At 44.2% G+C, this 144,179-nt stretch overlaps 1 pseudogene; it reads left to right on the top strand.

Annotated features, from left to right (window-relative positions):
• The first annotated feature begins 70,383 nt into the window (after positions 1–70,383).
• On the top strand, positions 70,384–134,238 carry LOC144143256 (uncharacterized; annotated as a pseudogene).
• The last annotated feature ends 9,941 nt before the right edge of the window (positions 134,239–144,179 follow it).

Below are 144,179 nucleotides of genomic sequence, written 5' to 3'. Positions count from 1 at the left end.
AAAACATCCAATTCGTCACCAAGAATGTTGTACAGGCTTTCAGTTCGTGGATAGGCGAGTGACGACTACTAGTTTCACCAGTATGGAATGGATAGCGCGATCGCGTGCACTTCTTGGGAATTCGGAGCATAAGCTGGGACAGAAGTTCTGGGCAGGAAATGACTCCGTGTAGTAGCTTGTGCAGAAAAAGAAGATCAGCTCGATCACGCCTAGAACTCAAGGGAATAAGCTTAGGAAGCTGATGTTGACTACAGGACAAAACAGAACCGCGTCCTAGCCGGTGTTTTTATATTGACAGGATTTTTTCTTACACTCGTTCAAGATACTGGTGGTTGGACTGGCAGGTTCCATTCCAAACGACAGATGAGTATTCTAATTGGGGGAGGCATACTCAAGAGTAAAGCTTTAAAAAGGGAACAGGAGAAGTGAAATCTCTTGTAAACCTGCACACCGCAGCCAGAGAGCGTAGGGCCCGCCCGACCACCTGTCGTATATGGGGAGTGAAACTGAGGGAGCTGTCGAACAGCACTCCAAGGTCTCTAACCTCGAAAACCTTTGACAGACGAGCATTATTAAGCGTGTAAGAGAATTAGAAAAGATGTGGTTTCCGGCTGTAGGTGATAACTTTGGTTTTATTAGAGAAAAGGAATAATCCCTGCTCAGCACACCAGAGCGCGAAATATGAGATGTCATGTTGAAGGGCGAGGCAATTCTCTGGGCAATTAATTATGTTGTAAACCTTAATATCATCAGCATACAAAAGAAAAAAACGAGCTCTTAATAGAGGTAGATACGTCATTAATGAAGAGAGAGAACAGAAGAGGGCCCAACACGGACCCCTGAGGTACGCCGCTGGTAGGAATGTAGTCGACAGATCTTTGGCCATTTACCCTGACATAACAACGTCTGTTAAGAAGATAGCTGCCTAGTAAGGCAACTAGTGGAGCATTGACGCCACAGAGCAACAGTTTTTTGAGCAAAAGTGGATGAGTAACAAGATCAAAAGCCTTGCTTAGATCACAGTAGACTGCGTCAATCTGGCGTCGGTCTGTGACTGCTTTTGGTGCATGCGTCATAAAGCAGGTGAGGTTAGTTGTCGTTGACCGCCCAGTTATAAAACCATGCTGCTCGGGTAACAATGCATTTTTTACGGACGAAGACAAAACTGTGTGTAACGAGGACTCAAAAAGTTTGGACGCGGCACAGAGGTTTGAAACCGGCCGGTAGTTCGTTGGATCTGCGCGGTTGCCTGACTCAAAGATAGGATAAATTCTAGAAATTTTCTATGTAGCTGGAAATGTGTTAGTAGTTAAGCAGTTATTAAATATAAATGTTAGAACAGGAACTAGAATATTTTAAAAGCTTTAAGTATGGCCGCAGGGATGGCATCTGGGCCAGACGACAAAGAAGGTTTCATGTGCTTGAGGCTTTCAAATACAAGCTTCTCATCAAGAACAACTGAACTTGCTCCACGCACGCTGTTGAATAACCGAGATGTCTCACTGTCTCTGGGAGGTGCGAAAGTGCTACCAAAGTGACGCGCGAAGGAATTGGCTACATCAGTTACCTCAGCCCCGGAAGAATCCACTAAACGGATGCGATCATCTGCGTTACTTGAGTGGGAACGAATGAACTGCGAGAATTTTGAAGGGTCACGTGTTGCACTAATCTCCATGGACTCAAGGTAGGAAAAATAGTCTTTTTTATAAAGCTTTTTTGCACGTTGAACAGTGAATTCAAAACTCTTCCTTCCACTTATCGAGGCCAGAGTCACGTGCCTTTCTATGTGCGCGATCCTTCAGCTTAAGGGCAGCTGGGAGTACATTGGACAACCAAAAAGGAAATTTCTGCGAGTTTTTGCTCTTTGGGATAAACCGGTCCATACCATTCTTTACAATTTCAGTGAAGCGCTCGACTTGCGCGTGAACATCAGAGTGGATAAAGACAGTGGACCAATCGGCAGAGGAAAGATATTGGTATAAACCTACATAGTCACCCCGCCTAAAGCAATAACGGCGAGGGGTAGAGTATGAGGATTGAGCTATGTCACGCTGTACGGATAAAGATGCGGAAATGAGAAGTGGAGGGTGAAATTTATCAGGACGGACAACACCAATGTCCGAATGAAAAACTTGCGCATTTGATATGTCCGTGAAACAGAGGTCTAAAATGCTACCACTGCAGTTCTTGGTACGATTTAACTGGTGCAAGGAAGTAAATGCTGAGAAATCAAGAATCATGCTGCACTTTTGTTCATTGCTATATTTGTAGTGAGAAAAGGTATGGTTATCCCATTCAACACCTGGTGTGTTGAAGTCGCCCAAGACAAGCAGCTTGTGATTGCTGTTAAGTGTAGACGCTTGCTCGATAGAAGAAAGGATACTAATGAACACCGAGGGGTTGGTATCAGGGGGAACATAGAACGCCCCAATAAGGAGCTTCTTGCCTTCGAGGAGGCGCACATCAAGCCAGACACATTCCCCCTGTGTTTCATGCTGCGGACGTCGAACGCATTTCAGAGATTTCTCTACCGCTACAAGAACACCTCCACCTTTTTTCTTAGAACCTGCCGAATTTCTGTCAGCACGATAAACTTGATAATTAGGGGGAAAATATTGAGCGGAGGAAATGTCGTTTTGAAAGCAAAGTTTCCGTGATAACAATGATTGGGTATGTAGAGGATAGAACATTCGCGAAAAACTCAGAAGATTTATAACGAAGCCCGCGGGCATTTTGACACAATATTTCGAAGCTAGCGTTACATTTTGTCATCGAGAGGAATGGAGTTGGTGTTGGGGGAAAGAATAATAATAATAATAATAATAATAATCAATCAATCAATCAATCAATCAATGTTTATTATAGTGCCAGGAACAGCGGAGGCCTTCGCGCTGGAGCACTCAGAGGGGAAAATGCAGCACTTTCGTACATAAACAATTTGCTAATAAACACTGTGAGCAAACAAAAAAACCCTACAAAAACGGCAAAGAGGATTAGAAATAAAATCGTGCAATGCAACCGACCTTACACAATCAATTTGCGCTGGCGCACAGAATAGGTACAAGACAGCAGTGAAATGCATCAACAGCTGGCAAATGAACAGTGAGTGAGTAAAAGATAAGAAGAAACTACAACTTCAAAGAAGAATAAAAATACCATAGTGTAATTTTAGCCAACATTACACAATCAATAGAAACTGTAATGTCTGGTCAATTGCAAGAAGACATCTTACAATAAGCGTAACTATACGGAAGGGTGAGTGAAAAGAACGTTTTTACAAGATTCGGGAAGCGTACAGTTTCAGTTTCAAATGGACGCATGAAGGGAATATGGCAACTTCAATGATAAAAACGGCAGAAAAAGAAAAATTCTACGATAATTACAATCGCCGTATCAGCACAATACACGAATAACCAGGAACAAGAACAAGCACGGTGAAGTCAATGCACACGTCAGGACGATAAGTGAAGAAAAAGAGCACTGCCAAGATGAACCTAGTTTGTCAGACCTGACAACCCGGCCAAAAACTCTCGAAGAGGACGCTGAAAGATATCGAGCTTCTTGGAGTGAACATTATGCAGATGCTGCATCCTTTGAAGAGCAGAACATGTGCTGAGAGCTCCAGCCGCTTTAAAAGGGTGGGCGAGCCTTTTAGCTTTTTGTGGAACGCGAAAACTGATTGATTCAAGTAGTTCCGGGCATAAAAAATTACCATGAAGCAGTCTATGCATGAAAAGAACGTCTGAGTTGGTCCGCCGGGAACTTTGAGAAACAGTTATAGGGATAAGCTCCGAAGAAGAACGATGCCTAAATATTAATGAAAATTTGGTTTGTACATGCGCTATACGTTGACAGTTGGAACTACAGGTTCCATTCCAAACGACAGAAGCATATTCTAGTTGCGGAATACAAAGCGTTCTGAATAGTTTTAGGAATGAACAATAATAGTAATATTCAATCAATTAATCAATCAATCAATCAATCAACCAATCAATCAATCAATTTATTTTCAGTGCCCGGGAACGACGGTGATGTCTTCGTGCTGGTAATAATCAATCAATCAATCAATCAATCAATCAATCAATCAATCAATCAATCAATCAATCAACCTTTATTTTCGCCGCCCAGGAAGAACCCTAGGGTCTTGGTACTGGTACACCATTAAAAACATACATAAAAACAAACTAAAATCAAGACAACACAACACACAAAACTGTGTGCATGAAAGAAACAATAAAGTAAAGATAGTTACAGTAATCTCAGAAAGCAAAACAGCAAAAAATAAGAAAAGAAAAGGAACAGGAGACCTAGCGTTGCAAGCCATGACACTCGGACAGCGAAATGTTCAAGGCACGTGAGAAACAGGAAATACTCACTGAAAATGACAGATAAGTTATACGCATAATAATAATAATAATAATATTAATAATCAATCAATCAATCAACCTTTATTATAGTGCCCAGGAACAGCCGAAGCCTTGGTACTGGCGCACTGAGAAAAAAAAGAAAAAATGCCGTATTGAAATACATCAGCGGCTGACACATATAAAACCAGAAAAAAATGTGGGTGCATGAAAAACAATAAACTGGAATAACATAGAGAAAAAATTAAAAGTGGTATCCAAACTACGTTATACGAAGTTATGGTACATTGACAAACACTGTGTACAATGACCATTGCAATCGGCTGAAGCATCAATTACACAAAAACGTATGAAACCAAGTACAGGAAATGTTTGAAACTATTCACATAAACTGATAAGTTATAGAAACATTTGTTTCTATAACATTTGGTTCTCCCGGGCCACTTAAATATATGTATGAAGAGTTGACTACAGAAGTGTAGCTTTGTACATACAACGATTACGCCCGCAGCACTAACAACATATATGAACAAATGAGAACAGACTCTGTGAAAACAACATACACATGCGGAAAATAACTGAAGAACACGAGAACTGTCGAAATGAAGTTAGTGTGCCACGGCTAACAGCCCGGACAAAAACCCCCCAAGGGGACGGCAAAAAATATCAAGTTCCCCTTAGTTAAGGTTATATAGGCGTTGCAGTCTATCAAGATGAGATCATCGGCTAAGTTGAGCAGCTGTGTGGAAAGGGTGCTTAAGCCTTGTTGCTTTTTTCGGAACACGAAACCCGATGGTTGCAGGCAGTTCCGGGAATAAAATTGTACCATGAAGCAGTTTATATAAGAAAACAAGATCTGAACGGGTTCGCCGGCAACTTAAAGAGACAGTTATCGGGAGAGGCTCAGAGGGAAAACGATGCATAAATATGGACAAAAATGTGGTCTGTATACGCTCCACACGTTGATAATTAGATGTGCAGGTTCCATTCCAAAAGACAGAGGCATACTCAAGTTGAGGAATACAAAGTGCCATAAAAAGTTTTAGGAACGAATGAGGAGACTGGAAGTCTCTTGAAAACCTACATACAGCACCAAGCGAGCGGAGCGCCCACCGAGTCAGTTGAGTAACATGAGGCAAGAAAGTTAAGGCGCTGTCGAAGAGCAGTCCGAGGTCTTTGATCTCGTCGACTCTAGACAGAAAACCGTCATCAATACTGTAGCGAAAGAAAATGGGTTCGTTTTTCGGGTATAAGACATGACCTTTGTTTTCGCCGGGTTAAGATTTAGTTTGTTATCTGAGCACCAGTTAGCAAAAGACAATATATCTTGCTGCAGGGCATCACAGTCTTCGATGGACTTTATACGTCTGAAAATTTTGATGTCGTCAGCATAGAGAAGAAAAGAAGACTTTCTAATTGCGACTGACACATCATTCACAAAAATGGAGAACAAGAGAGGGCCCAACACGGAGCCTTGGGGCACACCGCATGTTGATCTAAACATAGAGAACGTCTGCCCATTAACACTAACGAAACTGAACCGATGGCTTAGATAGCTACCCAGCAACGCCACGAGTGGTGTATCAATGCCCGACTGAAAAAGCTTATCAACTAACAACGCGTGGCAGACAACAAATGCTTTGCTCAGGTCACAGTAGACGACGTCCTACTGGCCTCGCTCAGAAAGTGCATCGGAGGCCTGCTCCATGAAGCAGGCGAGATTAGTCATTGTCGACCTTCCTGACATAAAACCATGCGGTTTACTTGTGAGAAACTGCTGTACAGAACTTGACAATACCTTGTGCAGCGCTGTCTCATAATGCTTGGAGGCAGCACAAAGTAGAGAAACTGCTCAATAGTTTTTTGCATCAGATTTGGTGCCCGATTCGAAGATGGGGCGCACTCGAGAAATTTTCCACTTACGAGGAAATGTGTTTGTGTTTAGACAGTGATTGAATACCGCAGTTAAAACAGGAACAAAAATGCTGCTGAATGTATTTAAAATAGCGGGAGGTATTCCGTCAGGGCCACACGACAGCGACGGTTTCATGCGCCTTAGACTCTGGAGCACCAACTGCTCGTCCATTTGTACTAAGCTAGGACCCTGTACAATATTTGACATTAGGTATAATAATAATATTAATAGTAATCAATCAATCAATCAATCAATCAACCTTTATTTTCGGTGCCCAGGAACAACCCTAGGGTCTTGGTGCTGGTACACCATACAAAACGAAAAAAAACATACTAAAATAAGTCGAGACAACACACAAAACAACCTGTATGACATAAACAATATAGTAAAGATAGTTACAGAAATCTTAGAAAGCAAAAAAAAGAGATAAAACAAGAACAGAAAGTCAATAAGGAAAAGACAGGCTTGGCGTTGCAAGCCATGACACTCGGCCAGCGAAACGTGCAATAGAGCAATCAATCAATCAATCAATCAATCAATCAATCAATCAATCAATCAATCAATCAATCAATCAATCAATCAATCAATCAATCAATCAATCAATCAATCAATCAATCAATCAATCAATCAATCAATCAATCAACCTTTATTTTTGGTGCCCAGGAACAACCCTAGGGTCTTGGTTCTGGTACACCATATACAAGCATTCATAAAAACAAACTAAAATCAAGACAACCCAACACACAAAACCACATATATGAAATAAACAATAAGATAAAAATAGTTACAGAGATCCCAGAAAGCAAAACAGCAAAAAAAGGAAGCCTAGTGTTAGAAGCCATGACACCCGGCCAGCAAAAACGTTGAAGTCACGTAAAAAATTGAAAATACACAAGCAATTACTCAATGAACATGACGGAGATAGATTATACCCATAAAACAAAGGTTTTGTAACAAAATGTTAGGAAGTTTCAAAATGGAAAAACGAAGTTCAGCGTTACAAGCACTGACACCTAAACCGACAGAAATTCAAGCAACACAAAATCAAGAAAAGTGAAAAACAAACAAGCAAGATGATGATTTGCATAAAATAAATACGGAACAGAAATACGGCACCTAAATGACATAAAGGCACTTATGCTACAACAGTTTTCAATTCATTAGAGAACAAAGACAAAGAGCTCTGGAATATATCAAGACGATCGGAATATTCATTATATGCACATTGTATTCTGCAGATGAACGAGCGTTGTCTACTTAAAGCATCTGTTCCGAAAGTTCGAAATCTTCGGAAAAGTTGGTTCGGCAAGTTGACATTGATAAGTGCAACCAAGTCATCACACAAAATATCACCATGAATAAGCTTATAAAGTAATAATCAATCAATCAATCAATCAATCAATCAATCAATCAATCAATCAATCAATCAATCATGTTTATTTACGTGCCCAGGAACAGCCAGAGGCCTGAGTGCTGGCGCACTCAGGCCTCTGGCCTTATTATGAGGCCTCAGGCCCTATAATAATAATAACAATCAATCAATCAATCAATCAATCAATCATTCATTTGACGCGCCCAGGAACAACCGAGACGTCTTGATGCTGGCGCACAAAAAAAACGAAACAAAAAACTAAGAATAACACAATAGAACAAGATGACTGTTCAGAAGAAAACTAGAAGATACACAATGAGTACAGAAATATTTGGACGACAGGACAAAAGTAGATTAACACAGTATTAGAAAAAGCTAATGATAATGACGAAAAGTCCGATAATATACATACATACATACATACATACATACATACATACATACATACATACATACATACATACATACATACATACATACATACATACATACATACATACATGCATACATACATACATGCAACAATGCGCCAGATAAACTAAAAGAGAAGGATAGAACAAATTGCACATGTGATGATATCTTATAACGGTACAAACCTTGGAGGAAAACGATAACTGCGACCCATCAAAAACCTTGAGGTCAAGGAAATAAAAATTATAAAGACTTTGTATCCTGTTTAGGGTTGAGTGGTGAGAGAGGCGGGTAGTTACAAGAAACGGCCTGCTCTCTTTTGTTTGCTTCCGCGGGATCCGAAAATTAATACTATTGAGCAGTATAGGACAGGATATAGTACCGTGAACGAGCTTGAATTGAAAGAAGAGATCACCGCGATTTCGCCGGCAGCGAAGTGAAGGCAGTGACAATAGTTCAATGGTGTTAGAACACAAGCCAGAGTCATTATTAGCGAAGCGATGGTGTTAAACGCTTAGAAACTTTTTCTGGACATGCTCGATTACGTTACTAAAGGAATTAGAGATGACATTCCAGATCACAGATGCATTCTCAAGTTGAGGAAAACATATTGCGGTGTACAATATGCGGAGTGGCATAGGAGAATTGAATTCTCTCGATATTCTACAAATACAGCCGAGAGATGGAAGACCCCGCATAGCAACACGCTTAGTATGAGCTGAAAAATGCAAGGTACTATCAAAGAGAACGCCAAGATCATTTGTCTCACAAACCCTACATAGAGGCACAGAATTCAGAGAGTATAAAAAAAATACGCTAATTGATTTGCAAGTGAAACTCATGACTTTGGTTTTTGAAATATTGAGAGAAAGGTTATTGTTTTTACACCATTCTGGAGAAGAACACAAATCAGACTGCAACAAGCGACAGTCGTTAAATGAAAGAATTTCCCTAAATATCTTTGTAACATCTGCATACAAAAGGAAAGAAGAATTGCGAATGGCAGAAGAAACGTTGTTAACATACATTAAAAATAGGAGTGGGCCTAATACCGAACCCTGAGGTACACCACTGGTCACTTTGTAAAAGGAGGACGTTTGGCCATTGACGGCAACATAACATGATCTGTCACGAAGGTTGCTATGCAATAGATTCACAACAGCGGTGTCAACATCAAAATGACCAAGTTCAACCATAAGCATTGAGTGACTGACTACATCGAACGCTTTGCTGAGGTCACAGTAAATGGTGTCGACCTGTCCTCTCTGGAATCCAGGTGTAGATATTTGCGTCGTGAAACTGGCAAAATTAGTGACGGTTGAGCAGCCAGGGACATAACCATGTTGATTATTATTGAATGAGTTTTTCACATTAAAGGCAGTATGTGGTGAAGGGCCAGCTCAAAAATCTTTGACATGGCACAGAGAAGAGAAATGGGTCGATAATTCGAGACATCAGTTTTAGCGCCAGACTTAAATACTTTAAAAAACACGAGCGATTTTCCACATGCTAGGAAATGTGGAAGTAATCAGACAGTTATTAAATATGCTAGTCAGTACTGGGACAAATATACTGCTATAAGCTTTTAGTATAGCTGAGGGGATACCATCTGGACCACATCATAAGGATGGTTTCAGGCGCTTAATGCATTCGCTGATGAGATTTTCATCTAGCGACAGAGCATTGGGTGTGTTAAATTCCAAATGTTGTTCGATAGTAGTGCTAGAGTCAGAGGCTTTATAAACGGAAGAGAACTGCGTGGCAAAACAGTCAGCGATGGCTTGTAGTTCTGTTCTATGGAGTCCAGTAGTAATAAAGGCTCTTCACTTTTGTTAGACCGTTTGCGTGCATACTTCCAGAACTCAGCCGGCCTGTCAGAGGCGCTTTTTTCTATGTGTGCAATATATGAACTGTGATCCCGTTTATATAGGCGTTTACAGAGAGTTCGAAAACACGGGAAATCTTCCTTGCGCTCCAGAGATGGAGTGCTTTTAAGCTTTCTGTGTGCGCGATCTTTATGCTTTAGAGCACTTATAGGTTCAGACGAGAACCAGGGGGGATATTTCTGGAGTTTAGGAGTATATTGTGGAATATGTTTGCGCATACTGCTTAAGATAAGTTCCGTGAGCTGATCTACCTGGTCATTAACATTGGTTTTTTCAGTTTCCATAGACAAGTCAATGGATTATAAGTCACGGTGTAAGCCGACGTAGTCACCTCTTTTGAAAGCAAATCTGGGCGATTTGTTGATGTTATTTTGAAAGCTCTGTTTTTCCCCTGATAGAGAGAGTGTTAGTTTAAGTGGTGGGTGAAATTTATCGGGACAACAAGAAAAACGTCAGAGTGTGACACTTCAATAGGCTGATTGTTCGGAATACGCAGATAAAATATGTAACTGCAAGGATTGGCAATAGAATTATGTTGTTGAAGGGAATTGAAAGCAAGACAATCTAATAGTAGGGCGCACATATTCTCTATGTATTGATGGTAATGAGAATATTTAGGTGTTCTTCAGTGGATACCTTGGGTATTAAAATCACCAATAACAACAATCCTATGCTTCCTATGTGAAGCTTTGACATTTTCAAGGGGTCATTAAAATATATTGGTGTAATGCTAGGCGGCACATAGAAGGACCCAATCAACAAAATGACGCAGCGATCAAGGCTAATTCGACCCATATTGATTCAGGAACAGTTTCAATGTCACTTTGGCGAACAGATCTCAGAGAATTATCTACAGACATAAGTGTGCCACCACCTTTTTGTTTGGTTGCACTGAAGTCACGATCACTGCGGAAGGTTTTGTAACTTGATGGAAAATAGTCTGATGAGGGAATCTCATTGCACAGCCAAGTTTCGGTAACCACAATGACAGGAAACGAAGACGAAATAACATTAGCGAAAAATTCAGTTGGCTTAGTTCGTAGACCACGAGCGTTTCGGTAAAAGATGTTCAAATTACACACCTTCACTGTCAAATACAGACTCTGAAGGATAGAGCATATCATCATGTAGAATCCAAAGGAATGACTTGAAAATGCAGCCACGCGGCCACATTAAGGGGTCGTTCAGACGCTTCATGTTTTCTTCGTCAACCATGACGTAGAATGACGAGTACGACAAATATTTTTTTCAGCCGCAGGCAGGAAAGGGGACAAATATTTTGAGATTCGATGTACTTGTTGAGGTCAGTAGTGGCAGTGTCAGGGCTCAACTTTGAAACAAATAGTGCCCTTTGAAGCTGCGGCCGCTCAACCACCGACAATGCACATGACTCCATGGCTCCAAGGAATGTTTATTACAGTGCCCAGGAGCAGCGGAAGACTTCGGGCTGGAGCACTCAGTGGAAAAAATGCAGCACTGTTGTACATCAACAATTTGCTAATAAACACTCAGTGAGGAAAAAAAAGAAGAAAGAAAGACCTACAAAAAACGGCAAAGAAAATTAGAAATAAAACCGTGCAATCCAACCGACTTTACACAATCAAGTCGTTCTGGCGCACAGACAGGGTATAAGACAGCAATGAAATGCATCAACGGCTGGCAACAGAACAGTGAGTGAGCCAAAAAATAAGAAGAAACTACAACTTCAAACAAGAATAAAAATACCATGGTGCAATTTTAGGCAATATTACACAATCAATACAAACTGTAATGTCTGGTCAATTGCAAGAAGACATCTTACAATAAGCGCAACTATATGGAAGGGTGAGTGAAAAGAAGAAAGTTTTTACAAGATTCCAGAAGCGTACATTTTCAGTTTTCAATGTACGCATGAAGTGAATATGGCAACTTTTAAGGATAAAAACGGCAGAAAAAGAAAAATTCTACGATAATTACAGTCGCAGTCTCAGCACAATACACGAATAACCAGGAACAAGAACAAGCTTGGTGAAGTCAATACACACGTCAGGACGATAAGTGAAGAAAAAGAGCACTGTCAAGATGAACCTAGTGTGTCAGAGCTGACAACCGGCCAAAGACTCCCGAAGAGGACGCTGAAAAATATCGAGCTTCTCGGAGTGAACATTATGCAGATGCTGCATCCTTTGAAGAGGAGAACGTGTGCTGAGAGCTCCAGCTGATTTAAAAGGGTGGGCGAGCCTTGTAGCTTTTTGTGGAACGCGAAAACTGATTGATTCAAGTAGTTCCGGGCATAAAATATTACCATGAAGCAATTTGTACATGAAAAAAAGTTCTGAGTGGGTCCGCCGGGAACTTAGAGAAACAGTTATAGGGATAGGCTCCGAAGGAAAACGATGCCTAAATATTGATGAAAATTTGGTTTGTACACGCTCTATACGTTGACAGTTAGAACTACAGGTTCCATTCCAAACGACGGAAGGATATTCTAGTTGCGGAATACAAAGCGTTCTGAATAGTTTTAGGAATGAAGAACGAAACCGGAATTCTCGAGAAAACCTGCATACAGCCCCAAGAGAGCGTAGCGCCCGCCTAGTAAGTTGAGTGACATGAGGTGAGAAAGTTAAGGCACTGTCGAAAAGCACGCCGAGGTCTCTGATCTCTTCAACTCTAGACAAGTAACCGCCGTTAATACTGTAGCAAAATAATGTGCGGTTCGGTTTCTTGCTATAAGACATGACCTTTGTTTTAGTAGAGTTAAGATTTAATCTATTGTCTGAGCACCACTTGGAAAATGAGGATATATCTTGCTCCAGGTAAATGCAGTCAATAATTGGACTCAATCCGGCTGAATATTTTAATTTCGTCAGCGTAAAGAAGGAAAGAAGACATCTTAATTGCGGCCGACACATCATTTACAAAAATGGAGAACAAGAGAGGCCCCAACACGGAGCCTTGAGGCACACCGTTTGTTTATCTGTACAGAGCAGACGTCTGCCCGTTCATGCTAACGAAACTGAACCGGTTATCTAGATAACTACCAACAATGCCACGAGTGGTGTATCAATTCCTAACTGTAAAAGCTTTTTAAGTAACAGCGTGTGGCAGACTACGTCAAATGCTTTGCTCAGATCACAGTAGACAACGTCGAGATGGCCCCTCTCATAAATGGCGGCCGAGGCCTGCTCCATGAAGCAGGAGAGATTATATGTTGTCGACCTTTCTGATATAAATCCGTGCTGTTTACTTAAAAGAAGATTCTGTACAGAACTTCTTGGAAGTTCCTGGAAGTGCCAGGAACCGCCTTCATGCCGATAAGGTGTTTACCACTCCCAAGGGGAAAGTGCATTGGGCACATTATGACACCTTGTTTGTTGAAGACGAAAAAACCCAGCTTATTTGAAGGTGTGCCCTAAACTAAGGTATGCCCATGTCAACCCTGCGAACACTTTGAAAATGAGAGTAAAGTTGGCTACACAGGTGTTCAGCCACAGTGTTGCTAAGGGTTTAGAGTTTTACTCAAGTAGGGCTGTCCCGGGCCTACATGACGTCACAGCGACAGTGGACTTCGCTCGGCGCATGAACAGTCTGTTCGATGCACTGAACAGGCAGGTGCCAATGGGAGGTCTTAAGCGTGGGTGCAAAGACTTGAGTGTCCTGGAATCGTCATTTAAGTAGCTCGATGAGTGGGAGCAAATAGGTGTTGATGTCAAAATACCTACACCAGTTTTCTGGCACCATCGACAGCTGACGGCTTTTGCGTAACGATCATGTATGCTCTTGGTCTTTCCTTGAAAGAATTTTCGTCATCATTCGGAGAGCCGGAGGCCAAAATGGGCACGCCACGATACCGGCCTTTTTACAGCCCTACAATATGCTCAGTCTGTACAGTCTGCTTAAACCACCAAGTTTCGGCAACTGTCAAACTGAGCTTGGGCAAGAGGCTACATGCTTAACACTGACAGAGCTCAATTCAGCCTTCAAAGATGCGTCTCCAGGGGAAAGCAAGCTGCAAGAACTTAGGAAGAGACTTGATGAGTATGTTTGTGAGGAGCTAAAGTGGGAAGCTGTTTATGACCACTCATATGCCTTGGGTGAAGTTGTGGACTGAATAGTTTAATACGTTACAGGGTTTGTGAGCTGGAAGTTCCTCAACAGCACAACGTGCAAAACGTGCAAACTTGGCCTTGCGAGAACTGTTGCTCACTCGCAGATGCCTGAAGCAGCCCTCGTAAACTACAAGACCCTTGGAAAGATCATTCATCCCAAAACTAACATATTTGTCTTTGCGCAGCAGAAGTAGAGCTTCAGAAAAATTGTACTCAAGGGAATGCTTACGAGCTCACAATTGGTGATATATTTGATAAAAACTGGCTCTCATTTCCTTGCATCACCCACAGAGACGAAGTGATTGCTAAAATCCTGCATAATTAAGTGGGCCTACGGATGAGGCAGTATTGTAAGCAGAGAAAAGAAAAGGAAAACAAGACACACAAGCTCAGAAAACTGTCAAGACTTGTGACTGCACAAGCGTCCTAAACAGAGTTTGCTGTTTGATGGGCACAAGCGTCCTAAACAGAGTTTGCTGTTGGATGGTGTGTGATTTCCTCAATATTTCTTGTGGGGAACATTTTTTTGTAAAATAGTGCAAACAACACGTATATGTTCTAACAACCTTATTAGGCATGAAATAATGCAAAAAACATGTTGCAAAAAGTAACAACGCAAAACTAAAGTAGACATCTGATTCATGTGTACCCGAGTTCAGCGAAATTCAAATTGCCTTCGTATGCCATAGTAACCGTGACCGTAGTGGATAGCACTGGTGCACCGAAACATTTCTTTGTCCATACTGCTGTTTAAATCGCTCGCAGAAGTGGCTGCGTCTTCGCGAAGAAGTGTTGAAGCTACAGTCGCTGTCGCGTCCCAAATAGTGTGCATGCGCTTCGGCCTTGAAGTTCGCCTACTAACCCGAGACGTCCCTAAGAACATCCGTTGTTTGGAAACGGTATTTTCGTTTGAAGCGACAATAAATTAATGCCACTGAAATCCGAGCGCGCGCTCTATACGGCGCAGTACGGCGCACGTTTCCATGCCGTGGCTACCTAAAACCCGCAGTACATAGCCCCCGTTCGAGCAGCGCCACCTACGAGCGCATACGTCCGCGCCGAACCACGTTTCGCAGCGCTCGCCCACCGCGTTGAGTCAGCTCTCCTTCCTATACCGTGGCTTGAACCTATTTGAAGTATAGGTGGACGGGTTTCATACTGTTTTCGAATAATATTTCTTGTGATTTGTCATTATTAATTGTTATTCCTTTGCTTGCAGCCGAGTAATTAAATATTTTTATTACTCTGTTTTTCTTCTGCTTATTTTCTTGGTTTAAACTGAACGATGATTACTATATCATCTGCGAAAGCTTGGATGTGGGTTTCATATGGGAGGTTTTTACCTACTAAGTCAGCTATGGTGATATTCTAGTAAAGTGGGCTAGTTGGTGAGCCTTCTGGCGAGCCCACGTTTAATGGCTTAATAACCTTAATGTGGTCAGATTCGAAGACAATCTTCCTCCTTGTAAGTAGACTATGTGTTAGTTTGAATAAATTACTGTAGCATTTGTATTCTTTTAGTTTTTTGTTACTATACCTGGGTTAATAGAGGTGAATGCAATCTTAATTTCCAAAGACACGATTAAGGTGTTGGTTTTGTCTAGTTTTGCTCTTGTAGCCCTGTTTTTTAACTCTTGTAAAGTGTCTATTGTTGGTGTATTATGAGTAAAGCCATACTAATATCTGTAAAAAAGTTATTTTTATAGAGGTGGTGATATAGTCGGTCCTTAACTTCTCCACAACTTTACCTAGGATGGAGTAATTAGCTATTGGGCGAAATTTACTTTCCTGGCATGTCTCGTGTGGTCTTTTTTTGGTGATAAGTATTGCCTTTTATCCCTTCCATCTTTTTGGAAAATAACCTTTCATACAGCAGGCGTAAATAAATTCAAAAAGAACTGTTTGTGTTTTCTGAAGACTGCTTAGATAACAGTGGTTTTAAGCTTGTCCGGTCCTGGTGTTATATCTTTACTAAGGTTATACACAGCTAATCTTACTTCTAATTCGGTAAATGGGGTGCCGCTAATTCCAGAATGTTCTCCGTCCCCTGGACATTCCGATTGACTTTACTACTATTCTTATCCCCTGATCGTTTCACCGTCTTGTGCTCCTGGACTTGTGGTGTTTGTTCAGGGTATAGTTTCCCTAGTAAGTATTCTATTGTCTGTTGGAGAATTTTTGTTATCTCATCATCTTTTACTATGCTCCTAAAGGTTACTTTAGTGTATAAACTGATTTCGTGCGATTTTGTATGCAAAGTTGAAAGGGTTTTTTGTTAATTTTGACGTTAGTGTTTTTTAACTATTCTTTTTTGCTAGCTCTATCACTTTGTTATAGCATTCGTGCTCTTTGTAGTACTCCTTCTTATACTTCTCTCTCATGTCTCCTCTAGCTTTTTGGTATCTTCTCCGATATGCCCTTACTCTTTTGCGTTCTATCTCTGACTCCATGTTCCACCACTGGTTAGGTTTTTGTTTGGGTGCTTTTTTTCTATTTACTGTACTTCGCTCTAAGTATGTCAACCTTATTATAAAATGTATTAGTTACGTTTTCTATTTCATCAGCCGTTCCAATCCTACTTTGTACTTTTTCGAACCACACGTCGTTTGCTATTTCATATATCACTCTAGCTTCATCTTTTAACGTTATGTCATGACTTCTACTTTGAAATTTCCGTATATAGTTTTTATATATCTGTGGTCGCTATTACTCAAAGACTTTATAACCTTCCACTCCTTAATATCTCTCGCTAAAACTGCGTAACTATTGATATATATATCCACCCTCTTGTCCTACTTGCCTTAAATGTGGGGGGCGAATCTTTCTTATTTAGTATTGTTAAAGTATTAGTGACGATAAGCTTTAAAAGTCTTTCCCCTCTTTCATCAGTTATCTGGCTGCCCAGATTTGATTTTCCGCGTTAAAGTCTCCACCTATTAATAACTCTACCGACCTGCGTCTCTGTACTATTTCTTCTGTTTTTGAAAGTTCTCTATTGATGTATCCGTTTGGTGGGCAGTAACAATTTATTATTAGTATTTCTCTTCTCCCCTTTGTTTTTTTAGCTGCCACTAAGTTTTGAGCAATAAAACCTGGGAGCACTGAGAGGTTTTTGTGGATTATAATGGAAGATTTAGGGTCTTTGCTTGCTGCGATTATGATATGTTTAACAGGAAATCATTTTATTTTATTTTTGAGGGTATAACGTTCTAGTAATAAAGAAATATCTAATTGTTCACCTTGTTGAAAATTATTGACGAATTGATTTGCTTTGTATGCTCTAGCTAAGTTAACCTGGAGTATGTTGAGTTCCATTTGTGAGTTAGGTACTACGTTTTCAGTTTTCAGTGACGACACAACTATTTATTCCCGTTATAACGCTTATCACATTTCAGTAATTGCTCATGTCAGCAGACCAGAAAGGTAGAGAGCATTGGAAAGATTTACAATAGATAAAAGTGGTGGATAACAAAGTCCAGGTCAGCATAACGATGCCGAATTTGGAAGTTTGTATTAGGACAAATATTTGATCGCGTTTGGATATTGCGCTTCGAATCTTTATGTGAGGATAGGAAAAGATGAACGGAAATTTGAATGGGCGGGCAGGCGTTTCTTATGATTTTGGTGCGATTGAGATGACCTTTTCTTTTCTCATGGTTCAGTGATAACTATCGTCTACAAGATACGGTCTTCTTTTATTGGGCAATAGTGATATCGTAGTGGAATAGTTTTTCTTCCAGATAAGAACTTTCTTGTCACGCCGTTTGGAAGTGGCGTTCTTCTTGCGAGCAAGTTGCAGCAATGCATTAGGTTTGAAACATGTAGCACTGCAAAACTGTTCACCAACGCTGTAGGGCGCATCTTTATATTTAACGCCCTTAGGTAACACCCTTTTCTTCGTTTTGTAGTTTCTGAATTCAACAGTTATGGGTAGTTTTTTACTATCTTTAGGCTTTCTGGTGCGGTGCGCTTTTCTGTTCAGTGAGTCTCAAGAGTTACTTCGAAATGCAGGCTACATACGTCGTTGATACGTTTTTCACGGTCGTTCCACTTTCTGAAGTCGCTTTTAAAGACGCCAAAAAAGATTGGGCTTTTGCGGTGGGACCTATCTTCAGCATCGTTTACGCTAACATTGATGTTACATAACGCTTGTCCTGATTTTGGTAAACATGGTAACAAGGCACTGAGGTCTTTGCAGCGGGTCACAAAAACGATTGCTTGTTTTTTTGTAAGGAGGAGTTTGTATGTGCTCACCTGTGCGAGCAAGACGAAGCTTAACAGAAGGTGCATCGTGTCAAAGGCACCGCCGCCGAGTCCACAGAGGGCTGCACGTGGTGCTCTCGGTTTTATATCGAGGTTCACGGTCATTGTTGATGGGGGTGACACTTTCTTATTGCAGAGGAGAAAATAGACACGATGAGGGTTGCTCCATCTAGTAGCGCGCTGATCAACACACTTGTGCCAACCGGGAATCTGCTCCAGGAAGGAGTACTTGCTTCTACGAGGATCGGTCCGGGGGAAAATAGGCATGCAGTGGCTTACCCTTGCGTAAGGACGTCGAAGCGGGTGAAACGATGCATTGCGTCAGAGGCGCAGCGGGCATGGTAACATAACCAAGTTTTCTGGGATCTATCTGTTAAGCTCGATGAAATTGCGGTACCTAGCACTGCCTTTGTGCACCATTTCTAGTTCTCAAACGGTAAATATTTATATTTCTATAGTTAAAATCATGCTTCAGAAACTTTTAATATGGAGTGTACTGCAGCTAGTGGGCTCGACATTATAGCATGCCAAACGGCAGAAGCACCATAAACCCCGCATTCTTCAGTGTCACATTCGTAATTTCATCTGAACGGATTTTCTGAGCATTTTTCGGAATTGTCATCTCAAATGTCGCGAAAAACCATATATTCAATCTCGTCTCTGACAGCATCTTGCGTTTGTATGCTCAAACCCTGACCCGGTCTAGTGCTGGGTTTTCTAACTCTGTGTTCCCTGGCAAAGAGGCCATCGATGAAACGACCGCTGCCAACATTAAAGTACATCCGCGCAAAAAATTGCACACGCATTGTAGTGAAGAAGCAGACAACATATTGACGTACTTAAACAGTCTAGGCACGATACGCAACTGAATCGCAGATTATATTCACTGCAGCTGCCTTTTGCGGATTTGTCATACCCACACCCCTGCAACACCCTCACACATTCCCACAGGATGAACAAGGCCTCTCTGCAACATATGCGGAAAAATACCAATCCATGTAATACATCTTGTTTCAAAGTAAGGTACTCACCTCAACAGAGAGCAAAAACTTCCCGCAACGCTACAGACAAGTTCCACTCGACCCATCATGTTTTTTATATCAGATTTTCTCACTATTCATATATTTAACTAATTCAAGGATATTACATTTATGCAGACCATTTCGTACCACGCATTATCTTTTCCTGGCTATATTCACCGGAGTTTTTATTTCTTGTAGAGCGTTTGCTTTCTACTTCAATTGCCACAATTAAGTATAACTTTATTCCACTATTTCTTGCTATATGTAATTTTTTTGGCGCTGCATGACTTAGTTGGCCTTGGCTCATGAAACAGAATTGTCATCATCATTATCATTAAAACATTTATCGTTCTAAATGGTTGCAGTTCTTATTTAAGAGATATCCCGCAGAAAAATTGAAATATCCTTTTTTCTGTGTACCGTCGTATCTGGTAATTTATTGAGGGTTTCCTTTGTGACACTACGTGCGTATGTTACATTCTGCCTGCAATATACACTGTGCAGAAATCTCTGTCAGCAGATCCCTGAGCTGATGTCGAGGTGCACCCCACCACAGAACATATCCTCGATATTGTGACTGCCACGCAAAGTCGCAGCTCAGGTTCTGGAATGTGTGAATCTTCGAACAAAAACTATCTTTAAATAATTCCTCGAAGGGCAGTATGTGATATCGCGAACTATTTTCAAACTTTTTTTGAGTTGGAGAATTTACCCATGGCATTAGAAATATGGCCAAGAAGACCCTAATAGACATGTAAATCAGACGTTTGTAAGGTAGTGCTTCACGCAGGATGCCGTCACTGCGGTAATGGCACCCTACGTCTTGCTTATTTGCGTCTTGCGACTTTCCTGAAACATGGTGCGCAAGGTTTTATTAGAGATGCCTTTTTGTATATCGTAGCAGTATATCACTTTTGTGTATGTAGTGGATGTAGGTGCGTCTACCAAGCTTGAAATTTTTCTTTTTAGTTTTGAAGAGCATTTTATTTATATTCAATCAACAAAAAACAAAAATTTTTATCCTTTCTCGGTAGTAAAACATTTTGTCTGCTACTGGCCAGATTATTGTTCAAGTCATATTCGATAACGCGGGTTTTAATTTACCGTTTAAAGCCGGGGTATTTTTCGACACCGTCTTAAGCAGTCATTTTTTCCAAGGAGACACGTGACGCATTTTTATAAGAGGAAAAGCTTTATATATTGTTACATTTTTCTTGAAGGTGCCGACCATTTTTAGAATGGGGTCAATCTTTACTAAGAGCAACTGAGCATACCATATCTCCACGTTCGCTCTACTGCACAAGTTTTTATCTTGTCATTGTATTTAAATAACTGTGTACGGTATGTTGCTACTCTCTGAAGTCTTGCATTTTAAAATTTCAAATTTAGTAGGTAGAATAAAAATGCAATAAAATATAAGCATTGTAAGTATATGGTTGAATTGTAAGCTTTCCTAAGCGGGTAGAATTTGAACACGGAAGATTCGAGCCCCTAGAGCAGCGACAAAGTTATCGTGTTGGATTTTAATTTTCGATTGTGCACAAAAAGTGCGCTGCTCCCTTCTTCCTTTCTTCATTTTTTGTAAGATATGGATTGTTTGAATGCTGTGTGAATAGGCCAACCTAAAGCGCTTTTGTTGGTAGGAATTGTTTGGAGATCTCCCAAACGCAAAACAATTCTGACGTCAAGAAAGAAGTTCATTGTACTTGTTTTTTGTAGGACAAGCTGTAGCTAAGGTGATAAAAAACAAATGCATATTGTCTTTCTAGAGTGTACCTTGATAAAAAATGAGAAGCAGCATAAACACAATAAAGTAAAGTTACGTGTAATGCATTTTTCAGTACTTTACATCTTTTTCTTCTGTAGCTTCCTGTTGGTGGTAATTATAATGGCCTCACACGTACAGCTTCAAGCGAAATCAAGGCATTACATAAAAATTGCAAGGTTCTGGATATCTGTAACAAAACACATAAATATATGTCAGCAAAACGACGCATTAAAAAAATACCACCTTATAAACACAGTCTCAATTATTTGATAACATCAGATGGCGAACGAAGTAGCCATGAGCAAAATTCATAGATATTAGAAAATTCTATAGAGTGGGTTAAGTGGATCATTTTACATGTTTAGCTTCGTAGGTTGTTGAACAAATTGGGAATTTTATAAGAGCCCACTGTCTGTTAAAAGGACAGGGAAGTCCACTCGTCGAACGTATTTTGTTGTTGGCATTGCATCGGCTGGCTAAAAAAAACGTCTCATCGTTAGCCTTGTCTGTAAAGCATGATTTAAGACAAAAACTAACGCATACACAGCGTAGCAAAAATGAAGCTGGTCGAAACAATTCATGGTTTTTACAAAGTAAAACTAGAAAAAAACGCCCAATTTTAAGGTTTCAGAAAAGGAGCTGCTGAAATTTCGCTGGGCTTTCGCCCTTAATACACGTAGGCAGACTAATGTTCCTCGACGGAATGTTATGCAGGAACGCGTACTGAGGGATTTCATAACCTTATGTAGGGCAGCAAATATTTTGTTGGCCGACCGTTGTCATTACCCGCTTTATGGGTGTCTTCTTTTGGAATAAACATATCTTCGCGTGTGTGGCTCCATTTTTTACACCTAAATTTTTTGTTTGTGTCTTTTCAAACCTTCGAAAAAGTGCAGCAGCTTTTTTCTTTCGAGCACACTCACCAGAGTAAAATACCTTTTACTGAATGCAGAAACTGCTTTTCACACAAAAACCATTGAAAGAGAAAGCTCATACTAACGCCGGTGAGATTTCTACAAAAACTGGGCAAGACGCCGTGCCTTTACAAACTCCAACCGATCTTCCTTACCTCTTGCCTCGGGAAGGTCAGGGAGCACGTTGTTTTAGAGAGGCTGCAAATATATTTTGAAAGAAGTGAACGACTTGCTCTTGCGATGTTCGGGTTTCGTCGGCACCTTTCAACATAAAGTGCTACTGCAACTGAAAACCGACATCTTCGAATCGGGCAGTAAGACCACGCCCAAAGCCATCATTACGTTAGACCTCAACGGGTCTTCTACAACGTGGCTCATGCCACCATCATAAGAAACCTCATTCTCCTCTACTTCGGCGGTGAAATATACGGATACGTTCGCGACTTCCTTACAGACCGAGAAGCCGTCATCAAGGTGGGCGATCTGCGATCCGACCCCCTGACATGCGAAAGTAAGGGTACGGCACAATGCGCTGTCCTGTCCTTATACTTTTCAATATAGCGCTGATAAACCTGCCAAAAAAGTTGGGCAAACTCCCACACATCAAGCGCGGCATTTACGCCACAATATCACTATCTGCGTAAGAGGAGCCTAGCAGGAATTAGGCAGTACCGCCTTCAACGGGATGCAGGTGTGGTTAATTCCTACGCCAAAACGGCAAATCTCACCGGTGCGTCTAAGAAATCAGAGCTTGTAATGGTGGAAAAACGCCGCTGAGATAAAACCATGGACATATTTATTCCATTAGGCCCTACCCCAGCCATAAAAAGTCTCGGCATGCTAATTGGGCAGATTTCAAAAGCACCCAACTAAAAATTTGACACCTCCAACGCCCGAACTGGCAGGATGCTTTTGCCGCGTAACGAGCTAAATTCATGGCATCAAGAAACAGGAGATGCTGCGTCTGGTCCAAAACGTCGTAATTTCGAGAAAAACGTGCGTCGTTCTCTAGGCCACCCTCCTGGACACAGAACGCCGGACGTTTGACCGTATCGCGACTTCGCTGCTGCTGGCTGCCCTGGGTAAGTAGAATCTTTGATGTTCTAAGAGCCCTTTGCTCCTGCCGCTTAATCCTGCCTGGTGGCCCATGGTCACCACAGATTGTCATCGCCCCCGTCATCGACCAAAAGGACGTCATTCACCCTTTCTCCCCCCCCCCTCTGACGTCGCACCGAATTCAGCGCCACCCAACCCTTTTAAAAGAAATCCCGGGACCTCTTCCTGGGATTCCCCAGGTAAACACCGATGATGATGCTGCCATCCTCATCATCGGAACAATCTGAGCGGACAATCCCCTCCAGCGGTGTACCCCAGTTCCGTCGGGATCAGAAACACTAATCACAGAAGAAACGCTGCTGCTGTTGCCATGTGGCTTGCCTGCTCTTCAACAAACAGGTATATAGATGACAGCGATGATTGTGCTCGCGCTTTCACTTTGCGCCCCTTGCTTCTCTTTCGCGCTACAATTACCACCACCACGAAGGACGAGACCATTGCAAACCAATTACACATCACGACAGATGGGTCGTAGTATGGCTTGAGGCGATGCACGCGTATCGTTTCGTGGCCACGGCAGCGCAGGTCAAACGACGGTATGATCGGCTCAACAACATAAAAACGCAAAAGGTTTGCTCCAGTACTCGGTGTTGTCCAGGATATTTGACACGGAACTTGCTGGAAAGCGAAGCTGTAGTGGCTGGTACCCACAGCCATATCAGAGACCTGGGGCCAAAAGTGATTTGCGGCTTGTCACCATCACGCTGTTTTTTTAGATGCGAAGACGCTTATGGTCGAGTCTGTTCCCTCTGCCATTGTGTGGGCGCCATTGTGCGGCATCCACACCCACACAGCACATGCCTTGCCAGGCACCGCTGATGATGATTGCAGCAGGATGCCCTAGGGATCGGCAAACCAAAGCATCCATCTCGAGAAGGTGGAGGAGGTAAACTTTATTCAGTCAAGCTCTGTTACGGGGACGTGGTGGCCGCTGGCTTTAGCCTGGCGGCGACAATGGCAGCCCGATTCGTCAGGGAGGCTTGAACCTCCGCATCAGAGCTGCCCAGCGCCCTCTCCCAGTGCTCGTCGCAGGTGATGGACGGAAAAGGATCATTGGGACACGCCCACATGGTGTGGGATAAGGTGGCGGGAATGTCGCATGATGGGCAGTTCGGGGAGGGAAATAAGGACGGATGAATGCGATGGAGCAGCGCGCGACAGGGGAGGCTGCCTGTCTGCAGAAGGCGCCACGTGCGTTCTTGCACGTTGTCGAGACTGACGTGAGCGGGGGGATATACACGGCGGGCAAGGCGGAAATGTGTCGCTATGTCGTGATAGCTGAGTAGGCTATCTCTAGTCGATCTGGCACCGTGCGAGGGGACGAGGCTGGGGCCGGATCGGAAAGTGAACCCTCGAGCAGCAGAATGGGCCGCCTCATTACCTCCTAGCCCGGCGTGAGCAGGGGTCAAGATCAGTTCTACTGAGGTGGAGGGGGGATTTTTGAGAGGGATACGAGCCCCTTGGCAGAATTTTGAATGGCCGTTTTCGAATCGGAGATCACAATTGTGGAAGTCGGTCGGTGCATTAAGGCAAGCGGTATTGCCGCCTCCTCGGCAGTTGCAGGATTGATGGTGCGGACAGAAATTGAGTCAACTTGCGGGGCATTAGGGCGGTCAATGGTTGCTACCGCATACGCATCATAGTGGCGGTAGTCAGCCGCGTCCACATAAAGAATGTCCGGTCGGACGGGGAGTCGCTTATTGAGCGTGCGCACCCTTTGCTCCCGCCGCCCCGTGTGGTGTTGGGTGCATATTGAAGCGGGAGTGGGCGAACCAGCATATTAGAATGGATATTCGGGGGAATTTGAAGCTTGCTGTCGGTGATTAGCGGAGCTCGTAAGCCGCGTTTTCCCAGAATGTGCCGTCCAGTAGAGGTGCCTGATAGCCGCTGCAGCTGACCTATGCGATGGGCCTCCACCAGCTCCTCCGCAAGGTTGTGAATTCCCAAGCTCTCAAGTCGGGCAGTGGAAGTGTACAAGGGGACTTGTAATGCATCCTTGTATGCTTTCCAGACAATTAATTTTCTTCATTTCAGTGAGAGTGACCTGAAGGAAAGGCAGTGAGTATGTGATGCGGCTTACGACAAAAGCCTGCACCAGTCGCACTCTGTCTTCCTCCTTAAGCCCTCTGTTCCTGGCGGTTATGCGTCTAATGAGGCCGATTGTTTGATTCACGTGCGAAGAGAGTTGTGAAGTGTACTGAGTGTTACCCCCGTTGCGCTGGATTAGAGGACCGAGTATACGTATGCTGTTTACCTCCGGGACAGTGATGTCACCAATTTTAATTTGTATATCCGGGACGGACTTGGAGCTGCTTTTTGCCGGTAAAAGAAGGAGTTGCCGGTAAAAGAACTTTACCCATGCACGACGTAAGTGATATCGGCCTGAGGTGATCCATGCTGAGAGGTTTTCCTGGTTTGGGGATGAGAGAGATTTTTGCGTGCTTCCACAACTGGAGTAGGGTACCTGATGCCCAAAAATGACTAAAAAACTTAGTGAGAGTCGAGATTGAAGGATCGTCCAAGTTACGTAACATTTTGTTAGTAATTCCATCTGGTCCCCGGGCTGACCCTGGGCGGATGTGGAGTAGAGCAGCTCTTACTTCTGCCTCCGTGATATCAGCTTCAAGTTCAGGGTTGGCCGTTCCTTGGTAGAGAGGTATATCCGGTTTCTCCCCCTTGGGTATGTACAAAGACTTGGCCGCGTCGATGAGCTGTTGGTTCGTGCCCGGAAAATTGTGACCTCGAGATAGCGTCGCTTTCAACCACCGTCGTCATTTTCCGTATTGGAACATTGAGTAGTATGCGAGGCATTCTTCCTCTCCTCTCCTACGCTTCCCTCCTCTCCGGCATTCTTCCTCTCCACTCCGGGATTGCGCAAATAATTGACACACCTGCGGCTCCGTTGGCGATAATGCCAAGCCACTTAGGGTTACCGACGTGACGGTAGCCGCTGCATACTCCGTTGGGGGCACCACTGTAGCTCCGTGGTATAAATGACGCGCGCGCGCGCTCCACTCCCTTCATTATCTTCCCACAACGCCGCGATCGGTCTGAAAATAATGGGAACATGATTAGACGCCATGGCTGCTTTGCATATTATGCAGCGTTTCCCTGTGGGAAGATGGCGAAGTTATTTTTGGGTGGAATTGGCCTTTTACGTTAAAGAGACCAGCAAGCTGACAACATTTGTAAGGCCGGGTGTAGACCTGAGAAACGGTTGTCTGCTCGGAATCGTTTCGTACGTTTTTTCGTAACCCCCCCCTTATGTAACGCCCCTCCTGGGACCTTTTGATAATAATATGAAATGAAATGAAGTGAAATGAGGATGTTGTCAGAAGTCAAGATGCTTAACGACATAAAAGAGGATGCACGGCGAGAAGCCTATGGTAGTCTGCGTCGCAATATTGTATGCGTAAGGCACAAAGGGGAGAATAGTGTCCAAATCGGAGTTGTCTTTAGACGCGCCCTTGCAGCGCGTTTCACTCAGGGTGTGGTAAGATCTCTCCATCAAACCATTATTCTGGAACTGGTAGGTCATAGTGCGGCGGAGGGTGAAGTACGTGCTTTGACGAAAGCCTCGACCACTTCTCACAAAAAAAAAACATGCCGCCTGTCTTTTAAAAATTAGCGAAAGGCTCCGCGATGCAGCATGCAATGATGCAGAATGAAAGCAGCAACTTCGGGCGCACTATGCAGCCGGTAGCGCAGCGGTATCTACGTATTGATTAATGCTATCAATAGTGACTATACCCCAACGGTTTCTGCATCAAAGGGTTCTGGCGTTGCGGGACAACCATAGAGTTAGGTGGTTCAGATCTGTGCGTGAATTAAATAGCCATAATCGCGGCTGGGTCTTGGGATAAAGGTGAACGCGACTGATCATCGACGTCGATGTGCGTCCGGCCTGGTCGGTATATGACTGGAATGTCATATTCCTCAAAGCGAAGCGACCAGCGGGCAACGCGACCGGATTGATTCCTTACAGTCGAGATCGAGCAAAGGGCTCCATTATCTTGACTACATTGAAGGCGTGACAGTGATGGTCATGTCGGAACTTTTAAATCCCTCACGTTACGGTAAAACTCCCTTTCTCTCTAAGAGAGCTATTAAATTCTTCCTTGCAAAAGAGTGCGGTGCGTGTATTGAACGACCTACTCGTCCAAAGATGTCTTCCTATGCGCAATGACTGCTGTCAAAGGTAGACAGGTGGCATGGGCATTTGATATAAGTGGTCGCCGAATGATCGAAATGGCGCAAAATAGTAGGTGACATAAGCAAGCAACGTAGCAGCAGAAAGGGTTCATCACATGCTGGAGACCTAATATACAAGCCGTGACGTCCAACGAGCATCTTTGTTAGACGCGCAATTACGGATGCAATGTTGGGTACAAAACTTTGGAAGTACGAACGCAGCCTCCGAAATTGCGAAGGCCTTTCAAAGTAGTCGATTTCTGGAAGTTAGCATCAGCTTGCAGTTCACAAATGTCAGGAAGAATTTCTTGAGTGGGGCGTGGTAATTTTTCAAGTCCTTCATGTAACCCTTGTTATGAATTACGATAGTTTTCGCGTTCTTCGAAGTTTCCATCACACTTGCGGTCATTAGGCATTGCGTATGCAGGTTTGTCAGTTTTTCAAGTATAATTCTTTCCCCATTCTTAAGAGGTCTCCTGTGATCAGAACCTCAACAGGTGCTTTGCCCCCTTTCATTTCTTGAAAAGCCTGCTTTACTTCTTCGGTCGTTACTGGTGGGATGTCTATCTCCTCTGATTTACTTTCTCCTTCAGCTATATTCTTAATGTCTCAGCTACTATACACATCCCTATAGAACTCGTCGGCTACTGTGACTTTTTTCCCTATTTGTGATTACATTGCCTTGCTTATCTTACGCAATTTGAACTTGCTAATCTATACGCAAACTCAAGGAACAACAAACACAAAGCATGCCTCTGGTCAGCACCACAGGGGATACACTCGAAGACTAGGCTGACACACTCGCACAGCGTTTCCAACACGTTCCCAGGTCATCACACTACACAAACACTTTCATAAAACACAAGCAATCGGCCGACCGAAAAGAAGACTATACTAGATGAGCTGAGGGCTGCTCTGACCACTTGTAAACCCCCAGTTATAGGCCCAGACAACATCACTTATACAATGATACAACACCTACGTGCAGACACTTGAAACACTTTTACATCTATATATTACAATATGGCTTTAGGGTCACATTCCGCACTCTTGGGTTGAGCCCGTAGTGGTGGCTTTCTTGAAGGAGGGAAAGAACCCGTCGTCCATTGAAATTACGGTCCTATATGAATGACGAGCGGCCTGTGCAGGCTCTTCGAGATAATCAATCGAGGCTCGTGTACTTCCTTGAATACAACGGTCTTCTCGAGAGCTGCCAGGCAGGGTTCAGGGTTGGGCGATCGACGAACGATCAACTGGTAGTGCTTGACTCGTACATCAAGGATGCCTCCGTGCATAAGCAGTAATATTTAACGGTATTTTGTGACCTCGACAAGGCCCACGACACCGCTTGGCGTTATGAGATCATTAGTGGCCTCAAGTCATTCGGTGTTTCGGGTAACACGTTTAATACCCTTGTTAGTTACTTGTCAGGGAGAATGTTTTGAGTAAGAGTTGGTTGTGCAGTCTCAAATGTTAACAAGCAAAAAAATTGCGTACGGCAATGTGGCTTGTTGAACTGCACTGTCTTCGTAGTTAAGATGAACTCAAGATCTTGGAAAGGCACTGCCGCCTAGAATCTCTTACTCCATGTATGTAGACGACATGCAGATATCTTTTAAATGATGCATAAGTTCAATGTGTGGAAGTCAAATCAAGCTTGGTGTCAAGAAACTTGCCGGCTGGGCAGACAGGAATGGTTTTAAAATAAACCCTGCAAAAAGCTTCTGCGTTGTGTTCTTCAGGATGCGCGGGGTCCATCCGGACCCAGACATTACTCTTAATGGCTCGTCACTTCCTGCGAACAGGAAGCAGAAGTTTTTAAAGGTTGTGTTTTACCACAAACACATTCATTCCACACATCAAGGAGCTTAGGCATAAATATCTGAAAACAATGAATCTGCTTAGGGTTCCCACCCACCAATCGTATGTGGCTGACAAAGAACTCCTGCTGCGCTTTAATACTGCGTTGGTTGGGTCTCGTTTTGGCAATGGCAATGGGGTGTACGGGTAGGCGAATAAAACAGCTTTGAAAATGCTTGACCCATCGCTAGACTTGGGGCTAGGTCTGGCGTCGGGTGGTTTCTAACCCGGTCCAAAGTTTGTATGTCGAGTGTAACAAATGGCTTATGAGAACCAACGGACGGATCTAGAATTGCCTAATGCTTTTCAAATTTATTCTCTGAACAACCATCCTTTTTATCCGGTCTTTATCAATACATCCACATCTCTGCTCTTTGTAAAGCTCCCATCCGTTCTCCTGCACTTTTTGCTTAAAATGAGAGAGCGAGCGTCGGATCGAGGGCTTCGTTTTGAGATGTGTACCGATCCTCCTTTTACGACATTTTACCACTTTTGAAAGTTCCTCTTGTGTCCTGCGACCTTTCTTTTTATGAAACTTTAGAAAACTCAGGTACCGCGAGCTGCGATCTTGCAGGGCTTCCTGTCTTTGCAGTTTATATACCCGTGTCCTGAATTTCACAGTGATGATTTTAAACCCTCCACTATGGTCTCCTGCACTGGTCGTGGTGCAAACTTAAATTTAGCCACAACCATAAGCATGTACACAACAATTTTTTCAGCAGAAGCGTATAGAAGTTTACTGATTGTATCACACATCCTTGAAAATTAAACTTCCAGTTCTATCATCTATACAAATTTCTTGACTGTTCGCGCACTATCATCGCACAAGCCCTACAAAAACGACATAGTTATTCGTGTATTCAACACAATCATGTCTGTTTATGCGCAAAAGCATGAGCTGCTGCTCTGCTGGGTCCTACGACACGCTGTAATGACTGGGATCGCGTTGGCAAACGAGAGGGCCACGGCGCCGGCACTCAGGAACACTTAGTACAGCATGTTGTTGGGCTAGTTGGTGCAGCATCAAGAAAGTAGAAAAAAAAACTGCGCGTAAAAGACAGGACCGTGACAAGTAGACAGGACAAGCTTGTCACTTGTCAAGACAGGACAAGCCTGTCTACTTGTCACGGTCCTGTCTTTTACGCTCAGTTTTTCTTTATTCTTTCATGGCTCAGGAACACTGTAGACATAACAACCGTACCGTATACAGACCTAAAGCGATACATTAGACAGCATGTGCGTACGACATGGCAAACACACTGGAGTAAACCGGCGGATAACACGTTACAAACCACGCTTGGGACCATACAACGCTGACACTTTCAACACACACATGGAAGTCTCCTTGGCGAGGCTACGAATAGGCCACACCCATGCAACGCACTCTATCACCTGACAGGATCTTCAAGACCACAGTGCAGCATATGCCGAGAGGCCCTATCCCTAGCTCACATACTCTTTGATTGCACAGCACTTCACACAACGCGACGCAAAACTTCTCACAACTATACAGGCTACACGTCCCACTACACCCACCGTTTTTCTTGTCTGAGGATCACACGCTTTCTCTCAAGTGTGTTTTTATATATTTATAAATGAAAATTTTAAATTTATTTCTTACCACGCATGATCCCTCCCGGGCCCTCTACACCAGCCATGCGCATTGTTGTTTTTTTATTTTACTTGTGTTTTTTCTGACTTATCTTAGTGATTGCGGTTTCACCTCTCATATATACCCATTGCTTTGGCGCTCTTCACCCCAGTTGGCCTTTCACCATTACATCCAACCATCATCATCAACGCCAGCAAATTATGTATAAGTAGCGTCGGACACATGGAGTATCCGTCTTTACCATGGTCGAAATGGCGTGTGAATACAAGGTACCAGCAACATATTGTAGACATGAAAAATTTTTGTTGAAAGTATTTCAGTTACGTCAGATGTGGAATAGTTGTGCTGCTGGGAAACAAACCGTACGATCTTGTAGTGGTTTACTGAGTTGGACGATCAAGCGGTTCAACCCCCTTCATGACCCACACAAAACAGCAAGCGTTATTTTCGCTTTCAAGCCTTGGAATCTGTCAACAAAATTATACACCAAAATGGCGAGTCACTCTTGCAAGCAATAATTGTGAACCAGTTTTTCATTGCCAGGTAGGTGATCATCTGCTTTTTGCCACAAAGCCGATTTGCGCTCAAGCTTCGGCATGATCGTGAAAGGCGGGGCTAGAAGGAGACAGTACTTGAAAAAGCACAGTACATTGCCGCCCGCATATTCATAGTCAACATTTGTCTTAGAATGGACCTATTTGCAACCTCTTTCCTTTCAGAAAAATCTAGATGTTTTTGCGTATTTTTACACAACCTATGCATGTAGCTTAGCAGCTTTTCTCTTGTTATTCTTTTAAGGCAACGTCTGCATTTTACCAAAGTACTTACCAATGAAAATTGTGGTGAACGTCATGTTTTTCGTTGACAAACAGGCAACCCTCAAGCTATCTATAACGTGAACTCTTTAACGTGAACTGCCTTTCGAACAAGTTGGAATGAATCTGCTTGGCTCCTTCCCATCATCTTCGCAACGTAACAAATGGATTATCGTGGCTACTTATTGCCTTACAAGGTATGCGGAAACAAAGGCTGTCTCAACGGGCACCGCAGAAGAAGTAAACAAATTTTTTGTTGAAAACACAGTGCTTCGACACGGTGCTAATGCTTGCGTTATCACGGACAGAGACACAGCATTTACAGCCAAACTGGTGAGCACCATCATGATGCTGAGTGGCACATCACACAGACGAACGACCGCCTGCCACCCTCAAGTCAATAGGCTTAAGGAGCACACGAATGAAATAATTCCCAACATGTCAAGCATGTACATCGATGCCGAACACAATACCTGGGACGTCATCCTACCTTACGTCACGTTCGCCTATAACACGGCACAACAGGAAACGACGCGGACGACCCCTTTCAGGCTTCTTGATGGTCAAGAGGTTTCTACCATGCTGGACGCCATGCTACATCACAGTTCAAAGGACGACACAGCAAGTGCGCTCGACTTCACCTAGCGCGCCGAAGAAGCACGGCAGCTTGCGCTTCAGAGGATACGGCAACAACAGCACTTTGTCGCTGCGCGTGGAGTTTGTACAAGACACGTGGAGTTTGTACAAGGCGACAAAGTCTGGATGTGGACGCCGGTTAGTCGACGAGGCCTATCGGAAAAGCTTCCCCAATTTTTCGGCTCCTATACAGTGCAAAGGACGTTAAGTGACATGACGTATGAAGTGGTTCCGTCCTGCCTTTCTTCTCCAGCACGCCGCCGGCACCAACGTGAAGTAGTTCACATGGTACGCATGAAGCCGTACTTCTCCCGATGACGACTTTCGTGACATCAGCACTACTTGATGCCGCCGTCTACGCTGCATGTCATACGGTGGCTATAAGCGTCGGGACGATTCTCTTTTAGGAGGGCGACAAATGTCACGTGCACAAAAACTCTAACGAGAACGACGACGAAGAGAACGCTTCCATCCCCTTCAGCGCGTGCCGACAAACTCTCGACGGCGATGAGGAGGAGGACAGTGAAGTGGTGCGCGAAAGCTTGCCTCATTCACCCACGCAGAACTTGCTGGACTCCACTTGGCCGCGGAACTACTTCTCATCAGAGCACCCAGGCTCGGGGGGCCATCATCCTGACTGACTCATGGTCTGCCCTACTCCGTCTGCGTGCCGCCGACCAGCAAGGCAGCTCTAGTGTTCGCTGCTCTAGTGTGCGCTTCGCTGAGTGGTCGCTGCCGGCCACGCTTCATGCGGTGGAAGCGCAGGGGTGTCCACTGCGACTTCACTGGCTGCCATCGCACGTGAACATCACCGAGGATGACGTTGCCACACCTTGGCCAAATGTGCTGCTCGCCAGGCAGGGGTCCCAGCATCCCAGGATGGGTATGATTTGACCGTACAAGGACTATTCTGGCACGAGTGGTGGAGGCCATTCATCCAGATGCCCGAGTAGTAAGTGGCCAGGCCCCACGGGTCTCGCCGGGACGCATTATCAGAGATACCCTGTTGCTCCTGCTTCACCTGCAGCTCAATTGCTTCAACGTGGGAGCACGCTTGCTACACCAAAGACGCCGAGCGTCTCCCACCTGTACCGACTGCCCAGAGCCCAAGACGCTAGAGCACGTACTGTGCTCTTGCTGCCACCACGACACCGCGAGGGCAAAACTCCGAGCCGCACTCCAGCGACTTGGGGCCCCAAGCCACACGCTAGAAGACTTGCTGTTCCTGACGGGACCGGGCGCCATTCGACGGGAGGTCTTCCAGCACCTACTCAACTTCATGTTTACAACAGGACTAGCGCTGCGTTTGTAGCCATCGTGTCATAGACAACACGAACGCGATATAGAATATCCCCCACTCTCCTACCGCCCTTTTGTTCCCCCTTCTCTCTTCCTTTCCTTTGAAGGCCCAGTTCCCTTCCCTGGACTAGGTTGTATGAGGGTGAACTCCCCGTTGAGTTCAACAGTATTCCCAGGACTTTTCAAATCCCTCCTTTGTTAATAAATCACAACCTACGTTGAACGAGGTGGGCGAGCTAGAATGGCAGTCCTGCGCGTGGTGTTCGAGAGCAAATAACTGCTTCGCTGAGTTACTAGGGGGCACAAGTTCGCCTTAATAAATTACCTTCACCCAACCGAACTCTTCTGTCCATGTTCTTGTTATCTGGCTGTATAGTTCACAAAAAATACGAAAGGACCATAACACGGTGATTTCTTTAGGTGCACATTAGGGTGCGCCCGATTGCTTAGAGGAGTGCAATGTATTTAAAAAAATAGCGAAAAGTTTTCTGAATATTATTCTTTAGCAAAAAGCCGCACCCCTTCCCAACAATTGAACAAATGTATATTCAAGGGTGGGGTGATGGGCCGCGCCCGAGATCCCGAGAGTGCGAACTTATGTGTTTAGTAATCCTGACATTGAGCTAAAGGGAAAACAAAACAGAAAGCTTCGAAGGATAGCCTTCAGGGCCTTGGTCAAACTCCTGCCTATGGTCACCCTGTCGGCCTAGGACGCCGGGAAACCCGCATCTTTTCTTTCTGCCAGGGTAACCACAGTTGATATAGTAATATTTGTTCTCTGCTATTTTTATGCGCTGCATGAAACACATGAACTTGAAAAATCCTTATCAGTTAGTAAACATAAACCCCAACCTAAATTCATTTTTTTCATGCGGCAGCCATTGGTTCTCCGAAATCTGATAACTATCCTCCATTCTTGGTTTTGAATCCTTTGAAAACAAATTCCTTTTGCCTCAACATCTGTGTTCCTCATTCATAGGCTGCTGGAAAGAAAAATGTGTTACTTATGAAATGTGAAATGAAAGAGAACAAGGGAAATTCTTGTCGAAGTGTATATCAACAGCGAGGCATAAAGCCCCACCATCAGATGAGCTCCCCTTGGGACGACAGGCAACCCAGTTCTGTTTGGCAGCAAGGACTTCTTTATATAACCCTAAAATGTTTATTACCTTCAACGTTGTTTAGACAAGAAAATCTCGCTAAGAAAATCGTTGTTTAGGCAAGGAAATATTGTCACGGAACAGTTGGAAGAAGACGATGAGAGCAGCTACGGCTATGTGCCGTTTGGGCTGAACTTTAGAAGAGGACGAAGGGCTTACAGCTACCGGTCTCTGTACTCTCTCGCTAGCATTGCTCAGCATTGTAATTCTCGTCAATACACTGCATTTGCGTGGTTCTGCCTGGTAACATCTTGGTAAGGTGCGGGGTATCGATCCCCGTACCTCTCGCAAGAAAATCTCGCCGATCGATGTTTTCATTTCGGGCGTGGTCACCACCGTAGCTTCGCCTCGATACGCTCGTAAACGACTCGTCCCGCTACTTGTTGGAGGCACAATGCAACTAGTACTAGCACGGCTTTAAAATCCGTCGCGGGATTTCTCGCTCTATCGCTTGTTGCGACACCTGCTGACTTTTTGACGTTGCAAGAAGAATAGACATTGGCAAAATTCAAGAATTCAAAAGACTTGAACCAATAACGTAATTCAACTTCCTAATTTTGTATCATACGCCAGACCACATAATTTTACCTGTGGCCACCGAACTATTTCGAAACTTATTTGCAAACGCTCACTGTGCGCTTCCAACCACTGCACTTTGAGCTTTATCCCAAAGCCAGTGGTCATTCTGGGCAATCCTATAGTGTACCTGCTTTATTGACAGTGTCCATAGCTCTTTGGGCAGCAAACCACGCCACCATGCCAGAAAATTGCTGGGTCTCTCGTCATAACCACGCAGAAACCATGGACGAGTCTTTCAGCATACGTATGCACATATTTAGCCGAGTCAAGAATAAGAGAGTTGGGGACGCCATCTTCGCTGCTTTTCCAGTCTTCGGGACACCACAGCAGCCGCCTGTCACACAACACAATTTAAACATTGTTGATCGCAGGTTTATTGCCATTGACGTTGTGTACGGCGCACTTGAACATGAAGTTTGCGTTACGCCACCGATGGAAAGTTGATTGGGGGGTTCGCCGCGCGCCGCTCACAGTGCCTTTAGGCTGCCGCCTCTGGCATTGTGGCTGCGGATGGCCGAGCACTAACGACAGCTTTCTAATGACAGCCTGCGCCGCTTAAAGTCACTTCTTGGCAGCATATCAAGCTCTCCCTTGGAGTTATGCGCATGTTTTGTGACCTGAGCAGCATTGAAGGACACTAGAATACCGTATTTAGCCGATTTTAACGCGCACTTTTGTTTTCCGGTAGAATAGCCCGAAAAGTCGCATGCGCGTTAGAATCGGACACGAAACCGAAACTGCCGAAACAGCGGAAATTTCGTCCCACCTATCGCCTTCGCCATCTCAAGACGGCGCTAAACCTTTTAAAGGCAGAGCATTTCAGTAACTCACGATGTCACCCGCGTTGACGTCCGTAGTTCGCATCGCTCCCCCTACACTATACAAAAAAAATAATTCTTACTGGCGCCAGGTTTCGAACCCACGACTCTGCGGGCGCAACGCAAGGTTCATAGTGCTCTACCCACTGCACCACAAAGCCGACCCAGAATTTAAGGTTACGAACACTCCTTATATCCTTTACTCATTCTACCGTCGGCCACAGGTGCGCCCTCTCCCTCGCGTCCTCCTCGCCTTCTCTCCGCTTGCAATGCCCTCTCTCGCCGCGTTCGATTCGGGCGCACAACAGGTGGGGACGTGCGCAACACCCTCTATCGCCGCGTTGGGTTCGCGCTGAGCAATAGCGGTTCGCGCGCAAGAACCGGTGGGGGCGCTCGCATCGCACTCTCTCGCCGCGGTCGGTTCGCGCTTAAACCACATATGTCGTTCGCGCGGGCTCCGGTCGCTAACATCTGTGGCGTGATCGTGACGTCAACATCACGCGTTCGTGTGGTGGCGCGATTTCGACGCTATAACACTCTCTAGCGAGGGGCATTGGATTGGCTTGGATTGGCTTGGCTTGGCTTGGCTTGGCATGGATTGGATTGGATTGGTTTGGATTTGGATTGGATTAAAGTGGATTGTGTTGGATTGTGTTGCGTCATAGCCGCTCCACGTTGCGTCATAGTTGCGGCAGGAGGTTCACGGCACGTTTCACCATCGACTTCATCGACAATGTCTACGCTGGAAGACAACAATTACAACAACCAATACGTAATCCATACGACTTGCAGGCGCGCCCCCCGCGGAAATGCTCTGCATTTGATCGTGCCCCTTGCGAGGGGGATGTTTTAGCAACAATTTTTCGGACGCAGGAAGCATAGGCGCTTAGGGTTGTCTATCGGCATTCTCACAAATCGTCAGATCATTCCACTTGCGCGCTTGATAATAGCAATGGCAACAGCGGCTCTCACGTGTTCAAAACGAGCGGTCGGCTGAAGCGTGCCCCTCTGGAGAAGCTCGCGGGATGGGCGTGCGAGGCGTGGGCCATGATCCCATCGACCATGGTTGAACATTCGTTCAGAAATGTGGCATCGCGAATGCGCTTGACAGCACCGAGGACGAGAAGTTGTGGTCAGCGGAGAGCGAAGAGGAATGAGATTACTTTGGGAAATAAATCGCCTGTTTTTGCCGCATTCGTTTGCCTGGGTCAAAACGTTCCGTGCGCGTTACAATCGGAAGTGCAAGTTCTTTTTTTTTTTTGCCAGGAAAATCGGGGGCGCGTTAGAATCGGGTAGGTACGACAACAGTGGGCTGCTGGAGTATCCTTCTTCGCCTTAGCAAACAACCACTTTGAAAAATGTGTTTTAGCCAGGAACCGCCAAATAAGCAGGCCAACTTCTTGTCACAAACTTGAGCGTACGACGTCTAAATGTACCGTATAAATTTTCATTTTATTGTACAGCGCCTAATTATTCTTACACTCGTCCGATTCATTCAGTTCGGTTCTATTCGCCCCGAGACAAGGCTGGAACTTTCGCGAACGAAGAGGCGGTAATACGATCACCCGCCGGCTCGCCGGCAAGAAAACAACAAAAATAAAACCTCCGCCGCTCCGGTTTCGTCGAAGCTTCCAGTACTTTCGAGGAGGTGCGCGTGGCCTTGCCAGTTCTAAAGAGCATCGATGATTCTAGAAGGGAGAAGAGTGAAGTTATTCGCTGACGGCGGCGGGCGCGTTGTGTGCTGTGCTCTCTCTCTCCGCGCCAGCACGGTTATAAAAAGAGAAGCCGCGCCTAAGCAAACCAGCTACGTTTGGACGTCGTGATTGACAACGGCACCTGCCAGTTTGTACATCACACCATCGGCGACCCGCGCCCTGGAGGACTCCAACGTACTCCCGGGCCTCGAATCGCCGTGATCGTCTCGGACGGCCTGGCCTACAGCGAAGCCACGCTTCCCAGGTAGCCGAATCGCCTCCGACAGCGGTGCATCGTCCGGCCCGGTCGGTGAATATGCTGGGACTCTGTCTCTCATATGCATCGAACTGTTTGTTTTTTTTTCTTTTAGTTAACTGCTCCGATTCGTACTATTCATTTGTTAACGCTCCTGTTTGTATCATTTTGTCGAATTGGACTGTTTCTTGTATTTGAATTCCATCTAAGTTGCCCGTAATTATCGATCCGTTACCTCGTGCTTGTGTTTGTAACTTGCCTGTCTAAATATAAGTCTTTGTGTTGTTTTTTCGTTCAAGGCTCTTGCTCATTCTTGCCGCTCCGGTCGGCGAAAGCCGCACATCAGACGACCACCCCCTTTGTCACCTGTGTCCTGAAGATTCGTTGGGGTTTGTTGGCTCTCTTGAGTCGACTCCCCATATCTTCTGACAGTGCACCCTAATTTAAGGAAACGGGTGACACTTCTGCACGGCCCAAATGACGGGGCTGAATTTCTTTTCGTGTTTAATATACGCCGCTTTCCTAGACCTTCGCTGGCAGCTCAAGTAGAAAAGTGGTCGTCTTTTGCTCCTGCAGAGCAGAGCTCCCATGACACGATCGCTTGCATCACACTGAATAAAGAAACAATTTTAAAAGTTTAGTGCAACTGGAGCAGGCTTCTTGTTCAATGCTCATTTCATAATTCAATATGCGTCGTCTTTCTTGTAGCCCGATTTACTCTTAAAAACTCCGTTTTTCGAGGAGCATCAGGTGAACGAGTAGCAAATGCGGAGAAATGTTTGGCAAAAAGCTGGCAATAGCCAGCCAAACCGGTAAATGCCCTTATTACTGACTTGGCGGTAGGCCGGCAATGGTGCACTATTGATGCTGCTTTATTATCCGACGGTCTGCGTCGCTGAGAGCCCCCCCACCCCAACACCACAGGTTTGGGTTGCGTGACTTGGCCACATTGTAGATGACACTTCAATGTTTTCATTGCATTGTCCCTGCCTTTAACCGTTTCAGCCCGATTTTATGATTTCCATCTTAACATTCTTGTGGTTTTTTTTTTCAATATTGGATCCTATAGGATCAAAAACGAAAAATGTAGCTTGTGAAGCAAGTAATTAGAGATATACACGCAAGACATATTAATAGCGTACAAGGCAATTAAAATTTAACTACACATCAAAAAACAATTTTTGTTGATTTTGCCAATTTTACAGAAGGCACAGCCACAAAAAATAAATAAGGCTCGTAGTGCAAGAATTTTCCTTTACGCAGCCGTGTAATCAATCTAGAACTTCGGCCTTTTTTTTCACCCGTGCGTGAATTTGGCCTTCGCGGCACTGCCTCCCTCTTCTTAGCCTTCAGGTATAGCAAAGAGTGAGAAATGGCCTTATCTATCGATAAAGACATCCTTAAAGAACTATTTCCAAAAAAACTAGTATTTTTGGTTTGTTCTCAAATTACAGGAAGTGTTGTGGTTTATACACAAATAGAGGACGCCAGGGCCGAAATGGGTAAACCTGCTAACTGCGACACGTAAGTGCTCGATGTGATCGTTCAAAATGTTAGAAAACAGGGCGACATCATGGAGGTAAGGATCCGGGTTCCAAGGCAGGTCTAGGAGAAGTGATCTGAGACGAAGAAATTGCAGAGGCCGTAATGACATTGCGACGAACGCATATTCATTCTAGAAAAACATGATACTGACTAGAACTGGAACGTTTATGTGAAGATATCTTCTTGGTCACTGGTTCTTCCTCGCTTCTTCTCTCTGGTTTTCTTCATCTTCCCATTCGCGAGATTGAATTGTAGCATCCCTCCATAGAGTACAAAAATAGTTGCTAAAACATCCCCTCGCGAGGGGCACGATCAAATGCAGAGCATCTCTGCGGGGGGCGCGCCTGCAAGTCGTATGGATTACGTATTGGTTGCTGTTGTAATTGTTTTCTTCCAGCGTAGACATTGTCGCTGAAGTCGATGGTGAAACGTGAAACATGCCGTGAACCCCCTGCCGCGGCTATGACGCAACATGGAGCGGTTATGACGCAACGTGGCGCGGCTATGACGCAACACACACCAACACAATCCACTTTATTCCAATCCAAATCCAAACCAATCCAATTCATGCCAAGCCAAGCCAAGCCAATCCTTGCCAATCCAATGCCCCTCGCGAGAGAGTGTTATAGCGCCGAAATAGCGCCACCACACGAACGCCTGATGTAGACGTCACGATCACGCCACAGACGTTAGCGACCGGAGCGCGCGCAAACGACATATGTGGTTTAAGCGCGAACCGACCGCGGCGAGAGAGCACGATGCGAGAGCCCCCACCGGTTCTTGCGCGCGAACCGCTGTTGCTCAGCGCGAACCCAACGCGGCGATAGAGGGTGTTGCGCACGTCCCCACCTGTTGTGCGCCCGAACCGAACGCCGAGAGAGAGGGCGTTGCGAGCGGAGAGAAGGCGAGGTGGACGCGGGGGAGAGGGCGCACCTGTGGCGGACGGTTGAATGAGTCAAGGATATAAGGAGTGTTCGTAAACTTCCATTCTGTGTCAGCTTTGTGGTGCAGTGGGTTGAGTACTATGAACCTTGCGCTCCGCCCGCAGAGTCGTGGGTTCAAAACCTGGCGCCGGTAAGTATTATTTTTTATATAGTGTAGGGGGAGCGATGCGGACTACGGACGTCAACGCGGGTGACATCGTGAGTTACTGAAATGCTCTGCATTTAAAAGCTGAACCAGTCTCCTGTCTCCTGATTAACTGCCAGTCAGGTGTCTTCAGCAAACATGCCCTGACGAGGCCGTCTCTCCCTTTAAATATCTTCTCCACATTGCACAGCTTCCCTTGGGCTCGGTGTGGCTTGTCCCTTAATAAAGCTTTGTCCTATTCCTTAATCCTTGTGTTTGTTGACGACTTCAAGCTTACGCTTTTTAATTCTAGGTATTCCTGCTGCCATCTTTCCCGCCACGCTGCTGTTCTTTCCCGGGAGGTCTTCCATAAAGCTCCTAGGCATAGTTTGGTGGCGGTGGGGTCTTGACAAAGTCTCGGTCTACTGCCTATGACGTCGCCCGGGAGAATTGGCAGCGGTTCCTTTGAGTCGTCGTATTTATATTTCAGCGGACCATTGTTTAGTACCCCTTCAGCTTAACAACAATTGTCCAGAATTGGTCTTCTGTCATAAGCCGTCTTTTAATGGTCCTTCTGACGGCTGACTTAAAACTTCTTATCAGTCTTTCATAAACTCCGCCCCATCACGGTGCTAACTCGGCTTTGTTCTTCCACTTGATCTGAAGATTTGTTGTCAATAGACGCACTTTATCATTCTCTATCCTGAGTATTTTGTATTTTTTTCGGACCATTTCAATGATCTGGCGTTATCCCTGTATATGGTCTTGCAGATGCCCCTTGTCAGAACAAATCTTCTAAAAGCGTATAGAGAGCACTCGGAGTATGTGCTCTTGATGAGCTCAAGATGTACCGCTCCCGTCAGAACGCACGTGAATATGAAAATGTACATCTTTTGCTCAGTGCGTCCTCCTTCCTCTCCAGCGTAGAGAGGTCCAGCGATATCGACTGCTATGATTTGAAAAGAATTTTATTGGGTGATTCTCTTTGCTGGCAATGGCGCCATTTTCTGAGTCATCGGTTCAGTGTTGAATTTCGTGCATGTAAAGCATCTCCTAATAAATATTCGGCCGAAGTATCCGCCTTGAAGTACCCACAACTTTGTTCGTAATCTGGTCAGCCTTACGCAGACGGCGCTGTGAATTGTATCATGATGTACATGTCGTACCAAAAGCTCAGAAAGCTTGCTCTTTTTCTTCAAAACAATTGGGTGGTTCTTGTCGAAACTCATGTCGCTTCGCTCCAGCCGTCCTTTCACTCTGATTACAGCTTTAATGTACGGCAAAATTCCGAGGCCATGTAATTGTGATCCGCCATTCTTTTCCGTCACAATGTTTCTTAGTGTCTCCCGAGGACGCGTGAGTTCTTTTTGCTCTTGCCTGATTTGAAACAATTCCGCTTTTTTGAGTTCTTCTGCTGTTCTAGGACCTGATGTTTAATCCCTTCGTAGTTTTTCAGCATAACGTAGCACCAATGCGGCAGTCATTATTGCCTTAGTATAAGATCCGAACCTGCTCACGACAATAGGTTTTTCTTGATTATCGCACGGCGTAAGCATAAATTTCTCCATGTTAGATACCTACTTTTGTTACACATTGTTTATCTGGGCTTCATCAGTCTCTCCAGTTTTTTTCTCCTTGATCCTGAATTCTGGATCCTGGTCATGGCACTATTGAGTCGAAGGAATCGTAGGTACCGTCGTGGCGTTGCGACGAACACATAAATATTTTTGAAAAGCATGATGATGACTAAACCTAGAAAGTGCACGGGAACACTGTTTCTTTTTCACTTCTTCCTCGCTTCTTTTCCCTGGTATTCTACATGATGCATTCCTTGGAAAAACGCTACGGTGCGTTAATTATATCGGAAGCTGAATATGACGACAAGACACGTTTTGAACGGAAAACAAGGGCCGAGTATCCAATAGGAAAATCAGGAAGGCGTACTTTGAAATAGCTGAGCGGGAGGTTTAGCGTGTAATGCTAACTGGCCATTTTAAACATTCGCCCCCCTGTAATCGGGGTGCATATTCAGATAGATCTTCTCCCAGGTTATCTCGCTGACGTGCCGGTTATCGACGCACAGGCTGGGACCCGGGCTGGGTAGTACGACTAGTATTAGAGGCGAAGTGCCACCGCTGTTACCCAGACCTACGATCCCAATGTCGTACTTACGCGTATTCTAGTCCGCGATAATTTTTAATCTATGTGAAACAGCGGTGCGGCTTGCTACTAATAGGCAGTTCAAGTGGCATCACAATGTCGTGCAGAATTGTCGTAGTTTAACCTGGGCGAGCACAAAAAAAATTTCAAAATCAAAAATTATCGCCCCGAAATCTTCCATTAGCGCTTTGCCCAGAGGTGGCTCTAACCTCACTTGCTCCATCACGAGATCCGAATAGTTTTCCTTTAAGTCCGCAGTTGTTAGGATATCTGCTCATTTTCCGTCCTAAGCATTCAAAGCCATGTTCTGCTTATTGGTGCCTAGTTTCACGCTGTCTAGCAAGGCTTTTTTCGAGCTATCTTGCTGCTGTTCTGCCATAAAGGTTGTCTCGGTGCACCTTGATTCATTTACCCTAGCTGTCGTAGACTTCAGACAAGGCAGTTTGCCTCTCCTGGCAGCGCCCGCTCGGCTTCTCGGCCATTGGAGATGACGCAACCAACTTCGGCTGCTGACAGCTCGACTAAACTACCGCGAGAGTTGTCTGTTAGCGACGTGGCAGGCTTGCGGCTCGGGCTCCGTTTCTGGTCAGCGTTTTGCGTCTCGATAAAAGAGGCAGCCTAAAGATTTTGCGAGAGCTTCTGCACTAGCCATCTTGTGTGCGCAATGCATGCGAAAGATGGGGAGAACCAACTTTTTCTCTTCTTTCGGGAGCTGCCCTGAGTTATGAAAGAAGAGATAAAAAAAGTTGCCTGGGTGTTAAGCTTACCAAAAGCTCCTTCATTAGGCACCATAGCTACCCGGGAGCAAACACTCGGTTCTAGGTGCATTATTCTATGGAGTCGTTCGGAGAAAGTACTGGCGGTTTGGCTACGTTCACTAGTATTGTATAATCTCAGACTTCTTTGCACTTGCCATTCACGTTTAACGTTTATCTCTATTATCTCACGTTTATAATTCACGTTTATCTCCAGCATTTCAACCTCAAGCAAACACATAATGTTGTTGTTTTCCTGAATCACAAAAAAGTGATGTTCTAATAAACGTTTACCGCGATGTGCTCCTGCTTTTCCTAGTCGTAGCAGATTTGCAGCTTCCGGGACTCAAATGCGTGTGTTTCATTTGCTTGACGGTTGGCAATACTCTTCGTTTTTTTCGAACCTCTTCCGTAACCAGAGATTCTCCAGTAGCCTTTTCAATAACAGCGACACTCTGGCTATTTTCCTTCTTAAATTGTTCCAAAAACGACCTAAATGCTTCTAATTTTCAACGTGCACCACCTTAAAACTCAACCTTCGGCGGGTGTACTACTCTTAAGCTAACTCAGCTGTCTTGTAGTGCCTTTATTGCGCCATCCTGCAGCCAAAGCATGTCGTCACCTTCAAGCTGGAAGTGTATTTGATCCAATGCTACGCCCATAAGCATTTTGTATTGGTCGTCATACACTTTTTACACCTTAAGCCGCTCAATTATGTAAGCCGTGTAACATAATCAAAAATGTGTGCCCGTTTGCACTGCCCTTTTGTCGGAAAACGCTTCGTGACCACCTATGTTTTTTTAAGGGCCTCTGTGGCATCGCCATAGCTGTCAAATGCTTTTTTGCGAAATGCACGTTATCACATAAATGCATCAGCAGGACCCAAACCTAACATAATTTGAGCCCAAAACAACCGTTCAAAGTCATATCGCTCACTAACATGCTCAGAACTTACGAGACACTCCGCCATGCACTTGTGAATAAGAAACAGTGTCAGTTCATCCCAAATTCCCGGACTGTACACCTGAATCGCGTAGCGTAGCTGTTCGCCTGAACCACTACGCTAGACGTCAGCGAGTACTGCGGCAGCCGCATCTGTAAACTTCAACAAGAGCCGTTCCTGCTTTCGTGCTTCCTAGCGGTAACGGCCTTCTGTTTTCGGCATTCTAGTACCACCTGCGCTCTTGTTTGCAGCCCAGGCCTGATTGGTTTCCTTAGCTGTTGCGTTCTCCTCGTGATTTCAAGAATCGCATACATTCGTAACGCCAGCATACGACGAAACCTACCTCCTTAGAAATTTTGATGCGCTTCTTCGCTTATTCTACTCCATCATTTACATTAACCTTGCTGCTTGCCAACGTAAGAATTTTCCGATAGCTCCTATAATATGGAGCTACTAGTCAGGTACGGAGAATAATTCCCTACCGTGCTTTGTATACACCGCCAGCAGACGTTCTGGTTAAAAAAACACTATAGGTTTGAAAAAGTCAAAGCTCTCAACAGTGCGTCATATAATTATCAAAACTACGAAAGATTGCGCTAAAAACGTATGGTAAACTGAAGGATAACACGCACTCGCAGCCCGAGGTACGTGATGGAGGTCGATCAGGGAGCTGCCATGCACTGCTGCGAAAGTTCCCTCCTCAGGAAGCCAGGCGCGCTGCGCAAAGCAATACCATGAAGCTGCCGCTGCAACGGAGAGTAAAAAAGCCTATTATACGCCATGCACAATAGTAACAAGGGCAGTACATGGGTCGCACAAAGGCGAACTGGGATTCAGTCTCTCCTGAATGACTCAGTTTAATGGCAATGCCGACGTCACCGCCGCGCTTTTTTTTCATGGGGCGCCCGTTTGAGCGGCGAGCAGGTCATAGCCACCCTATTATTAGACTCCGCCGAGTGTTGTTTTAGTTCGATGAATGGACGCGAAGGGGTTTGGTCACAAGTTCCGTTGCTGGCAGAAAGGTGAAAGCGACTTGGCTGCGCTTCCTGGTACGTCAGTTATTGCACACTTTCCGCCGGTCATGTGACTGCGAGCCAAAGTCCAACCCACCCGATTCAGTGAGTCGTTCGCCCAGGTGCTCTGGCATAACAGAAGATACTCTTTACAACACTCCTACACCTATCCAACAACAGGTGACTTACGGGGCACAGTCCAATGTCTCGGAGAAAGGCCATTGTAGTGACATTCCTTGAGAATTAGAGGGACGCACCTCCCTGAACGTTTTCATCCCATTGCCCTCACAAGCTCTCTGGGCCAGCTGTTCGAAAATAATATTATTAGGAGACGAGTGCTTTGTGGAGTACATTGGAAGTATTTTGAGCTGCCAGATAGACTCAAGGTTCGTCCCATTCACTAACAATCTTAACAAAACTTGTTTGTCTGGGAGTTTCATGCTTATTGGAAAGAATAAAAGAGGCACTAAACAGACGAAGATGCATGTACGTGGTGGGTGTTTCTGCTTCGTCTTCGCCTCTTTAGCACCCTATTTATTCTTTCCAATCAACATTTCTAATCAACTCCTTGCGCTTGAGTCGTTCAGCAAGGATAACTTCGCTTGTTTATCCTTTACCATATAGTTGTTTGTACCACGAAAAGGCTTACGACACAAGGTGGCGTAACGGGCATCCTGAAAGAGCCTAAATCATTCGGTCATTCAGACAAAAGTTTAGTGCACCTTCTCAAAATGTATGTTTGAAAAAGCTTCTAGGGTGAGGGGGGACTCTGCAGTCTCGAAAATGTTTTTTACAGAATAGACCTTAGCAAAGAGCGGTTGTCGGGTTCAGCTTGTGTATTGTTAAGATGAATACAGTTTCGAAGGCATTGAAACCGACCATTTTTTGTTCAGTGTATGTGAATACCCTACAAGTAATTATGAATTCATGTAACTTTACGATATGTGAACGCCAGGCTTAGCTTGGTACAAACAAACGTCATCGCTTGGCAAAAAAAGTGGCTACATTTTGGCCTGCAAACCGCATTAGCGCAGTATTTTCAGATTACCGCGACAACTGAGCAGACCCTAACATTACACTCAGAGGCGTCTCGGTTATAATTATAATAGACCCTTAGTTCTTATGAGTGGTGTCGGATGAAAATAATATTATTTCCACACATAAACACCAAAAACCCACACGCCTTGAAACAATAAACATTTATGAGGTCCTGCTGCAACAATTGTATGGTGCAAATGAAGAACATCTGCGTATCCTTACTGCGTTGGTACATTGTCGGTTAAATTACCGCAAATTTGATTATTGGTGGGCCGCCAGAGCCCTAATGGTCCTTGATTCAGTGTTACGTTTGGGTCTTCTCCTTACATTTTGACCTCTCCATAAAACCCTGGTCAAGTCCCTGCAGAATAAGTGTAGCAAGTGGTGTTTGGCACATCCACTCATTCACATATATTTGCTATATGCTTTAATTTGATACATAATGGTCAATTTGATACATAATGGTTAATTTGATGGTTTAATTTGATGGTTAATGGTTTAATTGGATACATAATGGTTAATTTGATACATAATGGTTAACTTGATAAAAAATGGTCATTCCAAACAAGTCGCTTACGATACATGCCCAGCCAAGAACTTTTACTTCCCCCTTTTTGCCCTGCCCTTTTCACTTAAAGCAATAGCCAAAGCTTCGGGCCGAACCATCAACATTTTGCCCGGTTATATAGTCGCAGGTACAATTTATTTATTTATGTATGTATTTATGTATTAATTTATTTATTTATTTATGTTTTTTATTTATTTATTTATTTTATATTATTATTTATTTATTTATTTTAGTACCCCAACTCTGTGGGCAAGAGGCATTACTTGACGGTTGAGCTCAAAGGAAAAATCAGTGGTAAAACCCACGCGAGATATCAGCACACAACTTGACAAACCGTTGTGTTCAAGAACTGCAAGGGAGGATGGGTCACAAGGAAAAAAAATAAAAAGCGGAAGAAATATTACGAAGTGTAAAACACACACACACACAAGGAAAAAAAATCGTTGGTATTAATCACGTGAGATATTTACGAATTTTACCAGCAATTGATTTGAAAAGGGGGAGCGCTCTTTTTTCAAATGAAAATAAAAAAAACGTTTTAAACTCTAACAGAAGAATCAAAGCAATTTTAAAGACATGCAGATGATCGAAAATTTACGAGAGGCTATCGCGACGAAAGGGTTGACCAAATATTGCGTGCAAACTAAGCTAGGTCAAGAAATTTGTATTTTTGGCAGCGATTGATGCACTACACCGAAACTCTAATCTACACCAGTTCCTGGGGAAGATCGTTCCAATATTTCGCTGTGCAAATAAAAACACAGTTTCCAAATGTATTTTGAAGTTACGTTGCGCTTGCTGTGAACACAAAGACTTGCGCGGGAAAAAATCGCAGACTTTCAAGAGAACACGTTTTTTCTACGTTTCTACGTTTTTATACGGGCAAGTGTTTGTGTTCACAACAAGCGCAACGTACCTTCAAAATCATGTTACACCAACTAGCCCCACATCAAGCTTTACTGAATTTCAAAAGTAGCTGTCTTGTTCCGGAAATACGATACTTGAAATGTCTTTTTTTGTTATGCTGGAAAAACTTGCGGCACTTATGACGTGTTTTGGGGTGACAGTGTGTAATAACTTTTATAAAAGAGTGCTAATCAGGTGCGCTTTTGGCGGTGACCTGAATAGGGAAGAGAAGGAGGATGCTTTCGCTCAGTTACGCTCGCAAAAGATGAATAATCTGAAAATGCAAACCTGAACACTCGATTTTGCGCAGCTTCCAATGCCAGAACAAAATTTAGATAGGGTTCCTAGATTGCGGCTGCATATTCTAATTTCTAGCGTACCAGTGTTCAGTAGGCTAGTAATGTTAGTTATGGAGGTGCATGTTTTAAATAAGGTTCGAAAATACCGAAAGCTTTGGTTACTGCAGAAACAACGAAGTTAGCATGAGCGAACCAAGTCACTTCATTTGCTGATGTACACCTAGGTATTTGAACGAGTTGGTAGGTTGAAATACGAAATCATGCATGGAGTAACTGTGATTAAGTTTGGCCACTAGCTACACGATGTTCTAACAATGAAAAGGTGAACTTGCAGGATTATTTCTCGTCTCAGCTATTAATTTCACTATATATGACATATTCGCCTGCAGAAAGCTTGATTTTAATATTTACTCAGGAACAGTGGCTTGTGATACTCAAGTGTGCACTTGGGCTGCATTCGAAGCAGTGTTGGTTACGACTACATACTGTTCTCTATTGGTAAGGAAGCTTTATTTGCAGGGTAATATAACACAGTCAAGGTTCAGGTGTTTCAATTTATGCATTACACGACTATAAGATACTTTTTCGAATGCCCTTTCAAAATCAAGGAATGTTGCGTAGGTTTGAAAGTTGCCTTCATGGTTGGTGTGCAAATTGTGAAAGAATTTAGTAGGAGTGTTTCACACGACAACCCTTTCCCGAAGCCGTGCTGTGACCCATTTATGAAGTTGTTTTCCAGTTGGTCTATCACAATATTGCAAAGGGCATGTTCGATAATATTTGAGGGAATGCTGTAGTGATGTTTTACGATAAGTACACGGCGATGATATGTTAACATTTTAGGAGACTGGGACAATTTTTGTTAGTTTTCATTCCGGGGACATATGGCCAGAAGACAGTACTTGAGAGAACAGAGTTATAAATATTTTGCTTTTCTTATCTGTTGTGTTTTTAAATGTTCTTGGCCGGATGTTATCGGGCCCCACAGCTGAAGAATTCTTGACGTTTTTTATTACGCAGGTAATTCCGCTGGTGTCTATTTTTGTCGGGGACATGTTAAGAAATACAGTACTATCTTATAGGAAGGTAGTGGTGCGCTCTTTCGTAAACACGGATCAGAATGCATCATTAAAAAGTTTGCACAATCCCAATCACCTAGCGTTTCGTCTGAGCTAGCGGATACAATTATTTAAGAAGTGACTAAATTGTGGTTAGCCAGAACGGCTTCCATTTAGCAGGTTAGGTAAGCTGACGGGACAAATTGATATTTGGCCGTGCTAATGGCTTTTTTTAGTCCTATTATAACTATGTGGTAAGCTTCCCAAGCTGAATCGGTTATTCTTCTTTGCTTTAAAAATGCAATTTTTGTTGCATACTATTCTTTATTGTAGTAGTGACCCAAAAGATCGATGGTTTTTCTTAATTGTGATTTTTGGTATAAAATGTTCAGTCAGGTTATTTTGAACGAAAAAAAGGTGGGCGCCAGTTCTCTTGTACAGGTCGGTCACCGGATGCTTATATAAAGATTGGTAGAACTCATCCAGGTCTGTGTTGATAGTTTCCCAGGTGGCACAGAAAGTGTGTCCCAAGACCGGCCCGTCTATCGCCCCTTTCTGGCATATCCGGCCAGCATCCATGATCTGAAAGCCACTGATCATACGTTTACAGCCAACATTCGGGAATCAGCGCTTCGGCATTTCTCCGGCTGTCTGTGTACAGACACAGAACAGCACGTACCCGGCTGCATGATATTCAGTTCACTTTCGGCGGCCGATGTTCAGAAAAAGAACGGCCGAAGTACGGGATTTGGACATTTGTTTTTTTTTTGGGGGGGGGGGGGGGGAGTAGCGGTGTTCAGCGGAAGCAGGCCAAGCGACCGGCCGCAAAATATTCCTATTCTTGTGGCAGTTGGTGTTCGAAAAGACACCGGCCAGATCGCGGCTGATGCAACTTCGCGTTTTCAATGGTGAACCGCGCGTCCGGCTGCAGAATATTTGTTTCATTGGGCAACTGGTGTTATGAAGGAGACCAGCCGACGTACGGCCCCAGAATGTACGTTTATAATTTAGTCAGCGATCCTCGGCCTAATTAGTGAAAGTGAACGGGCAGCGGAATATTTGGCAACCAGTGTTTAGGAGGAGACCATCCGCCTAAAGGTCTATGGTTATACGTCATTCTTTCGGTAAGCATAGTACAACCTAATAATGGCATTTGTCTTGGCGCGGAGCTCATGCCCTATTGGTTGGGAGGAGACCGGGTGCTTTAGGACCGGTTTTTCCTGTGTAAAAGAAAAGACGTAACGGAGCCGAACGACGCAGACATGTTTAATCCGCTCGCTGTTTCTACATTTTTCTGAATCAACTTCGTTTGTCGAATAGTAATGATTGGTTATAGGGGAACGGGCAACGTGCAAGAACTCGCTGGACATTACCGGGTAACCTTTTATGCCATCCGAAAGCCATATATTGCCACAAGAAGACTTTGCCACACGAACGGGTGAGCTAAGCCTCGCCAGTCATAGCCGCTACCCCGCCTTGCCGGCTGCTCCGTCGACGCATCAGCTCGAGGCCATTCGCCCCCCAAGAAAAGAAGAACAATGGAGACATCAACCCGGGAGAGATGTCACACCCGAGATATCAATGATTCAATAAAAATAAATGGCCCTAAATGACGTCAAGCAAGCGGCCTCAACGACAGAGATCAATCGGTGCCATCTCAAGGAACCCCTACCAAAGAAAGGCGAAGGCGCGCAAAAGCGCATGTTTTCGGCTATTCTTGTGACAATATTACTGCGAAAAACAATGTTGCACTATTTTCTTGGTGATAGACGTCGAAGAGGCTAAGCTCGTGCATTTGTAGGTTTATCTTCGTGCTGTGCACTATGTTATTTCATCAAATTTTATGGCTGGGTAATAAAAAAAAAGTTTCATTTTAAATTTGCGATAACAACAGAGCCTAGTCAATGACGCAGCTTGGATGTTAATTTAGTGGTGGTGTTTGAAGGTGAGCTCAGGTAGACTTGGGATATGACTCATATGGTTAAACATATTTGCCAGCATCGTAGTAAACATGGATTTCACCAGTTTTTTTGCTCAACGCAGATTGTTGAGTTTACGCACGATTTGGCTCTAGTAATAAATACGCCTAAAGTAGTTGCCTGTTTTCTTGGACTGCAAAAAAGCATTTAACTGTTTTTATATGAGCTTCTTCATAATACATTGCGGCTATATAGTGAATAATTCGGTAATTTTATGGATAACCAAGTATCTCTCTCCAAGACAGCAAGTGTTGTTCGTCCGGAAAGGATCCCATGAGCTCAGGAATTCCCTAAGGCTTATTTGCGGGCCCTCTTTTGTTTCTGTTATACATAATTGCTATTGCTATTGAGCTGGAATGTTTGTTCAAAATGGTCCCGAATGACTGTGTCGTTAACAGAAATGCAGCGAATGAACGTGATTCCGAATACCTGCAGCATAGTTTCAATTTATCAACATTCTGGTGTGCTGATTCAAAAAAGTCGTTGATTGTTATAAAGTGTGGTAACGTCACCTTTCAAGAAAACCTTCACTCCAATTGATTACGTGTACAGTAAATTACGCTGCTTTAAGAACGGCCGGTGAATATAAATAACTGGGAGTTCATTACTAGAGGTTACAGGTTAAAAAGGTGCGTTCTCAACCCAGAAGGTACGGCTGCTCGTGTTTTTTGCTTTCTGAGAGAAATTTCAGCAAACCTTTATTTTACTTAAAAGAACAACCGTATTTCCCTCATGTGCGCTTAGTGTTTGAGTAGGCATGTGTTGGCTGTGATCCCTACACCAAAGAGCTGGTTGGTATGCACCAAAACGTACGGAATAGGGAAGTGCGATTCGTATTGGGTAATTTGCACTGTCAACTTAGCATGAGGGCAAGTAAAACTTTTAAATGGTAAGACGTGAAAAATCACAGGCAAAACCTCAGGTTGAAATTTTTACGTATTATCTATCATACGAAAACTTTAATCGAAGGGGACAAGTATATACAAAGGCCATTCTATATATCCCAAAGTGGGACCGCAGTCTTAAAGCAAATTTTTTCTTGCCTTTAATGATTACGCCTTGCACCGTTCATTGTATCTTAGATCAATAGGAGAGTGTAATTATGTTTCATGTGTGATTTTATCTCCTGTTTATAATGACAACTTTCACAGCGCTTTGTAGAATTAGTCGGTTTTTTGGTCTCAAATTTTATGCTTAGTTTTATGTATCTCCCTGCAGTAATGCATGCAACGGCAAAGCCGGTATAAAATAAATAAATAAATAAGTAAATAAAAATAAACTTGCGGTGCCGCAAGTTTGCCCTCCACGGGTTGAGAGACTTCACGAGTGAAATATTTATTGTTTTATTCATTTCAGTATGCAAGGTTTCCTATATTCACACTCCCATTGCTATGTTATTGATGTTAAACAAATACCAAACTCCAGTCTTGTGCCTTCCCTTGCCCGAACAAAAAGGAATAAAAGTGCAGCTACCAGAAGCAGGGCGTCATATCCAACGCGTCTGGAATTTTTTTAAGGTAGTACGACATTAGGACAAAATTAGGTTCTCTTGGATTAATTAGTGGTATGCGCGTAACTTATGAACTCATCAAGGATAGTTTGAAAGTGAAAGTACTTGTTTGATCTCACCCAGAACCGGCACTGTGATAGATAAACAGAAAAGTTCATCGGGTAGAAACTTTCTGTGCAAAAAAAAAATTGTCAAAAACTAGACATAATGTTTGTGCGAAAGAAATTATTTCGAATGCTCATGAGTGTTTTCTGGAGTACTAAAACGCTTCCAAACGGCATTCTCGCGGGTTTTTATACATCAAAACGTTTCAAGCAATTGTTGTAAAAATAGTTGATTTAGTCACAGCATGCACATTCAGGAAGAACGTCCTAAGAAAAATCGGCTAAAAGCGACACCTCGATCTTTGTGAAATACAACCTGCTAATCTATGCACCTTCCGCACTCCCCCCTCCTTCCCCATTTATCACAGGGATGCACCTCCACAGAAGATATCAGTCTTGGACAATACAACTAATGCAACTCTGTCAAGAAATGAACAGTATCAGCATCCTGCAGCAAAAGCGGCACAGCAATTAAACAAATGACCGTTTGTGAGCACTGTTAAGTTAATGAATTTTGCTGTAACTGACGCGTATAATTAAGCAAGGCTGGGCTGAAGGCTGGACGGCTGGTGGTGGCGTGCGGGCTCACGTTGATGTGGGCGCAGTGAGCCCCGAATGTTGGGTTTGTGCTGCTGCACAGCGCGACTCAGTCGCCTGGTTGCGCTGCATGCACTGGTAGCCCACCTGCCTCAGTCCAGTTAACGTACTGTGGCTGAACTCCATTGCCCGTAGCATGGCCAAACTTCCGGCTGCTTTAGTCCGGACGGAGTCCGACAACCGTCTGTCAGCTGTCCTCCATTGGCCTTGGTTGGCTTCAGAATGGCTGGAGCGCTTCGTCTGGAATATGGCCATATGAACGTAAGCCAGTTGACTGGCTGAGGAATTCTGGCCATTGCATATTCATGGGAGTGCGCCCGTATACGGCCAAAACGTCCACCTTCGGATACGGGCCGAACACACCTGCAAGAAAAAGGCCGGACAGAAAATCTATTGGGTGCGTTTCAAGTGTTTTTAGAATACATTTGTTGTCGCTTATTTCTTGTACGTATAAGAGATTCAGGGGCCTAGGTTCCGACAAAAGTATTAGGTCCGTAAGGTGGATTACGGTCACTGTTTCGTCACTGGCCAGCAGAATACTTCAGTTAGCTGGTAGTTTTCTAAGCACTTTAGAAATTTATCGCATTCTCAGTGCGGGTACATGGTGCAGTTATCACATAACTATTGTTCAGATAGTTGAAATAGCCGTCGATAATAAAGCTACATTATGGAACTTTTTTGTGCAGGACATAAGGCACATTTTTAAGATCAGCTGGGAAATTGTAATCCGGCCTAAAGGGCGATAATATACGCCAAATATCGTAGTGCATCGAGAGATATTGCACGCTATCCGAAGTGATCATGGGGACAGTTTATTGCAATTATAGCAAGGACAGAAATATTTAGTCCGGATAATACACCCCCATCACATTTCAGTTCTCGCTCATGCCAGCAGATTGGAAAGCTAGGGATTGTCTGAAAGATTTACAGTGAATAAAAGTGGCGGATAAAAAAGTCCTGGTCAGCATGACGATGCCGCATTTGGAAGATTGTAATAGTACTATTATTTTATCACGTTTGGACATTGCGCTTCGAATCCTGATGTGAGTATACAAAAGGATGAAAAATATTTGAATGGGCGGGCGGGTGTTTCTTAGGATTTCGGTGCGCTCAGATGACCTTTTTTCCTCATGACTCGGTGATAACTATTGTGTACACAATACGGTCTCCTTTAATAGGGTAACAGTGATATCGTAGTAGAATGTTTTTTCTTCCACATAAAAAGTTTCTGCTGACGCCGTTTGAGAGTGGCGTTCTTTTTGCGAGAACATCACAACAACTCCCTAGGTTTGAAACGTCTAGCACTGCAAAACTGTTCACCAACGCTGTCGGGCGCATCTTTAAATGTGACGTCCTACGGTAACACCGTTTCCTTCGTTTTGTAATTTTTGAATTCAACAGTTATAGGCCATTCTTTTGTTCTCTTAGGGCTTCCTCATGCGGTGCGCTTTTCTGTTCAGTGAGTTTCAAGGGTTACTTCGAGATGCAGGCTATATACGTCGTTGATACGTTTTTCACTGTCGTGACACTTTTTGAAGTCGCTTTTAACGACGCCAAAAAAGATTAAGTCTTTGTGCCGAGACCCATCTTCAGCATCGTTTATTCTGTCATTGATGTTACAAAACACTTGTCCTGGTTTATTCTGCTGTCGATTGTAAGTTTTATTGCCTGAAAGTGTGGAAGGAAAATTAGAGAACTCAGATTCTGTTTTATAAATTCGGGTGACTGGGTCAGCTATGGTGTAGTTTCTTGTCGTTATTCAGGTGCTTATAATTTTCACCTTAGTCAAAATGGAGGCTTGGCCTTGTTCTAGCTTAGTGACTACAGAATGTACGTCGTCATCAGATTCGCTGCTGGCGTTTTCTCGTGTCCTATTGATTCCTGGGTTTGTTTCTACATCTCCCGAGAGTAATATTAAATGGGGAACAACATCAGTACACTGGCACAACCTAGTAACAATACACTGAGGTCTCTGCAGCTGGTCATAAAACGATGGCTTGTTTTTTTGTGAGGAGTTTGTATGTGCGCACCTGCGTGAGCAAGACGAAGCTTGTCAGATGGTGCATCGCGTCAGAGGGGCAGACGCCGAGCTCACAGAGCGCCGCACGCGGTGCCTTACGTTTTATGTCCAGGTGAACGGTCATTGTTGATAGGGGTGACACCTTCTGATTTTAAAGGAGGGAAAGAGAGACGCTGAGGATTTTTCGATCTAGCAGCGCGGTGGTCAAAACTCTTGTGCCGACCGAGAATCTGCTCCAGGAAGGGGTACGTGCTTCTCTGAGGATTCGTCCGAGGGAGAATAGGCATGCAACGGGTAACACTTGCCTGAGGAAGGCGAATGGGGCCAGTCGATGCATCGCGTCAGATGCGCAGCGGGCATGGAATCATAACCATGTTTGCTGGATGATACATTAATTACCGATGTTAATCTGTTCCAGATACCGATCAGACAGATACCGATGGGATCTGTTAATACCGATGAAAATGCGGCACCTAGCAGTTGCATTGTTCAGAATTTCTTGTTTTCACACGGTGAATATTTATACGCCTAATGTTAAAATTATGATTGAGAAACGTGTAATACTGGGTCGACTGCTACTAGTGGGCTTGTCATTAGAGCATGCCGATCGGTGAACGTGCACACGAGTATTTTGTCAGCAGAAGCAATAAAAAACCCCGAATTGTTCAATATACCATTCATAATTTCTTCATCTGCAGGGATTCTTGAGCGTTTTCCGCAATTCTCCTCTCACAAGTTGCGAGAAAAACACGTATTCAACCTCGCCTATAAACCCATCTTGCGTTTGTATGCTGACACACTGACCTGGTCCAGTGCTGGGTTTGCTTACACTGTGTTCGGTGGCAAACAGGTCGCCGATGAAAGGGCCGCTGCAACATTGGAGAACATCCGCGCAAGAAATTGCACACGCATTGTAGTGAAGAAGCAGACAACATATTGACGTAATAAAACAGTCTAGGCACGATAAGCAACTGAATCATAGATTAGATTCACGGCAGCTGCCTTTTGCAGATTGCTCATACCCACACACCTGCAACACCCTCACACATTCCCATAGGATGAACAAGGCCTCTCTGCAACAGTTGCGAAAAAAATACCAATCCATATTATACATCATGTTTCAAAGTGAAGCACTCACCTCAACAGAGAGCAAAAACTTCCCGCAAGGCCACAGACAAGTACCACTGTACCTATCAGTTTTTCATATCAGATTTTCTCATGATTTTTATTAACGGCATATTCAACTAATTAAAGGACATTACATTTTTGCAGACAATTTCGTACCACGCATTATCTTTCCCTGGCTATATGCACCGGAGTTTTTATTTCTTGTAAAGCGTTTGCTTTCTACTTCAATTGCCACAATTGAGTATAACTTTATTCCACTATTTCCTGCTAGATGTAATTTTCTTGGCGCTGCACAACTTGATTGCCCGTGGCTCATCAAACAGAATTGTCCTTCTCTTCATCATTAAAAAAACATTTATCTTTCTAAATGGCTGCAGTTCTGTTTTGAGACACACATCAGAAATTTTGAAAAACCGTTTTTTCTGAGTACCTGCTTATGTGATAATTTATTGCGGGTTTCCTTTGTGACATGTGCTGCGAATGTTACATTCTGCCTTCAATGTACACTGTCCAGAAATCTCGGCTAGCAGGTCACTATACTGATGTCGAGGCGCACCCCACCATGGAGTATTTCCTGGATAATGTGACTGTCACGCAAAGTGGCAGCTTACGTTCAGGAATGTGTGAATCTTCGAACAAAAATTATCTCTAAATAATTCCTCGAAGGGCAGTATATGATATCGCGAGCTATTTTCAAAATTGTTTTGAGTTGGAGAATTTACCCATGGCATTAGAAATATGGGCAAGAAGACCCTAATAGAATTGCGTATCAGAACTGTGTAAGGTAGTGCTTCACGCAGGATGCCATCACTGCGGTAATTGCACCCTACGTCTTGCTTATTTGCGTCTTGAGACTTTCCTCAAACATGGTGCACAAGGTTTTATTATACATACCTCTTTGTATGTCGTAGCAGTTTATTACTTTTGTGTGTGTAGTTGAAGTCGGTGTGTACAACAAGCTGAAAAGTTCTTTTTAGTTTTGAAGAGCCATTCTTTAAATTAAATTCAATAAACAAAGAACAAAATTTTTATCCTTTCTCGGTAGTAACACATTTTGTCTGCTACTTCCAAGGTTATTGTTCAACTCATATTAGATCATTCGGGTTTTGGTTTACCGTTTAGAGCCAGGGTATTTTAAAACACCATTTCCAACAGTCATTATTTTTTCAAGAAAGAGACACCTGGCGCATTTGTTATAAGAAGAAAAGCTTTAATCTTTGTTACATATTTCTTGAAGGTGCAGACTATTTTTAGAATGGATTTATCTTTACTAAGTGCAACTGAGCATAAAAATCTCCACGTTCGCTCCCTTGCACAAGTGTTTAGGTTGTCATTGTATTTAAATAACTGAGAATGGTAAGTTGCTACTCTCTGAAATCTTGAATTTCTAAACATTTCAAATGTAGTAGGTTGAATTAAAAATGCAATAAAATATAGGCATTGAATTGAAATTTTTTTTTAACAGGGTATAAGTCAAATACCGAATATTCGAGCCCATTGAACAGCGACACAGTTAGTGTGTTGGATTTCAATTTTACATTGTGCACAAAAAAGTGCGCTGCTCTCTTCTTCCTTTCTTCATTTCTTGTAAATTGTGGATTGCTCGGATGCTGTGTGCATAGGCCAACCTAAAGTGCTTTTCTTAGTAGGATTGTTTGGAGTTCTCCCAAACGCAAAACAATTCTGACGTCAAGAAAGAAGTTTATTGTATTTGTTTTTTGTAGGACAAGCTGTAGCTAAGGTGATAAAAACAAATGCTTAAACATATTGTCATTTTAGAGTGGCCCTTGTTAAAAAATCAGAAGCAGCATATCACACAATGAAGTCAAGTTAGGTGTAATGTATTTTCAGTACTTTACATCTTTTTCTTCTGTAGCTTCCAGTTTTCGGGTAATTATAATGGCATCACACGTGCAGGTTCCAGCGACATCATTGAATCACAAAAAAATTGCGATGTTCTGGATATGTGCAACGAAATACTTCAATATGTGTCTGCAAAACGATGCAGAAAAAAATACCACCTCTAAACACAGTCTCAATATGTGATAACATCAGATGGCGAACGAAAGAGCCATGAGCAAAATTCATAGATATTGGAAAATTTTATAGAGTAGGTTAAGTGGATCATTTTACATGTTTAGCCTCGTAGGTTGTTGAACAAATCGGGTATTTCTATGAGAGCCTACGGTATGTTAAAATGACAGAAAAGTCCACTCGTCCAACGTATTTTTTTGTTCGCATTGCATAGGCTGGCCGAAAAAAACAAAGGTTTCATCGTTAGCCTTGTCGGTAAAGCATGATTTGTTTCTTGAAAGCTATTTCTTGTGCGTGATTCTTTTGTTGTGGTCGGAATTTGAGTTGGCGCTTCCTCCTTGTCGAGATGAAGCATTCTGTTAGACGCCGGTTTTTATTACAAAGAACCCAGGTTAGATTTCGGGCAGCCGAAGTGATTTTTCTTTGGTATCCTCGTTTCACCCACGATCATTCACCATCATCGAAAGAAAAAGTGGACTTACCTGCACAGCGTTTCTTGTTATAGATTGCTATCTTTTCAAAATAACATAACAAGACAATTACTCTTTGCCTGGAATACCAACGTGCTCGACGGCGCAGACGGTCGTAGACAGATCGTTGTTGCGTGTACAGGCATTTCGATATGTATAAAAGTGTCTGCGAAAATACTGCCTTTTAACTCCACATGATCGCCACCAGATCAAGGGCAAGGTGTTCAGCCTGCGTGATCTCTTTGCCACCAGCCCAGTGTTCTAACAACTGTGCTTATCAAGCACGCCAAGAGGTATTATGTTGTTGTTGGTGATCACACCCTCTTTGGGAACAATTTTTCTTCCCTCTATCTCCTTTCCTGTGTTTTTGAGCCTGCAAATATCCCTTATTCTGCCGCTGCTACCTTGTGTATAGGGCCTCAGGCAATATCAAGCTGCTCAATGAGCAGACTTTCGTCTGAGGTCCATTTATCCACTTAGATAAAAATAAAATAAGAAATAAAAAAATAAAAGAACATGTCTTGTGTCTGATCTTACGGTGGAAAGCCGCCTTGGTATGATTGGGTGAGGTTTGGGCTTGTTGTATTCCTGTGTGTAGAGTAGGCTACCACCCACAGGGTATTGAAATAACTTGACTGCCCAGAATCGGCACCTGCTGAGAATTCGTGTCCTTTCGTTTCCGCCGTAGCGTCAATGTCGCCCTTTTTACAGATAATGTTCTCTGCGCCATATTTCGAATTCAGGTGACCCCTCGAAATTTAATGCCTCAATACTATCCTCCTTGCGCCAGCGATGACGTGTTTTCGGGGACTCTTGATAAGCACAGATAGCGGACGGCTAGCTAACGCAAAAATGGGGATATGAGCCTGATGCCGCTATGACAGAAAAAAAACGGTAAAATGAGACTAACGTAGTATGACCTGCAAAGGTAGATGCAGTCGATGGAATGCAGGAAAAAAAAACGTTATTTTGTAATTTCCCATGAAGCACTTTTCTTAGCCACTAACCGGCATGACACAGTAATAATGTCGAGCTATATTCTCGAGGCAAACCCTCGAGATGTCTGTTTTACTACCGAGTCGTAGGCATCTTGCTGTTTGGGCAAACCAAACAGCAGTTGGCGCGCATTTCAGAACTGCGCTGAACTCGTCCTCTATGTAACTGCATATTTCCTTTGGATAATCGACGCCCCGCAAGTTCGCATTGATCGTGCAAGGCTGATATTGGAGCACACTACACCGGCACGTGTTCAGGCAAGCGCCGTCGGAGCCGAGCGATGGATTCGCTCTCTGGATTAATTCGGCGGGACATCGGATCCTGCCGCGAGGTGGTGCTTCTATGTGCCGTCAAAGGCTTCAAAAGGACTGCAAGCTAGCACCCCAGTTGCAGTTGGCGGCGCATTTCAGACCCGCACTGAACTCGTCTTTTCTGTCGCTGCAGGCGAGCGTCCCCGCATTAAGTTGTAAGATGTATTGATATTGCCTCTAACTGCATCCTTCCCTTTTCTCCTTATCACCATGGATGATGGGTGCAATGTTTGTTCTGAGCGAATGGAAGGTAAACTCGGTTTTTAAGATGTTCCGATTTTTCTTGGAAGTTCTATGTAGGGCAGGGATGCGCAGGAGTGGCCGAATCCACTTTTGCTTCTATAAGAGTTAGACGAGACCAATAGCGTTGTAAGCTTTGTCGCACTCCTCCATCGTCCCAACCGCATTCAGAGAACTCTGCAGCCCTTCTGTCTGACAATGCTGAGAAGCTCTCTATGCTCGAAACCATCCAAACTTGAGTTCAATCCATCTCATCCCTCGAACTGAATCTGGACGAGCTTCTCACGTTGAAGCCCGAAGTAGAGATACCGAAAGAAGTCGTCGGTGGGGTTCAGTTGTCCCAGGGTGCCAGTCGTCCCAAAAATACGACTCTTTAGTGTCCGACACGAAGGCGCGTGACACCGCCCTCAATGCACTGACAGAGCGAGTTGCTTTCCTTGAAAATTGCGTTTTATCACAGGCCTCAATCATACTAGGGCTGCAATCGGACCTCAATGACACAGATCAGTACAGCAGGTCGTCAAATCTTAACATACACGGCCTTCCCACATCACCTGACGAAAACCTCGACGTATTTCTGTCGGAACTGAGCCAAAAACTCAAGATTCCTTCATTTTCACCAAATCAGGTATTTGCAATTCATAGGCTTCTACAGCGGAACAGCGGACCTTCGACAGTGCTGGCCAGGTTCAAATCGAAAGAAGTTCGTGACCACTGGTTGGCTGCTCGCACTAAGCTGCGTGATTTGACCAACAGCAGCGATCAAACCCCCCTCTTTTTCTCAGAGAACCTTACCAGATAAAACAGGGAGCTTTTCTTTGCTTCGCCTGCAGTGGCTAAAGAACACAACATTCAATATGTGTGGGTAAAGAACGGCCGTATCTACCTCCGGATGAAAAAAGGTGAACGGGCCATTCAAGTTCACCTGCTCTCAGACCTCGAATAGCTTAACAAGTGGATTCGTTTTCTTCATCGCTTTGCGGTTTTCATGGCACCTAACACACTTGTATTCAGAGATTTCGATGCACTTCAAGACTCGCTTTTCGCCACCACGGATGGCTCTTTCACTTTCATTCATGTAAACATTAGCAGCATTCGGAAACATTGGGACGAACTATGCCGATGCCGCATTATCGATAATCTAAAAGAATACTTAGACGCCATTGTATTGACTCCACTAAATATACCTGAGTGCCTAATCCAAGAATTTTTAATCGCGGCTACGAAAGCTATTGTTTCACTCGTGCTAACGGCTTGGGTGGGGGCATTGACCTTTTGTAAACCAGAAATGGCTATCTTCTGCCGTAACGACTTCCTTTTCCAGTGCGGAATCGTTACTATTGCACTGCCGAATCGACTCTTTGATATTACGCTTCTCGCATTATATTGTCCGCCTAATCAAAATGCTTCCCAATTCATCGAAGATTTGAAGCAATTTTATTGGCCTGCTGGATGTTTTTGCATGACTGGGGGCTAAACGTCGACGTTTTCAAGAACAATAACATATCGTGGTAGACAATCTGAACACTCTGGCGGACGTCGGTGTCGAAGCTGTGATTAATATTCCTACTCGCATTGAACTTCTGCGTGACAAACTTGTTTCTTCCTGTCTTGATCATTTTATTGTCCGGCTGGATCAGATTGATTACACAGCATTTATTATTGACCAAAAGATGTCGGGTAATTTTTTTACTGGCTGTCGTGTTTTCTATCCTTCCGAGGCTATGCTGCAAGGCCCCTTGCACTTGGAAAGTGGAAATATGTGACAGAAAGCAATTGGACTTGGCAGTGGAGCATCATGACTGGATTTCCCTTTTGACTGCATACCCAGTTGATGAGGTAAACAACCGGGTTATAGAGGCATTTCAGTCTATTCAGAATTCGTCGAAAAAAATCAATTTATATTTTACCAAGACAAGTTGGATGCCCTTGGATTACTCGAGGTGTGATATCTGCCATTGCCGGCCAGGAATTGGTTTGGGCTCGTTGTAGGCATGCACCAAAAAGTGCTTGTTTAAGATCGCTCTACAGAACTGCCCGCCATAGAGCAAACGCCTCGATACGTGCAGAAAAGCGCCGGGATTTTAACAAGTTCAGGCTCTCTAGGACAAATCCGATTAAAATGTGGGTCATCATTATTGAACCGCGTGGCCGAAAGTTAAGAGACACATGCGCTACCGTCGTCGGAAACTTCGGTGCTCCTTCTATCACACTCGCTGACCAATTGAATGATTTTATTCGTCCGCTGGCCAAGCAACACATGCGCATTGCCACCCCGCTAGCAGGCTGCAGTCGATATCTGAATCAGCTTTTTTACCACCCTGTACAAGATGATCCGCGCTGCATCTTATTCAGCTTCATAAGAAATATAGCTGCAGGAATTGACGATATTTATGTGGCAGTTCTCTCTAGGAAATTTGAGCGTCTTAAACATGTATTACTCGCTATATTCAACAATGTCATTGAATCACAAATTGTACGTTTTTGCCTAAAAAAGGCTGTTCTCCCCCCATTGTACAGAACTGGCGTAGAAAATGTCGTTACAAACTATCGGGAAATTTGAATTCTTCCTACCTTTCCGCGTATTTTAGTAAAACACATTGCAACAGTCATGCTGAGTTTCCTTGATGCACATGATGTCGTCTCACCCAACCAATTCGGTTTTGTCAGAGGGTGTGGAACACAGAAACCTCTAGAAGATGTTTCTGATCTTCTAAACAATGCTTTAAAACACAAAGAATTTGCCTGTGCCATGTTCTGAATGCCTCCAAGGCATTCGATTATATACCGTATAAACCGGATTATAGGTCGAGTGGGAATATAGGTCGACCCCGTACCCTGAGGTGGGAAAAGTTGACAAAAAAAATAATTCGGCACAGAAGCGCACTCACAATGTCTATATTTATTTTCGACGCCCGTCTGTCACTGCCACTCACTATGCCTGCCGAAGTCACTCGTCCGAGCTCTCAGAGTCGTCCAAAGATGACTGCTTCGCAGTCATCTTCCATGCCATCAGGCGCGTTGCTGATGAAGCACTTCCTGAACGCTCGTGTACCCATGTCGTCGGGCAGCGACTGCCCAGAGAAGGACACCCAGCTTGACAAGGTCGCAACCGGCCCGTATAGTTCTTTTTGTTGTCGCCGGCTATCCACTCATTGTACAGTTCGCGGAGCCGGTCCGCGCATGGCCTCCGGAGCGATCGTGAGCGAAGTTCCCGGACGAAGTCCGCCACTTTGTTCTCCAACTCGGGGTGGACCGCTTGACGTCCACGGAACGATCAGTTTCGGGGGTTGCACGCGCACAGCTTGGCTTTTTGGCTCCGCCAGTACCGCACACTTTTCTCCGAAACGCCTAACTGGCGTTGCGCCGCCATATTCCCATTCTGCTCGGTGACTCAATCGCCGTCAGCTTAAACGCTGCGGTGAACTGGCGTCAACTGCCGCCCCTCATCTCGGAACAGATACGTACAGACATGTATGCACGCACGCGTAATAGACGAGTAAAAGACGAAAAACTAGAGAAAAGCGAAATCAAATAAAAGCCTGATAGTGCGAGAGAGCAGTCCGACACGAATGGCAATGGCGACGGACTGCGCTTGCACATTGTTGCCAGACAACGATTTACATTCTGCCAATGACCGCTATATAAGACGAGGGGTGACTTTTGTGCGGATTTTTTTGGAAAAAAACTCGACCTATATTCCGGTTTATACGGTAATCTCTCCGTTTTATCTGATAAACTTTTCCAGTATGGTTTCAGAGGCCCGTTTCTATCCTGAATTACCCAGTAACGATCCAATCGTTCTCAAATTGTTGTGTTGCGTTCGAGCAAGAGCAATTCACAACAATTAACCTCAGGCGTCCCCCAGGGGTCTGTTCTTGCTCTTATTTTAGTATATACGTTAACGACGTCGGTAGATTTTCTACTTATTGCTGAGTGTTCCAATATGCGGATGACACGGCACTTCTATCCAGACATAATAACTTTGAACTAGCCACAGAATACCTGCAGCATGACTGTATGCAAGTAATGCGGTGGTACAGCGATAATCTAATTACAATAAACAACAATAAGTCTCAGCTAGTTTGTTTCCATATTCCAGCTAAGCTCATTCCTCACCACGTTCCAATTTATTTTCATACTGGTATTTGTGTCCAATGTGCATGTACACCTGTTGAACAACAATCTACCGTAAAGTACTTAGGTTTATCGTTTGATTCTGATAAGTCATGGAATAGCCATGCAGCGTATGTATCTACCGAACTAAAAAGGTTGCTGTCTCCTGTGTTTTATTAAATCATTATGTCCGGTGTACATACGCAAACAAATATATCATGCACTTGCTTACAGCGTCTTGCGGTATTGAATTGGCAGTTTTTCCTTCTGTACCATCTTCTGGAAAAACAAAATTAACTATGCATTGAAATCTGTTCTTACATCTGTAATGAACGGTGCATCGCTTGATTCGCATGCAGACGTTTTTGAATTGTCAAGGATGCCCGATTTCTTGTGTTGTTTAAGCAAACTGTGGTGTTAAAATATATTTGGTCAAACGAACGGTGATATTATACACGCCGTACCCTGACCTCCACCAGCGAGATTGCTTTGTTGTGCCGAGTTTTCGCAACAAATATGGTGAGCGGGTGCATACTTTCTATGTCTCTTCTATCCTCAACTCCCTTCCCTCGGAACTGTTTTGCTTTACCTCTCGTGCTCAAGTTAGAGACGCCATTTTTGTTTTACCTTGTTGAATGTTGAATGGGGGAAGCTGTGGAATGTATTTTCTGGTGCTTGTTTTATTCCCAGACTCTGTTTTTTGTACCTGCTTTTTTATTTTTAATTCTTTATTTCATTTTCCTATTTTCTTTTTTTTAAACAACAATAGTTGTATTGCGGTGTCCATAATGAGCAGCAAATGCCGGGCACGGCCCCATAAGTCTTTTTTTGGCTTTGGCTGCCCCGAATATGTATTCACTGATTTGAAATAAAGATTCTTATTATTCTTATTACATCCTCTCGACCACTGTTAGAACACGGTACATGTCGCATTGCGCCGTTTGACTTTCACATTTAAACCTCCCGCCAGCAAAGCAGACATTTTATCAGTAAGGGTATCAAAGCTATAGCTGTGCAGGGACGCTGTCTTTCCAAAGCCGTGCACGTATAAAACGGCATCCTTTTATGATCACGTGCTTGGAAGTGAAGAAAACCGGCGAAAATGCCACTTTAAAAGCTCGTTGACATGCATAATTACCAAGCGGGCACTTTGCTATTCTTCCTGGAGGAATTTCAGCTACTCAGTGAGATAGTACTTGCGGCCCCACAGGCCGCAGCAATGGCCCATTCGCACCCCAATTAAAAAACAAAACCTTCTTCAATTCCCGCTCTTGGTAATCCAAGCGAACAACATGCGTCGGTTACAAATTGCAAATATCCACGAAAACCTCGAGCATTTGGTTTCTGCGGGCAAACATGTGACCCGCGCTTTTCCTCACCAGTAATAGGCATCTTACTGCCGATGTTACACACTAACCAAGACCCAAAATGCGTGACTACGGAGGATAGTAACAGGGCGTGTAGCGCTATTACATTTCCACTACAATTTATCCCCACAAACACAACTGCAGTGCCACGGTAGTTGCACCACGCCAAGCTGGTTGTGCCGGGCCCCTTCTTCCACATCTCTTTCGGAAAAGGCATAAATCTTTAACTAGTTATGTGTGCATATTTCGGCGTAACATGCGCATGTCAAAATGTCGCTCAGAAAGCGTATCAAACTGAGGAGCAATTATCTGCTAGAGATAATTCCTCTTCGGCTCACCAACCGGCCTGTATCTAAACAACAAGAGAGGGACTCGCACCACATCAGACTGCTCGATTTTGAGGCGAAAACAAATCCCGCCAATGTTCCACACTGGTGGCTTTCTGCCCTTCAGCAATCATCCTATCAACTCCTGACTGCAACTCTACGCAATCATCTTATCACCTCACTAATAGCCGTTGACAGCCGAATACGGAACTTGTGAAAGATGCATTGATGATGGCAAGGAGAAAAACAGTTGAGGAAGAGGGGTCGGTGGTTGCGAGGAGGCACCCAGAGCAGTGCCGAGTAAAGCGGTTTCACAAAAATGAAAATGCGGGTCGGGAGAAGAGGGCAAGTAGGCTTATGCTGTTTTACAGTGAAAACCTCTAAAAAGTTCAGTTTTATTTACATAAACAAGCATATACAAATAAAATAGCGGGGAAAAAACATCCTCGCTATATAATAGGTGGGCGTCTTTGGAGCGCCCTGCAATGAATTGGTTTCGTTCTCTACATAATCCACAAATAGCATCACCTATATTTCCAAAGTCTCTAAAAAAACACACTTCAAAACATTCGCATGACACCGCAGGGTGGTGACCAAGCAAGGTTAATGAATAGCTTCTCTAAACCATAGAGGTTATCAAGTAATATTCCAGGGTTTGCGATTTGCTCATTGGTTATGTCACGGAGTTCCTTGTTGATTTCAAAAATTTCTCGTCCTTGGGAGCCAGAAGTGTTTCGGTTTTAATGTTTATATTTAGAGAATATTGTTCTGGGAGAACAATTTTCTGCTGTAATGTGGCCAACCTGTTGAAGTTTGTTGCGTCCACCCGCAAAGGCAGCAGCTTGTTTGCTCCGCACTGCATGCACTTTACCTATTTTTGTGCAACGCATAGCCACCACAATATATTGCTCGATCAAGAAGCCAATGAATTGTGTTAGCCTGTTAAAACGTTTGCGATGATTATTCGCCATCCTTGAACGAATTAGGTTAGAGGTATTCGGACTACGTTACGTCTTGGTTGTGTGAACACATGCACATACGCTACAGGGAGGCAAAGATGTCCTCAGTATTGCAGGTGCCATCCTGCTACCAAGCGCCGAAGCGGCAGCATTCAAGGATAGAGTTTCCCGCGGGTCACACTCTTACAATTATAATGATGCATTTAACAGACAAAACTTCCTTGTTTATAACAGATGTGTATTGGAGACGAGAGTTGGTATGGCGTTTTATTTGGGCATGCGGACTGTGAAAAAACGCGACGAGATGATATGGAATATGAGTACGTAATGACGACGAGGATGATGACGTTGATGATGGAAAATATGTTTACTACCACTACTGTTATTGCAAGCACTACAGCAGATGATAAAGCGCAGATGAAGCACGGGTAGCACAACCAAGTGCAATAGCTGCGCAAGCAAAAAGGCTCCTATTAGTATCCTGAAGGCGTCGCCGGAAGTCCTGATAAATGAGCCCGATGATCTGTCAATAGCGACACACTCCAAGGTTGAGCGGGTGCTCTTTGCTATGTGGCCTCAACGTGGGATAGAACCAATGCATGACAGGGTGAGGGTGTATTACTGTCTCATAACCAAAAGGTAGAAATACCAAAGGGGATTTATTAGTAGATTTCACAAAACTGAATAATCTACCATCATGGATACCTTCTTCTTCAAGCGGGGGAGCCGGACGTGGACGCGAAGCAGCCTGAATGGGGATCATAATATTAAATACACTTCATTTCATGCGATAGCCCTGGCATTGTGCAGGAGGTTGAAGTGCTCTGAAGAGTAAGGTGTAGTGACCACCGTATGGTACGATCTCGAAGTAAGGCAGATGTGATGAGTGATCGGAACAAGCTAGTACGAAAGGCCCCGATGAATGAGCTAACGCTAAGAAAGAAACTTCAAACATCCAATTAGCAATAGACATCTAGTAATAGACAGACATCTCATCAGTAATGAGAGAAAAAGTAAAGAAGGCTTTGAAAGATATGAAGGCAATAACGCACCAGGTGACGATCAGATAACTTCAATAATGTTGAAGGATCACGGGAAAATTTAACTAGAAAAACGCAATGCCTAATAACCGCGTGTCTACCGGAAAATTGATAGTACGCCAACAGCATCTTAATCATAAAAATGTGACATGCGTGATTTGGTAAATTACGGGCTGATCAGCTTACTGTATATCGTCTACAACGCACTTACCAAGGTAACCGGTAACAAAACTAATCCCACCTTAGATATTAGTCGACCAAATGACCAAGCTGGGTTTTGTACAGGCTATTAAACAATAAACCATATTCATACGATCAACCACGTGGTCAAGAAGAGAGCGGAATGTACTTACCATCTGACAACAAGAACTCATTATAATATCCTAACAGAACTTCTACAATACCTGAAAAATTCTCAAAGTATTTTCACTCTGATTGCTTGCCGAAAAGCAAGGCCCCGCGGCTAGCGGACATCATTCGCGTGGAAATGAATCTCTTGGGCTCTAGCACCATTGTCATTGTAAGGGAACGTAACGTAGCGCATCAAGCCTGGGGCTACACTTACAAAACCAAACGAGGCAGATAACTTTCCAATATCATACACAAAGAGAATCCCATCCTTATTATTTACCCATTCACGCCTAATGGGAACGGCAACACCACAATGACAGATACCTTATCTCACGTGAACAGCAAGCCTCCACAATGTCATCTAGATTAGCCGTAAAGGAAACTTGGGCAGTGGTCCGACGACTAACGAAACCAAAGTATACGGACCGTACTACAGAAGAAAAATAGAAGGGAAAATCATCAACTAGGACGCGATAAGGAAAAAGAGAAGTCAAGCAGAGACCAAGACGATACAAGATATACTCCATTGGAATGAAGAACTATGTAACGACATTATGCATCATGTAACGACATTGTGAACTATGAAATGACATTATGCATGTAATGAAGAAAATTCAAATGTCTGATCAACCACCGGTGGTATACTATCTTTTGCTTTATCTCTGAGAATCCCGGCGCAGCCTAATCCAGAGATGGAGGAAGCACAGACATAACAGGAAGCTTCGCTTCAGAATCACCAAATTAAAAAAGAAAGCGGTCCAGTCCACGGTCAACTTCAGCCTCCAGAAAAGGTTTGAAATGTGTGACAGCATTAATTGACGAATTACCACTTCCAAAACACAAAACCTTCTTAGATGCTTTATAGGCCCCGTCAAAAGCAGGCGAGAAACAGGAAGTTTATGCGGACCATTATACATTATTACCCAGGCACTGAAGAAGACCTCATTTGTACCTTAAACGACCAATATTTTCCTGCCACCATCAATGATGGGGCACCGACATACACCGATCTCCGAATTCCGCTTTTGATAACCCAATTACAAGGGCTGAGGTGCGGGCGGCCCTTGCTAAGATCCGGCGGAGCACCTCACCGGGTATGGAATAAATAACCAACAAAGCCCTGCAAGCCTCGACGACGATTCCATCAGGGTTATGACCTCCTACATGAATGATTGCTGGAACGCCAGAATTCTGCGGACTGCATGGAAGAAGGCAGAGGTTAGATATCTAGCAAAACTTGGCAAGACATCACGCTTTGACACCCTCCGCTCAATCTCCCTCACTTCCTGCGTCCGGCAGGTCAGGGAGCACGTAGTTTTAGACAGGCTGCGAAGATATTTGGAAAGAACTGAACCAGTGCCACATGCGATGTTCGAGTTTCGTCGGCACCTTTCAACAAAAACTTCTCATGCAAGTGAAAACTGCCATCTTCGATCGGCCAGCATGACCACGCCGAAGGCCATCATCACGTTAGGCCCCGAGGGGGCCTTCAACAACCTGGCTCACGCCGCCATCCTAACAAACCTCAGTCTCCTCAGCTTCGGCGAAAAAATGTACGGATACGCTCACGACTTCTTTACAGACCGAAAAGCTGTCATAAAGTGAGCGACCTGCGATCCGGCCCCTTGACAAGCGGAAGTAGGGGTACGCCACAAGGCGTTGTCCTGTATCCAATACTGTCAATATAGCCCTGATAACCCTGCCAAAAGAGTTGTGCAAACTCCCACACATTAGGCATGGCGTTTACGCCGACAATATCACTACCTGCGTGAGCAAACGAACCGCCTTTAACGGAATGCAGACGTGGTGAATGCCTGCGCCAAAACTTGAAATCTCACCTGTGCGCCTGAGAATTCAGAGCTTGTGATGGTGAAAAAAGCGACCGAGATACAACCACAAACATCATTATCACGTTGGATGGGACTAAGATCAATCCCGCCCCAACCATAACAATTCTCGGCGTGCTATATAGCGCAGATTGCAAAAACACCCAACTAACAGAAAACATGACTCCCCGAATCGGCAGGATGCTTTTGCCGGGTTACGAGCCAAAATCATGGCATGAAGGAACAGGACATGCTGCGTCTGGTTCAAAACTTCGCAATGTCGAGAATAACATGCGTAGCTCCCTACGCCACCCTTTTGGCAACATAACGGCGGAAGATTGACACCATCACGGTTTCGCAGCTGTTGGCTGACATAGCTAAGTAGAATTTTTGATGTTCTAGCAACCCTTTCCTTGGGCCGCTTAATCCTTCCTGGCCGCCCGTGGTAACCACTGATTGACACCAGCCCCGTAATCATCCATGAAGGACGTCATTCACCCCACCCTCTGACGTCACACCAAATTCAGCGCCACCGGACCCTTTAAAAAGAAACTCTGGCACATGTCCCTGGAAATCGCGGCTGTTGTCGTGTATGGCTAAGTCGACTTTTTGATGTTCTAGATAGGCATGTCGGTTTGCCCGTTCTCTTGCCTTGTTACAACAGCCAATGGCTGGCCGCTGGTGATCACAACTTTTGGCTGTTTTTTTTTCTTTTTGGGTCTAAAGAAGAGTCATGGGTGTAGACTTGTCGACGCATCGTGCACGGATTGGTATATTTGTCTCTTGCCGAGGGCACACAAACCATATCAGTGCTTACTTTTCTGCTACGCCAATCGTTTTGCGCACTGTATGTCTGGGACCTTCATCATTGCTCCAAAAACACGTGTTTTGCGGTACTGCGCTCTTGTGCAGGGGATTTGGACGCAAACACTGGTCCGAAGATTGATGGAGTTTCAGCTCTAATTAGGGAATTTCACTGTGAAACAGCGGCTACGCTGGCAGAAATAATGAGGTTCACTGCATTACTTCTCCAATTCTTCCAAACGATGATGATGATGATATCTGGATTTTAATGACGCAAGGCCAGCTAAGGGCAAAGAGCGCCAAACAAAAGTGATTTGATGACAGCAATGTGAAAGTAAAAGTAGAGGGTTTCAGTAAACATACACAAACTAAAACAAGGTAATGAAGATGACTGGTGTAAAGGGCCAGGTTGTCATGATGCATGATAAGAGATGAGATGTAAAAAATTGACATCTGTGAGAAACTTAAAAACAAGCGTGGTGGAAAACATGGGCTCGACTCCTAGAAAGAAAAATGGGTTAAACAGAACGTGTTCTCTGAATAGTTGTGGGAAGTGTTTGCATCGTGTTGTGTCACGTGCCTTGCATTGGATGAGTGCGTGGATTACGGATAGGCCCTCTCCGCACCTGCTGCACATGGGTCTTGGAGATCCAGTGAGCAAGTGCGAGTGTGTTGCATGTGTGTGGCCTATCCGTAACCTTGCTAGGGTTAATTCGGTGTGTCTGTTTGGTGAGTCAGTTGTGTATCGTACCAGGTGTGGCTTTATTACATGTAGCTTGTTGTCTGATTGTCACTCCAGTGTGTTTGCTATGTTTTACGTAGGTGTTGTCTGATGACTGGTTTCATGTCAGTGTACGGTACTGTTGCTATGTCTAGAATGTTTCTCAGTGCAGCAGCAGCGGCTATTTCATCAGCAAACTCATTGCCCGCGATGCCAGCGTGGCCTGGAACCCAGCAGATGGAAAAATTCAGACCTGGCGCATAAGCCGACATCAAAGATTTAAAAACCAGATCGACAATGTTTTTTTGGAAGACCTTTGGGATGATAATGTACGCATGACGCTTAGTGATTCTGTGAAAATGATGGAGTTTACAATATTATGTTCATTGATGTGATTTAAAACAAGGAGTATACGATATGCCTCCGCTGTAAAAATGCTAGAATTAACATTCATGGTTTTACAAGCACTGAATTTGGGTCCGTGTGCAGCACAAGACACCGCTATGGATGTTTTTGAAGCATTAGTAAAAAATTCCGTTGCCCCATATTTCGCCTGGAGATACTTGAAATGCTGCAAAACGGCAGTTGTGGGCACCGTGTGTTTCTTAAATTGCGTAAATGACAAATCACACAATACATGGCGAAGATGCCATGGGGCTATAGAATCAATGAGAGATGTTGTAAAAGTGTATAAAAACGAGACAGAATGTTCAGAGGCTTTCTTCCTCGCCCTGAGCGAGAAAGGCGCAGAAATAGATGGATTATTTAAAAACAGTTGGGATGTAGATTTATCGTTCATTATAGACCTAATGGGGCGGTGAGACATTGATGAAACTTTAAAAGCTTATAGCAAATCGACATACTCGCGCTGGTACCCTAGGCACCATCTGTCACACTCGTCGTACATACTTTGCACGGGGCTAGTCCGGAAAGCACCAGCCACAAGTCGATGGCCCAAGTGCTGCACTGGGTCGAGAATTTTCAAAGCAGTTTCCCTTCCTGATTCATACAAATCACTCCCATAGTCTAACCTCGAGCCTACCAAGCAGGTAAACACTCGCAGCAGAAGTTGTTTGTCAGCACCGTACGAGTGATGCGACAAGACCTTTAGAATACTCAGTGTTTTAATACATTTTTGTTTTAGTTGTTGATATGAGGGATAAAGGAAAGTTTTTCATCAAGGACTATACCTAGGAACTTGTGTTCTTTTTTGGCCGGAATCGAGACAACATTTAGTTTGATGTCTGCATCTGGCCTGATCCCACGCCTTTTGGAGAACACAACACAAGTGCTCTTGACTGGGTTTGGCTTAAAACAGTTTTGATCAGCCCAGCCAGCTAGCTTATTAACACCAAGTTGGACTTCGCGTTCGCAAATTGACATATTACACGACTTGAAAGATATTTGGACATCATCTACATACATAGTACAGGAAATGGTTCGTGGCAACGCCTTTCGAATTGAGTTCATCAAACATTTCAAAAACATTTCAAAAACATGAGTTCAAAAACATTTGAAAGGGCAGTACCAACTCGTACACAATAGGTTCGTTCTGCCAGGTAGCTATAAAGAGTGTTAAACATATTGCCCGAAACACCGAATGATTTCAGGTCGCTAAGTATCCCGTATCGCCAAACGGTGTCGTAGGCTTTCTCAAGATCAAAAAAGACCGTAGCACAACACTGTTTGTGGACAAAGGCATCCTTTATATACGACTCCATGGCGACGAGTTGGTCGTTTGTGGATCGCCCCACCCTGAAGCCAGCCTGGCAGCTCTCGAGAAGACAATTCTACTCTAAGAAGTACACGAGCCTCCTGTTAATCATCTTCTCGAGAAGCTTGCACAGGCAGCTTGTGAGGGCGATGGGTCGATAACTGGTGGGAGAAGAAGGGTCCTTAACCTCCTTCAGGAAAGCTTCTACAATAGCCTCCCTCCAGGATTTTGGAATGTGCCCCGAAAGCCATATGTTGTTGTATAGGTGTAGGAGTGTTTCAAGAGTATCAGGGTGTGAGTGTTGTATCATGGTGTATGTAACCTGATCTGCGCCAGGATCTCAAGGTTTACATGTGCTCAGGGCAGCCCTTAGTTCATAGAGTGTAAATTCAGAATTGTAACCAGATTTTGACCTGTTATTATCATGTAAGGACTTCTTTTCACAAGCGGTTTTATGTCTCAGGAAAGGGTTTGTGTAAAGTGCAGTGCTGGAAACGAGTTGGAAGTGTTGTGCAAGTGTGTTAGCCTGGTCCTCGAGTGTGTCCCCTGTTGTACTGAGCAGGGGCAGGCTATGTGTATGTTGTCCATTAAGTTTACGTATTCTTGTTCATACCTTGTGAGTGTCTGTGTATGAGTTAATGGATGTAAAGAAAGCGCGCCAACTCTCCCTTTTCGCCTAACGACGCACACGCTTTGCAAAGGCCTTTGCCCGTTTAAACGTGATCAGGTTATCCGACGTGGGGTACCGGCGAAGGACACCCCACGCCTTGTTCTGGGCCTCTCGCGCCCGCCTACAGTCCTCGTTCCACCAGGGCCTCCTTGGGTTGCAGGACGCACTGGAGGCCTGGGGCATGCACTTTTCTGCGGCGCCGAGTATGTGTGCCGTGACGAGTTGGGCTGCTTCGTCCACGTGTAGGTGTTTTATGGATGTGTGGTGTAGTTGAGATCTTTGTGTGAATGTGCTCCCGTTTGCTGTTGATTCATTAAACCTTTTATGGGAAGATGGATGCTCGGGCCTATACCTATATACGTTAATGAAGTGGGGAAATGGTCACTACCATATGGGTCTGTGCCCACACCCCACTCAAGACATGGAAAGAGAACTACGGAACCAATAGCCAAGTCAAGATGCGAGTATGTATTGGTCCTAAGTTATGGTATGTAGGCTGTTTTTTGTTGAAAAGGCATGCTCCGGAGGATGTAAGGAATTTCTCTATCAGGCCACCTCGGGAATTCGTTCTGGAGGAGACCCCGAAAGAGTTGTGCGCATTAAGGTCGCCTTTTAGGATGTATGGTTCGGGCAGCTGGTCGACCAGCGCCTCGAAATCAGAGCTCGAAAGTGCATGATCAGGAGGAATGTAAATAGAGCATACCGTTATCAACCTAATAAATATTATCGTACGGATTGCTACAGCCTCAAGGACAGTGTTCAGAGTGACAGGGTGGCAGTTTAAGGATTTCCGGGCGACAATTGCCACACCTTCTGAAGAGTGTGTGCAGCCAACTCTCTCCTTTCTGAATACCATGTACCTATTTAAGAAATTTGTTTGTTTAGAATTGAGGTGGGTTTCCTGGAGACACATGATACTTGGCTGACTGGCATGCAGAATCTCATACACATCGTCGAGATTTTTAAGGAGGCCTCTGCAGTTCCATTGGATGATGTTTTCTCTTCCCATTATTTAAATTTAAGAATAACTGGAGTGTGTGTGTGTGTTTGTTTATGTGTCGTCTTTCGGGGCTGTTATTCTAGGATTTTTAGGCTTTTCTGTCGGCTTGGACATCGGAGGCCGCTCCTTGCGGTGCGTTGCAGGCAGGAATGGCGTGACATTCATCTCCTCGTCTGATGCCAGAAGGGTGCCCGGCGGACCACGCCCCCCGGACTTGGCCCCCTTTCGGGAGCCCTTCGTTTGAGCAGCCACCGCCGAGGGCGTCCGGGGCACCAGAGGTGGCACGGGAGGTGCGGTGGCGGTGGGAGCCGATGCGGCGCCCGCGGTGTCCATCCGGTCGGCACCCTCCAACGCACTGGACGACGGGGGCAGAGACGGGAGCGGTACCGGTCCCTACAGAAGAGGTTGTCACCACAACCGCTTCTGCCTCAGCAAGCGGTGAGTCGATGCGGGGATGAGTGGGTCGATGAGTCGATGCGGTGAGTCGATGCGGGGAATCTTGGGGTTCCGTTATATTTTCGTTGTGTTCCGCTCAACGTCCCGTGCCCTGTACTGCGCAGCTTTGTCTTCAGTGGACGTATCGTTTCTGTTAGGTTGTGGGGTGGTGCTGATGCTTGCTCGCGCCAACCCACAAACTGACGGGACTGTTGCTTCCATCACACTTCATCGGAAGAACGGAGTGAAGTCGAGTCAACCGCAGCAAGCGCTGAACTGAGCGTGCGCAGCGCGCTACCCGATTTACATTCAAGGTTGAAGGAGAGATGCAGAAGCGCCGAGCATTCGCGAGGATCGAGCTCAGGGTCCGCCGCTCGCTTCAAGCGTTTGCGCTCAGCGTCGCGTGCCCTAGGCTGCCCAGCTTTGTCTTCAGTGGACGTAGCGTTGCTGTTATTTTTGGGGTGCTGCTGACGCTTGCTCGCGCCAACCCGCTAACTGACGGGACTGTTGCTTCCATCACATTTCATCGGAAGAATGGACTGAAGTGGTGTCAAGCGCAGCAAGCGCTGAACTGAACGCGCTCAGCGCGCTACCCAATTTACAGTGAAGGTAAAGCGGAGGAGACGAGAGCAGGAGAGATGCGCAAGCGCCGAGCATGCGCCACGAAAGCAGAACCGAGAACACGGGAGAAACAAAAGCGAAGTGCACGCAGCTTATACGAGAGAAGTGGCGGGAGTATCGCGCAGCTGTGGGAGAGAGAGAAGGAGGAGATGTGCGCTTGCGCAGTGTGAGTGCGGACGCCGACACTGGACATGCGCAGACTATAAGATGCTCCGCATTTAAAAAACAACCTTATCGTCAGATGTCTCCCTGAGGCTCCAAAAAGGTAACAGTGACGATAAGCATTACGCTGTTTTAGGCTGCGCTGGAGTATATTAAACGACAAGAAGAAAACAACTATTTTTCAGCAGACGTTGTTACAACGCCTGCTGACGGGCAGAATTTAAAGGCATTGAGGGTCTAATGAGGGCTCCTGACCCTCTTGAGTTCACAAAAGAGGCGTTCTCAGCGGAGGACATGCACGGGCTGTCGTATAGCTGTGTGCTCGTCGTCTACAGCGTGGCCAAAAATGCCAGCGGTGGGGGGACTGTCTCGCTGGCAGCAGATGACGACGTTCTGCGGGGAACACATAGCGGAGGGCCGTGCGAGTTCGGGCATCATAGGCATATTTTTCTCAAGTGGGTGGTGACCCGAGCAGAGCTCGATAAATTTCGCAGGAGAGAGACACTGCGCGACCTGAGCATACGCTCCACCATTTGACAGGCGAGAGTTTGGACGACTTTTAAGGTGATTACCCGTGGCGTTGAACAGTCTCAGACGATGATGATTATTATGCATAAGTGACGACGATTATGATGACCACGACGATGATACTGTTTAAAATTCTGACTGCCATAACAATATTAGCGAGCACAGGTTATAATGTTTCACCGATGTTACCGATGAAGACAGTGCAGTGATGAAGAATAGATAGCAGGACCAAGAGCACTTGATTGCTATCCAAACGGGTTGAACTTTTATATCAAAAGTAGCAAAAACGGTTGATGTGTCAGAAACGCTACGATTGCACAACTCTATCATGGTGGACGTTCGGATTCCGTGGAGGTAAAATTGGTGCTGATATAGTATCAATTCCCAACGCTCATCTTATCTGCTCTTTAGGCGAGCACTCACAATTCCCTATGGTGACACTGCCATGCCAACCACTTCTCGGAAAGAATACCACAGAATGGACGTTAGAACTTTCGATGACGACGGGTACGACGCAGACACTGAGCTCAGTACGCGCATAGGCGATGAAGACGAAGATGACTAGACGTAGGCGTCAAATGGCTAGTTTGCACACGGTTCGCCATACACAGTGTAAATATATCTGCTTTTCTCCGACGACCGCCACCTTCCTTCCCTCCCTGGAGGTTTTTGTATAAGGTGTCAAAACCCGGGACGTCAAGCGACTGCACGAAGTGAGCCATTAAGCAGAATTCACGCTTTCGACTGCAATGCTCACCCCAAAGAATGGAAGATGCGTCGAGGCAGATGAACAGGCTGCAGATTGCTCAGAGAAGCCTTCTAGACTTCGACCAGAAGCTTGTCGCCGAATTGACCACCACTCTTGGGAAAGCAACAGACGTCGAGGCCGCTGTTTCTATGGCGAGGTTCCAGCACGGTGCAGGACGACTTGCTGCTATCGGCGAGAAGCTGGATGCCGATGCTCTAAAGTTGGTGAAAGACACGCACAGGATTATCGCCTTTTTGGAATTAACACTTCGCCAACAAACTACTACAACAATATCGATGTCCATTCCCGTAATAGGTCATTGGCATTAAAAAGGTTCAACCATGCCTGCATCCCCAGCCGAAACGACACCGTACACTTCTATGAAGAACAACTTAGGTGAGATGGCACTTGGATTACGCCAGACGACTGTGCCTCCCTCGATTGGAACGGAAGACACCATGATACTGGGAATGCCACCTCAGCAGCAGATAGAAACCACAGAAACCCAGCAAGAACAACCGCAATCTATGTGGGCTACAAGGCCATCAGAACAAAATAACCTGGATGAGGAGCTGGCGTCAGGAGGTATCACCGCCGATGTACCCACGACCGAAGTGCTTGAACCTTTTTCTGCACGTCCGTATGCGGGTATGAGATCTCCCGGACATTGTATGCAAAACGAATCGTGCCAGAGAGATAACTATGAACTCTGCGGAAAAGTAGGTGAACCTGCAACAGATAATATCAAGTGATCACAACAAGACAAGCATGCCCTAGTGTCAGAGAGTTGTGGCACCGACAGGAATGAATACGATATTTATAATGTCATGGACAACACGACGACCGGTCACCTTGTCTTCGGTTTGAGCGACGCCGCAAAGGTGCACACTTGTCCGAGAAAGACACCAAAGAAGTGCACAGCCGCTTTCCTTACTACGTCGAAAATTCAGCAGGCCACTAAACCAATTCGTAATTCGAACAAACCACGAAGGCATTGCGTTAGCTGCAAACGCAATATGTCAATGAAAGTACATAAAAACTGAGTTTGCATTGCTGACAACGCGAACTATTATGCCTATGGGTCATTTCCTGACGTAGCCATTATAGAAAAAGAGAGATCGAAGGTTAAACGAAAGGCAAAGAGCAGAAGAAAGCGAAGATCGAAGATCAAGAAAAAGGACGGAACCAGACATCGGCTCGATATGATACGGAGTGACCAAATATCTTCGCCCCAAAACTAGGTTATGGAACAAGAATGTTTTTTGATAGTCCCTGCATCGAATACTTTTATCTCGCTTGCACGGACTGCTGTCGGGCGGGTGAATGTTGGTACTTTTGATGGCGACGAGAATGACGCCGACACTGAGCTCAGCACGTGCATAGGCGATGAAGACGAAGACGACTAGGCGAGGCGTGAAAAGGGCTGCTTAGCACCCTGTTCGCTGTACATAGTGTAATAATATCTGCTTTTCTCTGATGGCGGCCTCCTTTCTTACCTTCCTGGACGTTCTTCCACAGACGTTATATCATATTTTTTCCTCTGTAAAATCGCCTCTCGGGAACTATAACTTTCGGAAAAGAAAGCTCAACTGTTTATTTTTAGAAAATTATAGCGACGTCCTGATCGACGCTGAAATAAAAGCCGTGACTTCAGGGTGGGGTTTGCGTAAATCGGGAATGACCCCACCCAAAAAGAGAATATAAAAGCGCGGAGACAAAAAAATAAACACACAAGTGAAGCTTTTCCGCTCATGGCAGTAACTTTCACAGTGACTGCTCTTTGGTTATTTAACGAGATGTAACATTTTTTGCGCAGCTAATCTTGGGGGTGAAAACTTGCTTTGTGATCAGTTTGAAGTGTCGCACGTGGGCTACTAATTTCCTGAGCCATGGAAACTATCGCATAGAAATGCATGGGGAGTAAGATTTGACAGCGAATTCCCAAACATTATTCCGAAACGGAGAAACAAGTTTTACTGTTTTCGCCTTCACGTTGACTTCTTCCTTTTTGCCCAATAAACCTTTCCTGAAGTGTTTTTGCTAGGTTCCTGAGAGTTTGAGAAATTTTGAGCGAGAAAGTAGGGCATATTAAAATAAAAATAGAGCGGTGATTTTGTCGTACCAAATTGTCAATTAGCTGACGCTAAAGTGACTGGTGCATGTTTATGGATGTCATTGCACATTTTTGGCGGGTATTCAGGTTTAAGCATCTTTGCTACTGCACTCGCCATTTTTCTTTGTCATTCTGTGACATCCTAAAGCGTGTAATGCATTGATTATTTTTATTGAGTGGAGCGGTACTTTATTGTGCGTTTTAACCTTGAATATTGCCGATTTGTAGTTTTAATGGTGTTGTAATGCACGAAAAGAAATATATTCATATTTGGATTGTATCTTTTCTTCTGTAATTGTATTGTTCCTCCGCCTAAAAAGCTGAGGTCACCGTTCAAAGCGGGAAATTCAAAATCAAATTAGTATGTCACCTTACATTTTAAGATGTCTAAATCTTAGTGATCACTAAAATTGTAACTTCAGCTGGTTTTTGTGTTTTTAATATGTACTCAACTGAAGCGTTATTCCTAAGACCTAAAATCAACATTCTCTAATGGTAACATCAACAAACAGCTTGCTTTATTGAGAAAGAACCAGTCAGCTATAACTTATCAGTTCCATCTTCTCTCAAAACATTTCTGTAACTGAAACCAGTGAAAAACACGTCTGAAATTTGCACTAGATTTTCGTATTAGGAATGTTATTACAATATAGACCAGCAGAAGAAACATGGTATTTAAAACTGTAGCATCATTGTGGCATTCAATTGTGTGATAAGCAAATATAAAGCTTCCAATAAAAGCGCACGAACAATAATCTGTGGCCTAATAAAGAAATCACTTCAAAGTGGTGGCTAGTTCCACCTCATTCTTCTCACTTCATCAGAATGGTCTTTATTCCTTTTGAACTTTGTTGAAAAATTCGCACTTTCGTATTGTGACAAAGCTGGCATTGTTGAAGTAATCGTGTATATTTTCTTCACAACCCCTTTAAAATTATACTGAGAGCCGTGGAATCAAAAGTTACCATCTACAGAAAGTTGATATCTTTTTACAAACTACTTATTGGTGATTTCCGCCTATTTAACGTCAGGTATCAGTCATAATCACTCAGAGATCATAATATTTTTATGTCATAAGATGTATGACGCGGTAGCATTGCTTCGGCTTAGACTAATTTTTCATAAATGCTATCAGTATGAGCGTCTTCGGGACCTATATCAGTCACACACTGTTACATTTCCACAGTGCGATCGTTACGACAAAGTTAAGCATATAACTTGCCCTTGCCCGCAAACTTACTCACTGCACGCAGAATAATAAATTTAAATAAATTTCCATATCGCATTCCTACTAAAGCTGACATAACAAAACTTTTAAACACGTTCAGTAAGGCAGCGACCTATTATGTCCTTGCTTGATATTCTTTTGCCTTCTTCTTACTTCCCTGGTTCTTACGATTGTGGTGTCCTTTTGATGACTTTGTCCTGCTCGAGTTTCCTACATTTGGGATTTCAGATTTTTTTAGCTCCCATTTATCTTGTGTTTTTTATGTACGCACATGCTCCCCCTTCCTACGTATTACCCTCGTATCATCATTAGCTCTGGTCATTAGGGGTAAATAAACAAATAAATGAATAAATAAATAGATAAACAAACAGATAAATAAAAATTTTAAAAGTACGTAAATAAACATATAAGTAAAACATTATCACACTCTTTGCACTGCAATATTATTGCCACCCTCGAACATGTCAGAGTGCAATTCCCAAAAACCAAAAAGTTCCCCCAAGGAACATAACCTTTGCCCTTGGAAGCAAACGTGAGCTTCGTATGTCCGAAAGATTCTGAAGGCACCTTTTCGTTTGAATCGGGAGACAAATGCAACAGAAAAGTTCTTAAGTACACATTTTGTTTGACGTTTGTGGTAATTGCAAAGATAATTTTTATTTCCCTTACGCTTCGCATAAGCTGGTTCTAGGCATTTCTCGCCTGTCGTTAACAATTTTTTCTATTCAAATCCAGCGTTAACATCAACCGTTTTACAAGCGGAGATAAGGATGGTTTTTGATGGAAACAGAGAAAAAAAGTACCCCGGCAATAATGTGTGGGTTGCTGTAGCGCTCGAGATTCCTAACCGTGGCCGCTACTCAACACACGGATGTTTTTATTTTTCCCCCTTTGTGTAAAATTTCTAGCTCTTGCCAGAGATGGTTGTCGCTTACTCATTCTCAGTAACCTAGCGGGTCTGACAGTGGGTTTCCAGTTATTTTTGCAGGAGGTGTGTTTGTGTATATTTTTACACTGGTATTCACAAAGCACGTTTAATCCACTAAAACGCAAAGCAAAATATTTTATATTGAACACTCAGTCTCTTTCCGTTTGGGTGCGGACATTCTAACTAAAAAATAGATTGGCAAAATAACTCAATTTCTCATCGCCATTGTACCCCTTCGATTTCACTGAGTTAAACAATAGAAACTCTGCACTTGTTTTCTTTCGATTGTGATTTTTCACCGTGAATATATCGATTTTATAAAAATAATGAAATAGAAGAACAATATATCACTATACAAAAATATAAGAACAATAAAATATTTCTAGCGAATCTTATTGCCATACTCTGCGCAGAGTATTTAAGTTCTGTGACACTACAGAAAATTTCAGTGCCCTTTTCAGAATTCACCGAGTTGGAAAGGCATTGATCAGAAAATCTCAGCTCTACTTTCAAGATGAGGACCACCGCATGGTTCGCGTGTCTTCTAATCATCGCCATGATGATAAACGGTGCTTTCATCGAGGCTGGGTGAGTGCAAGTATTTGTTTGCTTCAAGAAATTCGCTATTTATAAATTTTATAAGCTAATAAGGGTTATAAGCTAATACGTAATAGCTAATATACTAGGTGTTAAAAGTGTTTTAAGCTGAGTTTTTTAAGGTTACAAAAATATAACCCCAAAACTGATGTAAAGATAGCTCGCAACATTAGTGTATCAAAGCGAAAACACACTACATATTTACAATTTTTAAATTTAAACTGATAATATTTCACTATAGTTCTGACGGGAGGTGACGTACCACTTGCTTTAAAATAAAGAGTAGCTTCTTAAAACACATGGCAAGATTTTAACTTTTGTAATATATTGGTTTGGGTCTTACCTTACAACTTTAAATATCAAAAATTTTTGTACGTTTTGCAGCTCATTCAAAAGAAAGTCCCTTTGCTACGGTGATGTTGCGAAAAAAAAAGCACCACCGCGCAAATTGGTACAACTCCGAAAATGTAGTAAAACTGCACCGTTAATATCGCTCCTCAACATAAGCGCGATTGGATATTATTACTAGTCAGACAAACCAACCGCATTAAAATAGCGTTTATGTCGCTTCAGTTACCGATAGCTCTAAAATTGTTCGCCTTGTGGGTCACTCACCTCATCAACCCTTCATTCCGTTTCATAGCATTTCTTAGGAAACTGTTTTACTATGACGTTGTGAACTATTCAAACAAATATTTCATGCCTTTTTTTACAACGACACTTAAACAAAATAAACCTGTTCCGTCGTCATAGGGCTTTTGTCAAATAATTGTTTTTTGTGACAATTGGTTTGCAAATTCCTTCTTTCCAAATCACAAATATCCACATGCCAGTAAGAAAAATATGAGCCCCTGTTTTTCTTTTTAAACAAATAAAGCTTTTATAATATAAAGTGTATAGTAAGCGGTTTGAATGGGAAATATATATTGTCCCTCAATAAATCATTATATAGAGTAAAAATGATCACAAAAGCCAGCATTGAAATTTTGTGCAAAGATGAAACTGCCCTGGCGTTGATCTGTGGTTACTTTGCAGACGACAAACTCGACCTGCGGCGTCCGAAGAAGATACCACATGCACTCGCCAAGGACTCGTAAGATTTTGAGGCGACTTTTTATGATATTTGATTCAGTGCAATTTCCCCGATGTAGAAAGTGTACTATGATTAACTAGCGAAAGTCGAAGAACTTATTTGTTAACTGTATTTTAAACCCCAATGCTACAGCATAGGTGGGTAGGTGTTAGGCACTAGCGGATCTTTTTACCGTAAAAACACCTACTTGGGACATCTTACGTCGCCGAAATATAAAGCAACTAGCCAGTTTCTATAGTCTGAACCTAAGTGATGTATCGCAAAACCTCCAAGCTCGCTACTGTACAATAAAATATTCAAATAATTTGAACTAAAACATTTCGGCAGATGGTGCATATTTTTTCAAGAAATAAAAAAGGCGAGACAGAAATACTAGCCACAAATCAGAACGAGAATAACATGTATGGGCAAACGCTTAGGTGTGTGTGTGTGCATAGGTATGTACGCATGCACGTACAAATGTATATATAAATATATATATATAAATATATATATATATATATATATATATATATATATATATATATATATATATATATATATATATATATGTAGCGAATCAGAATAGGAAATGAGGGGCTCGTTGAAAATAACACAGAAATAAGGGTAGGCAGTCGAGAAAACCTCGGAAAGCAAAGGGGAGGATGTGGTAGATCATTGAAACAGATTAAGAATTTGGAAAGAAAGAAAGAAAGTGAAGAAAAAATGCCCGCCAGGTGGGATCCGAACCCACGACCTCCAGAATACCGGTCTGGTGCGATAACCACTACGCTACCGGCGGGGCATTTTTCCCATTCACTTTCTGGGGTATTTATGTTAGGTATGTTTGTTTCCTGTGCTTGGGGGTGGTAGCCAGCGCCATTCGGACTAATCGGGGTGAAGGGGACCTTCTTTTTAACCCCCGGGTCGTGACTCGAGTGTCTACGACATGTCCAGAGTGGTCGACCAGCTTTGAACCCTCTTAAGCTCCCTTTGGCAACAAGACTGCCAGAACCGAGGCCCTCGCTATGCATGTAGCGAATCAGAATAGGAAATGAGGGGCTCGTTGAAAATAACACAGAAATAAGGGTAGGCAGTCGAGAAAACCTCGGAAAGCAAAGGGGAGGATGTGGTAGATCATTGAAACAGATTAAGAATTTGGAAAGAAAGAAAGAAAGTGAAGAAAAAATGCCCGCCAGGTGGGATCCGAACCCACGACCTCCAGAATACCGGTCTGGTGCGATAACCACTACGCTACCGGCGGGGCGATTTTCCCATTCACTTTCTGGGGTATTTATGTTAGGTATGTTTGTTTCCTGTGCTTGGGGGTGGTAGCCAGCGCCATTCGGACTAATCGGGGTGAAGGGGACCTTCTTTTTAACCCCCGGGTCGTGACTCGAGTGTCTACGACATGTCCAGAGTGGTCGACCAGCTTTGAACCCTCTTAAGCTCCCTTTGGCAACAAGACTGCCAGAACCGAGGCCCTCGCTATGCATGTAGCGAATCAGAATAGGAAATGAGGGGCTCGTTGAAAATAACACAGAAATAAGGGTAGGCAGTCGAGAAAACCTCGGAAAGCAAAGGGGAGGATGTGGTAGATCATTGAAACAGATTAAGAATTTGGAAAGAAAGAAAGAAAGTGAAGAAAAAATGCCCGCCAGGTGGGATCCGAACCCACGACCTCCAGAATACCGGTCTGGTGCGATAACCACTACGCTACCGGCGGGGCGATTTTCCCATTCACTTTCTGGGGTATTTATGTTAGGTATGTTTGTTTCCTGTGCTTGGGGGTGGTAGCCAGCGCCATTCGGACTAATCGGGGTGAAGGGGACCTTCTTTTTAACCCCCGGGTCGTGACTCGAGTGTCTACGACATGTCCAGAGTGGTCGACCAGCTTTGAACCCTCTTAAGCTCCCTTTGGCAACAAGACTGCCAGAACCGAGGCCCTCGCTATGCATGTAGCGAATCAGAATAGGAAATGAGGGGCTCGTTGAAAATAACACAGAAATAAGGGTAGGCAGTCGAGAAAACCTCGGAAAGCAAAGGGGAGGATGTGGTAGATCATTGAAACAGATTAAGAAATTGGAAAGAAAGAAAGAAAGTGAAGAAAAAATGCCCGCCAGGTGGGATCCGAACCCACGACCTCCAGAATACCGGTCTGGTGCGATAACCACTACGCTACCGGCGGGGCGATTTTCCCATTCACTTTCTGGGGTATTTATGTTAGGTATGTTTGTTTCCTGTGCTTGGGGGTGGTAGCCAGCGCCATTCGGACTAATCGGGGTGAAGGGGACCTTCTTTTTAACCCCCGGGTCGTGACTCGAGTGTCTACGACATGTCCAGAGTGGTCGACCAGCTTTGAACCCTCTTAAGCTCCCTTTGGCAACAAGACTGCCAGAACCGAGGCCCTCGCTATGCATGTAGCGAATCAGAATAGGAAATGAGGGGCTCGTTGAAAATAACACAGAAATAAGGGTAGGCAGTCGAGAAAACCTCGGAAAGCAAAGGGGAGGATGTGGTAGATCATTGAAACAGATTAAGAATTTGGAAAGAAAGAAAGAAAGTGAAGAAAAAATGCCCGCCAGGTGGGATCCGAACCCACGACCTCCAGAATACCGGTCTGGTGCGATAACCACTACGCTACCGGCGGGGCGATTTTCCCATTCACTTTCTGGGGTATTTATGTTAGGTATGTTTGTTTCCTGTGCTTGGGGGTGGTAGCCAGCGCCATTCGGACTAATCGGGGTGAAGGGGACCTTCTTTTTAACCCCCGGGTCGTGACTCGAGTGTCTACGACATGTCCAGAGTGGTCGACCAGCTTTGAACCCTCTTAAGCTCCCTTTGGCAACAAGACTGCCAGAACCGAGGCCCTCGCTATGCATGTAGCGAATCAGAATAGGAAATGAGGGGCTCGTTGAAAATAACACAGAAATAAGGGTAGGCAGTCGAGAAAACCTCGGAAAGCAAAGGGGAGGATGTGGTAGATCATTGAAACAGATTAAGAATTTGGAAAGAAAGAAAGAAAGTGAAGAAAAAATGCCCGCCAGGTGGGATCCGAACCAACGACCTCCAGAATACCGGTCTGGTGCGATAACCACTACGCTACCGGCGGGGCGATTTTCCCATTCACTTTCTGGGGTATTTATGTTAGGTATGTTTGTTTCCTGTGCTTGGGGGTGGTAGCCAGCGCCATTCGGACTAATCGGGGTGAAGGGGACCTTCTTTTTAACCCCCGGGTCGTGACTCGAGTGTCTACGACAAGTCCAGAGTGGTCGACCAGCTTTGAACCCTCTTAAGCTCCCTTTGGCAACAAGACTGCCAGAACCGAGGCCCTCGCTATGCATGTAGCGAATCAGAATAGGAAATGAGGGGCTCGTTGAAAATAACACAGAAATAAGGGTAGGCAGTCGAGAAAACCTCGGAAAGCAAAGGGGAGGATGTGGTAGATCATTGAAACAGATTAAGAAATTGGAAAGAAAGAAAGAAAGTGAAGAAAAAATGCCCGCCAGGTGGGATCCGAACCCACGACCTCCAGAATACCGGTCTGGTGCGATAACCACTACGCTACCGGCGGGGCGATTTTCCCATTCACTTTCTGGGGTATTTATGTTAGGTATGTTTGTTTCCTGTGCTTGGGGGTGGTAGCCAGCGCCATTCGGACTAATCGGGGTGAAGGGGACCTTCTTTTTAACCCCCGGGTCGTGACTCGAGTGTCTACGACATGTCCAGAGTGGTCGACCAGCTTTGAACCCTCTTAAGCTCCCTTTGGCAACAAGACTGCCAGAACCGAGGCCCTCGCTATGCATGTAGCGAATCAGAATAGGAAATGAGGGGCTCGTTGAAAATAACACAGAAATAAGGGTAGGCAGTCGAGAAAACCTCGGAAAGCAAAGGGGAGGATGTGGTAGATCATTGAAACAGATTAAGAATTTGGAAAGAAAGAAAGAAAGTGAAGAAAAAATGCCCGCCAGGTGGGATCCGAACCCACGACCTCCAGAATACCGGTCTGGTGCGATAACCACTACGCTACCGGCGGGGCGATTTTCCCATTCACTTTCTGGGGTATTTATGTTAGGTATGTTTGTTTCCTGTGCTTGGGGGTGGTAGCCAGCGCCATTCGGACTAATCGGGGTGAAGGGGACCTTCTTTTTAACCCCCGGGTCGTGACTCGAGTGTCTACGACATGTCCAGAGTGGTCGACCAGCTTTGAACCCTCTTAAGCTCCCTTTGGCAACAAGACTGCCAGAACCGAGGCCCTCGCTATGCATGTAGCGAATCAGAATAGGAAATGAGGGGCTCGTTGAAAATAACACAGAAATAAGGGTAGGCAGTCGAGAAAACCTCGGAAAGCAAAGGGGAGGATGTGGTAGATCATTGAAACAGATTAAGAATTTTGAAAGAAAGAAAGAAAGTTAAGAAAAAATGCCCGCCAGGTGGGATCCGAACCCACGACCTCCAGAATACCGGTCTGGTGCGATAACCACTACGCTACCGGCGGGGCGATTTTCCCATTCACTTTCTGGGGTATTTATGTTAGGTATGTTTGTTTCCTGTGCTTGGGGGTGGTAGCCAGCGCCATTCGGACTAATCGGGGTGAAGGGGACCTTCTTTTTAACCCCCGGGTCGTGACTCGAGTGTCTACGACATGTCCAGAGTGGTCGACCAGCTTTGAACCCTCTTAAGCTCCCTTTGGCAACAAGACTGCCAGAACCGAGGCCCTCGCTATGCATGTAGCGAATCAGAATAGGAAATGAGGGGCTCGTTGAAAATAACACAGAAATAAGGGTAGGCAGTCGAGAAAACCTCGGAAAGCAAAGGGGAGGATGTGGTAGATCATTGAAACAGATTAAGAATTTGGAAAGAAAGAAAGAAAGTGAAGAAAAAATGCCCGCCAGGTGGGATCCGAACCCACGACCTCCAGAATACCGGTCTGGTGCGATAACCACTACGCTACAGGCGGGGCGATTTTCCCATTCACTTTCTGGGGTATTTATGTTAGGTATGTTTGTTTCCTGTGCTTGGGGGTGGTAGCCAGCGCCATTCGGACTAATCGGGGTGAAGGGGACCTTCTTTTTAACCCCCGGGTCGTGACTCAAGTGTCTACGACATGTCCAGAGTGGTCGACCAGCTTTGAACCCTCTTAAGCTCCCTTTGGCAACAAGACTGCCAGAACCGAGGCCCTCGCTATGCATGTAGCGAATCAGAATAGGAAATGAGGGGCTCGTTGAAAATAACACAGAAATAAGGGTAGGCAGTCGAGAAAACCTCGGAAAGCAAAGGGGAGGATGTGGTAGATCATTGAAACAGATTAAGAATTTGGAAAGAAAGAAAGAAAGTGAAGAAAAAATGCCCGCCAGGTGGGATCCGAACCCACGACCTCCAGAATACCGGTCTGGTGCGATAACCACTACGCTACCGGCGGGGCGATTTTCCCATTCACTTTATGGGGTATTTATGTTAGGTATGTTTGTTTCCTGTGCTTGGGGGTGGTAGCCAGCGCCATTCGGACTAATCGGGGTGAAGGGGACCTTCTTTTTAACCCCCGGGTCGTGACTCGAGTGTCTACGACATGTCCAGAGTGGTCGACCAGCTTTGAACCCTCTTAAGCTCCCTTTGGCAACAAGACTGCCAGAACCGAGGCCCTCGCTATGCATGTAGCGAATCAGAATTGGAAATGAGGGGCTCGTTGAAAATAACACAGAAATAAGGGTAGGCAGTCGAGAAAACCTCGGAAAGCAAAGGGGAGGATGTGGTAGATCATTGAAACAGATTAAGAATTTGGAAAGAAAGAAAGAAAGTGAAGAAAAAATGCCCGCCAGGTGGGATCCGAACCCACGACCTCCAGAATACCGGTCTGGTGCGATAACCACTACGCTACAGGCGGGGCGATTTTCCCATTCACTTTCTGGGGTATTTATGTTAGGTATGTTTGTTTCCTGTGCTTGGGGGTGGTAGCCAGCGCCATTCGGACTAATCGGGGTGAAGGGGACCTTCTTTTTAACCCCCGGGTCGTGACTCAAGTGTCTACGACATGTCCAGAGTGGTCGACCAGCTTTGAACCCTCTTAAGCTCCCTTTGGCAACAAGACTGCCAGAACCGAGGCCCTCGCTATGCATGTAGCGAATCAGAATAGGAAATGAGGGGCTCGTTGAAAATAACACAGAAATAAGGGTAGGCAGTCGAGAAAACCTCGGAAAGCAAAGGGGAGGATGTGGTAGATCATTGAAACAGATTAAGAATTTGGAAAGAAAGAAAGAAAGTGAAGAAAAAATGCCCGCCAGGTGGGATCCGAACCCACGACCTCCAGAATACCGGTCTGGTGCGATAACCACTACGCTACCGGCGGGGCGATTTTCCCATTCACTTTCTGGGGTATTTATGTTAGGTATGTTTGTTTCCTGTGCTTGGGGGTGGTAGCCAGCGCCATTCGGACTAATCGGGGTGAAGGGGACCTTCTTTTTAACCCCCGGGTCGTGACTCGAGTGTCTACGACATGTCCAGAGTGGTCGACCAGCTTTGAACCCTCTTAAGCTCCCTTTGGCAACAAGACTGCCAGAACCGAGGCCCTCGCTATGCATGTAGCGAATCAGAATAGGAAATGAGGGGCTCGTTGAAAATAACACAGAAATAAGGGTAGGCAGTCGAGAAAACCTCGGAAAGCAAAGGGGAGGATGTGGTAGATCATTGAAACAGATTAAGAATTTGGAAAGAAAGAAAGAAAGTGAAGAAAAAATGCCCGCCAGGTGGGATCCGAACCCACGACCTCCAGAATACCGGTCTGGTGCGATAACCACTACGCTACCGGCGGGGCGATTTTCCCATTCACTTTCTGGGGTATTTATGTTAGGTATGTTTGTTTCCTGTGCTTGGGGGTGGTAGCCAGCGCCATTCGGACTAATCGGGGTGAAGGGGACCTTCTTTTTAACCCCCGGGTCGTGACTCGAGTGTCTACGACATGTCCAGAGTGGTCGACCAGCTTTGAACCCTCTTAAGCTCCCTTTGGCAACAAGACTGCCAGAACCGAGGCCCTCGCTATGCATGTAGCGAATCAGAATAGGAAATGAGGGGCTCGTTGAAAATAACACAGAAATAAGGGTAGGCAGTCGAGAAAACCTCGGAAAGCAAAGGGGAGGATGTGGTAGATCATTGAAACAGATTAAGAATTTGGAAAGAAAGAAAGAAAGTGAAGAAAAAATGCCCGCCAGGTGGGATCCGAACCCACGACCTCCAGAATACCGGTCTGGTGCGATAACCACTACGCTACCGGCGGGGCGATTTTCCCATTCACTTTCTGGGGTATTTATGTTAGGTATGTTTGTTTCCTGTGCTTGGGGGTGGTAGCCAGCGCCATTCGGACTAATCGGGGTGAAGGGGACCTTCTTTTTAACCCCCGGGTCGTGACTCGAGTGTCTACGACATGTCCAGAGTGGTCGACCAGCTTTGAACCCTCTTAAGCTCCCTTTGGCAACAAGACTGCCAGAACCGAGGCCCTCGCTATGCATGTAGCGAATCAGAATAGGAAATGAGGGGCTCGTTGAAAATAACACAGAAATAAGGGTAGGCAGTCGAGAAAACCTCGGAAAGCAAAGGGGAGGATGTGGTAGATCATTGAAACAGATTAAGAATATGGAAAGAAAGAAAGAAAGTGAAGAAAAAATGCCCGCCAGGTGGGATCCGAACCCACGACCTCCAGAATACCGGTCTGGTGCGATAACCACTACGCTACCGGCGGGGCGATTTTCCCATTCACTTTCTGGGGTATTTATGTTAGGTATGTTAGTTTCCTGTGCTTGGGGGTGGTAGCCAGCGCCATTCGGACTAATCGGGGTGAAGGGGACCTTCTTTTTAACCCCCGGGTCGTGACTCGAGTGTCTACGACATGTCCAGAGTGGTCGACCAGCTTTGAACCCTCTTAAGCTCCCTTTGGCAACAAGACTGCCAGAACCGAGGCCCTCGCTATGCATGTAGCGAATCAGAATTGGAAATGAGGGGCTCGTTGAAAATAACACAGAAATAAGGGTAGGCAGTCGAGAAAACCTCGGAAAGCAAAGGGGAGGATGTGGTAGATCATTGAAACTGATTAAGAATTTGGAAAGAAAGAAAGAAAGTGAAGAAAAAATGCCCGCCAGGTGGGATCCGAACCCACGACCTCCAGAATACCGGTCTGGTGCGATAACCACTACGCTACAGGCGGGGCGATTTTCCCATTCACTTTCTGGGGTATTTATGTTAGGTATGTTTGTTTCCTGTGCTTGGGGGTGGTAGCCAGCGCCATTCGGACTAATCGGGGTGAAGGGGACCTTCTTTTTACCCCCGGGTCGTGACTCAAGTGTCTACGACATGTCCAGAGTGGTCGACCAGCTTTGAACCCTCTTAAGCTCCCTTTGGCAACAAGACTGCCAGAACCGAGGCCCTCGCTATGCATGTAGCGAATCAGAATAGGAAATGAGGGGCTCGTTGAAAATAACACAGAAATAAGGGTAGGCAGTCGAGAAAACCTCGGAAAGCAAAGGGGAGGATGTGGTAGATCATTGAAACAGATTAAGAATTTGGAAAGAAAGAAAGAAAGTGAAGAAAAAATGCCCGCCAGGTGGGATCCGAACCCACGACCTCCAGAATACCGGTCTGGTGCGATAACCACTACGCTACCGGCGGGGCGATTTTCCCATTCACTTTCTGGGGTATTTATGTTAGGTATGTTTGTTTCCTGTGCTTGGGGGTGGTAGCCAGCGCCATTCGGACTAATCGGGGTGAAGGGGACCTTCTTTTTAACCCCCGGGTCGTGACTCGAGTGTCTACGACATGTCCAGAGTGGTCGACCAGCTTTGAACCCTCTTAAGCTCCCTTTGGCAACAAGACTGCCAGAACCGAGGCCCTCGCTATGCATGTAGCGAATCAGAATAGGAAATGAGGGGCTCGTTGAAAATAACACAGAAATAAGGGTAGGCAGTCGAGAAAACCTCGGAAAGCAAAGGGGAGGATGTGGTAGATCATTGAAACAGATTAAGAATTTGGAAAGAAAGAAAGAAAGTGAAGAAAAAATGCCCGCCAGGTGGGATCCGAACCCACGACCTCCAGAATACCGGTCTGGTGCGATAACCACTACGCTACCGGCGGGGCGATTTTCCCATTCACTTTCTGGGGTATTTATGTTAGGTATGTTTGTTTCCTGTGCTTGGGGGTGGTAGCCAGCGCCATTCGGACTAATCGGGGTGAAGGGGACCTTCTTTTTAACCCCCGGGTCGTGACTCGAGTGTCTACGACATGTCCAGAGTGGTCGACCAGCTTTGAACCCTCTTAAGCTCCCTTTGGCAACAAGACTGCCAGAACCGAGGCCCTCGCTATGCATGTAGCGAATCAGAATAGGAAATGAGGGGCTCGTTGAAAATAACACAGAAATAAGGGTAGGCAGTCGAGAAAACCTCGGAAAGCAAAGGGGAGGATGTGGTAGATCATTGAAACAGATTAAGAATTTGGAAAGAAAGAAAGAAAGTGAAGAAAAAATGCCCGCCAGGTGGGATCCGAACCCACGACCTCCAGAATACCGGTCTGGTGCGATAACCACTACGCTACCGGCGGGGCGATTTTCCCATTCACTTTCTGGGGTATTTATGTTAGGTATGTTTGTTTCCTGTGCTTGGGGGTGGTAGCCAGCGCCATTCGGACTAATCGGGGTGAAGGGGACCTTCTTTTTAACCCCCGGGTCGTGACTCGAGTGTCTACGACATGTCCAGAGTGGTCGACCAGCTTTGAACCCTCTTAAGCTCCCTTTGGCAACAAGACTACCAGAACCGAGGCCCTCGCTATGCATGTAGCGAATCAGAATAGGAAATGAGGGGCTCGTTGAAAATAACACAGAAATAAGGGTAGGCAGTCGAGAAAACCTCGGAAAGCAAAGGGGAGGATGTGGTAGATCATTGAAACAGATTAAGAATATGGAAAGAAAGAAAGAAAGTGAAGAAAAAATGCCCGCCAGGTGGGATCCGAACCCACGACCTCCAGAATACCGGTCTGGTGCGATAACCACTACGCTACCGGCGGGGCGATTTTCCCATTCACTTTCTGGGGTATTTATGTTAGGTATGTTTGTTTCCTGTGCTTGGGGGTGGTAGCCAGCGCCATTCGGACTAATCGGGGTGAAGGGGACCTTCTTTTTAACCCCCGGGTCGTGACTCGAGTGTCTACGACATGTCCAGAGTGGTCGACCAGCTTTGAACCCTCTTAAGCTCCCTTTGGCAACAAGACTGCCAGAACCGAGGCCCTCGCTATGCATGTAGCGAATCAGAATAGGAAATGAGGGGCTCGTTGAAAATAACACAGAAATAAGGGTAGGCAGTCGAGAAAACCTCGGAAAGCAAAGGGGAGGATGTGGTAGATCATTGAAACAGATTAAGAATTTGGAAAGAAAGAAAGAAAGTGAAGAAAAAATGCCCGCCAGGTGGGATCCGAACCCACGACCTCCAGAATACCGGTCTGGTGCGATAACCACTACGCTACCGGCGGGGCGATTTTCCCATTCACTTTCTGGGGTATTTATGTTAGGTATGTTTGTTTCCTGTGCTTGGGGGTGGTAGCCAGCGCCATTCGGACTAATCGGGGTGAAGGGGACCTTCTTTTTAACCCCCGGGTCGTGACTCGAGTGTCTACGACATGTCCAGAGTGGTCGACCAGCTTTGAACCCTCTTAAGCTCCCTTTGGCAACAAGACTGCCAGAACCGAGGCCCTCGCTATGCATGTAGCGAATCAGAATAGGAAATGAGGGGCTCGTTGAAAATAACACAGAAATAAGGGTAGGCAGTCGAGAAAACCTCGGAAAGCAAAGGGGAGGATGTGGTAGATCATTGAAACAGATTAAGAATTTGGAAAGAAAGAAAGAAAGTGAAGAAAAAATGCCCGCCAGGTGGGATCCGAACCCACGACCTCCAGAATACCGGTCTGGTGCGATAACCACTACGCTACCGGCGGGGCGATTTTCCCATTCACTTTCTGGGGTATTTATGTTAGGTATGTTTGTTTCCTGTGCTTGGGGGTGGTAGCCAGCGCCATTCGGACTAATCGGGGTGAAGGGGACCTTCTTTTTAACCCCCGGGTCGTGACTCGAGTGTCTACGACATGTCCAGAGTGGTCGACCAGCTTTGAACCCTCTTAAGCTCTCTTTGGCAACAAGACTGCCAGAACCGAGGCCCTCGCTATGCATGTAGCGAATCAGAATAGGAAATGAGGGGCTCGTTGAAAATAACACAGAAATAAGGGTAGGCAGTCGAGAAAACCTCGGAAAGCAAAGGGGAGGATGTGGTAGATCATTGAAACAGATTAAGAATTTGGAAAGAAAGAAAGAAAGTGAAGAAAAAATTCCCGCCAGGTGGGATCCGAACCCACGACCTCCAGAATACCGGTCTGGTGCGATAACCACTACGCTACCGGCGGGGCGATTTTCCCATTCACTTTCTGGGGTATTTATGTTAGGTATGTTTGTTTCCTGTGCTTGGGGGTGGTAGCCAGCGCCATTCGGACAAATCGGGGTGAAGGGGACCTTCTTTTTAACCCCCGGGTCGTGACTCGAGTGTCTACGACATGTCCAGAGTGGTCGACCAGCTTTGAACCCTCTTAAGCTCCCTTTGGCAACAAGACTGCCAGAACCGAGGCCCTCGCTATGCATGTAGCGAATCAGAATAGGAAATGAGGGGCTCGTTGAAAATAACACAGAAATAAGGGTAGGCAGTCGAGAAAACCTCGGAAAGCAAAGGGGAGGATGTGGTAGATCATTGAAACAGATTAAGAATTTGGAAAGAAATAAAGAAAGTGAAGAAAAAATGCCCGCCAGGTGGGATCCGAACCCACGACCTCCAGAATACCGGTCTGGTGCGATAACCACTACGCTACCGGCGGGGCGATTTTCCCATTCACTTTCTGGGGTATTTATGTTAGGTATGTTTGTTTCCTGTGCTTGGGGGTGGTAGCCAGCGCCATTCGGACTAATCGGGGTGAAGGGGACCTTCTTTTTAACCCCCGGGTCGTGACTCGAGTGTCTACGACATGTCCAGAGTGGTCGACCAGCTTTGAACCCTCTTAAGCTCCCTTTGGCAACAAGACTGCCAGAACCGAGGCCCTCGCTATGCATGTAGCGAATCAGAATAGGAAATGAGGGGCTCGTTGAAAATAACACAGAAATAAGGGTAGGCAGTCGAGAAAACCTCGAAAAGCAAAGGGGAGGATGTGGTAGATCATTGAAACAGATTAAGAATTTGGAAAGAAAGAAAGAAAGTGAAGAAAAAATGCCCGCCAGGTGGGATCCGAACCCACGACCTCCAGAATACCGGTCTGGTGCGATAACCACTACGCTACCGGCGGGGCGATTTTCCCATTCACTTTCTGGGGTATTTATGTTAGGTATGTTTGTTTCCTGTGCTTGGGGGTGGTAGCCAGCGCCATTCGGACTAATCGGGGTGAAGGGGACCTTCTTTTTAACCCCCGGGTCGTGACTCGAGTGTCTACGACATGTCCAGAGTGGTCGACCAGCTTTGAACCCTCTTAAGCTCCCTTTGGCAACAAGACTGCCAGAACCGAGGCCCTCGCTATGCATGTAGCGAATCAGAATAGGATATGAGGGGCTCGTTGAAAATAACACAGAAATAAGGGTAGGCAGTCGAGAAAACCTCGGAAAGCAAAGGGGAGGATGTGGTAGATCATTGAAACAGATTAAGAATTTGGAAAGAAAGAAAGAAAGTGAAGAAAAAATGCCCGCCAGGTGGGATCCGAACCCACGACCTCCAGAATACCGGTCTGGTGCGATAACCACTACGCTACCGGCGGGGCGATTTTCCCATTCACTTTCTGGGGTATTTATGTTAGGTATGTTTGTTTCCTGTGCTTGGGGGTGGTAGCCAGCGCCATTCGGACTAATCGGGGTGAAGGGGACCTTCTTTTTAACCCCCGGGTCGTGACTCGAGTGTCTACGACATGTCCAGAGTGGTCGACCAGCTTTGAACCCTCTTAAGCTCCCTTTGGCAACAAGACTGCCAGAACCGAGGCCCTCGCTATGCATGTAGCGAATCAGAATAGGAAATGAGGGGCTCGTTGAAAATAACACAGAAATAAGGGTAGGCAGTCGAGAAAACCTCGGAAAGCAAAGGGGAGGATGTGGTAGATCATTGAAACAGATTAAGAATTTGGAAAGAAAGAAAGAAAGTGAAGAAAAAATGCCCGCCAGGTGGGATCCGAACCCACGACCTCCAGAATACCGGTCTGGTGCGATAACCACTACGCTACCGGCGGGGCGATTTTCCCATTCACTTTCTGGGGTATTTATGTTAGGTATGTTTGTTTCCTGTGCTTGGGGGTGGTAGCCAGCGCCATTCGGACTAATCGGGGTGAAGGGGACCTTCTTTTTAACCCCCGGGTCGTGACTCGAGTGTCTACGACATGTCCAGAGTGGTCGACCAGCTTTGAACCCACTTAAGCTCCCTTTGGCAACAAGACTGCCAGAACCGAGGCCCTCGCTATGCATGTAGCGAATCAGAATAGGAAATGAGGGGCTCGTTGAAAATAACACAGAAATAAGGGTAGGCAGTCGAGAAAACCTCGGAAAACCTCGGAGAAAACCTCGGAATCTTCTCCCAAGGCTGGATGTCAAAACATCATAGGGGCCTAATGACATTCCGAAAAGCTTCTTGAAAAGCTACGCTGAGTGGGTGTTTAAAATATCTTCATGTCATTTTTTCGAAGTCCTTTTTTCGAAGCTTATAAAACAATAGTTATGCCGACTTTGGGTTATGCTTCTATTGTATGGGACCCTTTCACCAAAACTAATATCAACAAGGTAGAAAGAGCGCAAAAAAAGGCCATACGTTTTATTTATAACAGCTTCGGACGCACTTAAATTACGGAACTTTCAACTCGAGCTAATCTACCAACACTAACAGAAAGAAACCGCCTATCTTGACTAAAAGTTCTATATCAACAAGTAAAAGGATATTACAAGACAGACATTTCTGAAGTTCTGTCATTTTCGTGCGGATATGCAACTCGACAAACACATGAGCGCACAATAACACCTTATGCAACCCGTAAAAACTGCTTTAAACATTCCTTCTTTCCACGAACTGTAAACGACTGAAACAAACTAACCAACACCGAAGTTTTACAGCCGTCCTTAACATTGTTTTCTTCTAGCCTCAAAAACAGTACTTGAACAAACATGCCAAATAATCTTTGTCCCCACAAACGTTGCAATTTTTTGTATATTTTGAGTTGCTGTGTGCGTACTTTTGTTTCTGTGTTCTTTTTATCTGCCTGTTTTGAAAATTTTTTGTTTGCATATTGAGCATTTATGTAATTCATGTAACCCATTTTGCGAAAATCCCTTGTAGGGATAGCAATATTCATAAATAAATAAATAAAATAAATCAATGAATACAAAAACTTCTTCAGCACAACCAGTACCGAGTGCAGCGGTCTCCGCATATCTAGTCAAATCGTCTACAGCGGTTATAATGAAATGGCAGTTACCTGATGCTGACGGTAACCAACCGTAAAATTCAATCCCGACTGCTTGAAAAAGAGCAGGACACGGAGTTGGTTGAAGCATAGCGGCCGGAGGTGACGTAGATCGTTTACGGGGCTGACAAGAAGGGCACAGGCCACGTACGTGACGACGCTAGTGGACAGACCTGACCAAAAAAAGCGACTGCGAAAACGATCGCAAGTATTTTCATACCAAAGATGGCCAGCGGTGGCGTCATCATGAAGTGCTTGGAGTATGGGAAGGCGGAGCCGATGAGGGATGACAGGCACGCAGTTTTAACTGGCGGGATGACGATTGGCACGGTATAGCGCGCAGGTCAATTAGTTGAAAGACACGAAGTTGGCGTCGCAGCCGGTGGTTGGACGGCTTATAAGATCAAATGAGTAGGTCATTCAAATTTTGGTAGCTGGTATCTTCGCGCTGCAACATTCGCAGTTCCTAGGATTGGAGCACTGAAGCATAGTTTAGAGGGGCTAATGAAAAACTGGGGTGCCGGGATTACGGGGGGTAGGGGGCATTGAGGAGCATAAGGGACAACGCGAAAGGGCGTTATAATGCATTCAAATGGTTTCTGTCGTCCTGTACGTTATCGTAAAATCAAACTGCTGCAAACGCAAGACCCTAAGTGTCGAGTGAAATGTTTTTGCGATGGTAGCCAACAGAGGGTGTGATGATCACTGACAATTGTGAAACGTCGGCCGTACAGGTGTAAGTACCACTTCTGAATCGACCAAGACAAGAGCCAGACATTTCTGTTCCGTGATAGGGTAATTTTGCTCACCGGGTGTCAGCGAACGACTAGTGTAAGCGATTACTCTTTCACGAAGCTGCGCATCAGGCTAAAGAAGAACGGAACCAATTCTGCACCCGCTGGAATCGGTATGGAGTATGGTAGGTGCCGTTCCGTCGAAATGACGCAGGAGAGCGTCAGCTGTAGGAGCATTTCTGAGGTCTTGAGAAGCTTGTTGGCACTCATCCGTTCAATGGCAATTCCCATTCCAGTTTCCCCCCTTTCCCGCCTGAAAAAAAATTTAAAAAATGTGGGGGACGAGACCTCCTCTACCTCGGCTATGACCGGTTTAAATGCTATATAAAATAAACAAAAACCGTGAAGAGCCAACCAAAACTTTTTTTCGACTAAGGCAATTTGATGATATCTAAGCAATACTGTGTATTAGGTAGTAAAAAAATGGAATAGGGGGTTTAAATCTATCAGCACATATTCTGTTCTAGCTGTGTGTGTGATACACTGAAGATTAGTGTGCCTTGTGGTGCAACGAGCTGTTTTAAATTGTATGGCTTTATTGGTCGATTTTCTCTCTTTACTTTTGCTTGTTTCTGGGTATTCTTTCTTGCTTCCACAACCCTACTGTATCACTAACAAGGATATGTCTGAAAATCCCTATGTAATACCTTGCGCGACCGTTACGGCGCCGTAAACAAATAACGAAAACAACAAAAAATTGGGCTTAATAAAAAGTGAAGGCGCTAAGTAATTCTAAAAGCAAAAAGATGAAAAGAAGAGATTCAAATGCAACCTCCATAACTGTTCAAGCTTTATGTCTCGCAGCGGAGCTGTATTCGTATCACAAAGCTAAACACGACGAGCGCCTTTTAAGGGTCTGCGGACAATTCACCCGGTTTATATATATGGCACTCGTTTGCAGGTTAACTAAAACACAAAGTAAAGTCTAAAACGCTTGTTTTTAACACTGCCATCTCCAGTATTATTTATTTTTTTATTTCAAAAAACCCTAAAGGCCCTCTGGCGGGGGTATTACATAGGGTAGGGGGGTTACAAAGGTGTCACATAAACCAGAACAAGAACAAAATAAACACAAGAACAAAAAAATGGCAGAAATAATTACCATTGCTAGAGTGAAAACAAATACAAAAATTCGGTAGACCAATAAGAACAGCTATTGGTACAGTAACTAAAACAAACTACACCGATTATAACCACATGGTATATTACCACATGCCATCTGACAACGCAAGAACTGAATGAAATGCGGCAGTGAAATGATACATAATATACATTGATATTTTTGCTCAAAGCAGTAGTAAATTTCGAGGTACTCGGTTCAGTAACAATGTTTGATGGTAGATTAGTCCAGTCTATTGTCGTACGAGGAGCAAATGATTCGGCAAAAGCAACACTATGACATGTGATGCGTTTGATTTTGCATGAATGATCTCGACGCGGAAAAATGGCGGCAGGTTCACAGATAAATTCGTTATGAAGGCGTGCATGGTAGTACAGTTTATAAAATAATGTTAAGCGAGATATGTTGCGACGATGCGATAAGGTTTCAAGTTCAGCACGATTTTTTTAATTCGGTTACGCTGGTATAGGGTGAGTAATAAGAAAAGATGAAGCGGACAGCACTGTTTTGTAAAGCTTCTAAGTCATTTATTACAGTATTTAAATACTTCACAATCCGCCACCTCAAATTGTTCAAAGAGCGCTCCATCGCCACTGAAGACATGCCGTACTACTTGTTTCTTCTGGACGAGTGCAAAGTTCCCGGGCCGCGCGGCGCGCTTCTTAATAAGCCACCTCTTCGAGTGTCCGGAACGCCTTTGGTAGCCTTAGACCCCATGTGCGTGGCACAGAGCCGGGGTAATTCTGGAGGTGACACCGCGTCGGCCACGTGTTTTGATAGCGGGGGCAGTTGTTCCTAGCAGCGTGGAATGACGTCACGACAACACAGACACTGTTACCTAAGTGGTTACTCAGACGCAGTTTATTAAAATGCTAAGTTTATTAGTTTACAATTTTCAAAGCATCTTGGAGCTTCTTGTCGCCAGATTCCTGGCCAATTCCGTAATATCCTGCGTGCCGGGGGATGCTATCACGAGAACCATGCTCACGTTCGCTCAAAATTTTCTTTGTAGTTTACATGGTAGTTTTTGGCGGAACTACGAGCCTAAATACATTGCGGTTTAAAGCAGAGTAAAGGAAATTTGCTTCAACCAAATAAAATAAAACATGGTCGCAGCACCTTGAACTGGCCCATAAAATGTCTGGTGAAAATACCGATTCAAGAAGCCTCTGTTTTAAAGGTTAAAGAAGTAAATATTTTACATGGCATTTTCAGGTCATAAACGCATTGGATAGTCATTGATGCAGACATACAACTAAACATGGCCTGAACAACATCTGGGTTTTTTAATGTGCCAGCGAAAGCTTTGACTCGATGCCACTAGCACATGTACAGCAGGGGCAACGGAAAGAAAACGAATACTGAAAACAAAATAATAAACAGAAGAAACGCAAGCCAGGAAGAAGGAAGCAGTAACCGGAAAAAACTACACACGCAGAAGATCAAACAGGAGTGTCCAGTGAACAAGCGTGACACGGCTTTAGACAAACCAAGTGCACAACTTGAGAACTTGGTCGTCGTCGGGAAGAAACGTTGGAGTTACTCTCGCGTAACACCTTGTAGTTCAGATCAGAGATACGTTAGATAACCTTGTACGGACCGAAGTAACGGCAAAACAGCTTCCCCGACAGTCCACAGCGCGGATAACATCCTTACGAAACAAGGTCACCGGGAGGATAGTCCACATTCCGACATCCGAGGTGATAGTGGCGGGCGCCTATTTCTTGTTGCTTGCAGATACAAAATCTTGGTAGCTTACGAGCTGGTTCAGGCTGTTTGCGCGAATTCATTAACTTCGTTGCCGATTCACATGTCGTTGTCTAAAGGGAGCCTTGCATCCAGAGTTGCCTTCACAGGGCGGCCAAAGACAAGCTCATATGCTGTGAACCGGGTCGTTTCCTGCATGGCTGTAATATAGGCGAAAGTGGCAAAAGAGAGAAATTAATCCCATGTATTGTGGTTCAGGTCGATGTACATAGACAACTTGTCAGACAGGGTTATCATAGGCCTTTCCTTGAGGCCGTTTGTTTAGGGATGATAACCGTTTGTGCTCCGGTGAGTACTGTGCGTCAAGCGCAATATTTCACGCATTAGGTCAGATGTGAACGCCATCCTCCAATAAATCAGTACTACTGCGGGCGCACCATGTCTGAGGACAAGGTTCTGAAGAAAGAACTTCGTAGCCTCGCCAGCGGTTCTACGAGGAAGAGCGTGCGTCCCTACATATCGCCTGAAGTAATCCATTGCCACAATGATTCACTTGTTTCCTGAGGCTGACTTGCGGAAGAGGCCGAGTAAACCCTTTCCGATTCTCTTGAACGGTGTGTTAGGAGGGTTTAGGGGGTGAAATGGTCCTGGAGGTGTGACAGGTGGTGTCTCCCGGCGGTGGCAGTCCCAACAGGGCTTCACAAACTATTGCACCGGGGCCAAGAAATTTGGCAAGTAATACTTCTTATGAATTCTTGTGAATGTACGAGTTGTCCTTAAGTGCCCAGCTGCAGGCTCGTCATGGCAAACTTTCATAATTTCCGTGTGTACTTCTGCCGGCACAACAGGAGGAAATTTATTCTTACTCTGATCGTAATTTCATTTATAAAGCACATTGTCGCATTGGCAGAAGGAGGTGATTCCTCTAATAAAAGCAGGGGGTGGCCTAGAGTGCTTATCCAGCCGGTATTCAGTGAGTGGTCTGAGCTCCACGTCGACCAGTTCTCGGGCAGCAATATATGACGCTTGGACCATTACAACAAATGGAAAGTCATCCTCACCGGCTGCTGGGGAATCACTGGAAATCGGTGCCCGTGGTAAACAATCACCATCGCTGTGCTTGCTGCCCCACTTGTAGATGGCCGTAAAGTCCTACTCGTGTAGCGTTAAACTTCATCGATCAAGTCGTCCAGAAGGGTCATTGATGTTCGCGAGCCAGCAGAGGGCATGGTGGTCGCTTACCGCTAAGAATGGTCTACCATAAAGGTATGAACAGAATTAGGTGATAGCCAAAATGACGGCAAGGCTATACTTTTCTGTGTACAAATAAGGTATTTCTGCTTTGCAAAGAGAGAGAAAGAGAAAGGGTAAATTAAAGGCAGGAATGTAAAAAGGCTATGGCCTAGTACACAATCCCGCACGGGGGAAAGGGGAAGAATGAGGAAAAACAGAAAAAGAGAAAAAAAAGAGGCAGGTACAGACATATCGCTGAGGGGTGTGACTAGCGGTAGGACACTATAGACAAACAAGTTAAGTTCATATAGGGTAGTCTTTCGCGCTTCAGTATTTTTTACATTTACGTAGTTTTTAGAAAACACAGGAGCGCTTTTGTCGCCATGTCCGTAGATGACGGAGCAGGCCCGTGGCCCAGGATTGTGTCCTCGGAAAACTGGCGCCGAAAGTCTAACTTTCGTAGAGTCGAAGACAGTAGGCTTTGTTCAGATAGAAACCGTGGACACTTGAGTAGGACATGTCGTATGGTCTTAGGTGTGTCACAGACTTTGCACTCCTTACTGGCTGCTATTTAAATCAAATACAAGTAAGCATTTTGGAAAGGGTGCGAGTAGAATAGGCTACACTCTTTTATTCAACGTCCTGCAATTGTGGAATAATAGTGTCGATTCCCACATTGCTACCATCAGCGCGGATTTCAGTGACGGCGGCTTCATCGAAGTGGTGCAAACTGGAGCACTTTGTAGTCATCTACGCTTCGTGTCGAAGCAGTGTTGCTGCTCGTTGTTCCAGAAAAATGGCACCTAGTTTTTCATAGGTCGGGCTAGTGGCTTTGCAATATTTGAAAACTTCTCCACAAATTGTCTGTAATAGGTACAGGGGACCAGAAAGCGTCGCACAGCCTTCTGGTCATTTGGACGGGGAAGTGACGCGAACGCAGGTGTTTTCCCGGGATACGGACGAACACCGGCCGCACCTGTGGTATGACCAAGAATTTTAGGTTCTTCGAAACCAAGATGACACTTTTCTGGCTTCATGGCCAAATCTGCTGAGAGCATAGCCTCCAGGACACCTCTTAGCCATTACAAGTGCTCGTCAAATGAACTGGAGAAAAGGACCACGTCGTCCAGGTAGACAACACAGATCTGCCATTTCAGCCCAGCCAGGATGATATCCATCATGTGCTAGAATGTAGCCGGCGCAGAGCTTAGGGAGAAGGGTACCACCTTAAATTCATACATGCCTCCCAGTGTCATGAATGCCGTCTTTTCGCGCTCATGCTCACCGACGTCGATATGCCAATATCCCGACTACAACTTCAATGACAAGAAGAACTTGGCATTGGGCATGCGGTAAAACATGTCGTCAATCCTTGGGAGCCAATAAACCTCGCGTTACCTTACACGGTTTATTCGGCGGTAGTCAACGCAAAAGCAAAGCGTGTTGTCTTTTTCCGCAACAAGTACGGCGTAAGAGGCGCATGCGCTCTTCGAAGGCTCTATTACCTAATAGCTTAGCATTTACTTTTATTTATTTTAAGCTATTTTATTTCATTTTATTTTATTGCAATTTTTTGCTTCAGGCTTTTTCGTGGCACCCTCTAATGATGCTGCCAAGCAGGTCGGGTGCATTCGTCTGTTAGGATTTGGTGCGTCGTCAAATGAGTCTGACGGACTTCCGACGTCGTGGCGAAGTAGTCAGAAAATTGCTGCACGAGGCTCGTTGAAGCATTCATCTGCGTGTCATAAAAGGGTATGGTTAATTTCGACAGGCAGACTGACGACTTGTGCAAGAGCATCTGCTGGCATTTGGCCCACTGTAGTCGGATGTGTTACCTCGGCGACTTCTTCGAGGATTGCAATGGCGGTTTCATTCGTGAGATGTCCGCGCTCATTCTGAAAATTGGTAAGCAAGGCGGGCGGGCACCCATTTTGGAGATTTACAAATCCCCTCGCGATGCAGATACGTTTGTCTCGAAGTAACCGCATATTGCCTTCGGCTATCCCTCCAGAGTGCTCAAATGTATGGTTCATGACGTTGACGAATACAGTTGTGCGACCGGAAAGTGTTACACCGTCGTCACGAATGATGCGCACAGCCATGTCACGTCGGTGTTCAATGCTTTTTTCTATGGCCCGCTTCAAGGAAAATCTGATCGTTGATTTCTGTGAGTCAATAACCGTACCATTCGCTTGTAAAAGGCTATACCAAGGATTGTCTTTTGAGCATTAAGTATGACGACAAAGGTGCCAATGTTGGTAAACACTTTGATTTTTTAAAGGGCAGTGCACTTACCCACAGGAGTAATCAGGTGACCTCCGGCTGTTTGAACCTGCAGGCCAGTCGAAGGCATCCGCACCTTCTTCAGTGCGGTGGCAAAAGACATATTCATAACAGAATAGACCGCCCCACTGTCACTCAACAGAGTCATCGCGCGTCCATTCATTTCCATGAAGACATCCCGTGCCAGGTGTTGGGTGTTACGCTTGCCTATCACTGTGCTTATCGTCGTCGCAGTGGAGGTTTTTTGCAAACGTCGACACCAGCGGTCTCATCTCCCGCGGCCGCTCAGCTTCATTTCCCCTGATTTTACGACTGCGCGATGGATGGTCAGCAGAACTGTGGGCGAAGCGTGAACTCGAGGACCAGCTTTGAATGGGCGATGGAGAACGGCAATGTGAGCGTCGCGGTGCGAATACATTCGGCGTTTCGCGAGGCACTCATTGATTTCTTGCGTGCGGTCACCAATTCTCCGACTCAGAGCATTTGGGGAAAATCCTCGCAAGCCGATACGGTGGTAGTGACAAGCGCGGTACACGCGAACTCCCTCTCTGCAGTGAAAATCCGGGTAGTAGGCGGTCTGGAGAGCGTCACAGATCGCGTTTTCGAGGTGGTGTTTCCGGTGCATATGGCAGGCTGCGGCGAAGCCTGTGGTTAAATGCTGGCATAAAGGCAGCAGTAGCGACAGTTGTCCGCGAGCGCTTGTGGTATTGCTGCACAGCAGATGCGTATAAGAAGCTTGGTTTCTACCACTGTGGCTCTTTTGTTGGCACAGAAATACGCACAGCCTGCCGGACTTCTCGTATCATTTCGACGATCGACACTCTCAGGGCTGAAGCCTAATATAGGCGCAATGCCTGGAGCTCCTCTCGTGCGATTTTCCGTTCCAGTTTGCGCGAATCGAGGAAGTTGTATTTTACCCTTTCATGCAGCTTGCGTTGAAGGTGGCTTCACTTTGGAAGTACTGCCTCGCCCTACATCGAAGTGAAATTTCAAGTGTCGTTGCTGGCTGATGAATTTGTCAACCGTTCTTGGGGGACTCCACACCAGAACGGCGCATAGGTTCCTGGACCCAGGCATGAGGTTCCGTACCTTCTTATCATCCGTAATAGCGGTATCTCCGCGCATAAAAGACGGATCATATCCTCGGTGTAGATGGGAATGCTCTCGTTGTGGCTCTGATTTCTAGCTGATTTTCAGATTGGTGATTTCTTGCATTTTCCTTGGGGTCACTGCTCGTGCAAGTCGAAAGTATTCGCTGGCGGAACTCTTCCAAAGACGAAAATTTTGCCTCACTTTTCTCAACCGATGTTCGCGCATATTCTTCAAAACAGTAGTGAGACGCACCGGAACATACGTCCATTGTCCCAGCCGTTCAATGATGCGACGCGTCCGAAATATACAAGCCACTGTCCCACGCCTTCGTATGGCTCGCCGTAGAAGATTTCTGGTGTATGGTGCTGCTGAACCGCGCACAGGAGATTCGTGTTACATAGGTTAATGTTCATAGTACCGGCGATACGCCCTGTCAACATGGTTGCCCAATCAGGTATAGGGCCCCACTCAAATGGTAGTCCTAGTAGGCGGCGGCTAGGTCGCTCGTGAACGGGCGACACTTCGATATGAACCGGCCTGGGCGACGGGAGTATTTTGTACCCAACTCCTCCACAACTTCTGTAATGATGGGTACAATTAAAGGCAAACGGTGTTTATTCGACAAGGCTAACTTCTGCCCCCGAACCAATGAGATCCTCCTAGCATCAACCGTTCCACCAGCATCTTTCTTTTTCTCACTATTAGGAGTGCACTCCGCGTCCTCGTCTTTGCCTTGGAGCAATGCCTAACGCCTAACCGGGAAGGTACACGGCTATGACATGGCGGGAAGCTCAAACCATACCACTGTAGTTGCTGAACTCTATTCAAAATGAACCAGAAATACATTAGTTTAAGGTAGCCAGTTTTTACGGTTTCTAGACATTTTGCCCTTACTAATTTCTCCCTTCAGGGTTGAAGGTTTTTATGTTAAACAATGTTTATATTACTCTGCAGGATTTTTGCGTAAAAATATTCTGTGTGAACCTGGTATTGAAAAAAGCAGGTCGCAATTTTGGCACGGGTTTGGTTGTAAAAGCACGCCGTTTTGCCCTTAATCCCCAAAAGAGAAACATATGTGTCGTCCAATAGGACAGTTTGAAATAGCGGTGGAGCACGTTTTCTTCGTTCATCAAGAACATGGTAGATCAATGTTTTCTGTTGTAATGGGGGCCAAGTAATCTATCGGAAAGTAACTAAGACTCACGACCAAACTCTTCTCCAGAAAGATCTTAACCACATTCAAGAATGGTGCGATAATTGGCTTTGGTTTCTTAAACCTAACAAAAGCAACTTTGTTACGTTTTTCTTCCGTAAAAATGCTATCATTTTTTCTTATGACGTCGCCAACGTCCCAGTACAGTCGCAACCATCCTTCAAGTATCTTGGTGTCACATTGCATTGCTATCTTACTTTGAATGCGCATATTACTAACGTCATTTATTCGGCAAATAAAACTCTGGGCTTCTTGAAGCGTCACCTACGTCATGCACCAAAACATGTGAAGTTGCTGGCATATCAGTCCCTCATCCGATCAAAACTCGAATATGCCTCCCCCATATGGAACCCGCCTCAAACATACCTCATTAACGACCTGGAATCTGTCCAAAATCGCGCCATTCGATTCATTCATTCGCAGTACTCGTACGACATCAGCGTTTTATCCTAGAAAACACAATCCGGTTTATCACCCCTCTCTGTTCGCCGTTGTATCGCCACCCTTTCCCTCTTTCATAAATTTTTCATTCTTCCCTCAACGCAGCTCGTTACATCCTCCCCCAATATACATTTCACACCGCACAAGCCATCCACTTCAAGTGTCCCGTTATCGAAACAGAACTGTTACTTTTTCCTCTTCTTTTTTTCCCCGCGCCGTCAAGGATTGGAACGACCTTCCCTGCTCCATTGTTTCAACCACCTGCCCATCATCCTTCATTGCAAATGTTACAATCACCTGTGCTGCCAAATTAATGTGTTCAAATGTTTTCTTTTCCTGTGTATCCACCCCGTAGGTAATACCCCCCAGTGGGGTCCTTAAGGAAATAAAAATGAAATGAAATGAAATTTTAAAGCGGATATATTTTAGGTGCTCAACAGAGGTACCTTTTGCATTTTTGACACATAATTCGAGAACCTAAGTTTTGACGTTTATCTAAGGCATTTTGAGGCATAAAAATACTGAAAAATGTCCAGGGTATTATTTATTCAACAAAACTGTACCTACAAATCTACCCGAATAGTATTGCCCAATAGTTATAAATGCAGTTCTAGGAATATGCTTTAAAAATTTCCAAAGAACACAACATGTTTCACTTTGTCAAAAATATGTTTTACCTGTTAAGCAACAAAGATTTACACCAAATACTTCAGATGTCCCATTATGCGGGTAATTGGAATACAGAATGCGCATTCTGTCATAGACCAAAACGTTGTTATATGTCGTGAGAAAAACAAAGGCATTCACTGCTATAGGGGCTAAAATATTTTTAAAGGATTAAAAAATCTGCCTACCAGAAGCCATAGTTCTTGTTGTCGATTTTATGTAAGGAAAAACAATTCCTTACCTACGTCAACACAGCTAATTTCAACGGTGTTATATCAGGCAGCGCCTCCATGTTTACTTTTGAGTTTATTATAGTGATCCTCTCTATAGCGAAAATATTAAAACCACGGCCTCTTTCTGGAAATAAGTATTTTGAAGTCCCCAAGTTTTTAACCAGTTTAGCCGTGGCCAATCCCCCTTGTGGGTGCGTGCCAAAATATTTGAGGACATCATCATCATCATCATCATCATCTAATTTCCAATCGGAGACAGTGTGGAAGTTTTTGACGTGAAAAATGACAGCAAGGGAAGAAGATGTATTGGAACAAACATCTATATTGGAACAAACATCTAAAGAGTAGGAGGTACCATACGACAGTCGCCGACCTGACTGTCCTTATACAGAAAAATACTCGGCAAGAACTAGAGAGCATCTTAAATTAGGCGGTGAGGTTGAAGGAAAAGTTCAAGAAGTAAAGTGTTTTATTTTCGTTTAAACAAGCTTTATTTCTTAGTAATAGGTATAAAATACCCAAAATATCTCTGACAATACACTTTGCCCACACATATATCTCAAGTAAAAAGAGTTTAAAATATTTGTAATAACTAATTATCAAAAACGTTACCTTGCAATTTACATCCAGATACCATGCAAAACCGGTACGAGAAAAAAACTAATTAAAACACCGCCTTTTTAATGTTTTCAGTCAAAATCGCCGCATCTCAAACCTTTGTAACTGGTATACCACGTATTATAGCTGACTGGTGGGTTATTTGCAGTAGTATTCTAGGCATCTGAACGCCGAATAGGGGTCGCTCAAGATCAGTTTTCTATTCCTGCAAGGTTCTATCGCGGGACATCACCACGCACACTTTGTTATGGACCTCTCTCGCCGCGTTTGTTTATGCCGACGAGGGTCCAAGGGGCGTGTTAGGTAACTACCGCAGACACTCCCACCTTCCCACCCGCCCGCCCTGACAACTCAACCACCTTCACAGGCCAGCACTGATGCAGACAGCAAGAGTCCTCTCGTACAGGTCTGAAATAAACCACGTATTTTTCTCTCTCTCTCTCACCAAAGACCTTTCAAGCTATGGGCCCAGGAGAAAAACAAAGAACTGTAATATTTCGGTAACCAATATTGTTTTGTGAGAGAATCGACTTGAAAGGGAAAATGGGAGCTGTACAAGGGACTCCTTTGTTAAATATCACCAAAGATTTTCGGCCCAACCTGGCCCAAGCCTTTCCCCGAACCTGGCAACAAACACTGTACGTATATTATTCCCATCTCAGTTAGACTAGAACAACAAGATTTTTTTTTTCAAGTATTAGAATAAAAAAAAATCTTCAATGGTCAGAGCGACGTTCAGGACAAAACTGTAGCTTGAAAAGTAAATAATATAGAAATACATCCCCCTCCACAAATGTTTGAACAGCATTTCACTTGAACTGTTCAGAAGCAGACAAACGCAAAAAATGGCTTCTAATACTAATGAAAATGTATAGCCATCCTCAGTATTTTCTGGTGAATAAAACAAAATATTCGCAAAGGAATAAACCTATTCAGTATTAGTTAATAAGGAAGCTGAAATCTTCAATATAATCCAAGACTCAAAACAGCTGAAAACATAAAATAGGAGACCAATATATCATATATATCGCAAATTTTTTGCAATATACAGGAGGTAAGAAATACAAGCTTACTCCAATCAAAATTCCATCTGAGCAGGATTGACTGGATCTTGCTTTGGCCGTTGCAATTTTTCTCCGCTACCTGTATGGACGGCTCTTCACTGTTTACATAGGCCATCTTGCAGTACATTGGCTCCCCGTGTTTAAAGGTCATATCGACTCTTCGATGGCTTTTTCTTTTGCTTTTTCGGTTTCTATTTCTTCTCCGTCGTATACAACTCTCGGCTCTTTCATAATGACGCCGACAGTCTCTCTCGTTATCTAGTTGATCCCCTCGAACATATTACTCAATCCTGCTTGCTGTACATTTCAGGTTTGCTACACATCGGTAATAAACAGCGTCACGAATATTTTTCAACTGCACGATGATATTCCTTACCACCAAAATCTTCGTCCAGATGGCACTGAGTTTCTGCTTGTTGGCCCTGACCACCATTGTTTAGACATTTTCAAATATTTTCAAAGGAATTCTAGAGCTGGTCACCACGGTGTATCCCGCATTTACGACCGTATGCGGAGTCGACTAGCTTGGCCCCACTATTACCGTTCTGCACACCGTTAGGTTACCACGTGTGACCTCTCGAAACGCCCAAATAAGCATTCCGTGTCATCATGAGGTCGCCTAAATTTGTTAGACATCCCCACTTAGCCTTCTCCTGTGTTGCTGTAGATCTCTTTGGTCCGTTCCCGGATACTCCATATGGAAAATAGAAAATAGCAGACACCACTTTTAAGGAAGCGCGGAACGCCATTACTAGTGCTCGTTCCACCAGCTGTGCATCTAACGCTTTCGGCTTCCTCAAACGCGACTTCATTCTCTATGTGGAGCACCTCGCCATCTTCTTACTTGTCGGGGTCGCAATTTCTTGACTTGCGTTGTTGAGTTCGAAACTGCTTATCCCCTGAAGAATATTGCCATCACAGATAGAATAAACGGGGCGCTCTAAGAAATACTGCCTATTTGCACCTCTAATTATCATCGCCAGCAGGGTGTTGCGTTACCTTCTTGAGGTTCCCCTATCGCTGTTCCCATCCCTTCATTGCAGGCTCGTACCCATATTACTTGTTCTACGCTTCCGATCTAACTTTACCGCTTGAAACCACCGACAGTCTTCCCAACCCACCGCTCAGTAGGCCGAATTACCGAACCGAGCATGCTCGCCAAGTTGCCCCGTATAGCCTCCTCTTTTCACGGGTCTCCCAGAAGACGCGTTAGGACGGCCGACATGGAAACACTTACTTTTTGCTGTGGTCAGGCTACCGATGTGGTTGCTCTCTTTTTCCACTATTCTGGACCATACCGCGTCATCCATCAAGCGACCGATGTCACGTACGAAATGTCACAGCCATTTTATAGACCACTTCCAACCGTTTAATCACGGGCATTGTTCACGTTGCCAGTTTAAAACTGTAACACCGTTCCACACCCAGGGTCGCTATAGTTGGCTCCACAACAGCCCTTTCAGTCGTGGGGGTTACGCCACACTGTCTGGTCTGAATTAAAAACTCCGTCAGACCTAGTTAGTAGCCAATGTTGAACATCAAGGGACGTACCAGGCAGCAAACGAAAGAAGATGCCGCTCGCACGCTAGGACACAGGGACACAGCTAGAGGAAGGAAATGGGGACCTTGTGCGCTGGCCTGAGCGGGGCTTTTAGTTTTGTAAATACACTGCGTGAATTCATCTTCGCTTCACGGGTTTGTTAGTACCGTTGTAACCATTGTCTCAATCAACAAAACAGGAGCGAAATAAACAAACTCATGGACACCAGTGGACAAATTCAGCATTCTCCAAACAATACTCTTAGAAAACTTCAAACAGAACTTTATAAAAAGCCAGATATGTATCAACATATAAAAAGCTACTCAAGACTTAATATGACAACATCATCCGATAGTAAAAGGAAAAGAAAGATGTCGTAAAAACAGCACACAAGTTGGCATATACTCTAATCTGTTATTAAAAGTTAGATTAGTCTCTTGCAAGTAACAAATTTCCCAAAGGGGCGATAAAGACGTAAGACATGTTTGGTTGATTCTAAAGATTGCTGCGTTAAAATAAACTGACAACTCTTTTACATACACTTCGCTCAAATAAGCTATATACATAGGAAAACCGCAATGGCCATGCGACCCAGCAGCTCTTGTCCCGCAACAGAACGTACGATGTGATAACAGCCAGCTGTACGATTTCCGGAGCCTGGCGAAAGCAAACCAAAATTAGGGAGAGCTATAAACTTCCCGAGCAAGCAGTTTGGGCTTATATAGGGCACATTCTTTCTATAGCAGTAAGAATTGGCTGATCAACAGTGGAAGTTACGAAAGCACAGGTAAATATAGAACTAACGATGCGTTCTGTTTTGCGTACTGTGCCAATATCCTCGTTATAGAATCATACTGATAACACGTGTACACGCACATTCATCAAATGAGCCATATAATTAGGAAACAAAGGAAGGGTTATGAGGCCCAGTAGCTCATTTTCCGCAACAGAACCTATGATGTCATAGCAGCCAGCTCGGCGATTTGCGGGGGCCGGCGAAAGCAAACGACAAATAGGCAGAGCTTTTAAGCTTTCCGAACGAGCTATTTGCGCGTAAATTTAGGGCACATTCCTTTTAAAGCAGCAAAAATAGGATGATAAATATTAGAATTTACGAAAGCACACATAGACATAGAAGTACTGATGCGCACTGTTTGGCACTATGAGCAATATACTTGTTTACCTGCACAGCCGTCCGCCACTTTCGAGTCGTTTTACATGCCCTGGCTGATAGGCGTAAGTGATGTTGTGCTACGTGAGCCTGTTTGTCGATGGTATTCGATGTTTTACGAAACGATTACTCTCTACAGTAACAAGGGAAGCCAGATACAAGTACGTTCCAGACATGAGAGCAATGACAGACTATGGTCCATTGATGCGTATGGTAGCGCAATATGGGAAGACTGGGCAGACTAGTGCGCCATCTGGGAATAACCACGCAGGTCCCCAAAATGCACGATTTGGCGGGAGTAACAAAAATACAGCCTAAATTTATTAATTTGTCAGCTAATACGGCATTCTTAGCTGCGTGACAAGCGCTCGGAGCAATATCAAACTTATCTTTCGAATAAAACAAATTTGTACTTTGTCCTTATGGCAACTTTAGGCGAGAAACTTAGAAAATTCTGCGTATTTGATTGCTTTGAAGTACCTCTGCGAATTTCTGCCTCTTTTTGACAATGGACATGTATGGTGTATTTGCCTAACTAAAATGTTCTTGGAATATTTCGGTGCAGCGAACCTACCATACGGCAGCTGTAATTGTTTAAGCTACCTGTAGGAAGTTTCTTCTCTTGTGCTGTTTAAACATTTCTTTTCACTTTGCGTGGTTCTCGGAACCTTATTCTTTATCCCTTCGAGTCAATAAGCGCCTGAAAGAAGGTACTTGGGGGACCTAGCTTGACAAAAACGGCGATCCTTTTCTCTAGCTCCGTTATGCCTCCTACGTCGCAGCTCATCAGCACAAAGGCACAGATGTATTAATGTTTTTGCTGGGTTCCCGACATCAATGTCTTTTCTAAAGCCAGGCGAATCTCGTTATCGTCAAGGTTATGCTACGAAATCTCGTCGCCTTCGGTAGTTTTTCTCATATTACCGAAAGTGAGAAGGGACAAAGCAGGGTCGTGCTGAATGAAAGCAGACGATGGATCCCAGCACAATTTCTCAGAAAAAAGCCAGGCGTAAATAAGAAAGTTCGCGGGAGAAAAAACCAACACAAAGCGAACAAAAGGAGAGAAAAGTCGAAATCGAAAAGCAGGTGCCAGTCTCGTCTGCTTCTTGCAGATGAAGGGCCTAGTATCAGCTCGACTACAAGAGCAATGGCAGAGGTAGTTGAGAATAAAGGGCTAACATTTCTCTGGTAGAGGTTTCTGCATCATATCGTTCGGGGTAGTACAGGAAAACTCTTTTTCGTCGAGTCCAGCTAGTACCACGGTCTACAGGGTAAATAAGATGTGACGGAAGACGCCCCTCCCTTGGCGGTTATGTCACCTGATGCGAGCAGACATCTCACTGGCCTGTATACCTGTCATTGGGGGGGCCCATGTCTCCGTCAAGTGCTTGTGCCAGCTTTTTCGCAGGCCACCAGCATCATGCCCATCGTGGCGCAAAAGAAACGATTATATTTTAGTCTATCTTGTTCGGCGCACAGCGGCTCTTCTCTACGTCCTTTTAAGAGCAGGTCTTTTGGCTCCAGGCTAGGCTACATCTGGCGAAATGGCGGAAAAACAGGATTGATTGAGGTTAAAAAATTCTACTTTGACACTACGACCTACGGAAGGTTAACCCGAGGCCGCATTGTCGCCAAAAACTAGGCAGAATGCAAAGATGACCCCCGCAGCACAGGTCTCGTTCGCTTGCGTTGCAACAGCTATTACACAAGGCGCGATGTCATTCATTTAGTTAGCAAGAAGCTCGGAGGGGCGTGTGCTCCGTACGATTACCGGGCACCTGGGAGTGGAAAACGCGCCGTTGTACAGAACGGCCTTCAGTAGTCGGTAATAGAGCAAACGCGACTCGTTTCCTAACTAAGGATTGTAGAGGTACGTTTAGCGAAATATCTTATGGCATGGGCGGCTGGACGTACCTTTTTCTTCAATTTTCGTGCATGCTTCAAGCGATATATAGTATGTTCGCGATTATTAGCATGGCTAGTTTCTATATTCCCGCGCCCATGTTTTTGACGCAGCAATAAGCTAACACATCAACAAACTATTTTTTTGCTTATTGGAACACTGAAGGTAGAATTAGGCGAATACAGGACTGACAATGTCATTGAATATAACAATGACACACCATTTGACTTAACAGCGTTTAACGAATTTTTATGCTTTACCCTCACACGTGTTCGAAATTTTAGCAGTCGATTGTTTATTTTCAGCGTATATCAACATTTTTAGGCGTGTTGTTCCGCATGAAAAATGACGGAGGGTTATTCAGGAGATCTTTTGGCCAAGGTACACTATCAAAGAAAAGGAGATCAATGCAGAAGTAGAGTAGACTCATATCAAAATCGTCTTTACGTTCACATCAGCAACTCATTATCGCCACGTTTGGCTAAACACAATATTTTGCGGGAAACGTCTTTTCAAATACTGAACATTCTGGTTTACATAAAACCATTCGATTGTGCAAGGTATACCGCATGATATTTTCTTTCACTCTTGTTTGTTTATTTTCGTAACCATTGTTATTATGCTTGAAACGCTCGCGTGAATGGTTTTGCTCGAACGTAGCAAATATCTCCATCATATGGTGGTGCCAAGAGTGGCACTGAGTGGTTGAACCTACCGAAGAATGTCATCTGCAACACTTCAACTTATTTCCCAAGCACCACAACAACAGATAAAAATACGTTATTCCGTAAAAATTTAGTACTTCATAAAATCCAGTGGAAAAAAAAAACCGCATTGTAATGTGGCGCTGACTCCACTATTGAGCGAATGATTGTGTAAACAACAAAAGTACTCTTGATTTTGCAATTTTTTTTCTTCATCGCCTTTTTGCAGATACTGTTGGTTTACGCGGGAGAATAACCAGGCAAAACAATCAAATGTGGTTGGATACTTAGCGTTGCGGTAGAAGTGTGTGCAATGTGGAGTTTTGGCCCTGTAACACGACATCATATAGAACAGAGGGCTTAATGAAGCCACTGCATAAATACAAATGCGATTTTTTTTCTGGTACCCTTATTCAAATATGATTGTTTTCGTATTTGAGAATTCTGTATATAATACATTTTCTATTATTATTCCAGTGTGATACTCACGCAGAGTGTGCGCCGTGCATGTGCAGACCCTCAAAGAACGGTTGCATACCAAAAAAACAATATGAGAAAGAAATACGAGGACATCCCGGAACCCACTCCTGAATTCTCGTATGTCCCTTCATTTGCGGTTTCAGTGGTTATGATATAGCCAAATAAATTCAGAAAGCGAACAAGTGTCCTGTCATAGCTTTCTTTATTTTTGTGAAACGCCGGGGGCAGTGAATGTTTCAAAGCTACATCTCACAGTAGGCCCTGCGTTTTGGCCACTTGGAGAAGTAGAATACTTTCGCAACCAAGAACGAATGTTTTTTGACTACTCTATGAGACAAACGAACCTCTATTTTCTATTTCATTCAGGAACACTTTTAGGATGGCTGAGAAGGAATATTTTGGTTTGCAAAAAGTTTTCCTAATGCCTACCTCAGCCGTGACGTGGACCTTTGTGGATGCATGCCGTCACAGCAAAACTTCAGTTTTCGGCATTTCAAATAAGGTTCGTTTCTACTAATAGTTAAATAATATGGCACCTACTTACATTTAGTTTGAACGGCCGCATTGTCATTGTTTTGTGTTGAGATGTTGCTATCACTTCTATAAATGCAATTCTGGAACATTCTGTTGCAGTAGGAGCGACAGCACTATTTTTACGGCTGAAATGCGGTGCTGCATGGCTAGGGAATAAGAGTACAGCTATGGCTGCCAGGCCCGAACAGCGGCTCTTTGTTGGCGTCTTCTTCCCCAAGGTCAGGGTGAGCCCGAGAACCCAGCAAAACAAAATCATCAGCAACCCAACGCAACAAAATCAGCGACAACTCACGCAACTCATATTTAGTATGTATAGCAAACCGCCATCTTTGACCTTCCCTTTCTCCTATGATGCCTTCCGCCTCACGGACCCCGAGTGTTGGTTCACCCTTACGAAGAGCCACTTTTCCATCCGGGTCTCCTTCACCCCAAACCGATTGGTAAGCTATTGAAAATTATGTCTTTACTAGTGTCCGTTCGTTATGAATGGACCCAAAGCCCTGCAATTATCTCAATCACGTGGTACTGGAGTGTTTCCCCATACATTTAGTTTCTGTCCCTCTGCTGTCCATTCATTCGAGCGCAGCCACTCCCAAGTCAAGACAGCGAATTCTAAAATACAAACCAGCCCAAAGAACAAAACGCTTCAGCAATTCTGGCACCGAACCCTACCTCTTATTCCAAGGTGGTACCTTTGTGGTGTTTGGGGTGCAGCTGTTTGCAGCAATGCAGTGCGTAGTGCAAACTACTTTTCCTCACGTCATACTGCACTCAGACCAATACTTCATTTATAGAACGTCAGTACAACGCAGCGCTCAGAAATGAAGCTAAATGCATAAATAATGCCAATCTCGCCAAGTGAGAATGTTGAGACCATGACGTTGCACCTTTTTTCAGCGTCCCGTGACTCCACACCGCTTGATGTGAAGCCAAAATAACAAGTAAAATGCAATAAAATTCAGCAGATAAAAATTTATGTTCTATTCAATATTCTGAAGTTTTTTATGGGAACGTATCTGTTGCAACGTGTTTCTTGTGATGATTCGGGGGTGGGCTTTGTTGTCATTCTCATCATCTTCATCATATTTCTTTAAACATAAACAACTACAAGAGTTCTATATGCTGGGGGCACAATCAAAAAGCCGTGGCTCGGCTTGACTGGGAGAGTGCCCCATAAACATGGCAAAACACACAACTAAGTAAAAAGTAGCAAACGCACCAGTCACATAAATGTGTGTAAATTTTGCACAACTATACATATTACACACAACTAAGTAAATTTCACACAACAGTTCAAATGAGCGTACTTTGTAGATACACAGATGTACATCGGCACATTCACTTTTAATTTGTAGAAAAAAATAAATAAACAGTCAGCAACACTCAATCTGCGCGTAGGTTTGCGCAAACAAAGAAAAAACACAAAAACAAAGAAAACGATTATGAACCTGGAATCATTTAAAAATGTTATTAAACTTTGTTACTGAAAACCTGGCGTGTTCAGTAATTGAGGAAGCTGGTAAAGCAACATTTGGAAGCCGTAATTGGTGCGGCTGTGGGGGACATTCCACATACCAGTATTACGCGTAGGGTAGTTTATTTTTTTTAACTTAAATCGGCTATTGTGTTCAGGTACGTGTTTTTATTTTTCAGACATGTTCTCTACCGGCGAAGTAGTTGCAGCCTATAGAGGTCATTTACAGGCGTTATTTTTAAATACCTGAAAATTGGGGCTGTATGCGCGTCGTAAGTGGCATCTGCTACTATGCGGACTACCTTTTTTTGTAATAGCATCAGTTTTGATGTGTTTGAGTTGGTAGGGGCACCCCACACCAAGTGACCGTACAAAATGTTGGATAGAAATAAAGAGTTGTAAATGATCATCTTAACTGATGGTGGTACGAAAAACCGAATCCTAGATAGCATGCCTGTTATCCTAGACAGTGTGCCTCTTACTTTATTAATATGCAAATCCCGTAGCATGTTTTCATGAAATATTATGCCTAGGCTCTTTACCGATTGAACAACTTCAATGCTCTCTGCATCAAGCATAAGGGGGGTGATGAGCACAAGGCTTTATTTTTGGGTTGAAAAATACAGCCTTTGTTTTATTAATGTTAATTTTTAAGGAAGAGTTGTTGCTCCAGGAATATAATCGCGCAAATCTTCTGTTGGCTTTTTTTGTTATATCTGGAATATTTGGGCCACAAGAAGTAGGGTAAATTGTCAGAATATATAACAAATTTGGCGTTTTCATCAATGCGGACAACATCGTTAATATAAAGGTTGAACAGTAATGGGCCATGTATACTGCCCTGTGGCACACCTGAACGAATGGGCTTTATTTCGGAATGGTAGCCGTTAACTACAACCTGTTGTTGCCGGTGCTTAAATATGACTTTAGAAGTTTCAAGAAGCATCTCCGAAATCCGTAATGCTCCAACTTTAAGCATAACGTTTCATGACTAATGCAGTCGAACGCTTTCGAATGATCTATAAATATTCTGAGTGTGTACCAACGTTGCTCAAATGAGTTTAGAATTATCTCTTTTTGAGTTAACAGTGCCGATTCTGTAGACTTCCCTTTCGTGAAACCGAACTAGAAAGGTGTTATTATATCATGTTTTTTTAAGAAACTAGTCATCCTGTTATGTAATAGCTTTTCGACACATTTGGAAAAAATTAAAATTATAGATATATGCCTGTGGTTAGATAATTTATTTTTATCGCCACCTTTAAAGATAGTGGTGACTTTAGCAATCTGAAGCTTTTTTGGAAATATACAACATGAAAATATTAGGTTTATGATATATTCCAACGAAGAGGCAATTATACCGGACACATGCTTCACAGGTTGTATTTGCAGCTCGTCAATATCACAGCTTTTGCTGTTGTTAAGTAGTTGGAGCGTTTTCTGCACTTCCTCGCTTGTCACGGGGCTTAAAAATGCGCTATAACGACTTCCCGTCCTATATAATCCGTACAGCTGTGAGAATGAGGAATGCTCGGAGCAGACACAAAGAAGTCATTGAAAGTGTTCTCTAATTCTGTACCTTTTATAATGGTGCCATTTACACTAACCTTATCGCAATTAGGGTTATGGTTGGGGTTTATAAATTGTTTAGGCGTTTCCAGACAACGTCTGTTGTTTTAATTACTTCTTCATTGAACAAGGTGTGCATGTACGTTCTCTTAGCGCTGAGAGTTACCGAGTTAGCCTTGTTCCTGCAAGCTTTAAATTTCTTGAGGTGATCTGATTTTCTAGTTTTTAGAAATTTTTTATACACTATGTCTTTAGCTCTTATTGCTTTTAAGCATTCTTTCGATATCCATGGTTTCCGAGCCTTAGATGGTTGCTTTCTTTTATCGTAAGGGAAGCACTCTTTGTATATTTTTTAAAATGTCTCAAAAAAGGCTGCGTATGAGTCATCTGGGTTTAACTGTGCATATACGTCGTCCCAAGTGACTTGCTCAAGTTTGCTCTTAAAGTGTTGTAGCGTATATTCATTATATTCCTGACACATTTAGGTAGCAACGGCTTGTTGTACTTTGTCTTTGGCGTTTAATTATTCATGAATAAGTATATTGGAAGATGATCACCAATATGAGCAGCTATGTTGCCACACGCCTGGATTTCTTTTGCGTTAGTGATAAATGTGTCGAGGAGCGTTGCTGTGTTTTTTGTGATACGAGTAGGTTCAGGTATCACACTTACACAAGCATTGCTTTCTATAATTAGGCACAGTTCTTTACGAATTGAGGAAGGTTCGAGAAGGTTTACGTTAATGTCGCCGCCAAGAATTAAGTTGAGGTTATACTGGTTTACCAAACCCAAATACCCATCAAGAAAAGAAAAAAAATTAGTAGCATTTCCGCAGGGGGAGCGGTATATGACGCAAAACACCGATGTGTCACATCGCACAGAAAGCACTTCATAATCTTCTTTTGTTAAAGAAAATTGTTCCAGCAGTTCACATTCAAGTTCACGTCTTGATAATAGCAGAACTCCTCCACCCTCTTTGCCAGGCCTATTCAAGAAAAAAGAAGTGTATCCGGGCATGCGCAATACCTCATAATCATGCTTAAACCATGTTTCCGTTATGAAGATAACGTCAAACTGAAAGTGTATATTTTCCAAGAAAGCGCATATTACGTCTTCCTCGTTCCGTGCCGACTGCGCATTGAAAGAAGAAAGGGAAGTCGAGGTTTTTGTGTGACTGAGAAGTGGCTAAATTCGTGCGGTGTTAAATGCCGGTTACTTTTCATCCCTTCCATCGTGGCATTCATCATCCTACATCTGTTGTCTTTATTTATTGCATCTTGTCAATATCTGCTTGGCATGAAATGCGCAGTATGCGTAATGACTCTGTTTTCCGGCCGAAGATTTTGCCGTTCCTTGTCCAAACAATGCTCCATCCCGAGTCTTTCTTTTTTGCAACTGCAGCGCCAAGCAGCTTTTTTAGTGCAGGGCAAAGGTGGTCATTCAAGAAAATTGGGGGCTTGCTGCTGGAAGCTAAAGTCGGTTGCCGAAAGACACTTCTTCCGCGCCTTTTCAAGGACACTGTCACGTTTAGTGCGGCTGCAGAACTGTACAATTATGTTTGATTGCGAAGTATCCCTGCAGGGGACGCGGTGGCATGCTTCGATGTCATCTGCAGTGATGGATTCCTTAACAGAACGCCCAATTATGTCCAGAATGTCAGGTAGACTTTAATTTTCAAGTACAGGTACACCTTTTATTTTAATGTTCCGGTTTCTCGAGTACTGCTCTAGCTCCACGATTCGTTGTTCATGAACAGTAGCCTGCCTTCTAAGCATCTGGCAGTCGGACTGAAGCGACTGGTTCATTTCACGAAGTTCGCTATTTTCTTTTTTTACTCCAGCGCAGAGAGTGGTAAGCTCCTCGAAAGTTTTGTTGAAAAATTCAAGACTTGCTTTAATCTCTCGGTTTTCCTTTCTCATTTCCCGCTCAAGTGACGCTCGCATGTCACGTAAATCCTGGAGGACATCCTTCAGCGCATTTTCAATATCTTCTTTAACCATATTTACTCATCAACACTTTGGCAGCCGTGGCGGTCCAACTAAGTGAGAGCGTGCAAATACAATAGGTAAAGTTCCAACCTGCAAGATGGGGGAAGCGAGCGTAAGTGCTGGGTCTACTGCGCCGCCACAGCTGCCAAATGAAGGCGAGGGGTCCTGCTCGTGCTTATATGTCGTTGATACCTGGCGGTGAGTGCAGATCCTGCTCTGACGTCAAGGAGAGGGGGTCAGTGATCGGAGCGATGATGACGTCAGCAGGCAAACTTTGCAGTCAGCATGGCCTCTGTCTCGGTACACATGCGCTGCCGGGGAACACATTTCGGCTTTAGGCAAACCTTGAAGTGAAGGCAAGCGAACATACAAATTTCAAACGGAGGCAGGTTCGCGCCTTTGGTACGCATGAATTTACCTTCGCGGTGACGCTGCGCCGAAAACGGGCAAGAAGTCAAACTTGCAAAGACTTTGATAAGCCTTGACAATACGACATCGGCACAACCGTACGAATAAAAACTTCAAAAAATAAGGTATCAGGCAAGTCAAAACGTCAAGCTTTCTTCCAATTGTTGAACTTTTTTGACTTAGTGAGATGTCCATTTTATTGGAAATTATTTCTTTCAAATCATCTACTAAAGCGAAAGAGAAACTGCCAGTGTTGTGCGAAACACAAAAATGCCCTGGTTGAGAGTTGTTACCTTGTTCTTTAACAATCGTATCATGTACAAAAGGAATATAATGCCCTTAATACATTTTCAGAACAGTAGTTACCAATTGAAATAGTAGACTTCCCACCAGGCGGCCGAGCGACGCCAGGCACATGTTGTTTACGCGCTGGATCCTTCACGTGCACCTGAGAGAGCCGGTGGATTGTTTGGTGAATGTGTTTACTCCATGTCGCTTACCTTTACTTACTGGCCACCACAGTATAGGCCGCCGTGGTTTAGAGGTGAAATACGTACAAACTGAGAAACTAAAAACGCAAAACAAATTATGAGCATAGCAACGCAAAGACATCCCGTGAGAACACTGATAGTGCAGAGTAAGCCAGTAAAAACCCGCAAGGGGCCACCCCTGCAAAACTAATTACAATCAAGACCCAAGGCGGAACTAGCAAAAACTCGGAGTTTTTTAGCGCTTCTGATCTTGTTATTTGAGCGCTGCACTTTTTTGAATTTTTGTGTTATTTTCTCACAATTTATTTTTTGCCGAGTTCTTTACACAAACATTCGTAACTTTTTGTCTCGTAAAGATTTTTAATCACATTTAGCGCAAGTTTTGCCGCACTATTGCCGCATAAGTTTTGCCGCATGCAAAGCAGCGCTTAACGCCAGTACCAATACAATACCTGCTGTGGTGGTGGAAGATATAAACGTAGGAGCCTTATGGCTGAATGAAACCTGTCAGCTTGCATCTGCAATCGAGCGGTTTCGGTAGGGGCATCTGCGTTGCACAAACAATAAGGTGCCTACGAGAGGGCAGGAAAGCACACCCACGGTGAATTTTCGCTAGAATAAATGTCACGGCCCTTGAGCTGTACACTGGCTATAGGACGGACGCATGTCGTTTGCTTGCAAGAAGAGCGCAAAACTGAAGAACCTTTATACCGAACATTATAGAAAGGGAGCTTGAATGGGCCCAAAAATAACGACAAGCTGCTGCCGCCTCAAGTTACAGGTTGTGGATAGCTGCATATCTATCCCTATTCAACATCAAATTGCTTCCTTCGAACACCCACGTGGGCCAATGGCAGTAGTTGAAATTAACGAGCTTTCAGAGAGACATGTTCAACAGTGTCTTTCACTTCTAAGAACCCGCTCTTTACCAGTTGCCGGTTTATGCGTGCACGGGTCGGGGGTGGAAGTAGAGTGGCTGCGGGCACGCGCAGCTAAAGGTTTCATGCCCTTACTGATGACCTGTTCGTTGTTTTGGCGTAAGTTTTAACATAGCTGTCAAACAGCCCAATGTGACCGGTACGTTGTCCTCGGTAGTATTGTGAATTGAGTTTGCGTCTTACATACACAGTAAGCGGGCTATGACACGGGAGGGAAAGAGACAGTTATACGTTTGTCCGACAGGATATGTCTCGGTTCTCTCCAAATTTCATTTAGTTAATTGTCTTGAACGTACACTCTACCGTAAATTATTATCCAAGATGTGTTTTTCGTTCAATCAATAGAGGGCATGAAGCTTCGTTTTTTGTCAATTTCGGCATGACAAAAGTTTTCTAGTAGGTGATTTTAAGTTGACTGACGTTGATTGGGAAAATAATATTTGCAGTCCAGGAATAAGCAGTCACGCACTTCACCTTTTTGATATAATGTTAAGCCATGACATGCATCAAAGTTGTAAAGCAACCAACACGTCTTTCCGGGTCAACCAACTTGATGCTTCACCTAGTTTTTCTGAGCCGTATCATTGAAAAAGTTACCACGAAGGTTCAAAATGGCAATCTTGACCTTATAATGATGGCGTTCTCCTGTGTTTTTGAAATTATGCCCTGCCCCAGGCCTCGGTCCAAGTCTGCATTTGTCAAACATTTTCGATGGCGCAGGATGAAAGTGTTTTATACCATCTCAATGTTTTCCTCGGCAGATTTTGTGGTCTGATGCCGTAGAATTATTGGACAAATTCACAAACATTTGCTTATACTGCGTCGACAATTTCATAAAAACAAAATGAGGCATGTGCGCAGAGGAACTCTCTGTATAAAACGTAAATATTTGCACATCAAAAGAAAAATGAAAAGGCCCAAGCGAGAAGAGGCTTACTATGGTACCATTAGTGCCAACCAAATCGCTCTTAACTTCGCCGTCGGAAATTCAAAGCGTATGTACTTTGAAACTACTTTGTCAAACTTTATCAAGAAGGCCCTACAGAATTTTTTCGTTTCCTGTGAGATAAAAAAATTCATAAAACAAGTTAGCCACTGCGGCATGCTCCTTGTTGAACCTCTCAATAATGCTGAACAATTTATTGCTTATTTCCAAAGTGTGTGTTCTAACAAGAGTAATCCCATGCCCCTCATCCATGTCCCTTCAGCTCCCGATGTTGACTTTATATCATTACCTGGTGTTGGATCATTGTTTTCTAACCTTAAAACAAAAGCTTCTCCAGGGCCGGACAAATTGCCCAATACATTTCTTCGATATAATGCTGAGATGTTGGCTTAATTTCTGCTTGTAATTTATCACAAATCTCTTTCAACCGGAATTGTACCTCCTGACTGGAAAATAGCTTGCTTGGTGCCAGTCTTTAAAAAGGTGACCCTGCATGCCCCAGTAACTACAGGCCAATTTCAATGACGTCATCGTGTTGCAAACTTCTTGATGATATCATGCGAACTAAATTCACAAATTTTAAAGAAAAGCTTTATACCTCTACCCACCAAGGGTTCTTTCGTGGCCGTTCGTGTCATCAGACAACTCCCGCAAAGATTTTACTAGACACGACAGGAATTGAACCTGGAACAAATAGCGTAACAAATCGTGAGCCCGTTGTCTTACCAATTTAGCTACGAGTCCGTGCAGAGACGGGGAAGACAAGGGGTGGACTCACCAAGCACATCTACGGGTTTACCCCTGCATTCTCGCTGAATGCCACGTGACAGCGTCACGTGACCTCACACCCTGCCGTACGCTCTGTCTACGGCATATCTAGCAGCCCTGTGCGCGCCTTGCGCGTGTGCTAGCAGTTTTGAAATAAAGGAAGCGCACACCAACGCATGGCATCTCACTTCTAGTACGCCAATGTGCTAAAGCCTGTATCCTGCACTGTTCACGTAAAAAATTACAGCTCCTTGTCATCCGCCCTCACGCCAAACGACACCTTAAGGAAAACATTCAAATACTCCTTGATCGTCAGGCCATCACCCCAAGACCCAGAATCGAGATCCTGGGCCTACACATCCAGGCCAACAAGAGTAACGTATCGTTTCAACGCCTCAAACACAGTATCAATAAACCATATACATGATTAGGCGAGTTGCCACCAAGAAGCGAGGCCTCAAGAAATTTGATACCTTTCGAATAATTGAAGCTTTTGTCCTCTCGAGAATCTCTTAGGTCAACCCACTTTCTTCTTCTCGGTGAGAGCAAAGGCAGTTGAGCAGGCCATTGGTTTTCCCCTGAATGCGTCCACAGAGAGGCTGCTTAGCACGGCGCTTCACAACACGGTGGAAGAGCTGATAAAGGGCCGTCTTTCGAACCAGAAGCTCCGAATGAGCAGAACTGCGGTGGTTCACCGCATCGCTCACCATATTGGCTGGGCAACACAGAATGTCACTCCGCTTGATGTACTCCCGTATATTTGGCGAAAAGGACTAAAGATGCTCCCTATGCTTAAAAATATCAACATTTCACACGACGAGGGTCGCCGATAAGCACGGGCTCAAGCGCCCAACGCTAGCCTCTGTGCGGATCATGCAGTTATCTACAATGACAGCCACCAACATCGAGGGCAGTATTACGCCATTATTGTAGCTACCTCCAGAACCAACCTCCTTGCGTGGGCCTCACTCAAGACACAAGACATGATGGCAGCAGAAGAGGCAGCCATTGTCTTGGCTCGCGCTCAACCAGGGGTTCGGAAGGTACTAACCGATTCCCAACAAGCCTACTGGATTTACCAGTCGGGTTGGGTGTCCTGACTCGCACATCGTGTGCTAAAAACTCACTCCCAAAACGGCTCCATTCAGCTCATTATGTATCATCTTGACGAAACAGCGTAAAAAACGGGGACACTAGGAGAGAAAGACAACAGGACGACGCTGTACTCACAACTATTTTTTAATAAACTGCACCACACATATATATACTATGTCCCCAAAACCCACGTGCGCTCACAACATGACGCACATCGAGATTATCACAACAAAATAACACCAAACTCTAAGTCACGGACTTATCTAGAAATAAGAATTCTTTTTCATGTAATGCTATCGACGGCTCACTTATGCAGATATCGCCTCTTTTTCTAATGTGAAATGCTTCGATAACTTCCCTAGTGGTCTGATTAGTGTGAACCGAAAGGATGGTGGTGTCATGAAAAAGCGGAAAACACCCATGCTCACACTAATCAGACCACTAGGGAAGTTATCGAAGCATTTCACATTAGAAAAAGAGGCGATATCTGCATAAGTGAGCCGTCGATAGCATTACATAAAAAAGAATTCTTATTTCTAGATAAGTCCGTGACTTAGAGTTTGGTGTTACTTTGTAGTGATAATCTCGATGTGCGTCATGTTGTGAGCGCACGTGGGTTTTGGGGACATAGTATATATATGTGTGGTGCAGTTTATTAAAAAATAGTTGTGAGTACAGCGTCGTCCTGTTGTCTTTCTCTCCTAGTGTCCCCGTTTTTTACGCTGTTTCGTCAAGATGATACATAACCAGTACCAACTCGCCCAAATGTTGATCCTTCTCCATTCAGCTCATCTGGACACCCGCTAACACTTCCATGGAGGGCAACGAATACGCCCACCAAAAAGCCTGCTCTTTCTCTCTTTCAGGTACAGAACCCAGCTCTATCGCCTTCTGAAACAGACCGTACTTTTGCGTTACCCTGACACTTCCAGAGAAAACCAAACTACCCTTCGGCACATACAATCCGGGTCCTTCCCACACCCGACGCGTCGTAACTTGATGCACCCGAATCGCTTCTAGCCTAAATTTAAATATTGCTCAGAAATAGGAAGACTCCGCCACATATTCGGTGTGTGCGACTTTATCCCCGAGCACCCTCCTCTCTTTCCGTCAACTACTCAACGAGAGCAATGAGAGATGCTGCTGTCCAGCCCCTGTCTGCCTACCCAGCCTCAGTTGGTGGACAGACCACAGGCGGCACGGGCTGCATATTTGCTCCAGTGAAGAAAAAACCACTCCCCTGGGCCGCACTCTGGGCCACACAGAAATCTGAAAAAAAAAGTACTTGTTCGTCCTCCTTCTCTTCTTTTTCTATTTCTTCTCCCCCTTTCCTGCCGCCGATCTCGTCGCCTCCGTCCACAGCGGCAGAGACAGAGAAGTAAGATCGTCTAACAACAGTTGGAGCTTTATTTTTATAACAAGTTTCCACTCATGTGCTACACCAATACATTCAACCAACCACCGCTCGTGCATCATCATTGATTTACCCTTACCATAAATATCTCTTTGAAGTAACAAAGGGTGTGGTTAGGTGCATTTCACTTCTTTCTCGTTTCACTATTTGTAGAGGGACGTGACCGAATTGAAGGGACGTCGCAAGGGTAATCGTTGTTGGTGCCATTACCAGATTTGCTTTCCAACCGCATTGGATTGGAACATATTTTTTTACATGACCGTAACTTGCTTTCTTCTGTTCAACACGGTTTTAGAAAAGGTTTCTCTACAGTAACGTAATTAGATCGGTTGTTCACAGTTTTATCGCTATTCTTGACCAGTCGGGCCAAGTAGATGTTATTTTACTAGATTTCTCCAAAGTTTTAAAGTTGTTTCTTATGTTCACCTTCACAAATAATCACAATGAACCGATCTTCCTGCATTATTAATAACTGGATATCTTCGTACCTGAGTAACCGCAAGCAATTCGCTGGCATTGATAATGACTGTTCACATTCCCTCCCCGTGTCATCTGTCGTTGCGCAAGGAAGTGTCATAGGTCGTTTGTTGTTTCTCATATATGTTAACAATATTGTGGATGTTATTAGTGACCCTGTTCAAATAAGGCTGTTTGCTGATGATTGTGTATTATTTAATAAAATAACATCCTACGGAAACCAATCCGGATTAAATTTCAATCTTTGTAACATAGACGAATGCTGTACTACTGGAATATCAACCTAAATGCCGACAAATTAGTTTTTATGAATAAAACACAACCAGAAAATTTCTTCATGCTTCCCTTACAAGCTTTCAGGACCACCTCTGAACACAGTTACTCAATAATTATACCTGGTTCTTGCCATAACAGACAGTTTAGGTTGGAACCAACACATTTTAAACCATTGGTCGTCATCTTTTCGTCAACTGAGTCTTTTAGGACATAAGCTCAAACATGCTCCTGCAAGTGTTAGAATGCTAGCCTATACATCTAATTGAAGACTTATATTGGAGTATGCATGCATAATCTGGGATAATTACACAAAACTACGAATAATGCACATGATATATTTTAGCGTAAAGCTGTTCGGTTAATTTACTCCAAATACCATTAGAGTGATTCAACAACCCAACTAATGAGGGACCATATTATCCCAACCCTAAAATTCGGACGGAAAATCCAAAGAAAAATTTTTTTATCTTCACAAAAATAATAAATTGTCAATACGACCAGAATACGTCCAACCACTCACCACTCCCTGAAAACGATACTGGCATGCCGGCTCCCTAACGCCCCTCAATGCTAGAACAAACATTTTCAAATTCTCATTTCGCCCACACATTTTACCCGAATGATATAATTTTCCAGCATCATTTGTAAATGTCATATGCTCAATTGACCATTTTGTATTTTGACCTGTATTGGTAATGTGGTAAACTTTTTTCTTATTCGTTGTGTGCGTTATGTCCTTAATCATCGAGATTTTTATGTTCTTAAACTTCTGTTGTCCCTACTACAAGCATGGTGATTACGTCTCTCCGGCTTGGGCTCTTCTCTGGATCTGTAGTATTGTGTAAATAAATATTATAATAAATAAATACTTTACAAGTACAATGTCAGTTTACTCCAAGCACAAGATGGGGTAAGCCGGCTCATGTCAAGAGATCACAGCATCAAAACCTATTGTTCAAAGCTGCAGCAGCAGCGCAACCTATTGGTTGAATTTACCATGAGTTGCAGTTCACCCAGAGAACCTCGGTGTTGAGGCCACAAAGAACCTGGGGCCAGCCGCCTATACTCACTCCACGTGGAGGGTAAAGGTTCGCTGTGGCCAGCCTTGCCAAAGACCCCAAAATGAAAGCGCTGGCCACAGCATACCGAAGGATCTGGCACACTTCACAAGTCAGTAAAGACGCTGGACAACTCTCTACCAGGCGGGTTTGCCAGATGCGCAAAGCTTACATTAGGTGAGAACTGGGTACGCAGTCAGGCAGGACAACTGAGCCAATCTGCAGCACCGAGACATCACTAAATCAACTTCATGACCTCGCGTTTCGTCCACAATCGCAGTCGCCTAAACATTTCCAACCCGATTCTTATATGTCCACTAGTCAACTTCTGTGGTATTGCGTGGACGTGAGGGAAATAAGACGCAACACCTTCCCAAATGTGTAACCACTTTACAGCAATAAATTACCCCGGAGATACACATCATGATATTTGGTGAAATTATGGCGCTTCGCAAGCAAGGCCGCCATAATTAAAATCCTTCACCATGTTTTCGCAGGACAAGCGCAATCCCGTTATCTATAAATATCCTTATCTTCCTTCTCTGTGTGCTTCCTTTGGGTGCAGCATACGTTATATTTTCTGCCCCCTGTAATAAAACCGGGGTAAATGCGCTGATGTGCGGGCATATGAATATGTGAATACTGCGGCTCTGCTAGAGAACATTTTAGTTGTAGGGCACCTCCGATCTTTGTAACTCGAGTAGGTTCCACCTATAGGGTTTTTGCTGAAAAACAATATTTGTGTACGGGCAGGGCTGGATGATTACTGAAAATTATCCAGAGATGCGTTTTCCTGGTCCTCAAGCGTGTCACTTGCTGCGTACACACGTTTATGTGGGGGTGTCCTGTTGATTAACCTTTCTAAGTATATTCCTGGTTAAGTTTGTATCTGTGAATGAATTTATTGAATCTGTGAATGACCACCAGATTTATTTGCCTTGCGACAAATACGCCTGCCTTAGCTTGACAAACGCATAAATTATCCAAGCTACTGCGCTTCTGGTTCCCAGCGCAGAACACACGAGGCCCCATTGTGTGGTTTGCTTGCCAATATGCAATGCTTATTCCTCGGGAGCTCCGTCGTAGCAAGTGCAGCACCCGAGGTCTTGGTAAATAAGCTCTAGGCAGACAAGAACATGTGCCGCGACCTGTTTCCAGGCTGGGTCAATGTCTAGATGGCCTAAAAAGCAATGTGACAGTTGTACATTGTCATTGCGTCTTCACCCACCTGCTCCAGCTTTAGTAAAATATTCATGAAACATGTACACGCTGTGGCCAGTGGTTATGCCTTTACGGCTCCCAGGAAAGTGGCCTGTTGATATTATTAAAACTTTCCAGTAACTATTCAACTAGTCCAGTAAGCAGCCATTATTCCATTGAGCATAGCAGCCTCTACGTGAAAAAAATCAAGTAAATACTTTCTAGTGCAGCTTCCAAGCCAACAGCACCTTGTCGCTACAATCGCCGAGAATTTTCATGCCTGTAATTCCGGGCTACTGCTGTTATTGGGAGACATTGTTCCAGAAATGACAGAAGTCCTCACGCAACTTCAGAAAATTAGTGCTTGTCAAAATAAGGTGATATCCCAAGTTGCAGAACTATAGCAGCAGCTGCTATACACGACAAAACATTGTCAGATCAAGACAAGCGCATGAGTAAACTTGAACCTCCCTACAAGGGCCTTTTGCTTTTGCGACCTGACATCGCCGCAATTCAAGCCGACACTACCGCAATCACCCACTTAGTGTCTGAACTAGAAGATAGGCTGGATGACGCAGAAAACCGTTGCCGCCGTAATAACCTTTTCTTTTATAACCTCCCAGATTCTTACCCAAGACAAGACAACTATGAAACAGGACAACCTATTTTAACCCAGTTCTCTTGAGCACCTTAAAATAAAAATAGACTTAAAGAAATGGATCACGCGCATCGCCTCGGACGACAAAAAAGGATCGCTGCCACGGAATAATCGTCATGTTCCCGTTTTTCAAAACCACACAAAACATCCTTGCATAATGCCCGTAAACTGAGAGAAAGCAACTTCAGCGTTGGCGGAGATTTTTCCCACTCCATTCGTAATATCGGGCGTCATCTAGTTGCTTTTGCCAAAAAAAAAAATCACGAAATTTCACATAAATTCCAAAACTTTGCCTGTGGACTCGAAACGCTACGTTTTTGACCAGACATCGCAACCAGTAAAAGAAATTGCATAGCGATCATCAAGCCTAAAGAGTAAACCGCACCTTTGATCTTTCTTTTTCGGTTATCTTCACTAATATTCGCAGCCTTATGCCAAAGCGTCAACTCTTGTCTAATGTGGTCGCGTCTTCTAACCATATTATTTTGATACTTACTGAAACATGGCTTACCAATGAACTATCAGACGCCGAGGTACTTTCAAATCTACCAAGTTTTCAGTTGTTTCGCAATGATCGTAATGCGGCCGTGGGGGCGGTGTGGTAATCACTGTTGCCCCGAAAATACCCTGTTGTAAGGTAGATCTTAAGTCGGACATTAAAATCCGGTGGCTACTTTTCCGCGCCTCACCTCAAACAATGTTACTTGCAGTGTGTTTTACGCCCCCAAACACCAGTCCAAGTTTCTCATGTGACCCGAGCAATATGCTGACCAAACTCACGCGCATCCACCATAACGGCCACATTTTACTTTTTGGTGACTATAATTTTCCTAAAATATTTTGCACAACCACACTCCCTCATGGGTATACGGTCGCAAAACGAGAAATTTTAAACGTACTTGCCTGAATTTTGTTTTAACTCAACTTTTGTCAGAGCCCAGGCGCATTGCCAGTGCTAGTTCTAACATCCTAGATTTAATACTAACCGACCATCCTGACTGCGTGTTCTCAATTTCATATCTCGTCGTCCTTACCGAGTACAGCGCCAGTGGCCGAGTGACGTCATCGCAACAACAGCTCATAAATTCCCCACCGCCTTCCGGATTCTTCAGTGGGCACGGCGGCAGCGTGGCTGCAACGATGTTCAACCGGAACATCTTTTTCTTGGCGCAGGTTAGTCGCTTGCCTGAGGCCAAACCTTTTCGAAGTGACGATGTTTGTCTTTTGCTGCTGCCCTGCCCCACTGGTGTGAAACGACCGTTGTCTTCTTTAAGTTTCCGCGCATTTGTTAATCTTCTTTTGAGATGCGGTGACGTCGAGCAGAACCCAGGGCCGGACTCTGTGAGCTCGGACAATGAAGGCCAGCTTCATTCTACTCTCACTGACCGTGAACTGATTCTTCACGTACTTAATAGCCAAAAAGAAATAATGAAACAGATGAACACTTTTGGTGATGCGCAGAAAGCCTTAACCGACTCTTTCGCGCAGTTCAACGATAGGCTGGATTCATTAGAAGTTTTCGTCGCTCGCCTTGCCGGTTTCGATGATAAAATTCAGTCACTCGAATCAACTGTCACGAAGGTTCAAAACGACGTTACCTTCGTGTTAGATAAAATTGACGATCTCGAAAATCGCTGCCGGCGAAATTACATCATTATTCACGGCTTAAAAGAAGAACAGAATGAATCCCTGGAATCCTTGCACGAGAACGTGGTTAACACATTTTTTAAGGAAACCTTAAAAATTAGTGTTTCAGGAGTAGAAAGGTGCCACCGGTTAGGAGTTAAAAAACAGAACAAAATTCGCCCCGTAATTTTGAAGCTTGTCGATTTTCGCGAAAAACTCTTAATATTTAAGAACTGCCCTAAACTAAAGAACACAGACATGTACATTACAGAAGACTTCTCCCAGAATGTTCGTGAAGTCAGAAAAAACTTTGGGAAAGCACAAGTGAAAACCGCAAGCGGAAAGAGGACGTAAAGCTGGTTTTTGATAAGGTGTCTGTGAATGGAACTATGTATGTCTGGGACAAAGAAAAAAAATGATAAGGTGCCTCTTCGAAAACGATCAGCCGTATGACAACCTTCCGCATCCCCTTATATAAAGCTACTAAACGTTAACTGCCGTAGTATTGTAAACAAGACACTTGATCTAGAACATCTGATATCGATACATGATCCGGACATTGTTGCACTGACAGAGACCTGGCTTCACCAGGGAATCCATGATAGCGAATTTGTTCCCCCAGATTATCGTGTTTATCGCAAAGATCGTGATTCCAGGGGAGGCGGTGTGGCGTTACTCTTTAAAAATAACATACAAATTGCTAGAATGGCCGACCCCGTTGGTGTTGAGGCCTTATTTTGTAAAATGTGTCGCGACGGAAAGTGCCTGGTCATTGGTGTTGTTTACAGACCCCCTAGTACCAGAATTGATGCTTTGCAGAATTTAAAGGAATGCATTGGTCTCCAGATAGCGAAATACACGAAACGTGTGCTCTGTGGTGACTTCAACCTAAGTGGTATTGAATGGCCCACCTTCTCTTCTGGTACTCATGATACTTTTAACAACGAGGAGTTAATTGATATTGCATTTCGTTTTGATTTGGTTCAACTAGTTCATGAGTATACACGTATTCACGGAGAAAGCAAATCAATACTGGATCTTGTTTTTGTGCGGTCCAGTATTGACGGTGACCATGAGTGTGAGGTACTGGATGGTCTCTCAGATCATAAGTGTGTCTTAGCTCAATTTCGTTTCTCTCTCCCAAAGACAAAGTTGATAACGACTCGTGTACCAATTTTTTCCGCTGCTAACGATGTTTGTATACTAGACAGATTGGAGTCTGTGTATGATCGCTTTTTGAGTACTTCTTCGGACATTATGTGCGACGCTAACTCTCTCTGGGTGAAATTTAAGAACACAGTACACGCATGCATTGACCTGTATGTTCCCTTCCGGTATCGACCAGCAAATCCCTCTAATCCATGGATCACCCGAGACATCATTCATTTAAAAAAGAAAATCTATCGCCTGAACAAACGGTACAAAATAAATCGTAATACGAAGCTAAAGGAAGAAATTTCCCAGCTCTCTCGTAAACTAAAAGACCTAATGCAAACAGAGCGGCGTACATTCTACACAGTGCGCTTGAGTAGCATGATTAAAGAATCGCCCTCCAAATTTTGGCGAAGTATAACCCCTAAACACTCGGAAACTAGCACTCTCGTAATAGATAACATATGTACGTCCGATTCTACAGAAATCTCGAATTCATTTAACGAAAATTTCAAGTCCGTATTTACAGTTGACGATGGAACTACCCCGCCTTTCGATAAATATTGAATGCTGCCATCTCTTGAGGATGTCCTAATTACCGAACCCGGTATACTTAATCTACTCCTCAACTTAGATGAAAAAAAATCTCCTGGACCTGACGATATACCCAATGCTTTTCTAAAAAGATACGCGGAGTGGTGCGCCAAATTCCTTGTTATTATTTTTAATTTGTCTCTTTCAACTGGAGTCCTGCCGGAAGATTGGAAAGTGTCCAAAATTAAGCCCCTATTTAAACAAGGGGATAAACAGTCGGTTACGAATTACCGCCCTATAGCTTTAACTTGCACTTGTTGTAAATTATTAGAACATGTCATTCACAAACACATATCTACTTTCTTAACAACGCATTCGATTCTCTCTTCAGCACAACATGGTTTTAGGCGCGGCTTTTCCACTGTGACCCAACTTGTCGAAGCCGTACATGACTTCGCCGTGACTATTAATGACCGTAAACAAACATATGTAATATTTATAGATTTCGCGAAAGCGTTCGACAAGATATCTCATGTAAAACTAATGATCAAACTACGTGCCATTCTTAAAAATGATAAATTTTGCAGTTGGATTCAATCATACCTTACTTCACGTTACCAATATGTCATCTTCAGCGACACTCCTTCTAAAATAGTACCTGTCACTTCGGGTGTACCCCAGGGTTCGGTTCTGGGTCCGTTGTTATTTCTTCTTTATGTTAACGACATTGTTGGCCAGCATGACATGAAAATCAGGTTGTACGCTGATGATTGTCTGATTTATTCTACTGTAGACTCTTTGGATGACCAGATTAACCTTAATTTGAAGCTGAACGATGTTATTCAGTGGTGCAACACATGGCAAATGTCTGTTAATTATAAAAAAAGTGCTGTTATGTCAATCACAAACAAGAAGCAACCCCTTCTTTTTAATTACACAGTCAATAATAACGTGCTAACACGGGTAACTGAGTATAAACATCTTGGTTTACATATATGTAACAACTTGCACTGGGATAAACACATTACAAACGTTGCTAATCAATCAATGTATAAACTTCACTACTTGAAAAGGTCTCTCAGAAATGCTCCAACAAGCATAAACTTACTGGCCTATAAAAGCATCGTGTTACCCATTCTCGATTACGGAAATGTAATTTGGGACCCTTTCACGGCGGCTAACTTATCTAAATTAAAATTGTACAAAATAAAGCAGTCAGTTTTTTTTTAATTCTTATGGCCGCGCTTCAGTTTCGGAACTGACAGCCAAGGCTGGTTTATTGAACATTGCAGATAGGAATAAATTATGCCGCCTACGCTTTCTTTTTAAAATTGTGAAGAACCTTCACAAAAGCGATACTCATCAATACTTAACGTATTTTTCTTCAGGTCATCCATCCCGCCAGCGTCACTCGCTGAACTTAACCCCATTCCAGCCGAAAAACAATGTCTTTAAGTATTCTTTTTTTCCAAGAACAGTTAATGAATGGAATAACCTTGAAAGTCATGTTGTCGAACAAACTGATATTAACAAATTTGACACCCTACTTGACTTTTAAACGTTTCTTTCTTGTTGTTCACTTGATATGTGCATAAAGTGTTCTGGTTCTCGGTGTATATTGCGTTCGCGGGGCATTGATGTGTGCTCTTCTTTTTGCAGCGTGTGTCGTTTCAATGCGTGTGTCGGTTTCTTCTTTCCTTTTTTGTGCCCTTCGCCAAACATTATCCACCCGCCACTGTGAATTGGCATGCAGTTCAATCCTGTTTTTTTGCGGATGTTATGCGTTCTTTTTGTCTGTTTTATTGTGAAATGTATCACACTCTTCTTTCCACCCTGCTACGACCCCTTAACTGGGGTCAGCAGTATTGTAAATAAATAAATAAATAAATACCCTAAATTAGTGATCACCGAGTAATACACGCATAGTTTTCGTTCCCCCTTCAGCGTCGAGACAAACTCGCGAAAATATTCACCATGTCTGATAAGGGTAATTATGAAGCTATGAACATAAATCTAGAAAATGTTCTTCCGGTTTTTGAACACAAAGTTTATACTCGATCTGTGCACGAGAAAAGGAGACTTTTACACGTAAAATGAACAAGTTACCCGACAAATGTATCCCGAAAGTATCACTCGTTATCACGCCACAGGAACCCTGTTTTACGAACAAACTGAAGAGGCTAGCGAACAGAAAAAAGCGCCTTTTTCGAGCAGCGAAAACGAAAGAAACCCCTGTGGCTTGGGCGAAGTATTACACAACCGAAAAAGAATACACCCTTGCTATTAGTAACGCGAAATACAAGTTTTTGAACAAAGACCTGCCAGGCATGCTAACCGAAAACACAAGAAAATTCTGGCAAATTGTCAAACCTAAATCTGCTAACATAATCAACCTTACTAATGAATCTGGTCGGGTGCTCGCCGATAAGCAATGCCCGAACGTTTGTAGCACCGCGTTTTCTTCTGTATTTACTAACAAATTTCGCTTACCTACCCCTCCCGGCCCTTCCGCCAGGCCACTGTTAATATATATCTTGTTAATATATATCTGTTAATATATATCTGTTATTATCGGTTAATATCTGTTAATATATATCGTTTATATCTTGCGAACCAAGTCACCAAACTTCGAGCAAACATTTCCCTCATCCGTACAACCCTCGACTATGCTTTTATTATTTGGAACCTTTACACAGCTATTCTGTCCGACTGTATCGAGTTCATTCAAAATAAGGCTGCCCGGTTCATTCTGCGCTCGTACTTGCCATACAAAAGTGTATCGGCAATAAAACAGATTCTTAATCTTCCAGACCTTAGCACTCGTCGTAAATTCTTCCGTTTGACCTTTTTTCACTCTCTTTATCATGGTGTTACATCTTTTTCGTGTGCTCATATTTTTCCAGCCCATTATGTGTCGAATCGCACTGACCACGATCGTAAAGTCTCCCCATATTAGCAAGAACCAAAAAGTACCAAAATTTCCCTTTTGTGCTATCCGTAACCGAGTGGAACGAGCTACCCCACGAGATTGTAGCGGTGGATGACCCGTCTAACTTCCAATCTGCTCTGCGCAAATTTCTGAATGTGGAAAGGTCCGACTGATACTTCTTGTGTGCCCTGTTGTATCTTGTGTGCCAGTGCACCGTTGATGTTCGGCTGCCATGTGTACTTCTTGGCATTGGAACGTACTGCGGGTATGAAATGCGCTGCGTGGTAACTCCGTGTCGCTTCTTTTTCTTCTTCAGGGAATTTTTCAGGGAAAGTTTCAGGGAATTTTTGAAACACATGGCGTTAGTCTTGCCATGATTGACGGTGAGGTTGTTTTTCCAGAACCAGGACTTAGCTTTGTACACTGATTGCTGTTTTGCTGAACTTCCGATTTATATTTACCGTGCTTTGTTAGGAAGACAATGCCATCCGCGTACTGAAACACCACCCCGTTTGGGATTATTGACACAAAAGCATTTCAAACAAATTGAAGAGGAGAGGATATAAAATTGATCCCTGTGGGACACCGGCATCAAGCGGCAGTTTGGTGCTGGAGTATGTATTACCTATAACAACCATTTGTGATGTGTCAGCAAGGTAGTTCTAAGTACAGCTTGAAAGGGGCCCCTGAAGCCGATAAGGTATAATTCGCGGAGTAATATGTCGTGACAAACTGTATCAAAGGCTTTGGGTACGTCGAGAAACAAGGCTCAGCAGAACAGATTATGTTCAAATGACTTACACAACTCAGCTGCAAATTCTTCCAAAAGCGCAATTGTGCCCGGCCTTGCACAAAGCCAAATTGCCAGTCAGACATAATGGAGAACTTATGAATAAACGAATTCATCACCTCAACCAAAAATTTTTCTAGAACTTGGGATAATACCGGCCGAATTGAGATGGGGCGGTAGTTCTAAAAATTTTATTTCTTACCTGCCTTGTGTAATGGTCTAACTAAAGCAGTTTTTATATTTTTAGGAATACCTCCCGTGGCGAGGAAGCCATTCAGCATGAAAAGAGCAACGTCTGCTAGCGCCTTAAAATTTCTTGTCAGTATGCCTACGGATATTCCATCCATTGGTGGTGGTTTATTTATTCGAAAACTAGAAAGGATCCGTGCAAGGTTCGAGTTTGAAAGCCGAGGCAAAAAAGCGGATGCTGCCAATGAATCCCTCAGCATCAAGTGTTGTTGAGACTTTGCGGACGCCGCTTTTGAGGCCTGGCTGAAGAAATGATTGAACAAATTGGATGTTTCAACAGCGCTTCCAGGGAAATGTTCTGCCAGACAGTTTTCTTCGTTAGATATTCCCCTGAGGTGGTTCACTAGAGACCAGGTTTTGCCAGCATTTTTGGACGATTCCTTAAACTTGTCAAAAAAAACGACGTTTTGCAGCACGGAAAAGAGCGACAACCTTGTTTCTGGCGATTTTATATTCCAAGCGTAGGGGTTCATTCTGAGGGGCACGTTTACATTTCTTCCAAAGCCAATCTCTATTAGCTATAGCCTGCATAATATCCGATTTTTTCCAAGTGTAGTTTTTCCGGCGCGGTTTATTCCTGGTAAATGTACAGGATCGCTGGAAGTCTGCCAATCGTTCACAAAAGCTATCGTAAACTTGGTGTGGTAATCTACCTGCCATCAGAGAAGACCATGCGAAGTTCGCAATGATGCCATCTAGCCTTCTTTTATCTACAAACGTGACGCGTATTTCTGACGCAGTTCCAACCTTATTTGAATGTCGCGAAACAGGACACTGTGTTTTTAAAGCTACAGGGCAGACAAAAAAAAATGATCAGACAATGTCTGGGTAACAACACATGAAGTACAAGAATGATTAGGCGCTCTAACAGCAATGTTATCTAAACATGACGTCACGACACGGCCCTTCAAAATTTCTTTTCTTGTGGGTGCAACAATCGTTGATGCGAAACCACACGACGCCAAAATAGATAAGTAATCTTATAAGGTGGCCTTTGTTGGACATAGGATGTTAATATTCAAATCTCCTGCCAGGAAGACTTGATCAACGCATGACCAACGCTTCAATACATCGCCCAGTTCCAATAAAAATCTGGCAGCACTGTTACATGGAGGTCGGTACACAGCTAACAACAAAAAATCATGATTTTCAGAATGAATTTTAATGGAGAGACTCTCAGTATGAACGAAAGTGACGTCGACTGGGGAAGTATCAAATTTCGAACTTTCAAACACAGCAATGCCATCCCCTCTACGGTTCGATCGTGTTGTGCTACGAGAAGTGTACCCCTTTAATGAAAATGATTGCAAAAAGTCTTGCGTCGCATCGATTTCTGTGGCCACGAAAGAATATACAAAATCCCTCAAACATTCGGCTATTGCTTTTAATTCTTCACCGTGCCTACGTATGCTCCTAATGTTTATGTTTACAAGAGTAAAATCACCAGCTGACGTGCATCCGAAGGTTGTCTTGAAGGAAAGAAAGTCTGATAGCTCACTGAAACTAGCAGCCATGCTTAAGTAATCCTATTGATATCGGATTCCCGAGAAACGCGAATGCGAGGGGCCTTGTCATCTTTTTTGCATAGATTGTTCCGCCTGTGGCCCAGCAGAATTTGTACCCTTTTTGTTTTGTCGCCTCGCGCGCACGCCAGTACAAGACCCTATTCATCTTAGTTAGATTTTCATTGAAAAAAATGTTAAAACGGGGTTCGGCTTCACGCAGATGTAGCGGTATCTTTCGCACCTCACACCACACTTCTTTAGTAGTCACGGTCGCGAAGCGAACAAGAAAAGTTGGGTTCGCTTTTTTGCTAGGCAGCCGGTGAACTGCTTCGGCATCTGAAATCGAAAAGGTTATCTCAAGCTTCCTCGCAAGCTCAAACAATGTTGCCTTCAGGTTCTCATTCTCTTCTTTCGGCAGCCCTTCAATGTCGAGATCACATTTTCTGCTGCATTGTTCATTTTCGCTTTGGGCTTTCCGAAGAGAGTGCAATTCCTCAGCTTGAAATTGTATGGTAGCATTCAGCGCGGCTATCCCCTTATTGTGTGCCGCTGCAAGCTCGGCACCCGTATTCGCCTGTTCTACCACCGAGTCATACTGGTTTGACAAAAATGAAACTGATTTTTCCAGATCCTTGACAGTCTCCGATAACTTTGTAAATTCTGGCCTAAGAAGCAAGAGAGAATCAACTTTTTTGTGCAGAACCGGCAGCGATTCTAAGCTAGTTTTGATCTCTCGGATTTCCCGTAGCAACAATGGTTCTAAATCAGTGTTTTTCCCTGCGGAAGCACCCTCGTGCTGGGACGGGCCGCGTGTTTTCCAGATCGGCAGGTTTTACAAATCCAGGTTTCTTTCTTTGGTTGGTCCATTGCAGAAAAAGTACTGTTTCTAACACCGGAACATGTTCCTAACACCGGAAGTACTGTTTCTAAAACCGCAGAAAACAGCCCCAAGTGACTGCTACGACGAGCAGGGGGCGGGGCAGGCACTGTGCGTTAAGCTGCGGTCAGCAGCAAAAGCACTCGCAAGCACTCGGGCTGAGCAGGCATAGCGACGGTCCGGGAATTCTTGCCGAAACGAGATGGAAGGAGCCCTGACCGGACGAAACTGGGGAGTAGCCGCAGCAGAGCCGCTCGAGCCGCTGGAGCGCGTTCTTGTACAGCTGTGCCGCCTCGCAGAAAATAGCCGCAAGTCACTGCTACGACGAGCAAGGGGCTCATATTAATATTATAATAATAATATTATAATAATCAATCAATCAATCAATCAATCAATCAATCAATCAATCAATCAATCAGTCATGTTTATTTACGTGCCCAGGAACAGCCAGAGGCCTGTGTGCTGGCGCACGGGTAGTTACATGAAAACATATAGCAAGAAACGAACAAGCGACAAGACACACACAAATTGAAGTAGTGAGAATGACAGAAATAAAGCACAGGCGGAGGCTGGGTACAGGTAAAAAATAAAAAAAGATGCCTATGTTGCTCTGCCCGTCGTAAAGGCCACACGACAGGCAGAGCAACAAAGTTTGACAGTAGTACAACAAAAACAATGGCAAGAGTGTAGAGACAAATGAAAAGACGAACAAATGACAGTAAACGGTTTCAAAAATAGGCAACTATAAGTTGGATAGACACAACCGCAGAGAAATCAACTTCCAGAAAAAAAAAGAACGACAGACATATCATAGGTGTTTAACATACTGTATTCAACAGCGCTGTACGGTAAACTGTAAAGGATTTCTGAAAGATGTCAAGGCGTTCAAAGAAGCGGTTGTAACAATTCTGTATTCTGCGCAAATAATATTATTAATATTATTCAATCAATAAATTGATGTTTAACATAGTGCCTAGGAAAAGCGGAGGCCTTCGTGCTGGAGCACTCAGAGGGGAAAATGCAGCACTGTAGTACATCAACAATTTGCTAATAAACACTCAGTGAACACAAAAAAACCCTACAAAAACGGCAAACAAGATTACAAATAAAATAGTGCATTCCAACCGAATTTACACGATCAATTCGTGCTGGCGCACAGGAAAGGTATAAGACAGCAATGAAATGCATCAACAGCTGGCAAATGAACAGTGAGTGAGCAAAAAATAAGAAGAAACAACAACTACAAAGAAGAATAAAATACCATAGTATTATTTTAGGCAACATTACACAATCAATTGAAACTGTAACGTCTGGTCAATTACAAGAAGACATCTTACAATAAGCGTAACTATACGGAAGGGTGAGTGAAAGAAGAAAGTTTGTACAAGATTTTGGAAGCGCACATTTTCAGTTTCAAATGGACGCATGAAGTCAATATGGCAACTTTTAATGATGAAAACAGCAGAAAAAGAAAATTCTACGATAATTACAGTCGCAGTCTCAGCACAATACACGAATAACCAGGAACAAGAACAAGCTTGGTGAAGTCAATACACACGTAAGGACGATAAGTGAAGAAAAAGAGCACTGCCAAGATGAACCTAGTGTATCAGAGCTAACAACCTCAAACTCCCAAAGAGGACGCTGAAAGATATCGAGCTTCTCGGAGTGAACATTATGCAGATGCTGCATATTTTGAAGAGGAGAACGTGTGCTGAGAGCTCCAGCTTCTTTAAAAGGGTGGGTGAGCCTTCTAGCTTTTTGTGGAACGCGAAAACTGATTGATTCAAGTAGTTCCGTGCATAAAATATTACCATGAAGCAATTTGTACATGAAAAAAAGGCCTGAGTGGGTCCGCCGGGAACTTAGAGAAACAGTTAGAGGGATAGGCTCCGAAGGAAAACGATATTTAAATATTGATCAGGTTGACAGTTGGAACTACAAATATATTGACGTTGACAGTTGGAACTACAGGTTCCATTCCAAACGGCATAAGCATAATATGGTTGCGGAATACAAAGCGTTCTGAATAGTTTTAGGAATTAAGAAGGATACCAAAATTCTCGTGAAAACCTGCATACAGCCCCAAGAGAGCGGAGCGCCTGCCTAGTAAGTTGAATGACATGAGGCGAGAAAGTTAAGGCACTATCGAAAAGCACGCCGAGGTCTCTGATCTCTTCAACTCTAGACAAGTAACCGCCATTATTACAGTAGCAAAATAAAGTGCGGTTCGTTTTTCTGCTATAAGACATGACCTTTGTTTTTGTATAGTTAAGGTTTATTCTATTGTCTGAGCACGACTTAGAAAATGAGGATATATCTTGCTCCAGGGCAATGCAGTCATTAATCGACTCAATC

The sequence above is a fragment of the Haemaphysalis longicornis genome, unplaced genomic scaffold, assembly GCF_048455015.1.
Source record: "Haemaphysalis longicornis isolate Haplotype H1 unplaced genomic scaffold, Haemaphysalis longicornis Haplotype H1 scaffold_6, whole genome shotgun sequence".
NCBI lineage: Eukaryota > Metazoa > Arthropoda > Arachnida > Ixodida > Ixodidae > Haemaphysalis > Haemaphysalis longicornis.
Note: the sequence above shows the minus strand (reverse complement) of the source record. Positions and strands in the feature narration are given on the sequence as shown.